The sequence below is a fragment of the Bubalus kerabau genome, chromosome 4, assembly GCF_029407905.1.
Source record: "Bubalus kerabau isolate K-KA32 ecotype Philippines breed swamp buffalo chromosome 4, PCC_UOA_SB_1v2, whole genome shotgun sequence".
In the NCBI taxonomy this organism is placed as follows: domain Eukaryota; kingdom Metazoa; phylum Chordata; class Mammalia; order Artiodactyla; family Bovidae; genus Bubalus; species Bubalus kerabau.
This window is the reverse complement of record NC_073627.1, coordinates 62,198,478-62,342,656: the sequence shown is the minus strand read 5'-3', so window position 1 is coordinate 62,342,656 and position 144,179 is coordinate 62,198,478.

Below are 144,179 nucleotides of genomic sequence, written 5' to 3'. Positions count from 1 at the left end.
AAACTCTATAAAATTTGGGAAAATGCTTTGAATATTGTTTTGTAAAACAGTTACAGAAAACAACTTCAGAAAAACATCTACTTCTGCTCCATTGACTATGCTAAAGTCTTTGCTATGTGGGTCACAACAAACTGTGGAAAAGTTTTCAAGAGATGGGAATACCAGACTAACTTATCTGCCTCCTAAGAAACCTGTATTCAGATCAAGAAGCAACAGTTAGAACTGGACATAGAATAATGGACTGGTTTCAAACTGGTAAAGGAGTACTTCAAGGATGTATTTTGTCACCCTGTTTATTTAACATCTATGCAAAGTACATCATGTGAAATGCCAGACTGTATGAAGCACAAGCTGGAATCAAGATTGGAGACAGAAATATCAATAACTTCAGATATGCAGATGACACCAACCTTATGACAGAAGTGAAGAGGAACCAAAGAGTCTTTTGAAGAAAATAAAAAGTAAAAGAGGGAAGTGAAAAAGCTGGCTTAAAACTCAATACTAAAAAAACTAAGATCATGGCGTCTGGTTCCATCACTTCATGGCAAATAGTTGTGAAAACAATTGAAACATTGACAGACTTTATTTTCCTGGACTCCAGAATCACTGAATGGTAACTGTAGGCATGAAATTAAAAGATGCTTTCTCTTAGAAGAAAAGCTATGACCAACCTAGGCAGCATATTAAAAAGCAGATACATTACTTTGCCGACAAATGTCTGTCTATCAAAGCTCTGGCTTTTCCAGTAGTCATATATGGATGTGAGAGTTGGACCATAATGAAGGCTGAGTGCTGAAGAATTTATTCTTTTGAGCTGTGGTTTTGGAGAAAGGTAAAGGCAGGAGGAGAAGGGATTGACAGAGAACAAGATGGTTGGATGTCATCACCAACTCGGTGGACATAAATTTGAGCAAGCTCCAGGAGATGGTGAAGGACAAGGAAGCCTGGTGTGCTGCAGTCCATGAGGTCACAAAGAGTTGGACAGGACTGAATGATTGAACAACAGCCTTCTTGTGTCCAAAGTACCAGTCCCTTGAAGATGAAGCTCAGAAGTCTCTATTATTGATACTGTATTCTTGTTGCTACAGAATGGTTGGAATTCTGCCATTATGACTCCAGTTTCAAGGCCTGGTGTTGTAACTCAAAGTTTCACTTCAAATAATAGTCACTGTTTATCCCTTCTACAGCCACCAAATTAAACATATGTAATTGCAGTTAGTATTTCATGGCTGAATTTGATTCTATACTTGTTCTTCTCACTGACATTAGTGGATATTATTATTTTTATCACTATAGATTTTCAAAGAGAAAGAGAGGATGATAAATTCCTTGGGGATACAGTCAGTTAAGAGTAGTTCATTCCAGAATGGTTTTCAGCATCATATTTCTTTATATACACTCATGCAGTTAGTTCTTCCAGGACATCTTGATAGCTTTAGCAGAGTATCCAGGTTCTGCCTCCTTCTCCATACAGCACTCTCAAATCCCACTTCTTAACATCCATTTAACCCAGTGTAGGGCCTAGCCTTCTGGCCCTAACTCTCTCCATGTGGTAATATTTAACTCAGAAACCTTGTTTACTTTGCCCTGCATATGGATCTTGGCTGGACAAACCTGAGTCCTTCAGAAAGACTTGCAGGTAGACCAGAGAAGAGTTTGTATCCTTTCTTTTCTTTCATTTCCTGTGACATTTCCTCACTACGTTCTCAGGAATCTTCAAACTTTACATATTAATAGTTTATATTTTTGAATAAAAACAAGTACTATCTCACTACTCAGAACAGAGGCCCACATATTCATTAGTTTATGTCTAAATAAGACACAGACATAAACCTCAAGAATGTTGTGGTATTGGAGGGAAAAGAACTATTCAAATAGATATTTATAAAATATCATAATGCCATGGAGAGATTACACTATAACATGACAAGTTTGAAAACCTGTAGAAACAATACTGCTTGAAATAAGCGCAGCAAAGCACAAGTTTAAACTGATTCTCTCTCTCTGTTTTGGACCAATCCAAATAGATTGTCTAGAATAAGCACAGAGTGTGAAGTCAGAAAGTTCTTACTCTTTCAAATTGGATCTGGAAATAATATGTCCACACTCCCATATTTGCAGATACTTCCAAATTGAAATTATTCCACCTCCATGAAAATGAAAGTCATCACAGGTCTTGTCTCAGCAACTTTTGCTGAGAAGTTGCCCAGAACAGAATAATATTAGATCCTGAATTTTCCTTTATAGAGGGTAAAATATATATATATATATATATATATATATATATATATATATATATATATTCTATGACTCAATAAAAATCTTCCCTGAAGAACAGAATTACTGTATTTCAGCAACAATCTGTTATTTTGCTGTTTTCTAAATGAGTTAATTAAAATTCAAGGGATACTAAATTCTACACTCCTCCCATATTTCTCTGTTGTGTTTACTACGCAATTTGTGAGTTACCTATCCTGAAAAAGATTTTGTTTGATTTGATTTTGTTTGAACCCATATTATAGCCTTTGAATGATGAGGGTTTTTTAGACTTTAAAGGTCAATGTTCAAATTTCCCAATACATTCCAAGAATAAAACAACATACAGTACCATGGTTAAGTATGTTTAAGCTAAAATGTAAATTCGGTTAAACCCAAATGAAGTATAAGATGAAGAGAAAGAGGAAGTGGTAGAGAAGACCATTAAACCTCACTTTATAGTTGAAAAGTTTAGGGTATAAATTACATGATTTTCTCAGTGTTTGCGAGCAACAGATGGAATTATATCCATGAATGAGCCAAGTTTTTTCTGTTTCCAGGCTTGTTGTTTTATTCAAGGATCTCCAGAGTAGCCATTTCTATATGTAGATACTGTCCCAGGCACTTTTCAAATATGAAATCCTCATATCTAGAGTATAAGTTGATATGATCAAAATCTCCATTTCACAGATGAGGAAAATGAGAAACAGAGTATCTCTACTTGGCAGAATCAAGATTCAAATCTATGCAGCCTAATATAGCAGTCCACCTCTTAGCCACTATACTATATTATCTCTTCTCACTGTGTTAGATGTTTTAACCATACCTATGTTCTAGAACACATGAGATATTTTAAAAATTTCTGGCCTCAATTCAGATAAGTGAAATGAGAATCTGTGGAGTTAGACAAACACATGCAAATATTTTCAAAGCTCTACACTTGATTTTAATGGACAGCTAGGTTTGAGAACCTCTGTGTTCGAGGGAACTTCAGCAAAAAACATTGGACAAAAATAAAGAAGTGTGTAATTAGATGATCCAGGGTTAAAATCTTAATCCTTTTACCTAACAGGAGAGTAATTATGAGGAAATCACCTTTCTTGATATGTTTTGGTTTCCTCGTTATCAACTTCAATGTACTAATAATGATACATCATATTTACTTGATGAGTTTGCCATGGAGAAAATATTTAACTCTTTCATCATATTTATTGAAATGTGTTCATCAAGAATAACTTTTTGCATGCTTTTCATGGGAAAATTAGTAGATCCAGAGAAGATTTGAGTTACAATAACTTGATGGGATATGGTAGCTTAAGAGAATTAGGTAAGCTGATGATTTAGATTCTTCTTATTTTCTATTTTGAGCATTTCCCTGGTGGCTCAGAAGGTAAAGCATCTGCCTGCAGCGAGGGCTACCTGAGCTTGATCCCTGGGTCAGGAAGATACCCTGGAGAAGGAAATGTCAACCCACTCCAGTACACTTGTCTGGAAAATTCCATGGGCAGAGGAGCCTGATGGGCTATAGTCCATGGGGTCACAAAGAGTTGGACACTACTGAGCTCACTTTCTTCTGTCTTTCTATTCTCTATTTTATATTGTGTTGTTTAATGGTATCTAGAATATCTGAAGTCATTCCCAGAGTGCTTATTTAGGAGGCCATGAATGTTGATTCATAACTCTCCGTTGCACATTTCAATTTTTATTTTATTTTAATATATTTCTTTAATATCATTAGATTTTTAAGAATTAATGTGGAGGTTCAGATTGTAAAGAATCTGCCTGCAATGCAGGAGACTGGAGTTCAAACCTTAGGTTAGGAAGATCCCCCAGAGAAGGAAATGGAAACCCATTCCTGTATTCTTGCCTGGAGAATTCTATATATGAAAAGCCTTGTGGGATACAGTCCAGGGGGTCACAAAGAGTTGGACACGGCTGAACTCAATTTCTTCTTTCTTTCTATTCTCTATTTTATATTATATTGTTTCATGGTGTCTAGAATATCTGAAGTCATTCCTGGAGTGCTTATTTAGGAGGCCATGAATGTTGATTCATAACTCTCCGTTGCACATTTACATTTTTATTTTATTTTAATATATTTCTTTAATATAATTAGATTTTTAAGAATTAATGTGGAGGTTCAGATGGTAAAGAATCTGCCTGCAATGCAGGAGACTGGAGTTCAACCCTTAGGTTGGGAAGATCCCCCAGAGAAGGAAATGGCAACCCATTCCAGTATTCTTGCCTGGAGAATTCTATATTTGAAAAGCCTTGTGGGATACAGCCCAGGGGGTCACAAAGAGTTGGACACGGCTGAACTCAATTTCTTCTTTCTTTCTATTCTCTATTTTATATTATATTGTTTCACGGTGTCTAGAATATCTGAAGTCATTCCTGGAGTGCTTATTTAGGAGGCCGTGAATGTTGATTCATAACTCTCCGTTGCACATTTACATTTTTATTTTATTTTAATATATTTCTTTAATATAATTAGATTTTTAAGAATTAATGTGGAGGTTCAGATGGTAAAGAATCTGCCTGCAATGCAGGAGACTGGAGTTCAACCCTTAGGTTGGGAAGATCCCCCAGAGAAGGAAATGGCAACCCATTCCAGTATTCTTGCCTGGAGAATTCTATATATGAAAAGCCTTGTGGAATACAGTCCATGGGGTCACAAAGAGTTGGACACACTGACTAACTTGTAATATGCGTAACTAAAATTTGAGTATAATTTGTTTGCACCAAACACTGGTTAAGCAGTTGACACATAATAGCCAATTAAACATTTATATTGTCTCTATGAAATAATTATATATTTCTTTCATCAAATTCCAGCATTTTACAATCTAGGAAATTGGGACACATAGTGTTTTCTGGCACTAGATATTGGTTTTCTCCCTTCTCTTGTCTTGTAACATTTACAGAACCAGTGTAAGCACTTTAACACATTTAAGGTTTTTCTTACAACATTATCTTAGTTCTGTACCCAACATCTGGATTAATCAGCATTTGCTACTATAATGCTTCATAAATAAAAATAAAGCCAAACAAAACTTAGTGATATATAATAACTGTTTTGTTTTTGTTTTCACTCATGTAACTGCAGCTTGAGTGTGAGTCATGTGAATTAGTTGAATTTGGCTGTTTGGCTCCCAGCCAAGGATAGGTTCATCTGAATTTCATATGTCTCATGCTTCTGGGACAATGGGTTACTTGGGACATGTTCTTACAACAGAAATAAAGAAGAGGTGGTAACAGAACAGCAGTGACTTTTAAGACTTGAACTCAAGCTGGTCCACTGTCCTTTCTTCTTACACCTTATTGATCAGACATTGATGGGCAGGGATGTATTCTCCATGTCTAGTAGGAGGAGTTGCAAAATCAAATAAAAAAGGGTAGAGATACAGGAAGTAGTAACAAATTATGATCAATGATATACAGTCCCCTTCAGTTAGTAGGTCATATATCTAACATTTGAAAGTGAAATATCTCTTAATACAGAATTATGTGTCTTGTGAATTTTTTCCATTTAGAATCTAAGAAGGATAATTTTTAAATATTGTGGAGAAAAACAAAATGAATCTTCATAGGCTCTTGTCCCCCTCTTTATCTGCTGAAGTTAGAATTAATAATTGTATTCATTTTAGCTAATATATAGGATTCTTCAATTGTGTAATTTTTCAGTTGATGAGTTACAGGATTAGCTATCTATTACAAGGTCAACATGTATTCATGTGTGTCAGAAGCAACTATACACACACAGACTTACAATTATTTTGAGGATCACAGTCATAGTAGGTGATCTCTCCTTCTATTTAAAGCTTAACACCCACTAATATCATAAGCTGTACTTCTTTGTTGAAACTCAAGTTTACATTGTTCAATACACAGATGTAGATAAATCTATTTGATTCTATGTCATACCAATGGAACGAACAAAAAGTTCCTCCTTGACATGAAATTAATTTCCACAGAGGTTCTATCTCTTTTTTTTTATTTTTAAACTTTACATAATTGTATTAGTTTTGCCAAATATCAAAATGAATCCACCACAGGTATACATGTGTTCCCTATCCTGAACCCTCCTCCCTCCTCCCTCCCCATACCATCCCTCTGGGTCGTCCCAGTGCACCAGCCCCAAGCATCCAGTATCGCGCATCGAACCTGGACTGGGGCAACTCGTTTCATACATGATATTTTACATGTTTCAATGCCATTCTCCCAAATCTTCCCACCCTCTCCCTCTCCCACAGAGTCCATAAGACTGTTCTATACATCAGTGTCTCTTTTGCTGTCTCGTACACAGGGTTATTGTTACCATCTTTCTAAATTCCATATATATGCACAGAGGTTCTATCTCTTAAGTGTAAATTTTTATGTACTTAAATGTTGGATTAAAAACCAAACATATCTGAAGCTCTGTAGATTTCCAAATCAGTAACAGAGCAGAGCAAGAATGATTTATTTACAACTTCACAAAGGAGTAAATCATCCCAGTAATAAATGTCAAACTCTCTCATCTTTACTTCCTGTAAAAGAAGACACATCTGAGATGAGTTTACCAGATACACTGATAGAGTGGGTTTCTATATGTGACTGACTCATTTAGTCCTTATATTAAAATTTCACTTTGTCCTAAAGGATAAGCTATAGAGAAGTTTCCTGACACAAAAAGCACAGCTGACCCATAAATGACTTAGACAAAACTTTGATGTTGGTATTAATTCATTCTATTATTTTTTATGATGGGCAAACAAGGGCATCATAGTAATTTGAAGTCATGATCACCCCCTTTGTCTCTTGCTTGTTCCCTAGACTGGATAATTCTTTGACTAATAAAACAAGATGTGTCTGAAAGTCCTACAATAATAGAGCCTGGAAGACACTCTGTAAAATTAAAATGAAGGATGGTTGATACAGCTCTCATTTCAGTTTTGAAAATGCTCTGTGCAAATGAAAAGAAACACAGAGTACACATGCTATAATTGTATAAGATATATGATAGAGGAGTGTTTGGTTCTCTACTCAAAGGGATGAACCTCTTTGACTACCAGTTTTTTGAAAGAGCTACTGTACAACAAGGGTTGTGCTTACAGTAAAATTTTATTTTTTTTTAACTTTTTTTCTTTTTTGGTTTGGAAAACTGTAAATGTACACGAACATGCAGGTAATAGTGTACTGAACTTCTATGGACCTATCATTCATCTTTAACTCATGGTTAATCTTGTTTCATATTTACTTTCATCTACTTCTGACCCAGAATATTTTAAGAAAATCAAAGACATCATATTATTTCATCCATAAACATTTATATAGGTACTATCAAAATTAAGTACTCTTGTTAAATTAACTATAATATTTATTATAGTTAACATGGCCAGAGTGATTTCTTAGTGTCTTCAAATATCCAGTAAGTATTCAAATTTTCCAAATTATAATAAACATGTGCACATGGTTGTGCATAGAAGAATACCATTCTCCCAACTCCCCCCACCCCACACACACATATATACATTTCTCTTGTTTAACATGATGCAAAAAAGTTCATTTATTGTGGTTGACTGACATATTCCATGAGTATCTTTTAATTTATTTGTTCTTCCTCTCTTTCATTTGCAAAATTGGGTTGTTCTATAGTTTCCCCAGTATGAATTGTGTCAATTACATATCTGTGGTATTGATTAATGCTTTTATTTGTTTCTTACATTTTCTTCAGATTAGCAGTTAGATCTTCAGGCTTGACCAGTTTTGTTTTGATTGTGTGTGTGTGTGTGTGTGCATTTGATTATTTCATTCAAGAGAAACATAATGTTGGCCCTTCGTGAGCAGCCATTGATGATCATTGTCTAGCTCTAGTTTTCATTAAGGGTGGAAAAAATGGTGCTTGTCCAATACAATCCTTCCTTGCTTCTCTATCAGCTGAAATAGTTCTCTAAGGAAAACTTCTGTTCAACATTTTGGATTGGAAAGTTTTATAGAAAAGCAAGATAAATTTTTTTTTAACTTTTACTTACTGGTTTTTAAAAAAGTTGCTTTCCTTGCATATACCGATAGATATACTAATAAGTTTTTCTTTTATTTATATGGTTATTTGTTCAAAGATTAAACACAGAAATGGCAAACATTGTATACAGTCACTTTTCTCACCTTTCACTTAATCTTAATGCTGATTATCACTAAAAATTTCAGTATATACAGAGAAAATTCATTCCATTTTTTCCAGCTCCATTTTCTTATCGCTGCATTGCATAGACATTTTGTAGCTTATTTAATGTGCTTTATTTTGATGGATATTTGATGGATATGTTTTAAATATTTTGTTACAATCATTAGTTCATTGAATAGCCTTTTATAAAATTGCCCTTGTGCTTTTGTATATATTGCCAATTCCCCTTCATTACAGTAGTGACATATTAGATTCCTACTAGCAATATCTGAGAGTTTGTTTTCTCAGAGCTTTGCCAACAGAATCAATTGTGAATCTTGTGATATACTGTCAATTTGAAAAGTGAGAAGTTTGAGCTTGTGTTTAGTATGAATTTGTCTCTGTTTGATTTTAAGTGAGGTTTCCCTGATAGCTCAGCTGGTAAAGAATCTCCCTACAATGCAGGAGACCTAGGTTCAATCCCTGCATTTGGAAGATTCCAGTATTCTGGCCTGGAAAATTCCATGGACTCTGTAGTCCATGGGATCACAAAGAGTTGGACACAACTGACTTTCACTTCACCTCACTTCACTTTAGAACCCTTCTAAGTGTTGCTTCTTGACCTTCATACAGGTTTCTCAGGAGGTCGGTAAGGTGGTCCAGTATTCCCATCTCTTTAAGAATTTTCCACAATTTGCTGTGATCCACACAAGTCAAAGGCTTTAGATTAGACAATGAAGCAGAGTAGATTTTTTTTTTCTGGAATTCTCTAGATTTTATATGATCCAATGGATGTTGGCAATTAGATCTATGCTTCCTCTCCTTTTTCTAAATCCAAATAGAACATCTGGAATTTCTTGGTTCGTGTACAGTTAAAGCCTAGCTCGGAGAAATTTGAGAATTACTTTGCTAGCGTGAAATTGGTGCAGTTGTGTGGTAGTTTGAACGTTCTTTGGCATTGTCTCTCTTTGGGATTGGAAATAAAACTGAATTTTCACAATCCTGTGGCCACTGCTGAGTCTTCCAAATTGGTGGAATATTGAGTGCAGCACTTTAACAGCATCATCTTTTAGAATTTGGAAGAGCTCAACTGGAATTCCATCACCTCCACTAGCTTTGTTTGCAGTGATGCTTCCTAAGGCCCACTTGAGTTCAAACACCAGGATGTCTGGCTCTAGGTGAGTGATCACACCATCCTGGCTATCTGGGTCATGAAGATATTTTTTGTATAGTTGTTCTTTACATTCTTACCAAATCTTCTTAATATCTTCTTCTTCTCTTAGATCTATACCGTTTCTGTTCTTAAATGTATTCGTCTTTGCATGAAATGTCCCCTTAGTATCGCTAATTTTATTTTATTTTTAATATAAATTTATTTATTTTAATTGGAGGCTAATTACTTTACAATACTATATTGGTTTTGCCAGGGGGTCTCTAGTCTATCCCATTTTATAGTTTTCCTCTATTTCTTTGCATTCATCCCTCCTTGTTATTCTTTGCAACTCTGCATTTAGATGGATATATCTAATCCTTTCTACTTTGCCTTTTGATTATCTTCTTTACTCAGCTATTTTTAAGGCCTCCTCAGACAAAGGAATTTTGACTTTTTGCATTCCTTCTTCTTGGGGATGGTTTGATCATCTCCTGTAAAATTTTTTGAAGCACCATCCATGGCTCTTCAGATACGCTCTCAGATCTAATCCTCTGAATCTGTCACTTCTACTATATATTCATAAGACACTTGATTTAGATCATACATGAATGTCCTTGTGCTTTTCCCTACTTTCTTAAATTTAAGTCTGAATACGGCAATAAGAATCTCATGATCTGAACCACAGTCATCTTGTTTTTGTTTTTGCTGACTGTATAGAGCTTCTCCATCTTTAGCTGCAAAGAATATAATCAATCTGATTTCAGCATTGACCATCTGATGAGGTCCATGTGTAGAGTTGTCTCTTGTGTTGTTGGAAGAAGGTATTTGCTATGACAGAGTGTTCTCTTGGCAAAACACTGTTAGCCTTTGTCCTGCTTCATTTTGTACTCCAAGGCCTAACTTGCCTGTTATTCCTACTATATCTTGACTTTCTACTTTTATATTCCAGTCCCCTATGATGAAAAGGGCATCTGTTTTTGGTGTTAGTTCTAGAAGGTCTTGTAGATCTTTATAGAGATATTCAACTTAAACTTCTTAAGCATTAATGGTTGGGGTATAGACTTGGTTTACTGGGATATTGAATGGTATGCTGTGGAAACAACCAGAGATCATTCATCATTCTGTAGTTTATGAGATTTCACCAAACTACTGAATTTTGGATTTGTTTATTGACTCTATGGGCTACTCCATTTCTTTTAGGTGATATTTGTCCGCAGTAGTAGACATAATTATCATCTGAATTAAATTCACCCATTCTGGTCCATTTTAGCTCGCTGATTCCTAAAATGTCAATGTTTATTCTTACCATCTCCTGTTTGACCGCTTCCAGTTTACCTTGATTCATGGACCTAACATTCCAGGTTCCTATAAGCATCAGACTTTACTTCTGTCATACCACATCCACAACAAGGCATTGTTTCTACTTTTTCTCAGCCTCTTCAGTCTTTCTGAAGCTCTTTCTCCAGTAGCACATTTGTCATTTACTAACCTGGAGGATTCATCTTCCCATGTTGTGTCTTTTGCCTTTTCATACTGTTCATGGGTTTCTCAAGGAAAGAATACTGAAGTGGTTTGCCATTCCATTCTCCAGTGGACTACGTTTTGCCAGATGTCTCCACCATAACCAATCCATCTTTCATTGACTTAGACAAGGCGGTGATACAAGTGATCAGTTTAATTAGTTTTCTGTAACTGTAGTTTCCATTCTGTCTGCCCTCTTATGGATAAGGAAAAGAGGCTTATGGAAGTTTCCTGATGGTAGAAACTGGCTATGGGGGAATCTTGGTCTTGCTATAATGGGTAGGGCTGTGCTCAGTAAATTTGTAATCCAATTTTCTGTTGATGGGTGAAACTGTCTTCCCTCCTTGTAGTTTTCCCTGAGGCCAAACTATGATAAGGGTTTGACTTATGCCAAGACTCTTGTCTTCCCTCCTGGCTCAGACTGTAAAGTGTCTGTCTGCAGTGTGGGAGACTTGGGTTTGATCCCTGGGTTGGGAAGATTCCCTGGAGGAGGAAATGGCCACCCACTCCAGAACTCTTGCCTGAAAGATCCCATGGACGGGGAAGCCTGGTAGGCTACAGTCCAAGGGGTCGCAAAGAGTCAGACAGGACTGAGCAACTTCACTTTCACTTAGGGCTTCCCTGATTGCTTAGTTGGTAAAGAATCCACCTGCAATGCAGGAGACCCTGGTTCAATTATTGGGTCAGACTTTTGGGTTCCAAAATCACTGCAGATGGTGACTTCAGCCATGAAATTAAAAGATGTTTGCTCCTTGGAAGAAAAACTATGAACAACCTAAACAGGATATTAAAAAGCAGAGACTTTACTTTTCTAACAAAGATTCATCTAGTCAGAGCTATGGTTTTTCCAGTAGTCATGTATGGATGTGAGAGTTGGACTATAAAGAAAGCTGAGCACCAAAGAATTGATGCTTTTGAACCGTGGTGTTGGAGAAGACTCTTGAGAGTCCCTTGGACTGCAAGGAGGTCAAACCAGTCAATCCCAAATCAAATCAGTCCTGAATATTCACTGGAAGGATTGATGTTGAAGCTGAAACTCCAATGCTTTGGCCACCTGATGTGAAGAGCTGACTCATTGGAAAGACCATGATGCTGGGAAAGATTGAAGGCAGGAGGAGAAAGGGATGACAGAGGGTGGTGTGGTCGGACGGCATCACCAATGGACAGGATTTTGAGCAAGCTTCAGGAGTTGGTAATGAACAGGGAAGCCTAGAGTGCTGCAGTTTATGGGGTCACAAAGAGTTGGACATAACTGAGTGACTGAACTGAACTGAAGATTTGCTGGAGAAGGGATAGGTTACCCACTCCAGTATTCTTGGCCTTCCCTTGTGGCTCAGCTGGTAAAGATTCCACCTGCAATGTGGAAGACCTGGGTTCAATCCTTCGGTTTGGGAGGTCCCCTGGAGAAGGGAAAGGCTACCCACTCCAGTAGTCTGCCCAGGAGAATTTCATGGACTGTATAGTTCATGGGGTTGCAAAGAGTCAGACACAATGGAGTGGCTTTCACTTTCACCTTCAGGATGGTTGAATTCAGTGCCTCTGTAGACCATCAGACCACTGTAGACCCACATCTTCACTAGAGACTCCTGGACACTCACAGGCAAGACTGACTCAGTCTCTTATGGGTCACTGCTCCTTTCCCCTGGGTCTTGGTGTGCACAAGGTTTTGTTTGTTACTTCCAAGAGTGCCGGGGTCCAGCCCTGGTGGATCCAGGGAATTCGAAGCAGGGACGGAGTTGGCGAGGATCAGGAAACAACTGCTTAATTAAACGTTAATTAAGGATATAAAGAGTAATAGAATAAGGATAGCTCAGTGAGGAAATTCAGTGGAGAAGAGAGGCTGAATAATTCAGCCAAAAGGTGAGAGAAAGAACGACATAGGGAGACCAAGTTTTGGTGAACAAGGCCCGCACTTTATTTTCCGAAGTAGTTTTTATACCTTAAGTTATGCATAGAGGATAATGGGGGAAGGGGTAGAGTCATGCAGCAAGCCAGGCTTTCTTCCTGCAAAATTATCATATGCAAAAGCTTAGGTGATTTGAATCATCTTCTGGCCCAGAGGCCTGTTAACATTTTAAGACCCTTTCTTCAGAAAAGTAAGCTACTACTTACACCAATTATATTAATCAATACACTGCCAGGGACACAGCAGGCAAGGGATATGGAAACTTAGCAGCAAACATTGGCCCAACAAGTGAAAATCCCTTCACCAATACAATTTCTAATCAATCTTTTAACTGCTCAAAGGAATCTATATTTAGACAGTTTCGAACATCTCATGCCTCTCACAGTTGGGAGGCTCTGAGCAATCACATGTGGCCGGAAAAACCTATTCAGGCAGGTTAGAGGACTTCCAAAGGAATTTGTAGGTTGAAACACTATCACACCCAGGAACTTTATTAACTAACTGGAGCTGTAAGTTAACTCTTTTTTCAGAGAGAGGTAGTGGGGGACAGCCCCCCGTAAAGTCAGAGGTGTAGGTGAAAGCACAAAGCAGAAAGTAGGCAGACTCTGGTTTTGAGGGGTAGATGCTCGAGAATTTCCAGGGGGACTCCTGAGGCTCGATCCCGCCTTTGCGTATGCCAAGCCTCCTTCCTCATGACCTTTGTCATGGGTGGAGCTCCTCACGCTGGCTCCCGGCAGTGATAGAATTCCAGTTGAGCTATTCCAGATCCTGAAAGATGATGCTGTGGAAAGTGCTGCACTCAATATGCAATATGCACTTAATATGCAATATGCTGGCTCCCGGCACAAGAGTCTGTATCCCCAGTCCTGTGGAAGTTCTGTAATCAAATTCCACTTGCCTTTAAAGTCAAATTCTCTGGGGGTCCTCAGTCCCTTTGCCAGATCCCTAGGTTGGGAAATCTGCTGTGGGCCCTAGAATTTTCACAAAAGTGAGAGAACGTCTTTGGTATAGTTGTTCTCCAGTTTGTTTGTTGTCTGCTCAGTAGCTCGATGGTGGCACTCATGCAACACACCCCCAGGTCTGCTCCAGCCACAGACCCTGTCCCCACAGGGGCTAAACTTTGCCTCCCCAGAAGACACTCAAACACTCAAAGTTAGGTCTGGCTCAGTTTATTGTGTGGTCCCTGGGACCTGGTGTGACAAGATTTGATTTGATCCTTCCCTGTGTCTCTGGTGGGTATGGTGTTTGATTCTAAATGCTGTTTCTACCCACCTACTGTCTTGTTGGGGCTGCTCCTTTGCTCTTGGATGTGAGGTATCATTTTTTGATGGGATCCAACATTCTCCTGTCTATAGTTGTTCATCAGTTAGTTGAAATTTTGGAGTTCTCACAGTAGAAAATGGACTCACGTCCTTCTGCTCTGCCATTTGAAGCTCTACACAGTCAGCAAAAACAAGACTGGGAGCAGACTGTGGCTAAGATCATGAACTCCTTATTTCAAAATTCAGACTTAAATTTAAAAAGGAGGGAAAAACATTAGGCCATTCAGCTTTGACGTAAATAGAAACTTTTATGATTATACAGTGGAAGTGATAAATACATTCACGGGATTAGATCTGACAGAATACCTGAAAAACTATGGACAGGGGTTTCTAACATTGTACAGGAAGAAGTGATCAAACTGTCCCTAAGAAAAAGAAATGCAGAAAGGCAAAATGGTTGTCTGAGGAGGTCTTACAAATAGCTGAGAAGAGAAGAGAAGCAAGAGCCAAAGGATAATAGGAAAGATATGTCCATCCCAATGCAGATTCCAAATAATAGCAAGGGGAGATAACAAAGCCTTCCTAAGTGAACAGTGTAAAGAAATAGAGGAAAACAGTGGAAGGGGAAGACTAGAGATTGCTTCAAAAAAGTTAGAAATATCAAGGGGATATTTCATGCAAAGATAGATGCAATAAAGGACAGAAACAGAATTGACCTAACAGAAGCAGAAGATATTATGAAGAAGTGACAAAAATAAACATAATAACTACACAAAAAAAGATCTTAATGACCCAGATAACATGATGATATGATTACTTATCTAGAGACAGACATCTTGGAGTGTGAAGTCAAGTGGGTTAGGAAGCATCAGTATAAACAAAGCTGGGGGAGGTGATGGAATTTCAGTTGAGCTATTTGAAATCCTAAAGATGATGCTGTGAAAGTGTTGCACTTAATATGTCAGCACAACTCAGCAGTGGTCACAGGACTGGAAAAGGTCAGTTTTCATTCCAATCCTAAAGAAGGATAATGCCAATGAAGGTTCAAACTACCACACAATTGCCACTCATTTTACATGCTAACAAAGTAATTCTTAAAATCCTTCAAGCCTGGCTTCAACAATACGTGAACTGAGAACTTCAAAACGTACAAGCTGGTTTTAGAAAAGGCAGAAGGACTAAAGATCAAATTGCCAACATTAGTTAGATCACAGAAAAAGCTAGAGAATTCCGGGGGGAGGGTGGGAAACAAAAACAAAAACAAAAAAACAAAACCTCCTTCTGTTTCATTGACTACTCTGAAGCCTTTGACTGTGTAGATAACAACAAAATGGAAAATTCTACAAGAGATGGGAATACCAGATCACTTTACTTGCCTCCTGTTAGAAACCTGTATGCAAGTCAAGAAGCAACAGTTAGAATCATACATGGATCAACAGACTGGTTCCAAATAGGGCAAGGAGTACATTAAGGCTGTATATTGTCACCCTGCTAATTTAACTTCTATGCAGAGTACATCATGTGAAATGCAGAGCTGGATGAATCACAAACTGGAATCAAGATTGCTGGGAGAAATATCAGTAACTTCACATATGCAGATGACCACACCCTTATGGCAGAAAGTTAAGAGTAACGAAAGAGCCTCTTTATGAAGGTGAAAGAGGAAAGTGAAAAAGCTGGCTTAAAACTCAAAATTCAAAAAACTAAGATCATGACATCCAAACCCATCACTTCATGGCAAATAGATGTGGAAACAATGGAAGCAGTGACAGACTTTATTTTCTTGGGCTTCAAAATCACTGCAGATGGTGACTGCAATCATGAAATTAAAAGATTCTTGTTCCTTGGAACAAGGGCTATGACAAACCTAGACAGAATATTAAAAAAACAGAGACAATACTTTGCTGACAAATGTCCGTCAAGTCAAAGCTATCATTTTTCCAATAGTCATTTATAGATATGAGAGTTGGGCCATAAAGAGCTGAAGAATTTGACCATGAGCACTGAAGAATTGATACTTCTGAACTGTGGTGTTGGAGGAGACTCTTGAGAGTCACTTGGACTGAAAGGAGATCAAGCCAGTCAATCCTAGAGGAAACCAATCTTGAGTATTCATTGGAGGCCCTGATGCTGAATCTGAATGTCCAATAATTTGGCCACTTGATGTGAAGAGCTGATTCATTAGAAAAGGCCCTGATACTGTGAAAGATTGAAGGCAGGAGAAGAAGGGGACAACAGAGCATGAGATATTTGGATGGTATAACCCAATCAATAGATGTGAGTTTGCGCAAACTCTGGGAGATGATGATGTACACTGAAGCCTGTCATGCTGCAGTTCATGGGGTCACAAAGCATGGGGCATGACTGAGGGGCTGAACAACAGCAACAACTCTACATAGGATTTAAATAAGCAGGGTGACAATACACAGGTTTGATGCATTCCTTTCTCAGCTTTGAACCAGTTCATTGTTCTTTGTCTGGTTCTAACTGTTGCTTCTTGACCTACATACAGATTTCTCAGGAGGTAGGTATGGTAGTATGGTATTTTTATCTCTTTAATAACTTTGTAGTTTGTCATGATCCACACAAAGACTTTAGTGTAGTCAGTGAATCAGAAGTAGATGTTTTTTGGAATTTCCTTGCTTTTTTTGGTGATACAACTGATGATTGCAATTTGATCTCTGGTTCCTCTGCTTTTTCTAAATCCAGCTTATACACCTGGAAGCTCTCACTTCCCATACTATTGAAGCGTGTCTTGAAGGATTTTAAGCATTGCATTGCTAGCATGTGAAATGTGTAATTGTGTGGTAGTTTGAACACTCTTTGGCATTGGCCTTCTTTGTGATTGGAAAGAAAATTGAATTTTTCCAAACCTGTGGCCACTGCTGAGTTTTCCAAATTTGTTGGCATACTGAGTTCAACATTATATCATCATCATCTTTTAGGATTTGTAATAGCTTAGCTGAAATTCCATCACCTCTACTAGCTGTGTTCATAGTAATGCTTCCTACAGCCCACTTTACTTCACACTCTATGATGGCCGGTTCTCAGTGACTGATCTATAACTTATTTGAGTCAGTTTCTGGCACATATAAATTATAGTAAATATTATTTACTATTATTATTATTACTAACTCTGTTATCTTTGAGTATCCAACAACCTTGCTGAATCATCGTATAGAAGGAGCCATTAATACTGTCATCAATGTAAGCTATATCCTTCATGAGTGGGTAAATTCTGAGACTCTGTACCATCCCACTGGGTCACCCCAGTGCACCAGCCCCAAGCATCCTGTATCCTACATCGAACCTGGACTGGTGATTCGTTTCTTATATGATATTATACATGTTGGTATGGGGAGGGAGGTTGGAGGGGGGTTCAGGATGGGGAGCACCCGTGGTGGATTCATGTATGGCAAAACCAATACAATATTGTAAAGTAAGTAGCCTCCAATTAAAACAAATAAATTTAAATTAAAAAAAGAATTCTGAGATTCATTATCTTATACATCTGGGATCTAAATGGGAGACTAAGCAAGCATTAGGGTGAAAGGACTGGTAAAGGTGGGAAATTGTGTCATTACACATTTTTGCTTTCTACAAAAACTTCCATTATTTTAGAAATTCTTACTCCATAAACAAAATCAATTTCAGATAGATAATACATTTAAATGTAAAAATTAAAGCAATGTAGTTTCAACAAGAAAATACACTAGAAAATATTGATAAAATTAAGGAAATATAAAAGTAAACCAGTTTGACCAATATTAGCAATTTAACAATCCATGAATGTGGGCTATCTTTCTACTTGCATCTTCTTTAATTTCCTTCATCAGTGTTTAGTTAAGCTATTTAGTTAAGTTTATTCCTAAAGCTATTTAGTTAAGCTTATTCCTAAACACGGAGAAGGCAATGGCACCCCACTCCAGTACTCTTGCTTGGAAAATCCCATGGATGGAGGAGCCTGGTAGGCTGCAGTCCATGGGGAGGCTAAGAATCGGACACGACTGAGCGATTTCACTTTTACCTTTCACTTTCATGCATTGGAGAAGGAAATGGCAACCTACTCTTGTGTTCTTGCCTGGAGAATCCCGGGGATGGCGGAGCCTGGTGGGCTGCCGTTTATGGGGTCGCACAGAGTTGGACTCTACTGAAGTGACTTAGCAGCAGCAGTAGCATTCCTAAACATGTTATTCTTATAACTAAAGCTATTTAGTTAAGCTTATTCCTAAACATTTTATTCTTTTCATTGCTCTGTGAATGGAATTTATTTCTTTACTTCCATTTTAGACAGATCATTGTGTATAGAATCATGAATAATTTTTGTATGCTCATTTTTTATCCTGCAATTTTACCAAATTTATTTATTAGTTAAAATAGTTACTTTGTTGAGTCTTTAGATTTTTCTTTATATATGTAATATCATCTTCAGAGATAATTTAATCATTCCTTTCCAATTTGGATTACTTTTATTTCATTTTCTTGTTTAATTCCTCTGGCTAGGACTTCAAGTACTATGTTGAATGGAAGTGGTGAGAGTGGTCTACTTTCAGTTTTTCCAATTGAGTATGATGTTAGCTGTTGGTTTTCTTATATTATAGTTGTGTTGAGGTAAATTCCTTGTGGGCTGTCCCTAGTGTGAATCTTTATACATATGCAATATATCTATTGTGTGTATTCCTTGATACCCATTTTGTTTAGGCTTTTAGTAATGAATAGGTGTAGAACTTTTTCAATTATCTTACTGTATCAATTGAGATAATTATGCAGTTTCATCTTTTCATTTTGTCTATGTGGTGTATTACACTGATTTTTGTATGTTGAATCATTCTTGCATTCCAAAGATTTGGAATACAATGATGTATGACTCTTTTAATTTGTTGCAGAATTCACTTTTCTAGTATTTTATTGAGGAGTTTGAATCAATGTCATCAGGAATATTGCCTTATAGTTTTTTTTGTTTGTTTGTTTCATTTTCTTGGTAGTTTCTTTGTCTTCCTATGTTGTCAAAAGTATTATATCTTCTGTTTTTTTGGAAGAATTAAAAAACACAGACATTAATTTTCTTGAATATTTCTTGAATAATTAATTTTCTTGAATGCCTAATACTGCCATAAATATACAAAAAAGGTTCTCAAACTTGAGTGAAAAACCACTGCACAACCATCTGGATAGTAAAAACAGAGAGAAAGGAAAAGAAAAAATAGAAACAACTAACAACCAAAGCAGTTATTGACATGAATGTGAAACAATTAGACTTTATAGTAGATATATAAATTGCTGTTGTAGACAAATTATAAATTTATATAATTTATCTAGAAAACTGTTTAACATTATCTTCTGAAAATGAATATATTCACAAAAGCTCCTCCTTCTCCAGCCTCACACACTACCTAAGTAATAGCTGCCAATATACTTGGAGAAAGACATGATTGGCATCCATATCAAGCCCAGAATCTCCCACGAAAGGCATACGGCATACTCATTTTGCATAGGGATGTTCTCACTTAAGAATACCCCTTCAAAACACCAATAGGCAAATGTTTCACAAAAATTCATAGAGACAGAGAAAGTTAAAAGGAGGAAATATGCTCAATTGAAAGAGCAAGAGGAAATCCCTGAAAAATAAATGAGAGCTAAAAATGCATCAAATAAAGAATTCAAGACATTGGTAATAAGCATACTAAATGAACTAGCAGAAAGTATTGATCAAAACACAGATCATCTTAACAAGGAACCACAAAATATAAAAAAATGAAGAAAGGTCAAATTGAAAATAGATAATTCAATGTTTGAAATCAAAAAAAAAAAAAAACCTGTTAGAAGAAGTGAAAAGCAGACTGATAATGAAGAACATATCTGTGATCTGAAAGATAGAATAATGGGGGAAAATGAAAGCAACATACAAGATCTATGGGATAGTTTGAAATGTTCCAATCTATGCATAATAGGGGTTCCAGAAGGAGAAGAGAGAGAAAATGGGATAAAAAATAGATCTGAAGAAATTATGGCTGAAAATGTTTCAAACCTAAAGGAAAAAGACATCCAGGTACAAGAAATACAGAGAGTATCACACAAGATGATTCCAAATAAGACCATATCACAAGAAGTCATAATTGAAATGACACAAAATTTAAAGATAATGAGAGAATTCTAAAGGTAGTAGGAAAAAAACAAAAAGGCAATTAAAAGATAGCCCATAGGATAGACTACAGAAACATTCTGGGCCAGTAAAAAAGGGGGGCACAAAGATATTCAAACTGCTAAAAGAGAAAAATATAGAACCTAGAATATTTTATGTAGCAAAGTGTGTTAGTTGCTCAGTTGTATCTGACTGTTTGCTACCCCATGAAATTTAGCCTGCTAGAGTCCTCTGTCCATGGGATTTTCCAAGCAAGAATACTGAAGTGGGCAGCCATTTCCTTCTCCAGGGCACCTTCCCAACCCAGGGATCAAACTCCTGTCTCCTGCTTTGCAGGAAGACTCTTTACCATCTGAGCCACCAGGGAAGCCCTTATGTAGCAAGATTGCCATTTAAAATATAAGGAAAGATTTAAAAAAAATTCTCAAACAAGCAAAAATGAAAATAATTCAGAAGCATACCCTAAAGGAGATATTGAAGGGCCTTCTTTAAATAGAAAAACAACAAGAATTTATAAAAAAGGGGAAATCACATTAGGAAAGGCAAATATATACATTAAGGATTGACATTTTCTTTAATAAGCTAATATGTAGATGAATAAACAATTTTTTAATGCAAAAATGATTATAAGTACAGTAAATAGTAACAGGATAAACATGAAGATGTAAAATAGGACATCTAAGTCATAAAATGTGTGGGGAAGGAGGATAAAAATATACATCTTTTAAAATGTTCTTGAACTTGAGTGACTATAGGTTTAAAGCATTTAGATATAGTTATGAATCAACACACTTGAACTGCATGGTAACCAAAAAGCAAAAGTATGTAATAGATTCAGAAAAGAATAAAAAGAACAGAGCTCAGGGAAAGAAACTACAAAAGAAAATCATCAAGCCACAAAAATGAAAAAAGAAAGAACTACAAAAACAACCTAAAAACTGGGATTAAAATGACAGTAAGTGCATACCTATCAATAGTCATTTAAAATGTAAATATATTAAATAGTTCAATTAAGAGACAAGTTGGATTAAAAACAAATAGAGTGGCAATTGGATTAAAAAAAAAAAACAGAAAAAGCTACAAAATTGTGCCTACAAGAAGCTCACTTCAGGGTGAAAGACACACAGCCTGAAAGTGAGGGAGTAGGAAAACAGATATCATGCAAATGATAACAACAGAGAAACAGGGGTAGAAATAATCATCGCAGACAAAACAAACTTTTAAAGGAAGCTATGAAGAATGACAAAGAGGGACATTATGCAATGATAAAGGAATGAATATGTAAAGCAGATATTATACTCTTTAACATATACCTACCAATATAGGAGTACCTAAATATATACAGCAAATATAAAGAGGCATACAGGGAAAAACTGATAGGTATACAATAATACTAAGATATTTTAAGACCCACTGACATTAGTGGTCAGACCATTGAGGCAGAATAATTAATAAGGCACTGAATTCCTAAATGTCATGATGCTATGCTAAGTCACTTCAGTCGTGTCCGACTCTGTGTGACCCCATAGATGGCAGCCCAACAGGCTCCCCCATCCCTGGGATTCTCCAGGCAAGAACACTTGACTGGGTTGCCATTTCCTTCTCCAATGCATGAAAGTGAAAAGTGAAAGTGAAGTCGCTCAGTCATGTCAGGCCCTCAGTGATCCCATGGACTGCAGCCCTCCAGGCTCCTCCATCCGTGGGATTTTCCAGGCAAGAGTACTGGAATGGGGTGCCATTGCCTTCTCTGAAATGTCATGATAGAACATTTGAAATTAATTAATATCTACAGAACAGTATATCTAAAAGTAGCAAATAAACAGAATATGCATTATTTCCAAGCACACCTGGAACATTCTCTAAGATACTCTATGTCAGTTCAGTTCAGTTCAGCTGCTCAGTCGTGTCCAACTCTTTGCAAACCCATGGACTGCAGCATGCCAGGCCTCCATGTCCATCACAAACTCCCGGAGTTTACTCAAACTCATGTCCATTGAGTTGGTGATGCCATCTAACCATCTCATCCTCTGTTGTCCCCTTCTCCTGCCATCAATCTTTCCCAGCATCAGGGTCTTTTCAAATGAGTCAGCTCTTTGCATCAAGTGGCCAAAGTGTTGGAGTTTCAGCTTCAGCATCAGTCCTTCCAATGAATATTCAGGACTGATCTCCTTTAGGATGGACTGGTTGGATCTCCTTGCAGTCTAGGGGACTCTTAAGAGTCTTCTCCAACACCACGGTTCAAAAGCATCAATTCTTCAGTGCTCAGCTTTCTTCATGGTCCAACTCTCATGATAGTCTACATATTAGGTCACAAAAGAAGCTTTAACAAATTTAAGAGCGTAGAAATTATTTCAAGCACCCATCTGATCACAAGGTTATGAAACACAAAAATCAACTACACAATGGAAAAAATAGGAAAAGAACAAACATGTGGAAAATAAACAATGTACTACTAAAATGCAGAAACATCACTTTGCCGACCAAGGTCAATATGGGCAAAGCTATGGTTTTTCCAGTAGTCATGTACAGATGTGAGAGTTGGACCATAAAGAAAGATGATCTTCTTGGATCAGTCAACAAAGAATTGGTGATTTTTGAATTGTGGTGCTGGGGAAGAATCTTGAGAGTTCCTTGAATGCAAGGCAATCAAACCAATCATTCTTAAAGGAAATCAATCCTCAATATTTTTTGGAAGGACTGATGGTGAAGCTCCAATACTTTGGCCACCTGATGCAAAGAGTCGATTCAATGGGAAAGACCCTGATGCTGAGAAAATTTGAAAGCAAAATGAGATGGAGGCAGTAGAGGGTGAGTTGGTTAGATAGCATCACTGACTGAGTGGACATGAACTTGAGTAAACTCTGGGAGATGGTGAAGGACAGGGAATCCTGGCATGGTGCAGTCCATTTGGTCTCAAAGTCACACATTACTTAGCAACTGAACAACAAAAACAAAGTAAACATAATACTCAATGGTGAAAGGCTGAAAGTGTCCTACAGATTTCAGGAAGAAGAAAAAGATATTCCCTCTTACTACTTCTATTCAACATAGGATTGGAAGTCTCAGTAACAATACTCAAAAAAAAAAAAAAAAAAGAAATTAAAATTATCCAAATTGGAAAAATGGAGGTAAAATGTGCCATTATCACCTCACAAAATTTATTAGAAGTAATGAATACTTCTGCCTGATAGCACAATGATATACAGAAATATTTTGTTTCCTCACTCTAATAATGAAATATCAGAAAGATAAAACATGTCATTTAAAATGGCATTAAATATAAAATATCTAGTAATAAACTCATCCAAAGAAATTAAAGATATATATTCTGTAAACTATAAAACATTGATAAAGAAAGCTGAAGATAATTCAAAGAAATGAAAATATTTCTCATGCTTTTGGATTGGAAAAATTAATATTGTAAAAATGTCCATAACACTAAAATCATTGTACAGATTTAAACAATCTCTAGAAAAATACCCATGACATTTTTCACATAACTAGAACAAATATCCTAAAAGTTATATGAAAACACACAAAAAAGAAAGAATTGCAAAAGCAATCCTTAGAAAAGAACTGAAGCAGGAGGCATAATCTTTCCATTCTTCAAAATATACCGCAAAGCAATGATAATCAAAAGAGTCTCGTATTGGCACAAAAACAGACATAAAGTTCACTGGAACAGAATAGAGAGCCTAGAAATAAATCCACACACTTATGGTCAATTAGCCATTACAAAAAATACATATACAATGTAGAAAATATAGTTTCTTCATTAAATGATGTTGGGTAAGTTGTGCAGCTACAGTTAAATCAGTGAAACTGAAACATTCCTTCATACTATATGTAAAAATAAATTTAAAGTGATTTAAAGGTCTAATTTTAAAGCATGACACCATAAAACTCCTAGAAAAGAACATAGGCAAAATATTATTTAGCATAAACTTTAGTGATCTTTTCTTAAATCTTTCTTACAAGGCAAAGGAAATGAGAGCAAAAATAAACATTGGACCTAATCAAACTTAAATGCTTTTACATAAGGAAGAAAATGATCCATAAGATAAAGAGATAACTATGATATAGGAGAAAATATTTGCCAATAATTTGAGCCCAAGGGGTTAAGATCCAAAATATACAAACAGCTTATATAACTCTTATATAACTCTCTCTCTCTCTCTCTGTATATATATATATATATATATATATATATATATATATATAAGCCCAATGAAAACAATGGACAGAAGACGTAAATAAGCATTTTTCCAAAAAGACATACAGATGACCAAAAGATACATGAGAAGATGCTCAACGTTACTAATTTTTAGATAAATAAAAATCACAACCACAATGAAGTATCACTTCACTTCAGTCACTGTGACCGTATTTAAAAAATCTAGCTCCCTGGGAACCAGCCCTGGGCATCCCTTGCCTGAGATGGGAATTGCCAATGCTGGTGAGGGCTGAGTGCTAAAGCATGGGTTTAAGGGACTAGATCTTGGGAGAGGACGGTTGTTGGTTGTGTAAATACAGCAAAGGGGATGTCAGTGAGGGTCTCTGTGGTAGGGCATGCCCCTAGAGGAAGCACAGGATACCTGGGAAACGAGGTGTCATTGTTGGGCAGTTCATAGAAAGCGTTGCTGCCACCACCCCCATATGCCTCCACAGACCCTGGGAGGGACTCCACCAGACCGAGTGCACCAGAGTCTGAGTGACTGCCTGCCAGTCGGTGCCACTGAAAGTAGTTTGCACACGCCCTTCTCCATTTGTTTCTTCTCTTGTTTCTGGTTTTGTTTGTTTGTTTGATTGATTGTTTTTTATCCTGTCTTTTCTATCTGCTTCTTTGTTTCTGTTACTTTGGTTTCTTTATTATCATTTGTCTTGGATTTGGGGATTTGGTGTGTCTGTTTTCCCTCTCCTGTGTGTGTGTGTTGGAGAAGGCAATGGCACCCCACTCCAGTACTCTTGCTTGGAAAATCCCATGGGCGGCGGAGCCTGGAAGGCTGCAGTCCATGGGGTTGCTGAGGGTCAGACACTACGGAGTGACTTCCCTTTCACTTTTCACTTTCATGCATTGGAGAAGGAAATGGCAACCCACTCCAGTGTTCTTGCCTGGAGAATCCCAGGGACGGGGGAGCTTGGTAGGCTGACGTCTATGGGGTCACACAGTCGGACACTACTGAAGCAACTTAGCAGCAGTAGCAGCAGTGTGTATGTGTGTGTGTGTGTGTGTGTGTGTGTTGTGTTATTGGTGTTGCTGTCTGTTTCTTTCTTTCATTCTTTTTTTTTTTTTGCTATTTGTCTTCAGGTTTGCTTATCTGTTTGTTTTCTTTTCACATTTTACTTTTTCACATTTTCCCCCTTTCATTTTTTTAAAGTTATTTTTATTTTATATATATATATATATAATATATATAAATAAATATATATATATAATATATATATATATATTTATGTATTTCTTTTTTCTCTATGTCCTCTAAGAGTTTGCTGGCTCTTGGTTCCCTGACCAAGATCAGACTTGTGTCTCTGAGGTGGAAGCACTGAGTAGAGGATGCTACACCAGAGAAATTCTGGACCCAGGGAATTTTAATTGAAATGTATGTTCCCTGAGGTATCTATCTCGAAACCAAGACCCAACTTCACTATCTGTGACTCTATGAACTGTAATACACAAGGCTCCTCTGTCCATGGGATTCTCCAGGCAAGAATACTGGAGTGAGCTGCCATGCCCTCTTCCAGGGGATCTTTTCACCCTAAAGTTTGAACCCACATCTCTTATGTCTCCTGCATTGATAGGTGGATTCTTTACCACTAGAACCACCTGGGAAGTTCAAAAATACTCTAGAAAGAGTCAATAGTGGAATAATTGAGGTAGAAGAATGGGTGAGTTCAAAGATAGAATGGTAGAAATAACACCCAAGGAGCAGAAAAGTGAAATAAAGAATGAAAAGAAATGTGAACAGTATCAAATACTTCTGAAACAACATTAAATACATCAGCATTCAAATAATCAGAGTCCCAGAAGAAGAAGAGAAAGAGAAAGGATCAGAGAAAATATTTGAAGAGATGATATTCAAAAATTTCTTTTATATGAAAACTAGTCAATCAAGTTCAGGAAGAGCAGAGAGTCTCATACAGGATAAACCAGAAATGAACACAGCAAGACACATATTAATCAAACTAACAAAAATTAAATACAAGGAAAAAATGCTAAAAGTAGTAAGAGAAAAGAAACAAATATAAAGGGAACTGTCCATAAGGCTATCAACTGACTTTTCAGCAGAAACTGCAGACTAGAAGGAAATGGCAGGGCTTATTTGTAGTGATGAAATAGAAAATCTATAACCAAGATTATCTAGCAAAGATTTTATTCAGATTTGACAGAGAAGCCAAAAGATTTACAGATGGCAAAATCTAAGATAATTCATCACCTGCAAACCAGCTTTACCACAAATAGAAAATGGAACTTCTCTAAAAAGGAAATACAAGAGAAGAAAAAAAAAAAAAAAAAAACTACAAAACAAACCCAAAGCAACTAAGAAAATGGTAATAGGAACATAAATATCAATAATTATCCTAAATGTAAGCTGGTTGAATTCTCCAACCAAAAGACAGACTAGCTGAATGGATACAAAAACAAGGCCCATGCATATGCTGTCTACAAGAGACCCACTTCAGGCCTAGTGACACTTTCAGAATAAAAGGGAGGGAAGGGAAAAAGATATTCCATCCAAATGGAAATGAAAGGAAGCTGGAGTATCAATATTCATATCAGATAATACAGAGTTTGAAAAAAGTTTATAACAGGAGACAAGAAGAAAATCACTGAATAATGAGAATATCAATCCAAGAAAAAGATATAACACTTGTAAATATCTGTGCACCCAACATAGGAACAGCTCAATAAATAAGGGAAATGCTAATAGCCATAAAAAGGGGAAATTTACAGTAACACATTGAGTGGTGTCTTTACCACCCCACTTACACCAATGGAGACAGAACATTTATAAGGAAAAAGAGGTCTTAAATGACACATTTAATCACAGAGCTTTAATTGTAATTTATAGGATATTTCATCTGAAGTTAGCAAAATTCACTTCCTTCGCAAGTGCACACAGAATATTCTCCAGAATGTATTGCCCATAGGGCCATAAAACAAGTTTGGTAAATTTAAGAGAATTGAAATAATATCAAGCACTTTTTCTGATCACGATGCTATGAGACTAGAAATCAACTATAGGGGAAAAAAAATCTAAAAATAACCAAGAAATCACTGAAGAAATCAAAGAAGAAATTAAAAAAAAAAAAAACTAGAAGCAAATGACAAGGAAAATATAAGGACTCAAAACAAAACTGCTTATGTAGCAAAAGCAGTTCTAAGAGGGAAGATTATAGCAATACATTCCTACTTCAAAAGAACCAGAAAAGTCTCAATTAATAACCTAACTTTACAGCAAAAGCAGCTAGAGAAAGACAAACAAAATGAAAGTTAGTAGAAGGAAAGAAATCATAAAGATCACAGCATAAATAAATGAAATTGGAATGAAGTAAAAATCAATAAAACTGAAAGCTTTATCTTTGATAAGTTAAAAAAAAAATCGGTAAACTTTTAGCCAAATTCATCAAAAAAGACAAAAGAAAGGAAGAGGATTCAAATCAATAAAAGTAGAAATAAAAAAGGAGATGTTACAATGGGCACTACCAAAATTTAAGGGTTCATAAGAGAATACTACAAACAACTATATGCTAATAAAATGGACAACTTTGAATAAATGGACACATTCTTAGAAAACTACAACCTAGCAAGACTGAACCAGAAGAAATAGATAAGGAAGGTATGTTATATTTATACATTGGAATATTACCCAGCCTTAAAATAGCAATTCAGTCATTTTTAGGGACATGGATGGACATAGAGAGTGTCATACAGTAAAGCAAGTCAGAAAGAGAAAAATAAATATCATTCATTAATGCATATATGTGGAATCTAGAAAAATGCTATAGATGATGTTATTTGCAAAAGAGAAATAGGACACAGGTGTAGAGAATAAACATATGGACACCAAGCTGGGGAAACAAGTGATGGGATGGATTGCGAGACTGGGATTGACAAATATACATTATTGATACTGTGTATAAAATATTTAGCTAATGAGAACTTACTGCATAGCCCAGGGAATTCTATACCATTGTTGTGACCTAATTTGGAGGGAAATCCAAAGAGAAGAGATATAAACATATATATACATATAGCTGATTCACTGTGCTGTACAGTAGAAACTAAGAAACCAACAGTATTGTGAAGCAACTATACTTCAATAAAAATTAATTTTAATAGATATCTTCTAAAAATAGCATTTAACATTTTCTTTAGAGCCATAATGTATGTTTCAGGAAGTCACACGTTAGTTCATGTTTCATTAAGCTATTTATAATGTGTCATTAGGGATATTTATCAGGTCTGTTATCTAGAGTTGAAGGGGACAACAGAGGATGAGGCGGTTGGATAGCATCACTGACTCAATGGAAGTGAGTTTGAGCAAGTTTTGGGAGATGGTGAAGGACAGGGAAGCCTGGAGTGCTGCAGTCTATGGGACTGTGAAGAGTCAGACATGACTGAGCAACTGAACAGCGTTATCTATCATGCTGCAAGTAACTGAGACTCTAATTGTTTACCTCTCAATCTACTTTTCTTGTGACATTGTTTCTTTAAAAACTTACTATGAAGCACAATATGTTACCACTAGCTTCTCTTTTCTCAATTGCCCCTCAAGACAGGCTCAGAAGTCCCTCTGGTGAAGGAAAGGGAGATGGAGAATAAACCTAAGAACTAATGATAATAGCAAAATTTTCAAGAGGGAATTACAATGATTCAGAATCTTTTTAAACATTGTATTATGATGAATCTTAGATCCAGAGGTTTTTCTGAGACACTAGATTTAGTTTTAAAAGTATTTGTTCTACTGAATTTTATCCACCTGAGGACAAAACACATCAATTTGCTCTCCTCAGGTATACTTTCTTAAAAAAGGCTAGAGTTGTTCCATGATCTAGAACAATCCCCAAGACCAAGACATAAGTTATTGTAGACTTCCTCCCTCTGTGTGTACTTTTCAGACATCGTTCTTTATTCTGAAAAATGCACCCAGAAACGTACATGGATGTATGGATTTAAGGTTTTGTATATGAGGACATTTTTATTTTTGGTATGAGAATTTCCTTAATGTACAAACATTAATCAAAGTGAGTGAATGGCCATTTAAAAAAAAAACATTGACAAAAATTGGGGAGGTTGTATAGCTGCACCTAAAACCTTCTTCCTTCATGACCTTGTGGAACATCATTAATCATTTTGAATGTTTTAAAAATCCCTTTAGCTTCCCAGGTGGCTTAATGGCAAAGAATCTGTGTGCTAGTGCAGGAGATACAGGTTCAGTCCCTGAGTCAGGAAGATCCTCTGGAGTAAGAAATGGCAACCCACTCCAGTATTCCTACATGGAAAATTCCATGGGCAGAGAGACCCAGCGAGCTACAGTCCATGGGGTCACAAAGAGTCGGACATGCCTGAGCAACTGATCACACACATACAAAATCTCTTTGAACCTTTTAAAAATGTAAGTAGGGGTCTCATTGATCTGGAATGAGAACTGAGATTCTGCATTTCTAAAGAGACCCTAGTCACTGAAAACGCTGCTGATCTTGAGAACACACTTGGGGTAACAAGGATCTAGCTGATACAGGTAGTAAGAAAGGATTGATGAGGCCGAGGGTGTGAAATGTTCTCTGTCTTTCATCCAAATCCCCCTTTCTGCTTCCTATATAACTAGGAGTTCTTTCTAGGAATGACTAATGACTATAATGCAGTAGGTGAGACACCTTCCTATCAAGATGACATAGAGAATATTCATTTAATTAGATGAGGAAAGAAATCATCATTTTTCTATACTTTTTTTTAAATAAAATGTGACAGTGTGTCAAAGTTTTGAATTATTTTATATATAACTACACACATTAATACTCTAAAATGATGTTTTTCCTTTTAAATTAGCAAAATTTGATTTTCCTGCCAACGTGATCTGAATCTAAATGAGATCATTTGTTTTCCTTTATTTTGTTTGGTGTCAGTATTCATGCTTCCTGCTGAATAAAATGAAATGCATTTTTGATTATGGACTGCTATTTTAGCCACATTAGGGGCATTTCATAATAGTTGGTATATTCTTTTATATGTATTTTCTAAAAATTTGAAAAATTATTAATTTTAAGGACCAATTATACCCAAGGAATTTTCATAAGAGACTTCAGACCTGCATAAAGTGTTTATAGGAATTAAATATTCTAAGTGTTTTAAGATCATTAAGACTCTCATATTTAAAACAATTTAGAACTAATGTGCTGTGTTGCTCAGTCATGTCTGATTCAGTGCAACCCCATGAACTGTAGCTCACCAGGCTCTTCTGTCCATGGGGATTCTCCAGGCAAGAATACTGGAGTGGGTAGCCATGCCCTCCTCCAGGGGATTTTCCCAACCCAGGGATCAAACCCAGGTCTCCCACATGACAGGTGGATTTTTTACCATTTGTGTCACCTGTGAACTAATAGTTTTCAAAACTTTTAGAAGTAATAGTTTATGTAAATATCCAAAACAAAACAATCTTACTTGGTTTGAAGAAAGAAATTTAAAAGAAAATAGGAAGAAACTTACTGGTTTCTGGCCTCCTAACCTAGTTAGTTCAGAGAAGGCAATGGCAACCAACTCCAGTACTCTGGCCTGGAAAATCCCATGGACGGAGGAGCCTGGTAGGCTGCAGTCCATGGGGTCGCTTGGAGTTGGACACAGCTGAGAGACTTCACTTTCACTTTTCACTTTCATGCATTGGAGAAGGAAATGGCAACCCACTCCAGTGTTCTTGCCTGGAGAATCCCAGGGATGGGGGAGCCTGGTAGGCTGCCGTCTATGGGGTCGCACAGAGTCATACACGACTGAAGTGACTTCGCAGCAGCAGCAGCAACCTAGTTAGTTGCTCTAAAATAAGTTCAGATTAATGGCTATAAAGTAAATTCAAATAAAATAAAGTTTTATATTATAAGGTGTAAAGATGTTGAGAAACAGACTTTAAGTTACTTTGGTGAAAATAATATATGTATACACTAAACATATTTCCAGTGAATATCAAATCACTATGTGTCCCCCTCTCCCTACTTTACATTTATCAGTATTTAACTACTCAATAGAGCTTGATATTTGTCTCCACAGTGATCATTACATATTTAATATTTAAGAAAGTAGCAAAGTAAAAAACAATATTAAAAAAGATGGTTTTGCTTCTCAACTATTTATCTCTAGTGAAATTATTGGGACTTAATGCAATTTTCCATAATTCTTATTGACTTTTACATTTAAATCTCATGATTTCAAAATTTGGAGTTTTTCAAACTTCTTGTTCTTTTAGGGATTTTACCCTACTTATTTTTATTGTGAGGGGTTTGACATAGAAGGCTACTGACCTCATTAAGAGAGATATTTTTGTTGGTCACATATTATAAAATTATGAATAAAGGTAATAATACTGATGATGGCCAGCATCATCAATAATGGCCAATAACTCTGGAGCCTTGAATTTACCTAAAATGTGATTGTTCTCAGTATAAATGAGATTTTGAATATATATACATATAAAAGAAAGTTGATTTTTACATATATTTAACCTCATTTGTATAAATTCACAAACTAACTATTCAGTTTTAAATATCCATAGACACAGTTTTGTCAAATAGTGTGTCTAAATTTTAGAAGTTAAATTAATAATTGTTATCGTAAAGTAAAAGATGCCAAATAAATTCCCATTGAATAATTTTTAAACAATCATTTCATTAGTCCAAATTTAAACTAATAATAAACATATTATCAAGCTTTATATAACAATAAGATTTTAACCTAGAAAAATTTAATGAAACAAATATGGCACTGAGAATTATTACTAAATATCTAAGGAGTAGTAACAGCCACTTTTTCACTTTTTAATCTATACATACTTTACATTATGAGATATCAAGATGCTTCTCATGCCGTATTTAAAATTAGAGTCACAGAGTTCCACAGACAAAATCTTCAAACTCATACAGAACAATTAGATATTTTCAGACTTCCAAAATATTAGCTACCTCTTTTTATTTGTATGTTTATCTTTAGGGAATTATACATAAGGTCCCAATAACACTGAAATAACTCTATCAGATTTAGACCAAGCACCTTCTTTGTTGAGTAAACTAGTACTCATATTAATATCTTCAGTGTTTAAAAGAGTGCTTCACTGATTAATTGTTTGCCAAAGAAATGACTGTAAAACATTCATCCTTGTTTTACTCTTTAATGATGGGTTCCATCCCAAGATACTTTCTTAAGGGCATGTTCTATTACACATCTGTGTTCTCTTTCCTTTTACTCTAACTTTATTTCTTGTTTCTGGGCATAAATGTTAGCCCTTCTAGCTCCATTCCTTCAAATGGGGAAACAATGTTTCAATTAAATAAATTTCTCTTCAGCGTTGTTACTGCAGAGTTCCAAATTTGGGCATGTATATTATGCCACAACTCTTTTGATGGCTATGTAAAGAATATTTAAAGAAAATGTATGTAGAGATATGTAGGGCATGACAAAGATGGAAATTTATGAAAACTCAGAACTGAACTTCTCCCATGAGCAAGCAAAATTTAGAACAATTTACTGAGCAACTATCTGAGAATCATTTGAACACTACCAGAAAAGATTTTCCATAACTAAGTGTAACAAAGCAGGGACCACAATGAAATGGGCAGGAGAAATGGGTAAAAGATCTGGGTCAGGATATACAACCTTGGGTCAGTGACCCAGGAACAGGAGACAATTATAGAGGTCCTCCCCAAGGAGTGAAAGAACCAAGCCCTACATCAAGCTCCCCAGCCTGGGAGTACTACAACTGCAAAATGAGACCTCAGAACATCTGGGTCTTATGTTTTTGGGAGAGCTAGGGGAATGTGGGGGTGGGGGTGGGGGGAAGCACAGCTCTTACAGGATGTGAACAAAATCTTACACTCTGAGTCCCAGCACAAAGGCATTGGTTTGAAAGAAGCCTAAGGTAGATTGACCTTCTGCTCTCAGACAACTTTCAAGAGAGGGAGGAGAAAACAAGGATGTTCCTGGGAATTAAGATGGTGGCAATCATTTGGTGGAGATCATTTAATATTATGACACCAGAACTTATGAAAAGCATAAGTTTGAACTCCTCCCTCTAGCCTATTAGATGTGGAGACTTCTGCCTGGCAGCTAGTACCATCTTCACACCTCTCCAGGACATGCAACCAAGGAACACCAGCATGCAGTGAATAGATTACAGCCATGCAGGGACCCAGAACTGACTGTCCATGCCAACAGCAGTGCTGTGGGCTCCACACCTCATCCCACTGTAGGATAGCGTCACAGAGACCTGGCCTCACCCACCAGTGGGCTGGCTGCTGCCTTGCTTCTCTGCTTCAGGCCCTGCAGTCAATCCATATGAGAAGCATCGTTGTCCTTTAATGGGCGCACAGCCAAACAAAAGGCAGTGTCTGCCCACTAAAGAGGTCAAGAGTCAGCCCTACATTCTATGAGTTGTCTTTCCTTGTTTTTCGTTTCCATTGCTTTCCAAAAGTTTTAAGTTTAATTAGGTCCTATATGTTTTTGTTGTTGTTGTTGTTTTCTTTTACATTTCTCCAGGTGGTGGATCCAAAAAGAACTTACTATGAATTCTGTCAGAATGTTCTGCCTATGTTTTCCTTTAAGGGTTTTATAGTATCTTGTCTTATATTTAAGTCTTTTATATATTTTGAGTTTATTTTTCCGTATGGTGTTAGAGAACATTCATCCTTTTACATGTTCCTGTCCAGTTTTCCAGTGTCACTTATTGAAGAGACTGTCACATTGTCATTGTAGATACCTGTCGCTTTTGTCATAGATTGATTGACCATTGCTTGTTGTTGCTCTTCAGTCACTCAGTTGTGTCTGACACTGCAACTTCATGGACTCAGAATGCCAGGCTTCACTGTCCTTCACCATCTCCCGGAGTTTCCTCTAATTCATCTCTTTGGTGATGCCATCCCACCATCTCATCCTTTGTCATTCCCTTCTCCTCCTGCCTTCAGTCTTTCCCAGCATCAGCGTCTCTTCAAATGAGTCAGCTCTTTGCATCAGGTGGCCAAAGTATTGGAGCTTCAGTTTCAGCATCAGTCCTTCCAATGAATATTCAGGATTTATTTCCTTTAGGATTGACTGGTTTGATCTCCTTGCAATAGAAGGGACTCTCAAGAGTCTTCTCTAGCAACACAGTTTGAAGCCATCAATCCTGCAACACTCAGTCTTTTTTCTTGTCCAGTTCTCACATCTGTACATGACTACTGGAAAAACCATAGCTTTTACAAACAGACCTTTGTAGGCAAAGTAATGTCTCTGCTTTTTAATACACTGTCTAGGTTTGTCATTGCTTTTATTCCAAGGAGCAGAAGCCTTTTAATTTCATGACTACAGTCACCATTCACAGTGATTTTGGAGCCCTAGAAATAAAGTTTGTCACTGCTTTCATTGTTTCCACATCTTTTTGCCATGAAGTGATGGGACCATATCCCATGATCTTCAGTGGTGTCATCTGCTTATATGAAGTTATTGATATTTTTCTCCCACAATCTTGATTCCAACTTGTGATTCATCAAGCCCAGCATTTCACATGATGTATTCTGCATACAAGTTAAATGAGCAGGGTAACATTATACAGCCTTGATGTACCCCTTTCCCAATTTTGAACTAATCCATTGTTCCATGTCTGGTTCTAACTGCTGCTTCTTGTCCTTCAGACAGGCTTCTTAGGAGGCAGATAAGGTGGTCTGATATTCCCTTTTATTGGAGAATTTTCCACAGTTTGTTGTGATCTACACAATCAAAGGATTTAGTGTAGTCAATGAAGCAAGTAGTTTTTTTTTTTTTTTTTTTTTTCTGGAATTCTCTACTTTTTTTCTGTGCTCCAATAAATGTTGGCAATTTGATCACTGGTTCCTCTGTCTTTTCTAAATACTGTGTCTACATCTGGAAATTCCATGTTCACAAACTGTTGAAGCCTAGCTTGAAGGATTTTAAGCATTGCTTTGCTAACTTGTGAAAGGAGAGCAATTATGTGGTGGTTTGAAGATTCTCTGGGGTTGCCCTTCTTTGGGGCTGGAATGAAAATGACCTTTTCTAGTCCTATGGCCACTGGTGAGTTTTCCAAATTTGCTGGCGTATTGAGTACAGCACTTAGGATCATCTTAGTTATCATCTTCACAGCATCATCTTAGGATTTCAAATAGCTCAACTGGAATTTCATCACCTCCATTAGCTTTGTTCATAGTGATGCTTCCTAAGGCCTGCTTGACTTCACACTCTAAGATGTCTGCCTCTAGGTGAATGAGCACATCGTTGTTGTTATCTGGGTCTTTAAGATCTGTTTTGTATAGATCTCCTATGTATTCTTGCCACCTCTTTTTAATATCTTCTGCCTCTGTTAGGTCCATACCATTTCTGATCTTTATTGTGCCTATCTTTGCATGAAATGTTCCTTTGATAACTCTAATATTCTTGAAGGGATATCAAGTCTTTCCCATTCTGTTGTTTTCTTCTATTTCTTTTCATTGTTAAGTTAAAAAGTTTTTCTTATCTCTCCTTGCTGTTTTCTGGAACTCTACATTCAAATGAGTTTATCTTTCCTTTTTCCTTTTTCCTTTTCCTTTTTCTTCTCTTCTTTTCTCAGCCATTTGTAATGCCTCCTCAAACAACCATTTTGCCTCTTTGCATTTCTTTTCTTTGGGATGGTTTTGATCACTGCCTCATGTACAGTGTTAAAAACGTCCATCCTTAGGTTGTCAGGCCCTCTGTTTATCAGGTCTAATCTTTTGAATCTATTTGTCACTTCCACTATATAATTGTAAAGGATTCAATTCAGTTCATTCTTGAATGGCCTAATGGTTTCCCTGTAGTATTCAATTTAAGTCTGATTTCTGTCAGAATGTTCTGCCTATGTTTTCCTCTAAGGGTCTCATGGTATCTTGTCTTACATTTAGGTCTTTAATACATTTTGAATTTATTTTTTCTCTACAATGTTAGAGAACATTCTAGTTTTATTCTTTTACCTGTAGGTTTCCAGTTTTCCCAGTGTCACTTATTGAAGAGATTGTCTCATCTCCATTGTATATCCTTGCCTCTTTTGTCATAGATTAATTGACCTTAGGGGCATGGGTTTATTTCTGGGCTTTCTATTCTATTCGGTCAATTTATATTTGTTTCTGTACCAATACCAAAGTGTTTTGATGACTAGCTTTCTTGTATAATTTGAAGTCAGGGAGCCTAGTTCCTCCAGCTTCCTTTCCATCTTAGGACTTTTGTTCTAATCCTGTGAGAAAATATCATTGTTAATTTGATAGGAACTTCACTGAATCTGTAGATTATCTCGGGTAGTAGAAGAGATAAGAAAGCCTTCTTCAGTGATCAATGCAAAGAAATAGAGGAAAACAAAAGAATGGGGAAGATTAGGGATCTCCTAAAGAAAATCAGAGATACCAAAGGAACATTTCATGCAAAGATGAGCTTGATAAAGGACAGAAATGGTATGGACCTAACAGAAGAAGAAGATATTAAGAAGAGATGGCAAGAATACACAGAAGAACTGTACAAAAAAGATCTTCACGACCCAGATAATCAGGATGGTGTGATCACTGACCTAGAGCCAGACATCCTGGAATGTGAAGTCAAGTGGGCCTTAGAAAGCATCACTATGAACAAAGCTAGTGGAGGTGATGGGATTCCAGTTGAGCTATTCCAAATCCTGAAAGATGATGCTGTGAAAGTGCTGCACTCAATATGCCTGCAAATTTGGAAAACTCAGCAGTGGCCACAGGACTGGAAAAAGTCAGTTTTCATTTCAATCCCAAAGAAAGGCAATGCCAAAGAATGCTCAAACTACCGCACAATTGCACTCATCTCACACGCTAGTAAAGTAATGCTCAAAATTCTCCAAGCCAGGCTTCAGCAATATGTGAACCGTGAACTTCCTGATGTTCAAGCTGGTTTTAGAAAAGGCAGAGGAACCAGAGATCAAATTGCCAACATCCGCTGGATCATGGAAAAAGCAAGAGAGTTCCAGAAAAACATCTATTTCTGCTTTATTGACTATGCCAAAGCCTTTGACTGTGTGTATCACAATAAACTGTGGAAAATTCTGAAAGAGATGGGAATACCAGACCACCTGGTCTGCCTCTTGAGGAATTTGTATGCAGGTCAGGAAGCAACAGTTAGAACTGGACATGGAACAACAGACTGGTTCCAAATAGGAAAAGGAGTATGTCAAGGCTGTATATTGTTACCTGTTTATTTAACTTATATGCAGAGTACATCATGAGAAACGCTGGACTGGAAGAAACACAAACTGGAATCAAGATTGCCGGGAGAAATATTAACAACCTCAGATATGCAGATGACACCACCCTTATGGCAGAAAGTGAAGAGGAACTCAAAAGCCTCTTGATGAAAGTGAAAGTGGAGAGTGAAAAAGTTGGCTTAAACCTCAACATTCAGAAAATGAAGATCATGGCATACAGTCCCACCACTTCATGGGGAATGGATGGGGAAACAGTGGAAACAGTGTCAGACTTTATTTTTCTGGGCTCCAAAATCACTGAAGATGGTGACTTCAGCCATGAAATTAAAAGACGCTTACTCCTTGGAAGGAAAGTTATGACCAACCTAGATAGCATATTCAAAAGCAGAGACATTACTTTGCCAACAAAGGTTTGTCTAGTCAAGGCTATGGTTTTTCCTGTGGTCATGTATGGAGGTGAGAGTTGGACTGTGAAGAAGGCTGAGCCCCGAAGAATTGATGCTTTTGAACTGTGGTGTTGGAGAAGACTCTTGAGAGTCCCTTGGACGGCAAGGAGATCCAACCAGTCCATTCTAAAGGAGATCAGCCCTGGGATTTCTTTGGAGGGAATGATGCTGAAGCTGAAACGCCAGTACTTTGACCACCTCATGCGAAGAGTTGACTCATTGGAAAAGACTCTGATGCTGGGAGGGTTTGGGGGCAGGAGAAGAAGGGAACGACAGAGGATGAGATGGCTGGATGGTATCACTGACTCGATGGACGTGAGTCTGAGTGAACTCCGGGAGTTGATGATGGACAGGGAGGCCTGGCGTGTTGCAATTCATGGGGTTGCAAAGAGTCGGACACGACTAAGCGACTGATCCGATCCGATCTGATCTGATGATATTAACTCATCATATATTGCCTTTATTATTTCAAGGTAGATTCTCTCTAAGGCCAGCTTCCTGAAACTGTTTTAACATAAATGTGTGCTGAATTTTGCAAAAGTTTTTTTCTGTGTCTGTTGAGATGATCATATGGTTTTGATTCTATAATTTGTTAATGTGGTATATCACATTGGTTGATTTGCAGATATTGCAATCTCTTGCATCCCTTGGATAAATCCCAGTTGATCATGGTGTGTGATCCTTAAAATGTATTGTCAGATATGGTTTGCTAGTATTTTGATGAGGATTTTTGTATCTATGTTCATCAATGATATTAACCTGAATTTTTTTTTTTTTTTTTTTTAATATCAGGATGATTTTGGCCTCATAGAATGAGTTTGGGAGCATTTCTTCCTCTGTGGTTTTTAAGAAGAGTTTCAGAAGGAGCCTCTACAATTATTTCATAGTCTCTCTTCATTAACTATAGAATGGCTTAATGAATGGCTTTCGCCAAGCTTATTACTATATACCTAGTGTCATCACAATATTCAGTTGAGTTCAGTTCAGTCACTCAGTTGTTTCCAAATCTTTGTGACCCAATAGACTGCAGCACATCAGGCCTCCCTGTCCATCACCAGCTCCTGGAGTTTACTCAAACTCATGTTCATTGAGTTGGTGATGCCATCCAACCATCTCATCCTCTGTCGTCCCCTTCTCCTCCCACCTTCAATTTTTCCCAGTATCAGGGTCTTTGCAAATGAGTCCTTTCTTTGCATCAGGTAGCCAATCTGATGCTGAAGTTTCAGCTTAAGCACCAGTCCTTCCAAAAAATATTCAGGACTGATTTCCTTTAGGATGGACTGGTTGGATCTCTTTGCAGTCCAAGGGACTCTCAAGAGTCTTCTCCAACACCACATACCTTTTGCGGATTCATTTTGATATTTGGCAAAATTAATACAGTTATGTAAAGTTTAAAAATAAAATAAAAAACAACAACAACAACAACAACAACAACAAAACAAAGGCATCAATTCTTCGGTGCTCAGCCTTCTTCACAGTCCAACTCTCACATCCATATACGACTACTGGGAAAGCCATAACTTTCACTAGATGGACCGTTGTTGGCAAAGTAATGTCTCTGTTTTTTAATATGCTATCTAGGTTGGTCATAACTTTTCTTCCAAGGAGCAAACTTCTTTTAATTTCATGGCTGCAGACACCATCTGCAGTGATCTGGAGCCCCCAAAATAAAATCTGTCACTGCTTCCATTATTTCCCCATCTATTTGCTGTGAAGTGATGGAACCAGATGCCATGATCTTAGTTTTCTGAATGTTGAGTTTTAAGTCAATTTTTTCACTTTCCTCTTTCACTTTCATCAAGAGGGTCTTTAGTTCTTCACTTTCTTCCATAAGCATGGTATCATCTGCATATCTAAGTTTATTGATATTTCTCCCAGCAATCTTGATTCCAGCTTGTGCTTCATCCAGCCCTGCATTTCTCATGATGTACTCTGCATATAAGTTAAATAAATAGGTCGATAATATACAGCCTTGATGTACTCCTTTCCCGATTTGTCATCAGTCTGTTGTTCCATGTCCAGTTCTAACTGTTGCTTCCTGACCTTCATACAGATTTGTCAAGAGATAGGTCAGGTGCTCTGGTATTTCCATCTCTTTAAGAATGTTCCACAATTTGTTGTAATCCACACAGTATTAATTGCTTCTTAAAAAAAAAAAAAAAAACTGTCTGAAACTACCATATTAATCACAATATTTTATGTATATTTGATACCCAGTCACTTAAAATTTATAATATATTTTGCTAAAATATTCATTCAACATCTATAGCTACTTTTATGCCATTTTAGTTGTTATTACAAACATGTTAAATGCCTAAAATGCATAAGCCCTTTCTATTAACATTCACTTAATGTTAATGCTTTCCAAAACACTTATGGAAAGTACCTTACATTCAAAATTGTTCATAATTCTCCCTTATAAGTTGGTGATTAATCAAAAGCAACATCAAAATTACTGTGAAGCATATGCTGAGAATCAAATAATAAGTTTATAGTATGCTCCATAAATTAAAATTATGGCTTGATTGAACATGATTTCTATCTTATAGAACCCCCCTGAATCTTCCTTTCTATTTTCTTGATTACCACATCAATGCTAAGACAAAAAGACAGACAACCAGTTTCCTCCCTCCCCTCTCCCAAATTGTAGGCACTTGGGTCAAGTTTAATAACTGAACACATGTCAAATAAATTATTTGGAAGTATTAAGGTATCCCAAAACACTGCCAAAAGTCTAGCTATAAGCAACAAAATAGGTAAGTGCTTATAATACAAAGGTGAATAGGATATGGCCACAGTCTTTGGGGTTGATCATAGTGATTAAGATAGACATAAAGTCAAAATGAAGCAGTACTTTGTATCATAGTTATAAATATATGATGTGTGTGACTACACAGAACTAGAAGATAAAGAATAAACTTCCTCAAGAAAGTGGAGACTAGATTCAGAGAGATGATATTCAAGCTTGGTTTTGAAAAATAAATTAATAAAAATAATTTTCTGGTTAGTTCAAAAATGTCTTCTCTTGATTATATTTAAAACAGAGAGAATAGAAAAAGAAACTAATAGGAGATACACTGAATAGTTTGGCTGGTACCAGAAAGAGGTTTGGGTATCCCACTAAGCATTTTATTCCACTGCCAAGGGAGTAAAGTTCAGTTTTAAAGTATATGACTAACATGCTTGGAGCACTGTTTATATTTATGATAACTGGTAATATGGAGGAGGATTTGTTTTCCAGAGGGAAGACAAATCAAAAACAATAATGTGAAAATAAATGATAAGGCATAAATGAGATGTAATCTACAGATGCATATGATGTAGACATTTTTATGCAGGTATTAGATTAATATGAAATCATGAAAACATTACTTGAGAAATATAAAAAAATCTGTTGGTGAGTAAGGAAAAAAAATCATGTTTTATCTTGTCTGAACAATGCTCATTGTTCTTTATAATGTTGGTGACAATAACAGAAATGAGAAAGATAAACAGTGCAGTATATTCATGTAAGCAGAGAACCTACTTGTTGGAAACCATTAGATTTGTGTGCCAAAGCTAGTGACATTTCATTTATCAAAATCATTCTCAAGTGCTCATCCACTTTGGACTTACTGCTTCCAAAACTTTAAATGTTTAATCTGTAGTGAAATAATTAACTATGTGACCATGTATCATATCATGTTTTAATGTCAAATGGACAATATGAGCAGTGAATATATATCAACATTTTAAATGTAACTGAACAGTGAGGCCCCTGTTTATTATTATAATTTTTAAACATCTTTCAAACATCCAGCATCCATATTTTTTTTCTTTTAATGATGTCTGTATATGGATCAGGCTGACTTTGAGAGTCAAAGGACTAGAGACTATTAAACACCTTTGTGATAAAAAAAAATTAGGGGGTTACAGATGTTCCAGTATTAGAGGGTGTTTGGCAGTATCCCTGGTCTCTATCCCCTGAATGTCTGTATCATTCATCTATAGTAGTGACAACCAAAGTCTCTCCAGACATTGCCCAGTAAAGCCACTGAGAAAGTGAAAGTGAAGTCTCTCAGTCATGTCCTACTCTTTGCGACCCCATGGACTGTAACCTACCATGCTCCTCCGTCCATGGGATTTTCCAGGCAAGAGTACTGGAGTGGGTTGCCATTTCCTTCTCCAAAAGATCTCCCCAACTCAGGGATTGAACCATGGTCTCCTGCATTGTAGGCAGATGCTTAACTGTCTGAGCCACCAGGGAAGTTGCCACTGAGTAAAGGCAACATTAAAACAATACCTTAACTTGAAAGCTGGACCAATGAAATAACCCATCATATGTTCTACTACCAAATATTGAATTTCAAAGTAAAAAGTTGTAAACAAAATTACAGAAGATCTCATAAAGTTAACATTAGTGAAAAGTAAATCATGAATATATGGGGATATTTTTTAGATAATTTGCCCATCAGTAAATATGTTCATTTAACCCTTATGTTCATCTATCTATTATTCACCTGGATCACTGGCACACTTAAGCTCTGCTATCTTACTTGAGTATTCACAAATCCATTTTTTTGTTTGTTTTTTAATCCATAAACCCTTGGAGTAAGGATTCTTAACTAAGAATACTTTGTTTCCTTGTTCAAATAGATTTTTACAAAGAATAAATTCAGATTAGTGTGAACATTCTAATTCTCCCAATTTACGCATTGGTAAATAGTAACTTGTTTTCTCTTTATCAAGTAAGAGGGAAGGGGTGAAATTTGAGAAACTGTGCATGACTAGGCTCTCTCCTTAAATTTTTTATTTTTTTTAAAGGTATAACATCTAATTGCCTTATTTGAAAGTGGAAGAAATGAATACTTTGAAGAATGAGAAATAACTAACAGGATTACAGACTACTAGTGGCATGAAGCCCCGGGACCTGGAGCTTCCACTCAGCCCGAGCTTGCTAGGTGGACCAGGATCCCAATGGACTCTGGGATCGGGAACTGGTTCAGGTCTACAGGCGCCAGGTCCAGGGCTGATGCTTTCCTTGCTACCTACGCACACATTGACCCCGGTGCTGCTGACTCCCAGATCGCTGCCCCCCAGCATTCACTTCTGGAGCACCTTGAGTCCCATTGCACCCCGTAGCCCGGCCACGCTCTCCTTCCAGTTTCTGTCCAGTGGCAGCACCCAGGTGCACATCCCTTCCATCAGCGTGGATGGCCTCTCAACCCCTGTGGTGCTCTCCCCAGGGCCCCAGAAGCCATGACTATCACCACCACCACCACAACCACCACCACCCCTTTCTGGAGTTACTCCTTCCATGCCCTGAACTTCTCTCCAGCCAGCTGTCTCAAGGAGAAACATAGTTCAGCTGACAGACTCGTGCTTCAGTCGTGGTTGGGTAGGGATTCTTAGGAAGAAGGATCTCTAAATAACCCTTCCACAGAAAAACATACATCTTCTCTCTTCTTGATCAGTCCCCCAGTGGCCGCTCTTATACGTCTCCTACTGCAGTGGTGGGGATGGTTTATTTATTTATTTTTTGAAGGCCACTGGGAGGAGCCTTGGAGAAGGCAATGGCACCCCACTCCAGTACTCTTGCCTGGAGAGTCCCATGGACAGAGGAGCCTGGTGGGCTGCAGTCCATGCGGTCGCTAAGAGTGGGACATAACTGAGCGACTTCACTTTCACTTTTCATTTTCATGCATTGGAGAAGGAAATGGCAACCCACTCCAGTGTTCTTGCCTGGAGAATCCCAGGGACGGGGGAGCCTGGTGGGCTGCCATCTGTGGGGTCGCACAGAGTCGGACACGACTGAAGCAACTTAGCAGCCGCAGCAGCAGTGGCATGAAAAGGTGAAGGGCTGTTCATTGAATTTAAAAATCAATTGTCCTGTGTACTCAGTCTACTGGAGTCTTACCACAAAAGAATAGAAAATAACAAAACTTGAAAAGTAGGGGGAAAGCTATGGGCAACATGACATAAAGGAAACTGCATAGTTTTCAAATCTTGAAACTTCTGATTTCTAGCTGAGCTTCTGGCTAAATTACTCAAACATTATGGGTTTCAATTTCTTTAGTATGGGATGCCATCATTTACTTTCACAATTAATAAGAGTTGGCACTTCTATATATTATACATGTTGTATAAGTAATCTATTGATTAATATTAATGACAAGCCCATGAGGTAGGTATTTTATTATTTAATTATATACACACACACACAGAAAAGAAAAAGAAACAAAGACAGGTTGCACATAAGTAATGAAACAGATTTAAATTTAGTCAGCCAATTTGACTTTTAAAAAGCAAATATAATAATGTGAACCATGTCATGTTTCAAAAGCGTATTATAAAAAAACATGTTAAAAAAAAAACAAAACAATTTAAAAGCATGTTATAAAAAAACAATACACAACCTCAGTTTAGTGTTCTCCTTCTCTGGGATCTTTTCCTAAAAGTCTTTAGTCTGGATAATGACTGTTACGATTTCTCTTAGCATCATTTCTACCTCTGTGTCTGTTCTTAATTAACTCTTGATTATATTACTAAAGAAGTCAAGATTGGGTCTCTGCTCATTACAGGTATTGAGGAACCCAGATTATGGGTGCTACACCTGTATTTCAGCCCTTGCAATTACTGTGTCAGAAAGAAACCAGGTATGATAGATCATACCTGGTTCTTTGAACTTCTAACTGGAAGCAACTAAAGTCACTTTCACTTCAATTCATTGACTGAGCAACTCAAATGATCTTAACTAATTTCAAAGGTAATGGGAAAGTGTTACCCTTACAATGGGTTAAAAGTTAAGAAATGCTTCTGTGAAATTTGAGAAGAGTCTTGATAACTATAATTGCAACAGCATTTTTCCATGCTGTATTATAATGAATTATCTACACATTGACCGAATTATTCTCTTAATCTTCTCAGTGTGTCTATCACCTTATATAGATACATTCAAAAGAATACTAGTAAGTGGACAGGTTCTCATTTTTTTAAATTTGTTTAGACCAATTTATACTTTTAAATTGCTTATACTGAAAGCAATATTTGTGAGCAAACATTATTTCATTATTGGCTCATTTCTAAACATATCTTGCTTGATTGACTATATGGTTCAATTCAGTCAGTTAAGTTGCTCAGTCGTGTCCAACTCTTTGTGACCCCATGAATCGCAGCATGCCAGGCCTCCCTGTCCATCACCAACTCCTGGAGTTTACTCAAACTCATGTCCATCGAGTTGGTGATGCCATCTAGCCATCTCATCCTCTGTCATCCCCTCTCCTCCTGCCTCCAATCCCTCCCAGGATCAGAGTCTTTTCCAATGAGTCAACTCTTCACATGAGGTGGCCAAAGTATTGGAGTTTCAGCTTTAGCATCAGTCCTTCCAATGAACACCCAGGACTGACCTTTAGAATGGACTGGTTGGATCTCCTTGCAGTCCAAGGGATTCTCAAGAGTCTTCTCCAACACCACAGTTCAAAAGCATCAATTCTTTGGTGCTCAGCTTTCTTCACAGTCCAGCTTTCACATCCATACATAACCACTGGAAAAACCATAGCCTTAACTAGACGGACCTTTGTTGGCAAAGTAATGTCTCTGCTTTTTAATATGCTAAGTTGGTCATAACTTTTCTTCCAAGGAGTAAGTGTCTTTTAATTTCATCGCTGACTATATGGTTATGAATTCATAAATTTTCAGAGCAGACCATATTTAGTTCAGTTTTCCCACAGAAGAAGGGGAAACTCAGCATCCATTCCCTTTTATGTACCTGTCAGGTATTTTCTGGAAAGAAGTAAACTAGTTCTGTCTTTTGGAGCAGTTTGTCTGTGATTTAAGTTTCTTTAGCTTTTTTCACATAGATATTCACTGTAAAATTCACATTTCAGAAGGTTTTTCTAAGGTGGTTGCTCATTCAAAATAAAGACTTATCCTTCTTGAGAATGATTTACCTATTTACAATCCAAAGAATAATGCTAATAGACATCAATTTTCCCTAAGATATTATATATTCATACACACACACAAACACACATGTAGCTCCTTTTAATACAATTTTATTACGTTAAGAGGAAATTTCCTTTTTTCTTTTCTTCTTCAGAGTTGCATTTATTTTTGCATCTCATTATTTTAACATTTTAGGAAGTTTATGGAACTTAAACTAAGCACTCTTGTCACAGATAACTGATCTCGTATGTAACATCTTGTCAAACATAAATAATAAATATAAATTTTTATGTTCATATTGCAAGTCAAATCTGTAACCCACATTTACAAACACACTACACAGTTGCATTCCAAGCTGTTTTAGTATTTACAAGCATATTAGCATGACCCCATTGATGTAGCAGTAAATCCTGCTATTGTTGCTGTTCAGTCTCTTAAGTCATCTTCCACTCTAACCCCAGGGACTGTAGCATGCCAGGCTTCTCTGTCCTCCACTATCTCTGGGAGTTTTTCAAATCCGTGCCCACGGAGTCAGTGATGCCTTCCAACCAGCTAATCCTCTGCCAACGTCTTCTGCTTTTGCCTTCAATCTTTCCCAGAATTGGAGTCTTTTCCAATGAGTTGGCTCTTTGCATCAGGTGGCCAAAGTATTGAAGCTTCAGTTTCAACATCAGTCCTTCCAAGGAATATTCAGGCCCAATTTCCTTTAGGATTGATTGGTTTGAACTCCTTGCAGTTGAAGGGATGCTCAAGAGTCTTTTCCAATACCACAGTTCAAAAGCATCCATTCTTTGGCTTCCAGCTTTCATGGTCCAACTCTGACACCCATACATGACTACTAAAAAAAAACATGGCTTTGATTATATGGACCTTTGTTGGAAAATTATAGTCAAAGTATATTCCAATGAACATTTAGATTTAACTTTCTATAGGATTCAGTGGTTCGATTTTGCAGTCCAAGGGACTCTCAGCAGTCTTTTCTAGCACCATATTTCAAAAGCATTGATTATTCAGTGCTCAGCCTTCTTGATGGTCCAACTCTCAGATCCATACATGACTACTGGAAAAAACATAGCTTTGATATATGAACCATTGTTGGCAAAGTAATGTCTCTGCTTTTTAATATGTTATCTAGGTTTCTTATAGCTTTCTTTCCAAGGAGTAAGTGTCTTTTAATTTTATTGCTTCTGTCACAATCTTCAGTACTTTTGGAGCCCAAGAAAATAAAATCTATTACTACTTCCTTTTTTCCCTTTCTATTTGCCATGAGGTGATGGGACCAGATGCCATGATCTTCACTTTTTGAAGGTTGAGTTTTAAGCCAGCTTTTTTGTGCTCCTCTTTCACCATCATCAAGAGGCTCTTTAGTTGCTCTTCCCTTTCTGCCACTAGAATGATGTCAATTGCATATGTGAGGTTATTTATTTTTCTCCTGGCACTCTTGATTCTAGTTTGTGATTTATCCAGTTTGGCCATCATTTTGCAAGATGTATTCTGTATAGAAGTTAATTAAGCAGAGTGATAATATACAGCCTTGACCTACTCCATTCCCAATTTGCTCCAGTCAGTTGTCCCATGTCCGGTTTTAACTGTTCCTTCAGATCAGATCAGTCTCTCAGTCGTGTCCGACTCTTTGCAACCGCATGAATTGCAGCACGTCAGGCCTCCCTGTCCATTACTAACTACAGGAGTTCACTCAGACTCATGTCCATCAACTCAGTGATGGCATCCAGCCATCTCATCCTCTGTAGTCCCCTTCTCCTCTTGCCCCCAATCCCTCCCAGCATCAGAGTATTTTCCAATGAGTCAATTCTTTGCATGAGGTGGCCAAAGTACTGGAGTTTCAGCTTTAGCATCAGTCCTTCCAAAGAAATCCCAGGGCTGATCTCCTTTAGAATGGACTGGTTGGATCTCCTTGCAATCCAAAGGACTCTCAAGAGTCTTCTCCAACACCACGGTTCAAAAGCATCAATTCTTCAGGGCTCAGCCTTCTTCACAGTCCAACTCTCACATCCATACATGACCACAGGAAAAACCATAGCCTTGACTAGACGAACCTTTGTTGGCAAAGTAATGTCTCTGCTTTTGAATATGCTATCTAGGTTGGTCATAACTTTCCTTCCAAGGAGTAAGCATCTTTTAATTTCATGGCTGAAGTCACCATCTTCAGTGATTTTGGAGCCCAGAAAAATAAAGTCGGACACTGTTTCCACTGTTTCCCCATCTATTTCCCATGAAGTGGTGGGACCGGATGCCATGATCTTTGTTTTCTGAATGTTGAGCTTTAAGCCAACTTTTTCAGTCTCCAATTTCACCTTCATCAAGAGGCTTTTGAGTTCCTCTTCACTTTCTGCCATAAGGGTGGTGTCATCTGCATATCTGAGGTTATCGATATTTCTCCCGGCAATCTTGATTCCAGTTTGTGTTTCTTCCAGTCCAGTGTTTCTCATGATGTACTCTACATATAAGTTAAATAAACAGGGTGACAATATACAACCTTGACGTACTCCTTTTCCTATTTGGAACCAGTCTGTTGTTCCATGTCCAGTTCTAACTGTTGCTTCCTGACCTGCATACAAATTTCTCAAGAGGCAGATCAGGTGGTCTGGTATTCCCTTCTCTTTCAGAATTTTCCACAGTTTATTGTGATCCACACAGTCAAAGGCTTTGGCATAGTCAATAAAGCAGAAATAGATGTGTGTGTGTGTGTGTGTGTGTGTGTTTTGAACTCTCTTGCTTTTTTCCATGATCCAGCGGATGTTGGCAATTTGCTCTCCTGTTTCTCTGCCTTTTCTAAAACCAGCTTGAACATCTGGAAGTTCACAGTTCACATTTTGCTGAAGCCTGGCTTGGAGAATTTTGAGCATTACTATACTAGCATGTGAGATGAGTGCAATTGTGTGGTAGTTTGAGCATTCTTTGGCATTGCCTTTCTTTAGGATTGGAATGAATTCTGATCTTTTCCAGTCCTGTGGCCACTGCTGAGTTTTCCAAATTTGCAGACATATTGAGTGCAGCACTTTCACAGCATCATCTTTCAGGATTTGAAATAGCTCAACTCGAATTCCATCACCTCCTCTAACTTTGTTCGTAGTGATGCTTTCTAAGGCCCACTTGACTTCACATTCCAGGATGTCTGGCTCTAGGTCAGTGATCACACCATCATGATTATCTGGGTCGTGAAAATCTTTTTTGTACAGTTCTTCTGTGTATTCTTGCGACTTCTTCTTAATATCTTCTGCTTCTGTTAGGTCCTTACCATTTCTGTCTTTTATCAAGCCCATCTTTGCATGAAATGTTCCCTTGGTATCTCTAATTTTCTTGAAGAGATCTCTAGTCTTTCCCATTCTATTGTTTTCCTCTATTTCTTTGCATTGATGGCTGAGGAAGGCTTTCTTATCTCTTCTTGCTATTCTTTGGAACTCTGCATTCAGATGCTTATATCTTTCCTTTTCTCCTTTGCTTTTCACTTCTCTAATTTTCACAGCTATTTGTAGGCCTCCCCAGTCATGTCTCTGCTTTTTAATATGCTCTCTAGGTTGGCCATAGCTTTCCTTCCAAACAACAAGTGTTCCTTCATGGCTGCAGTCACCATCTGCAATGATTTTGGAGCCCAAGAAAATAAAGTCTGTCACTGTTTCCATTGTTTCCCTATCTATTTGCCATGATGTGATGGGACCGAATGCCATGATCTTAGCATTCTGAATATTGAGATTTAAGTCAGCTTTTTCACTCTCCTCTTTTACTTTCATCAAGAGGCTCTTTAGTTCCTCTTTGCTTTCTGTCATAAGGGTGGTGTCATCTGCATATCTGAAATTATTGATATTTCTCCTGGCAATCTTGATTCCAACTTGTGCTTCATCCAGCCCTGCATTTCACATGATGTACTTTGCATATAATTTAAATAAGCAGGGTGACAATACATAGCCTTGATGTACTACTTTCCCAATTTGGAACCATCCATTGGTCCATGTCTAGTTCTAATTGTTGCTTCTTGAGCTTCATAAAGATTTCTCAGGAGACAGTTAAGGTGGTCTAGTATTCCCATCTCTTGAAGAATTTTCCAGTTTGTTGTGACCCACACAGTCAAAGGCTTTAGTGTAGTCAAAGAAGCATAGGCAGATGTTTTTCTGGAATCATCTTGCTTTTTCTGTGATCCAAAAGCTGTTGGCAATTTGATCTCTGGTTCTTCTGTCTTTCCTAAATTCAGTTTGAACATCTGGAAATTTTTAGTTTATGGATTTGTTGAAGCCTAGCTTGGAGAAATTTGAGCATTACTTTGATAGCATGTGAGATGAGTGCAATTTTGCCATAGTTAAACATTCATAAACAGTGGCAGATTTACTTCTTTTCCAATTTAGATTCCTTTTATTTTATTTTGTTCTCTGATTGTTGTAACTAGGACTTCAAAAACAATGTTGAGTAAAACTGGCAAGATTAGGCAGTTCCTGATCTTAAAGGAAATGTTTTCAGCATTTCACCATGGATTATGATGTTATTAATGGATTTGTCATATGTGGCCTTTATTATATTCAGGTATATTATATCTATGCCTACTTTCTCTTTTAATATTTTGACACTTTATATCTTTTAGTTCTATATATCTCTTAACTACTTACCATAAATATAGTTGCATTTGTCTTTTTAAACTTCCTACTAGCTTCATAAGTGACTGGTTTACCACCTTTGCACTATATTTTTTCTTAACCATTGAGATATTTTTCCTTTTGTAAGTTTCATATTTCTAATTTCGTTCTTGTGTTTTCCACTTAGAGAAATCACCTGAACATTTCTTGTAATGTCAGTTTAGTGGCACTGGCCTCTTTAAGCTTTTACTTGTCTGTAAAACTTTTTTTTCTCAGTTTCAATCTGAATGCTATCCTTTCCAGGCAGGGTACACCTTGTTGCAGAGTTTTTCTTATCATCATGGAGTATGTTGGACTGCTCCCTTCTGGGAGCTCCTTTTTGCTGAAAAGTCAAAACATAGTTTAATGGGAGTTTGCACATAACAGGTTTTTAAGATTCTACCTTAATCTTTTACTTTTGCAACTTTAGTTTTAATGTATTTTGGTGTAGACCTCTCTGGCTTCAACTTCTTTGAGATGCGCTTTGTTCCCTGGAACTTAATCTTTGTTCCATTTCTCAGGTTAGGAGTGCTTTTAGTTATTATCTCTTCAAATGTAATACATCATTCTTTGTCCCTTTCTCTATCTCTCCTCCTTCTAGGACACTTATAACATGCTAAGGGGCTTGATTTCTCCCAGAAATATCTTAAACAGTCATCATGCATTTTTAACCTTTTTTTTTCTGTTCAGCTTAAGTGATTCCTACTACTTTGTCTCCCAGTGTTCTGATTTGTTCCTCTATATTTTCTAATCTATTTTTCATTGAAATACAAGTGATTTACAGTATCATAATAGTTTCAGATGTACCAAATAGTGATTCAATATTTTGCAGAGTATATTCCATCATGAGTTAGGACAAAAAATGGCTATAATTCCCTGTTATAAAGTATATCTTTATTGTGCTCTAGTATATTTTTAATCTTTAAACTTTGTTATTGTATTCTTCAGCTCTGTTTGATTTTTCTTCTTATTTCTAACTCTTGTGAAAATTATCAGTTCATGTTCATTCTTTCCTGAGTTTGGTGAGCATCCTTGTAATTGTTACCTTGATCTCTTTATATGGTAGATTACGTATCTCCATTTTGTTTAGTTCTTTTCCTGAGGATTTCTCTTGTTCCTTCATTGAGAATATATTCTTCTGTCTCTTCCTTTTGCCTAAATCTCTGTGTTTACGGTATATGTTAAGCAGGTTGATTACATATCCTGATCTTGGAGAAATGGCTTTTTGTAGGAAATGTCCTATCAGACCCAGCAGCACTCTCCCCTCTATATGCCTGACTACTGTCCCTTAGGTGGCTTGTGTGTACCCTTTTGTTGTGGAGCTGACTACTGTGGGCACGCTGGTTGTCAGGACAAGTTCCTGCAGACAAGTTGACTGCAGGACCTGGATTGTAGGAGGCTGCTTGTCCCCTGGTAAGGATGGCAGTTGGTGGTGGGTTTCAGGGGGTGAAGTGTATGTACCAATCTGCTGGTGGAGAGCCACATCCTAGGGTAACTGGCTCCACATCTTGAGGATGAGGTAAATTGGATGAGTCCATCTATGCTGCATCTATTGATATTGGCTAACTGATGGTGCTATGTCCCTGGTTTGCTGGTTGTAGGGCCCAAGTGAGCCCAGGGCTTTTACTGACTTGCTGGTGGGAAGGGCTAGGTCCTGGAGCATCTGGTTATGTCAACTGAGGCAGTTTTGGCTAGGGCTAGCCTATTGGTAGGTGGGCTCAGGGGTGCCCTGGGCTGATGATGACCTGCTTATGGGTGTAAGCTCCAAGCCTTAATAGGCTGGAGAGAGCTCCAAAATGGGGCTTACAAGCACCAGTGTCTTTGTGGTTTATGACCTTACTAAAATGACTGTTATCCACATCTTTATCCCCAGGGGAGTCCTATTTGCCTACTATAGCTTTAAGAAGCCCTCAAAGATCAACAGGAGGGTCTGACCCAGACTATTTCAAATGTCTGCCACTCCACTACCACTCAAAGAATGTGACATTTTGCATACAGTCTGTAAGAGTGGTGTTTCTATTTCCTAAAGCTCTCCACTTATTCCATACACAAGACTCACAGACCTCAAATTTCAATGTTCTGGAGGCTATTCTTTCTTGTGCAGGACTCCAAGGCTGGAGAGCCCAATATGGGGCTTGGACCCTTTGCTCGTTGGGGACAACTTCTGTAATGTGATTAAATGTGATTATTTTTCTTTTTATGGGTCACCTGCCTTGAGATATAAGATTGGACTATACTGCATCTATTCCCTTCTACCCACTTTATTGGAGTTCTTTATATTTTTATTTTGGAATATATATTTTCCAGTCTACAGGTTGTTCTCATAGATAATTTCTCTGTTAATAGTTGTGATTTTGATGTCCCCATGGAACTTTCATTTAAATATGAATGACCGTATGAAAAAATGAATGAAAGATATATTCTCATTGTGTATGTTGTTGTCAAATCACTCAGTCACCTCCAACCCTTTGCAAGTCCTTAATCTGCAGCATGCTAGATTTTCCTGTCCTTTACCATCTCCCGGAATTTGCTCAAACTCATGTCCATTTAGTCAATGATGCAATTCAATCATTTCAATGTCTATTATCCTCTTCTTCTTCTGCCAAAAAATCATTCCCAGAATAAGAGACTTTTCCAGTGAATTGGCTCTTCACATCAGGTGGCCAAACATTTGAGCTTCAGCTTCAGTATCAGTCCTTCCAATGAATTTTCAGGATTGATTTTCTTTAAGATTGACTGGTTTGATCTCCGTGCAGCCCAAAGGATTCTTAAGAGCTCAAAAGCATCAATTATTCAGGGCTCAGCCATCTTTATGATACAACTCTCACATCTGAACATGACTCTTGGAAAGGCTATAGCTTTGACCATATGGAATTTGTCAGCAAAGTAGCTTCTCTTCCAAGGAGCAAGCCTCTTTTACTTTTATGACTGAAGCCACCATCTGCACTGATTTTTGGAGCCCCACAAAATAATGTCTGCCACTGTTTCCATCATTTCCTCATCTATTTACCATGAAGTGATGGGACCAGATGCCATGATCTCTGCTATTTGAATGTTGAGTTTTAAGCTGGCTTTTTCACTCTCCTCTTTCACCTTCATCAAGACCCTCTTTAATTTCTGTTCACTTTCTGCCATAAGGGTGGTATCATCTGCGTATCTGAGATTATTGATATCTTTCCCAGCTATCTTGATTCCAACTTGTGCTTCATCCAGCCCAGGATTGTGTATGATGTACTCTGCATAGAAGTTAAATAAGCATGGTGATGATGTACAAACTTGATGTTTTCCTTTCCCAATTTTGAATCAGTCCATTGTTCCATGTTCAGTTCTAATGGTGGTTTCATTAATTGCATGCATATTTGTAAGGAGACAGATAAGGTAGTCTGGTATTCCCATCACCTGAAGAATTTTCTGGTTTGTTGTGATCTACACAGTCAAAGGCTTTAGTATAGTCAATAAAACAGAAGTAGATGATTTTTTCTGGAATTCCCTCTCTCTCTCTCTTTTTTTCTTTTTTTTCCTATGATTCAATGGATGTTAGAAATTTGATCTCTGGTTCTTCTACCATTTCCAAATCCAGTTTGTACATCTGGAAGTTCTCGGTACATGTACTGTTGAAGCATAGCTTGGAGGATTGTGAGCATTACCTTGCTAGCATGTAAAATGAGTACAATTGTGCAGTGATTTGAACATTCTTTGATATTGACCTTCTTTGGGATTGGAATTAAAACTGATCTTTTCCAGTCCTATGGCCACTGCTGAGTTTTCCAAATGTGCTGACATATTGAATGCGGCACTTTCACAGCATCATCTTTTAGGACTTGAAATAGTATAGCTGGAATTTCATCACCTCCACTAGCTTTGTTCATAGTGATGCTTCCTAAGGTCCACTTGACTTCACACTCCAAGATATCTGGCTCTAAGTGAGTGATCACACCATTATGGTTATCTGTATTTTAAAATCTTTTCTGTATAGCTTGACTTTCTATTCTTGCCACTCTTCTTAATATCTTATGCTTCTATTAGGTCATTGCCCTTTCTATCATTTATTGTTCCCATCTTTGCATGAAATGTTCCCTTGATACCTCTAATCTTTTGAAGATATATCTAGTTTTTCCCATTCTACTGTTTATCTCTATTTCTTTGCATATTTGACTTAGGAAGACTTCTTATCTCTCCTTGCTATTCTTTGGAACTCTGCATTCAGAGTTCCCAAGACTACTTCATAGTCTATTTCTGCTTCATTGACTACTCTAAAAACTTTGACTGTGTGGATCACAACAAACTGTGATAAATTCTTCAAGAGATGGGAATACCAGACCACCTTACCTGCCTCCTGTGAAAACTATATACAGATAAAGAAGCAACAGTTAGAACCAGACATGGAGTAATGGACTGGTTCAAAATTGGGAAAAGAGTAGACAGGCTGTCTACTGTCACCCTCCTTACTTAACTTCTATTCAAAGTTCATGCAAAATGCCAAGCTGGATGAAGCACAATCTGAAATCAAGATTCCTGGGAGAAGTATCAATAACTTAAGATAATCAGATGACACCACTCTGATGGCAGAAAGTGAAGAACAACTAAAGATCCTTCTGATGAATGTGAAAGAGGAGAGTGAAAAAACTGGCTTAAAACTCAATATTTTAAAAATGAAGATCATGGCTTCTGGTCCTAGCATATCATTGCAAATGGATGGGGAAACAATGCAAACAGTGAGAGACTTCATTTTCTCAGGCACCAAAAGCACTGCAAATTGTGACTGCAGGTATGAAATTAGAAGATTCTTGCTCCTTGGGAAGAAAACTATGACAAACGTAGGAGGGTATTTAAAAGCAGAGAGAGTACTTTGCCTACAGAGGTCCATATTCTCAAATTTATGGTTTTTCCAGTAGTCATATGAATGGGAAACCTGAACAATAAAAAGGCTGAGTGTTGAAGGATTGATGCCTTTGAACTGTAGTGCTGGAGAAGACTCTTGAGAGTCCTTTGAATATCAAGGAGGTCAAATCAGTCAATCTTAAAGGAAACTGACACTGAACATTCATTGGAAGGACTAATTCTGAAGCTGAAGCTCCAATGCTTTGACCACCTGATGCAAAGAGCCAAATCATTGGAAAAGTCCCTTATCTGGAAAAGATTGAAGGTAAGAAAGAGGACAACAGAAGACAAGATAATAGAATGGCATCATCAACTGAATGAACATGAGTTTGAGCAACTCCAGGAGATGGTGAAATACAGGGCAACCTGGCATGCTGCAGTCTATGGGGTCACAAAGAGTGGGACAAGACTGAGTGACTGAAAAACAATAACTGCATTCAAATGGGTACATCTCTCCTTTTCCACTTTGCCTTTCACTTCTCTTCTTTTATTAGCTATTTGTAAGGCCTCTTCAGACAACCATTTTGCCTCTTTGCATCTCTTTTTTGGGGGATGGTTTTGATCATAGCCTCCTATACAATGTTACAAATCTCCATCCATAGTTCAGGCATTCTGTCAGATCTAATCCATTGAATCTGTTTGTCACTTTCACTGTATATTGTAAGGGATTTGATTTAGGTCATACCTGAATGGACTAGTGATTTTCCCTACTTTCTTCAACTTAAATCTGAATTTTGCAATAAGATGTTCGTAATCTCAGCCATAGTCAGCCTCAGGTCTTGTTTTTGATGACTATATACAGCTTTTTCATATTCAGCTGCAAAGAATATAATCAATCTGATCTAGTGATATCCACGTGTTGAGTCATCTTCTGTTGTTGGAAGAGGGTGCATGCTATGACCAGTGTGTTCACTTGGAAAAATTCCGTTAACTCTTGCCTTGCTTCATTTTGTACTCCAAGGCCAAACTTACTTGTTACTCCACATATCTCTTGACTTCCTACTTTACATTCCAGTCCTCTATAATGAAAAGTGCATCTTTTAATTGATGCTAGTTCAAGAAGTCCTTGTAGATCTTCATAGAACTGTTCAACTGAAAGTTCTTCAGCATTGGTGGTTGAGGCATAACTTGGATTACTGTGATATTGAATGAATTGCTTGTAAATTAACTGAGGTGATTGTGTTGTTTTTGAGATTGCACCCATGTACTGCATCTTGGACTCTTATTGACTGTGAGGGCTACTCCATTCATTGTGTATAGTTTTTATTAATACATGATCAGTGTTTTGGCTACATACTGGTAGCAGTATTTTAGCTACTATGCAAAATAACAGAATATAATGATTGCAGTATTTATTTCAAAATTGTGGAGAAACATTTTTATTGTCCAAGATAGATGTAAAGCTGGATTTTGAACCTCGGTCACTTGGTCCAAATTCCTGTTCTCTGTGTTTTATCTCAGTTATCTGAAACCCATAAAATAAGTAAACTTTATTTCTTAAATGTAGGGCACATCTTTAGGCTCTCTACTGAAGATGGGCAAAGAGACACCTGTAAGGAACATTATTATATACTTAACTTAAATGGCCTCAGATAAATGAACTGCAGTTGCACACCTGAGGCAGCAGTGCCCTAGATTTAGTAATCTCGCACAAAGCAGAACAAGTCAAGCAAATGACATGGTTAGAGTTTGTAATGAGACAGTAAGAAGTGAAATTTTGGTCATCCTGACCCATTTTACTACCTGAAAGCTGTGATTTCTTTCTCAAATGCTACACTACTAATCTATAAAAGCTAAGGTAGGAAATGAAGCCTAAAATCCTCAAGTGTGACACATTTTAGGCCATTTCCAAGTAGGAAGTGATAATAATGCCTTCCTTTTCTGAATTTCAAAATCTAGGATTAGGATTTAGCAAGACAGAATGCCTAACCATGAAGAGCATTGATTTTCCTTCTCTGTTTGTTATATTAAGAACAACTGTATGTCCTTTAAAGAGGTTTCTGATACGATATTTTCTAACTAGGATTTTTAAATTTACTCAGGCACAGGAAGCAAAGCTGGTTCCATTGACAAGGGAAGCTCAACAGAGTAAAATAATCAGCTTTTCCTGTTTCTGCCCAGATGTCTCCATCTCTAGTTTGAAGGTTTCACTTTTTTCCTCATTAATTTTAACATTATTGACTAGGTAAATCTTTTAATTCAGATGATGATAAATAGGCACATTATTTACTTATAATTACCCCAAACTGAAAACAGCACAGATTTTCGCCCCTTGGTGAATGGCAAAAGGCGTGCAGTTCATTCACCATCAAATATCACTCAATAATAAAAGAACCAACTATTAACACACACACAATGCCATGGATTAATTTCAGTTGCATTATACTAAGTAAAATAAGCCAAACTCAAAGGCTACGTAGTTTATGAATTTATTTATAAACTATTTGGGAGAAACAAAAGTACAGGAATAGAAAATATATCAGTTGTTGCCAGAGACTGGAAATGGGTAGTGGTATACTGTCTAAAATTGTTTGCAGAGGAATTGAGGGGAAGGTGACAGAACTGCTTTGTATCACGACCATGGTACTGGTTATAATATTGTATGCGTTTATTAGAACTCACAAAACTGCATGAGTTTAAAGAATAACATTTACTGTGTGTAAATGCCACTTTCATTAAGTTAAACTTAAATTTCTGCAATGGAAAACAACTCTATAGCCAGTGAGATGGCTAAAAGTAAAATGATCATCAATGTCAATTATTACTGAGAATTGACTTAGTAATGTAAAATAGTACAGCCAGTTGGAAAAAAAAAAAAAAAAGAATGGTTTGACAGTTTCTGATAAACATAATAATCATGAAGATCCTATATGCAAGGCAGCAAAAGAGACACAGATGTAAAGAACAGACTTATGGACTTTGTAGGAAAAGGGGAAGGTGGGATGATTTGAGAGAATAGCATTGAAATATATATATTACCATATGCAAAATAGATGACCAGTGCAAGTTTGATGTATACAGCAGGGCAATCAAAGTTGGTGCTCTGGGACAACCCAGAGGGATGGGATATGGAGGGAGGTGGACGTGAGGTCAGGATGGGGGATACATGTGGACCCATGGCTGATTCATGTTGATGTATGGCAGACCATCACAATATTGTAATGAAATTATCCTCCAATTAAAATAAATTAACTTTAAAAATAGTCATATAGCCTAGAAATTTCAGTCCTAGGCATTTACCTAAGTGTGAGATTTCAAATTGCAGTTTTGGGTGCTCCCACTTATATCATATGATATCATCATCAGTTTGCACCCAAAAATGCAGCTCTGGTTTTACTTTGACTTTTACAATGCTGTTTTCTTCACTTTGTGAGTCATAAGATTTCTTAGACCCTGGGGAGGTGGATATTGCCAGACTTCTAGAGTTTAAGAATTCTAAGCAAGTTTAAGACCCACTCACTTTCCTAACTAAATTGCCACCTGACTTGGTGTACTTACAGGAAAGCACAGAATCTGGGTGGTGTTCAGGCAGGTCAGAAACAGGTCAGAGACCTGCTCTCCTGTTTCTGAAGCCTGAGCAAGATTTCCTTTATTTTATTTTTCCTAATATGAGATAACTTACTATAATACTGACTCTATGAATAAGGAATTTGGACCCTGATACTGGAAAATACTTGGTATTTGTTGAGACAGCTCAAAAGTTGGAAGTTGAAGTCATCTGAAAGCTTGTTTACTAATATGTCACTCATTTGTCATTTACTATGGGAAGACCAAAAACTTGGAAATGGTAAAAGCTCGTGCAATCTAATCAATAAAATTAGTTTTGAAAAGCTGATGCTCAAGAATCTAGTTTTGGACCATACTTGGTGCATGTGCTTCTCTCTTAGAAAATCATTCTATGCTAATTTCTGGATAAAATATATCAGTATCAGTTCAGTCACATAGTCACATCTGACTCTTTGCAACCCCATGGACTGCAGCACACCAGGCCTCCCTGCCCATCACCACCTCCGGGAGTTTACTCAAATTCATGTACATTGAGTCGGTGATGCCATCCAACCATCTCATCCTGTCATTCACTTCTCCTCCCGCCCTCAATCTTTCCCAGCATCAGGGTCTTTTCAAAAGAGTCAGTACTTCTAAAGGTGGCCAATGTATTGGAGTTTCAACTTCAGCATCAGTCCATCTAGTGAATATTCAGGACTGATTTCCATTAGGATTGACTGGTTGAATCTTCTTGCAGACCAAGGGACTCCAAGAGTCTTCTCCAACACCACAGTTCAAAACCATCAATTCTTCAGTGCTCAGCTTTCTTTATAGTCAAATTCTCACATCCACACATGACTACTGGAAAAACCATAGCTTTCACTAGGTGGACTTTTGTTTGTAAAGTAATGTCTCTGCTTTTTAATATGCTGTCTAGTTTGGTTGTAACTTTTCTTCCAAGGAACAGTGTCTTTTATTTCCATGGCTGCAGTGTTTTTGGAGTCCAAAGAAATAGTCTGTCACCATTTCCATTGTTTTCCCATCTATTTGCCATGAAATGGTGGGAAAGATGCCATGATCTTAGTTTTCTGAATATTGAGTTTTAAGCCAGCTTTTTCACTCTCCTCTTTCATTTTCATCAAGAGGCTCTTTAGGTCTTATTCACTTTCTGCCATAAAATTGGTGTCATCTGCATATTTGAGATTATTGATATTTCTCCTGGCAAACTTGATTCAAGGTTTTGCTTTATCCAGCCCAGCATATCTCATGATGTACTCTGCATATAAGTTAAATAACCAGGGTGACAATATACAGCCTTGACATACTCCTTTCCCAATTTGGAACCAGTCTGTTGTTCCATGTTCAGTTATAACTGTTGCTTCTAGACCTGCATGCAGATTTCTCAAGGGGCAGCTAAAGTGGTCTGGTATTCCCATCTGTTAGAATTTTCCAGAGTTTATTGTGATCCACACAGTCAAAAGTTTTGGTGTAATCAATAAAGCATAAGTAGACGTTTTTCTGGAACTCTCTTGCTTTTTAAGGATCCAGCAGATGTTGGCAATTTGATCTTTGGTTCTTCTGTCTTTTCCAACAATTCAGCTTGAACATCTGAAAGTTCAGAGTTCACATACTATTTAACCCTGGCTTGAGAATTTTGAGCATTACTTTGCTAGCGTGTGAGATGAGTGCAATTGTGCTGTAGTTTGAACATTGTTTGGCATTGCCTTTCTTTGGGATTGGAATGAAAAGTGAGATTTTCCAGTCCTGTGGCTACTGCTGAGTTTTCCAAATTTGCTGGCATACTGAATGCAGCACTTTCAAAGCACCATCTTTTAGGATTTGAAGTAGCTCAACTGGGATTCCATCAACTCCACTAGCTTTGTTCACAGTGATGCTTCTTAAGGCCCACTTGACTTTGCATTCTAGGATGTCTGGCTCTAGATGAGTGATCACATCATTTTTATCTGGACCGTGAAGATCTTTTGTGTGTGTGTGTGTGTGTGTATAGCTCTTCTGTGTATTCCTGCCACCTCTTATTAATATCTTCTGCTTCAGTTAGGCCCATACTATTTCTTTCTTTTATTGTGCCCATCTTTGTATGAAATATTCCCTTGGTATCTCTAATTTTCTTGGCGAGATCTCTAGCTTTTCCCATTCTATTGTTTTCCTCTATTTCTTTGCGCTGATCACTGAAGAAAACTTTCTTAACTCTCCTTGCTTTTCTTAGAAACTCTGCATTTAAATGGGTATGTCTTCCCTTTTCTCCTTTGCCTTTAGCTTCTCTTCTTTCTCAGCTATTCCTAAGGCCTCCTCAGACAACCATTTTGCCTTTTTGCTTTTCTTTTCTTGGGGATGGTTTTCATCACTGCCTCCTGTACAATGTCATGAACCTCTGTCCATTGTTCTTCAGACACTCTGCCTATCAGATCTAATCATTTGAATCTATTTGTCACTTCGAATGTATAATTGTAAGGGATTTGATTTAGGCCATACCTGAATGGTCTAGGGGCTTTCCCTACTTTCTTCCATTTAAGTCTAAATTTGACAATAATAAGTTCATGATCTGAGCCACAATCAGTACCTGGTCTTCTATTTGCTGACTGTATGAAATTCCCCTATCTTTGGCTGCAAAGAATGCAATCAATTGGATTTTGGTATTTACTATCTGGTGATGTCCATGTGTAGAGTATTCTGTTGTATTGTTGGAAGAGGGTGTTTGCTACAACCAGTGCGTTCTCTCAGCAAAACTCTGTTAGGCTTTACCCTGCTCCATTCTGTATTCCAAGGCCAAACTTGCCTTTTACTCCATGTAACTTGACTTCTTACTTTTGTATTCCAGTCCCTTAAAATGAAAAGGACAACTTTTGGGGGTGTTAGTTCTAGCAGGTCTTGTAGATCTTCATAGAACCATTCAGCTTCAGTTTCTTCAGCATCATTGGTGGGGGAATAGACTTGGATTACTCTGATATTGAGTGGTTTGCCTTGGAAATGAACAGAGATCATTCTGTCATTCTTGAGATGGCATCCAAGTATTGCATTTTGTACTCTTTTGTTGACTATGATGGCTACTCCATTTCTTGTAAGGGATTATTTCCCACAGTAATAGACATAGTGGTTTTCTGAGTTAAATTCACCCATTCCTATCCATTTTAGTTTGCTGATTCCTAAAATGTCAATGTTCACTCTTGCTGTCTCCTGCTTGATAACTTCTAACTTACCTTGAATCATGGACCTAACATTCTAGGTTGCTATGCAATATTGTTCTTTTCAGCATCAGACTTTGCTTGCATCATCAATTACATCAACAACTGGGTGTTGCTTTTGCTTTGTCTCTGTCTCTTCATTCTTTCTAGAGTTATTTCTCCACTGATCTCCAGCAGCATATTGAGCACCTACTGACCTGGATAATTCATCTTTCAGTTTCCTATCTGTTGGCCTTTTCATACTGATCAAGGTGTTCTCAAGGCAAGAATACTGAAGTGGTTCCCATTCCCTTCTCCAGAGGACCGCATTTTGTCAGAACTCTCCACCTTGGCCCGTCCATTTTGGGTGGCTCTACACGGCATGGCTCACAGTTTCATTGAGTTATACAAGGCTGTGGTCCATATGATCTGATTGGTTAGTTTTCTGTGATTGTGGGCTGACTCAGGAGGAATCTGGACCTTGTTCTGATGGGCAGGGCCATGCTGTGTAAATCTTTAAACCAATTTTCTGTTGAAGGAAGAGGCTGTATTCCCTCCCTGTTATTTGACTGGGGGTAAACTATGATGGAGATAATGAAGATAATGGCCACCTCCTTCAAAATTTCCCATGCACACACTGCTACACTCAGTGCCCTCAACTGTGCAGCAGGCCACCACCAACCCACACCTCCACCAGAGACTCCTGGACACTCACGGGTAAATCTGATTCAGTCTCTTGTGGGGTCACTGCTCCTTTCTCCTGGGTCCTGGTGGACATAAGGTTCTGTTTGTGCTCTCCAAGTGTCTGTTTCCCCAGTTCTGTATATGTTCTGATGGCTCTATGATGGGTTAATGGCAAACTCCTCCAAGAGGGCTTATGCTATACCCAGGTCTATTGCACCCAGAGGCCTGCCCCTGAAGCAGTCCACTGCTAACCCATACCTCCTTAGGAGACACAAAAACACTGTTCTGTCTCAGTCTTTGTGGGGCCCCTGGATCCTGGTGTGCACAAGGTATGTTTAAGCCCTCTGAGCTTCTCTGGCAAGTATGGGATTTGATTCTAAGCACAATTTTGCCCCTCCTACCATCTTGCTGGGGTTTCTCCTTTGCCCTTGAATGTGGGATGTCTCCTCAAAATTGCTCCAAGAGCTGCACATCCACTGCTCCAGCACCTACTATCTTGCCGGGGCTTCTCTGCCCCTGGACGTGGGATATCTCCTCACAGTCGCTCCAGTGCCAAAGAGCAGACATAGGGTAAAAATATAAGAGAAAGTAAGGTAAAATGTAAGAGAAAGGTACATCTGAAGAAAAAACATTATAGTCACACAAAAAGTTAAGGAGCTGAATCAGTTGACTTAGAAGCTGATAAATGACAGCTAGCAGTTAATCGATGTTGATATTCAATAAAATTCTAGAAGGGATTGTTAACAAATAATGACTATCATCTTGACTTTCTGAAAATCTTATGGATAAACAAATTTTTCTAGAAGGTTTTAATGGAAGAAACTTTACATAGACTTTGGTTTGATCCCTAGGTCAGGAAGATCCCCTGAAGAAGGGAATGGCAACTCACTTCAGTATTCTTGCCTGGAGAATGCTATGAGCAGAAGAGCCTGGTAGACTCCAGTCCATGAGTCACAAAGAGTCAGACATGACTGAGGTGACTTAGTGTGTGCGCATGCGTGCACACACACACACACACACACACACACACATATATATATATTCGTTTCTTTGGGGAAGCTGAAAACCAAATCTGGCTGAGAGTTTATATTTCTATCCTCTTGTAACTGTGGTAAACAATGAAACCTGAAAATTGCAAAGGAAATTTGTATGATAAATTTGACAACATTAATATATTTGTCTAAATATTTATTTTTGTTCTTTTGTTAAAAAAAAAAGTGTTGAGGATTTTACTAACGTTCAAGTTTCTTAATATGTGACATTAAGCAAAGGAAAGAAAAAGTTCTATTTTCAAATCTTTATTCTTCAAGTAAATGAATTTCACTGAACTAAAACTGGAATTTGCTCAGCTTATTCTCCAGAGTAAATGTGCAGGTACTGTTTATTTATGCCATTTTAAAACTATTTCAAATAATGTGTGAAGCCAGAACCCAGAATTCTTTATCTGCTCAGTTAGTTAGATATTTAATTACATTAGAGCAAATGCAATATATTAGTCCTGGAATTGAGGCTAGTTGTCACTCATAGAATTGTGCACTTATTCATTTTTTATGGCATTCATTTATTTCACAAATATTTCATTTCTTATTTTGTGCTAAGCATAGGAACACAATATAAATAAAAAGAGAAATATTAATAAAATTTACTAATAGTAAATATAGTGAATAAAATAGAAGTTTTTGACTTCATGTATCTTTCATTCTACTTTGTGATTAATTTTCACTAAAACTGTAAGGAATTGCTTTTGATTTAGAGTATACAAAATATATTTAGGCCAATACTCCTTATAAGACTTTATAGGTTACCAAACCATTTAGTCAAAGCTATGATTTTTCCAGTAATCATATATGGATGTGAGAATTGGACTATAAAGAAAGCTGAGCACCAAAGAATTGATGCTTTTGAACTATGGTGTTGGAGAAGACTCTTGAGAGTCCCTTGGACTGTAAGGAGATCCAACCAGTCCATGCTAAAGGAAATTAGTCCTGAATGTTCATTGGAAGGACTGATGTTGAAGCTGAAACTCCAATACTTGGGTCACCTGATGCAAAGAGCTGACTTTTTTGAAAAGACCCTGATGCTGGGAAACATTGAAGGCAAGAGGAGAAGGGGATGACAGAGGATGAGATGGTTGGATGGATGGCATCACTGACTCAATGGACATGAGTTTGGGTAAACTCCTGTAGTTGATGATAGATAGGGAGGCCTGGCGTGCTTCAGTCCATGGGGTTGCAAAGAGTCAGACATGACTGAGCAGCTGAACTGAACTGAACCAATTAAATTATTTCTTCCTATTTAGAATCACTGTTGGGGACTTCCTTGGCAGTCCAGTAGTTAAGACTCCACAGTCTTCCAGTGCCAGGGACATGGTTGTGATCCATGTTCAGGAACTAAGGTCCTGCATGCCATGTGCCTGGCCAAAAAGAAAAAGAAAAAAAATAAACCTTAGCATCACTGCTTCTCTCTGATGCCAAAATCTTGTCTCCTTGTCCAGCAATGCTGAACAGAAATACAGAGACAGTGTTTGGAGGAAAAAAGAAAATGTTGTTTTATTCTCTGCCAGGTAAGGGACACAGTAGGCTAGTGCTTCAAAAACTGTGTTCCTTTCCCGTGGAATAGGGAGAGGTTTATCTCCCAGGGCTTGTGGTCTGGTGTAAGATGATAAGTCTCAAAGTTATCAAGGTCTTAAATTAAAAAAAAAAAAAAAAAAAAGAAAAGAAAAGAAAGAAAAAAAAAAATTGTCTTCTGCAAATTTATGGCCAAAGCTGGTGTCCGGGGGCTCAGTAACCTATCTAGTGTCCTTGAAGTTATCACCAGTGACTTTCTTTTTGAAATTCAGAATGCTACAAGGGGGAGTATGGGGAGGAGAATACCACGTGTACAGTGCAATTCATATGGAGTCAGACAGTAATTAACTTTGTTTAGCTTTGTGAAGGACAAGTCTAGCTCCAAGTATTTTTTAGTAGTCAGTGCTAAAGAGTAACCAAGATTGCTTAACTCCTTTAGGCTTGTTTATGTTGTTTATGCAACCTGTTCATTGTTTCTTATTTTCCTTATTTATCAGAAGTCTCTTTTCTATTCAAGAACACCCTTATTTTATTTTTGCTGTAACATATCCAATCATGAATTGATATAACATATTTTGTTAGTTTCTACCAAATTATCACTAATATTCCCTCTACCCCCAGGATAAACATGCATTCTCTATCATGAAAGTCTGTTAGTATCAAATATCTAAAGCATTCAAGACTCTTTTTTTTTTTTAAGTTATAATAATTCATCATTTAAAAAGTATTTACTTTTGGCTGCATTGGATCTTCTTTGCTTTGTGTAGGCTTTCTCTATTTGCAATGCGTAGAGGCTACACTTATTTGTGGTGCATAGTCTTCTCATTCTGATGGTTTCTCTTGTGGAGGACAGGCTCTAGGCCCATGGGCTTCATGAGTTGCAGAATGTAGGCTCAGTAGTTCTGACTTGTAAGCCCTAAAGCATGAGGATTTCAGTAGTTGCAGTGCTCAGTAGTTGTAACTCACAGGCTCTAGAGCACTCGCTCAACAGTTTTGGCTCATGGGCTGAGTTGCTCTGTGGCATGTGGAATCTTCTTGGAAGAGGGATTGAACCTGTGTCCCCTTCATTGTTAGGTAGGTTCTTATACATTGCACCAACAGGGAAGTCCTATCATTTTTAAAAATAATAACCATGATTTCTTTTAATTCCTTTTCTTACTTAGATGTAACACTTTGTCATTTTCAACAGCAAGTGAACTCTGGATAATTGCCAGCAATAGTAGGGCTTGCTAGATTTTAGAAATTGGCACTGTTGAGTTTCCAAAATCATAACAGACAAAAGAAAAGTAGGTAATCATCTAAAACATTTTTTCAAAAGAATGCTTCTGTATCTTCAAAGGAACACCTCACTGTGAAAGATCCCATGGAAATAGGATGAATTTGTAGCTTTTCGATAGTTGAGCAGGTAAGAACTGTTTCCCTTTATCTTCTGACTCCAGGAAGAGTGTCATTGTTACCAGATTAGTAACACAATTATTTTTATTTAAAAATATTATGTCCAACCTAGATAGCGTATTTTAAGCAGAGACATTACTTTGCCAACAAAGGTCCGTCTAGTCAAGGCTATGATTTTTCCTGTGGTCATTTATGGATGTGAGAGTTGGACTGTGAAGAAGGCTGAGTGCCAAAGAATTGATGCTTTTGAACTGTGGTGTTGGAGAAGACTCTTGAGAGTCTCTTGGACTGCAAGGAGATCCAACCAGTCCATTCTGAAGGAGATCAGCCCTGGGATTTCTTTGGAAGGAATGATGCTAAAGCTGAAACTCCAGTACTTTGGCCACCTCATGTGAAGAGTTGACTCATTGGAAAAGACTCTGATGCTGGGAGGGATTGGGGGCAGGAGGAGAAGGGGACGACAGAGGATGAGATGGCTGGATGGCATCACTGACTCGATGGACGTGAGTCTGAGTGAACTCTGGGAGTTGGTGATGGACAGGGAGGCCTGGCGTGCTGCAATTCATGGGGTCGCAAAGAGTCGGACACGACTGAGCGACTGAACTGAACTGAACTGAGGAGAACTGAGACAAGTTTTCCAGGGAAACTCAGATTATCTGTATTAGAGACTTTATCAGATTTCCCTTTCCATTTCATTGAAAAGTCTTTTGCAGATTGGGATAAATATCATTTAATCTTTGCATATTCAGTTCCTAGCATGCTAATATACAAGCTCTAAGTGGATTTAATTTAGCTCCTATTTAATCTACTCATCAACTTTATACCCTATAGTTGAAACTTCATATTTTTCCTTTATCTCACAATGTTTTGTCAAGGGTTTTATGAAAGATTGTTTTTTAAATTTCAATGTCTATATAAAATATTTTTATCTTGTCATTTATATTTCTGTATTTTTCTTACACACATTAGTTTTTGTTTTTTTTTTTTTTTCTTTAGTCAATGTTTATGGACCAAAATTTGGGGACCAAGATTAAGTTAATAAAGTATGGATAATTTGTATCTATAGTTGACTTATAATAGCAACTCAACCACAGTCAATGGAGTTTCATCTCAATTTTCTCTTTTCTCAATAAATTTATTGTTCTTAAATATAACATGTGCTTTAAAATTACATCTAACCCAATACAAACTTAATTAATTATTCTAAACCAAATTTTACTTTAGCACTATTTAAAGATTTTAACTATAGACGTACTAAATGCCTGAAAATTTAAAAATTAGCTCTTCCCATGAATCAGTGTAAGCCTGCTTCAGTACACTACTACAAGCATTAAGTAAACATTAGGTTAAATAATTATAGGATTTTTATAGTTATTTGATATATAATTGGTTATTTTAAATAATTATAGGATAAGGAATTATAGGATTTTTATAATCATAGGTTGAAAGAAAATGAGATCCAAAGAAAGAAATATGGGGCTGGCATATGCACAGTATTATAGCTGAAGCAGGGTTTGCCTGGTGACTCAGGAATAAACCATCTACCTGCAATGCAAGAGGCACAGTAAATAACAAGCAAGATCTAATGTATAGCATGGGGCAAAAAAAAAAAAAAAAAAAAAAAAAATATATATATATATATATACACACACACACACACACACATATTTATGCACATATATTGGAGAAGGAAATGGCAACCCAGTCCAGTACTCTTTGCCTGGAGAATCCCATGGATAGAGGAGCCTGGCAGGATGCAGTCCATGGGGTCGCAAAGAGTTGGACATGACTGACCTATTTCACTTTCACTTTCACACATTGGAGAAGGAAATGGCAACACACTCCAGTGTTCTTGCCTGGAGAATCCCAGGGACGGGGAAGCCTGGTGGGCTGCCATCTATGGGGTTGCACAGAGTCGGACATGACTGAAGTGACTTAGCAGCAGTAGCAGCAGCTTGCACATATATATAGCAATCTCTTTTTTATACATGTGAAACTAATACAACATTGTTAATCAACTATACTCCAATATAAAATTTTTTTAAAAAAGTAACCAACATCTTTATAATGCACCAAGTAATTTTTTGTGATTCTCACTGAGATTATGTAATTATTCACCATTTTTATTATTATTATTTTTTTCCCTATGTCTCATGGCATGTGGGATCTTAATTTCCTGAACAGGGATTGAACCTGCTGTGCTCCCTAAGGTAAAAGGGCAGAGTCCTAATCCCTGGATCCCCTAGGGAATTCCCAGTGTCATTATTACAATCTCCATTTTTATGACAAACAATTAGTTTAAAAATTGAAATAATTCAAAAATACAAAGAGTGAATCTGAAAGGTCCCTGTCATACTTTCTTTGCCTGTATCTTTCCTGAGAAATAACAATTTATCCTTGCAAATTTCCCATTCCTCCCTTCTCTTTCTTTATTCCCAATTTTTTATTTTAAAGTAATTGTTTAATTTTCATAGTTTAAGTGTAATAAAATTCCATGTAACTAGTTATTTATTCAGCTTCATGGCTCAGTGGGTAAAAAATCCATCTACAATACAGGAAACACAGGAGATGTGTTTGATCTTTGAGTCAGGAAAATCACTTGGAGAAGGAAATGGCAAAGCAATCCAGTATTCTTGCTTGAATAAGTTCCATGAAAAGAGGATCCTTGTGGGCTACAGTCCAAAGAATCTCAGAGTCAGACATGACAGAGTGACTAAGCTCTAAAACAAATCTGCAACAACAAACAAACAAACAAAAAACACCTCCATTGTTTATAGCTATAGATATAACTTCCGTTATCTTGGATTTCCACAAAAATTCTTGAGAATAAATTGGCCCATCAAACTCTACTTGTTTCTTAATTTTGAATCTTATTTCAGCATAGCATGCAAAGAGACTGTGCCACAAATCGTGTAAAAATGTGTCCATTTCTAAATACTTGCAGTATGACAGCATTGACTTGTGACAGCTGAGGCGAGCTGGTTTTGCGTCTCTTCCTAACTCTGTATACAGTACTGTCATATTGATAACTTGAGAGTATTTACATCATGAAAATTGATAAACTACAAATGGGGAGTTTTATTCTTCAGAGAGTTTGGTTACTAGTGTACCACTGCCTGTACCAACAATACAAGAGATGGCTCTACACAGGGACATCATCAGATAGTCAATACTCAGATCAGATTGATTATATTCTTTGCAGCCAAAAATGGAGACGCTCTATACAGTCAGCAAAAACAAGACTGGGAGCTGACTGTGGCTCATTCATGAACACCTTATTGCCAAATTCAGACTTAAGTTGAAGAAAGTAGGGAAAACTATTAGACCATTCAAGTATGACCTAAATCTAATCCCTTACAATTATATAGTGGAAGTGACAAATAGATTCAAGGGATTAAATTTGATAGAGTGACTGAAGAACTATGGACAGAGGTTAGTGACCTTGTACAGGAGGAAGGGATCAAGGCCATTCCCAAGAATAAGAAATGCAACAAAGCAAAATAGTTGTCTGAGGAAGCCTTACAAATAGCTGAGGAAGAAGAGAAGCTAAAAGCAAAGGAGAAAAGGGAAGATATATCCATTTGAATTCAGAGTTCCAAACAATAGCAAGGAGAGATAAGAAAGCCTTCCTCAGTGATCAACACAAAGAAACAGAGAAAAACAATACAATGGGAAAGACTTCAGGATCTTTCAAGAAATGATCAAGAAAAGATAGCTTCAAGAAATGTGGCCTGTAGAGAGAGATTAATTTAGAATATATAAATAGAAAAATCAATATAATAGGTGCAAAATAAATGTTAATTACTATTCTTCATCCCCATACTCCCATTCCTTCCTTGTCCAAGAGACAAAGGGAATTTTTGGTAATATAGGCATTGAAATCATCCCTCATGTAATATATAACTTTATTAATATAACACTTCTCTTTACTCATGAAATCACTGCAGATCGTGACCGCAACCATGAAACTAAAAGACGTTTGCTCCTTGGAAGAAAAGCCATGACCAACCTAGACAGCATATTAAAAAGCAGAGACATTACTTTGCCAACAAAGGTCCAACTAGTCAAGGTTACATGTTTTCCAGTGGTCATGTATGGATGTGAGAGTTGGACTATAAAGAAAGCTGAACACCGAAGAATTGATGCTTTTGAACTGTGGTGTTGGAGAAGACTCTTGAGAGTGCCTTGGACTGCAAAAATATCCAATCAGTCCATCCTAAAGGAAATCTGTCCTGAATGTTCATTGGAAGGACTGATGTTGAAGCTGAAACTCCAATACTTTGGCCACCTGATGTGAAGAACTGACTCATTTGAAAAGACCCTGATGCTGGAAAAGATTGAAGGAGGAGGAGAAGGGGACAACAGAGGACAAGATGGTTGGATGGCATCATTGACTCAATGAACATGAGTCTGGGTAAATTCCATGAGTTGGTGATAGACAGGGAGGCCTGATGAGCTGCAGTCCATGGGGTCACAAAGAGTCAGACATGACTGAGCTGAACTTACTCATGAAAACAAGTAAAGAACTCATAATTTAGATAGGATTAAAAATTGAATATTGAGATCTCCCCAAAAATATGTAAAAGGTTATCCACTGATCACTGCCTTAAAAGAGATCTTTCTCATTTACCTCAATGATAAGGGACTCTGTCATAAGCAGAGATTTTTCACTATCATTGGTAATACTTAGCATCATAGAGGCCAATGACTTAACTGAATTTTCTCACTTTTCCCTAGTCATTATTTATTATGTTACCCAATCTCAGATATAATTTTCATATGTTTTCTCTTTTGCATATCTCTAGATCAGGTTAATTTTCTCCAGTTTTATAGAGAAATCATTGACATATATCACTGTGTAAGATTATGGTGTACAATATGATAGTTCATATATATATATATTGTGAAATGATTACCTCAACAGGTTTACTTAACATCCATCTTTTAAATAAAAATACAATAAAAAGAAAAATATTCTTGTAATGAGAATACTCAAGGTTTACTCTCTTAAAAATATCCTATGATAATACAGGGTGTTAACTATCTCTAGAAGATGAATGTTAATATTGATATTGTCCGCAGGATTCAGTCTGGTGGTGTAAGGATCAAACATGTTTTCAGATGTTGAGTGAAAAGAAAATCTTGGCATCTAGCCTTTAAAGAATTAATTTCTTAAATCTAAAATTAATAGAGAGGAATAATCAGTTCTCAAAATTTCTAAGTTTGACAGTTTCTCCCTTTCTGTCTCTGAAATTGAGAGGGTAACAGGCAGGAAGGCCAGGGCTCTCCAAATGGAGGAAATAGCCTGCAAGTGTCAGACATTTTTCTCTCTCTTAAGCGGCAGGAGGAAACAAACCAGCGATAATTTTTTCCTTCTCTATATAAATTTAAAAGGTTTCTCTTAAAATACTGTGTTGCCGTAATGACACCAGGTTTCACCTGAAGTTAACTATTCTCAAACCTTGAGTTAACCATTGCATTTTTCTTATGGAAATGTTTGTCTTAATTTCTGTTAATGTACTGTGCATTTACCCCAGACTCTGTCTTCAAGTCACTTCTGGCTAATGGCTCAGGACCTACTTGAGAAACCAGTATGTTATACTCAGACATTGTTCGCCTAATCTATGTAAACGAAACTATTTGTATGGTAATTTACCCTTCTACAAGATTCAAATCAATCGTTTTATGACCCAGGATGAATCATCTGCTGCCAAGATTATCCTAAAACGCATCTTATAGATGAGGGGCCTGGTGCCATTCTTAGTTTTAAGACAACCCTTTCTTTCATTAACAGACTGCTAGTACTCTTTTCTGGAAAATCCCATGGATGGAGGAGCCTGGTAGGCTGCAGTCCATGGGGTCACGAAGACTCGGACATGACTGAAGTGACTTAGCAGCAGCTGCAGCAATGACTATATAACATCCAGCTGAAGACTAGCAAGGGGGTATTCTTTCTGCCCCCTTCTGATGCCTATGTCAGAAGCCTTCTCTATCTCCTTTATACTTTAATATAACTTTATCACACAAAAGCTCTGAGCAATCAAGCTTCGTCTCTGGCCCCAGATTGAATTATTTTCCTCCGGAGGCCAAGAATCCAGCATCTTTTCTTTCAGCAACAACCTTTCAAAATTATCCTTTCTCTTAAAAGAATCATAGTTTGTTTTAACTGGGACGTTGACAGTACCGTGTGATGTATTAAGATCTTACAGTTTATGTATTAATTGTTTTTTATTAATTTATTTATTAGTATCTATTTGGAAATAAACAGGAAATATGGCTTAACAAACTTTTCCCCTGTTCTCCCTCCCCTTTTTATAGTGCTTCTTCTCCTCTACCCAGATAAAAAATTGTTTTAAGAATCTTTCAGAGATATCTATATTATTTCCAACCCTATATTTTTGTTCCCTACATCTACTTCCTCAGAAAGTGCAATCATTTTCAATATTTTTATTATGAAAATGTCCAGACTTTTTCCATGAAACTTTCACTTAAAAACAGCATGTCAGCATGAACTCATTCCCAGATATTTCTATTAATATTTAGGTGCTCTTTAATTGCATCATATTCAATATATTTCTAGGATTAATACTTTATCTCTAAAAATTGCCATCTCTTGCAATGGCCCAAATCGCTGTGTACTCATTAAATACATGTTGAAATTCTAACTTCCAGAGTTGTTGGTATTAAGAGATGGGGTAGGGGAGGGTCTAAAGAATTCGATCATTTGAATAAAGCTCTCATAAATGGTAGTAGCACCCTTATAAAAGAGTCTCTAGGGATGTCTCTCCTCCTTCCATCATGTGAGAACTCAGGAAAAAAAGGTATCAGCTATGAAACAGAAAGAGGGACATCACCAGAATGTAACCATGAAGAGGCCTAATCTTGAACCTTCCAGTTCTCAGAACAATAAATTATGTAGTTTTATGCCACTCAGTCTATGCTATTTTGTTATAGCAGCACATTCAGATTGAAATATTCTAACGTAACTAACTGAACTAATATCACTGATACACTTTTTTTTTTTTTTTTTTGTCACTATCATGCTGTACATTTTGGGTGGCCTTGCATGACCTCGTTCATTGAGTTACCCAAGTCTGTGATCCATGTGATCATTTTGATTAGCTTTCTGTGATTTTCATTCTGGGTGCTGTGGTATTATAATTCTTGCCTCTTCTATCATCCTTCTGATGAATGAGGATAAAAAGCTTGTGCACACTTCCTGATGAGAAGACTGGCTGTGGGGAAAACTGGGTATTGCTTTGATAGGCAGGGCCAGTACATTTTTAATCCAATTTTCTGTTTATGGGTGGGGCTGTGCTCCCTCCCTGTTAGTTCTTTATCTTGAGTCAACCCAGTCCTTGAATCTACAGGCTCTTTGCTAAGGCTGAAGGTGACATCCAAAAAGGACTTATGCCAACACACACCTCCCAGGATTTTTGCTACCATGCTGTTAAGGGCCATCCAGGATAAATGGGTCATGGTGGAGAGTTCTAACAAAACATGGTCCACTGAAGAAGGGAATGGCAAACAACCGTGGTATTCTTGCCTCAAGAATTCCATTGGTAGTATAAAGAGGCAAAAGGATATGACACCAGAAGAGAAGCCTTTCAGACTGGTAAGTGTCCAATATGCCACTGGGGAAGAACAGAGAGAGCTATAGAGAGAATGAAGTGCCTAGGCCAGAGCAGAGGTGATTTTCAGTTGTGGATATGTCTGGTGGTAAAAGTCAAGTCCAATGCTGTAAAGAACAATATTATAGGTACTTGATTATTAAGTCCATGAATCAATGTAAAGTGGAGGTGGTCAAGGAGGAGATGGGAAGAGTGAACACAGACATCTTAAGAATCAGTGAACTAAAATGGACAGGAATGGGAGAATTTAAATCAGATGACCATTATATCTACTACTGTTGGCAAAAACCCCTTAGAAGAAGTGGATTAGCCCTCATAGTCAACAGAAGAATCCAAAATGCAGTACTTGAGTGAAAGCTCCAAAATGACAGAATGATCTCGATTTGTTTCCAAGGAAAAACATTCAACATTCACAGACATCCAAGTCAATTCCCCAACCATTAATGTCAAAGAAGCTGAACTTGAATAGTTCTATGAAGACCTACAAGACCTTCTAGAACTAGCACCAGGAAAAGAAAAAAAAAAAAAAAAAAAAGTATTTTTTCAGGAGTAGATATACACTCATCTCTCCTCCTCTGAGAACATCAAAATTGCAACTAGCTGCTGAACAACCATTGACAGAACACTGGAACCCACCGAAAGAAGATATCCCACATTCAAAGACAAAGAAGAAGCTGCAGTAAGATGGTAGGAGGGGCTCAATCATGATAAAATCAAATATCATACCTGTTGGGTGGGTGACCAACAAACTGGAGAACAATAATGCCAAAGAAGTTCTCCCACTCTTATGAAGATTCTGAAACCCATGTCAGGCTTTCCAGCTTGGGGATCTGACAAGGGAATGGGAATCCTCAGGGAATCTGGCCATGAGGGTCAGCAGGATTTGATTATAGGCCATTCAGAGGCCCGAGGGAAACAGAGACTACAGTCTTGAAGGGCATAAACAAAATTTTGCATTCAGCAAGATCCAGAAGACAGGAACTTTCCTCACAGGAAACTGAACCAAAACTGTCTGCTACTAATAGGTAGTTGGAGGGCCTTTTCTGGAGGTGTGAGTTGGCAGGGGCTTACCACAGGGATGGGGCACTGGAAAACCTACCTTGGTGTAAATCCTCTTGGAGTTTCCCATTAACCCTACTTAGAGCCTGTAGACCCCAGAGGTGGGTCACCTCAAGCCAAACAACTACAAAGGAGGGAGTAAAACTCCACCCATCAGCAGATTATTGATTTAAAGTTTTACTTTCAAGGTCCTGCCCACCAGAGCAAGACCCAGTTTTTTCATCACCAATCCATCCTATTAAGAAACTTATAGAAGGCTCTTAGCCTAATCCACTAGTTGGCAGACAGAAGAAGCAAGCGGAAGCACAGTCTCACAGTAGCTGACCAATGAACTCCTGGAAACTCACAGGAAAGTCTGACTCAGTGTCCACTGGTCTTCAAAGTCAAATTCCCTGGGGGTTTGCAGACCCTTTGCCAGATCCCCTGGTTGGGAAATCTGTTGCATATCCTAGAACTTTCTTAACAGTGTGACAATTTCTTTGATATAACTTTTCTGCAGTTTCTGGGTTGTCTACTCGGCAGCTCTAAGTGGGGCTAACGGCGACCTCCTCTAAAAGGGCTTATGCCACATGCTGGTTGACTCATGTCTGCTGCAGACAGAAACCCTGTCCCCGCGGCTGTCACTGCTGACCCGTTCCTCTGTGGGAGACACTCAAACACTCAAAGAAAGTCTGGCTCAGTCTCTGTGGGGCCTCTGAGTCCTGGTGTGCACAAGGTTTTGTTTGACCCCTCCCAGCATCTCTGGTGGGTATGGGGTTTGATTCTAAACGTGATTTTTTTCCCTCCTTCCATCTTGTTGGAGCTTCTTATTTGCCCTTGAATGTTGGGTATCTTTTTATGGTAAGATCCAACATTCTCCTGTTGATGGTTGTTCAGCAGTGGGTTGCAGTTTTGGAGTTCTCACAGGAGAACATGAGTACACGTCCTTCTACTCTAACATCTTGTTTTCCAATTATCCTATGGGATAAGATAACTTCTGTGATATAACTATTTTCCAGTTTGTGGGTCACGCACCAGGCAGGAATAGAATTTAATGACCTCATTAATTTTCCCTATCCTGCCATCTCATTTTGGGTTTTTCTTTGTCTTTGTATGCAGAATATATTTTTGGTAGGGTCCAATCTTTTTTGTAAATGGTCATTTAGCAATTAGTTGTGATCTTGGTATTTTCATAAGAGGAGGTGAGCTCAAATCCTTCTATTCTGCCATCTTTTCTCCAACCTAATTACATCTTATTCTTTAAGACATACATTCCAGAATGCTATATCTGCCATAGAAAGTAATTCCTCTGATGGATCTCGAAAAAGTAAACTGAAAACCTTATGGAAAGGAATCATCATTCTAGATTCCATCAAGAACACCTGTGATTCATGGGAAAATGTAAAAATAATAACATTAACAGGAGTTTAGAAGAAGTTGATTTCAACACTTATGGATGACTCTGAGGGGTTCAAGACAAGTGTGGGGTGTAACTACAGATATGGTGAAGCAATTCAACAAGAGAACTAGAGTTAAAATTGTAGCCTAAAGATGTGATTAACAGCAACAAAGAAAATAAGTAGTTTCTTGAGATGGAATCTACTCTTAATGAAGATGTTGTCTTAAATGACAACAGGGATGTTAGAATATTGCACATTTAATTGATAAGGCTGCAGCAGGGTTTGAGAAGATTGATTTAAGTTTTGAAAGAAGTTCTGTGGGTAAAATGCTCCATAACAGCATTGCATGTGATGGAAAAATCTTTCATAAAAGGAAGAGTCAATAATGTGGCAAAACTCATTTTAAAAATATTACCACAGGCACGCCAACTTGTAGCAGCCACCACTCTTATCAGTCAACAGCCAATAACACTGAGGAAAGAACATCCACCAGCAAAAATATTGCAACTCATTGAAGGCTCAGATAATGGCTGGCATTTTTTAGCAATAAGGTGTTTTTCAGTTAAGGTATATGCTAAAAAAGATATATACATTGTCTGTTTAGACATTATACACTATTATACACTTAATAGACTACAAAGTAGTATAAATATGACTTTTCTATGTACTGGAAGCAAGAACAAAATTTATGTGATTCCCTTTGTTGTGATATTTTCTTTATTGTGGTGGGCTGAAGCCAAATCCATGACATTTTGGAATATGCCTATAGTTCAAGATGTAGAATATCATCAAATAGAATATTATTTGGGATAGGCTGTTAAAGGATCATAACTGGGCTGAATATAAATGTTGGGGTGACAGAAAATGGTTTTGACTATTACTGTATTAGTCAAAATAAAATCTAGTACTGTAACCTAGGTACACTTTATAGAAGTCAAAGGAATACTTTTTGGTAAGCAAATTTAAGCCAGCATTTACACAACTCTCAGTGAATAGTAATCTTTCTGAGGTGAATTGAAGCACTGTTTAGCTGGGAGGTGAAGGAGATTGAAACAGAACAGGATGAGTTAAGGACAAAGGTGAGATGGGTTTACATCAACTAATAGGGCTGAAAAATGAAGAATTGACCAAATATTGGCCAGATACTTTCCCACAAATGTATTATGGTCTAAAATATCAATTAATCCATATATTTATTAATTGAAACCAACTTTTCTCTTCATCTACATCAAAACTTCCAGCCTGCTTTGGGGAAGGCTTTTATCTATTAATGTTCCCTGGGATCAGGAGTCCTCTGATGTCCAAAGTCCTGGAGATGAGCCTTCTGCCTCTAGGATTCAGTCCTATCCTCTTACAGTAGCATCAAGACTTCTCAGTCCACAAAGTGCAGAAGACAAAATCCATAGGTTAATGGTGAGACAACTCTCCACAGTTAGGAGCACCTAAAGAGATTCACAGAGCTCTATAGAGAAGAGGAGAGGGAGGTGAGAGATAGAAGTGATAAGGAGGGAAAAGTGAGAGTCAAAAGAGAAGAGAGCAATCAAGCCAGTAACCAATGCCTAAGTGAAAATGGATCCTAAAAATTAGACTGTCAAATATACAAAATTAATAACAAAAGATCAAAAAAGAAAAATTAGAAACCTAAATAAAAATTAAACTCCCAAAATTACAATATAAAAAAATGAAATGTTGAACATAAAAATTTTAAAATATGGAATTTATTTATTAAATTTTAAGATGAGGTTTTATTCTTAGAAGGGTAAAAGTGGACCATAAAAATTAAAGGAGTAATAAGCAATCATTTTAGGAAATTATGAGGGAAGAAAATTAAAAAAAAAAAAGAGGGATGAAAGGAAAAAAATGAATAAAAAGGAAACATAATATTAAAAACTTTTAAAATAATAAAATAAATTAATTAAAATAATAACAAAAATTATAGGAGATGAGAAGTATATACACAATGGTAGTGAGATGAATGTTCATGTTCCTCCATTTTCCTGCTTCAGTTAAGTTGCTTACTCAAGAAAGTTCTCTAATATATCTAGGAAGGTCTCTGGACCTGTTGTGGGCAGTGTGGAGTCAGTTTAGTCTCAGATCTTCCCTTGTTCCAGCTTTTACTTGCTCTCAAAGTCTACAGTTACCCCTCAAGTCACACAGTCTCAGGTTCACTGGATGATTTTAGTCTGTTGCACCAGCCATTTCCAGGGCAATTCCCGCGTTTTGCTTTGTTCATTTTGGACTGCCTCTGCTTGCAAGTCTCTCTTCACTGTCTTTGCCCTGACAGGAGGGGAAAAAAATTGTCACTTATTCAGGCTCACTTCCTCAGTTGTGCTGTGGAGACAGAAACGTGTTAGTTTGCTCAGTCATGTCCAACTCTTTGCAACACATGGACCGCAGCCAGCCAGGCTCCTCTGTTCTCTGGACTCTCTAGGCAAGAATACTGGAGCGGGTTGCCATTCTCTTCTCCAGGGGATCTTCCCAACCTAGGGATCAAACTCAGGTTTCACACATTGAGGGCAGATTATTTACCATCTGAGCCACCGGGAAGTGGAAAGGAAGACATCCACCTCCCAGAGCCAAGCCACTTGGGCTCCTGGCTGTGATGAAAATGTCACTGGCATGCATGGGGAGCATTCATGGTGGCTGAAGCTCAACAGAGGTCTACACAGTCCAAGGTAGACATTCACCTCCTAGGGCCAAGACACTTGGACTCCTGGCTGCACTGCAAGGGCACAATTCCAGGTGGGCTGTACATCTCCCCAGGGGAGCTGGTATCTCCCCAGACTGTGACACTTCTGGCAAATCTGGGCCATCTGGGATCCCAAGAAGATGTGGGTAGAGACTGGTGGGTGGATCACAGTTTTGCAACAGATGTGGTCTCTAGAGCTGAGATTGCAGTGGGCCCTTGCCTTCTGCCTCTCACTATCACATGCCTGCCTCTCTGCCTCCATGGCTGTAGATGGGAGCAGCTTGCCACCCTTCAGTATTTGCTAGGATGTTATCCTTTGTTCTGTGAGTGTGCCTGGTGTCCGAGTGTGGCAGGAATGGTCCTTTGTTTCTCTGGTGGTCCCACGATTTTCCCTTCTGTCTGCACTGTCACATGATCCCCTTCAGACTGTTCTCATGGCATGCAACCCTGGTCTTTCCCTGAGGACTGACAACAGAGCCCATACTTATGTACCCACCCCCAACTTGCTGCTGGCAGACATGAGCATGTGAGCTGGTAATTCCCATCTGGCACAATTTCTGTGGTGAATTTTCTAGGTTTTGCCTCATTGTGCCTCCCTCTGGGGTTCCTAAGCTCCCCACTGTGACACAGTTTCCTACTGTATGGAAACTTCTCCTCCTTCACAACTCCCTCCCCAGGATGGGTCCTGTCTAGAAATTCTTTGTATCCCTTTTCATCTTTATTCTTTGACCTACCTCATTATGAAGAGATTGGTTTGCTCTCTACACCTGGGGTCCTCTGCCAGCATTCAGAAGTTGTTCTTTGGGAATTGCTCCAGATGCTGATTGATCTTCTGATGTATTTGTGGTGGAGAAAGTGGTCTCCTCAACCTATTCCTCTGCCATCTTGGGATATCCCCTTAATTGTGGCCATATGTCCTTGAACTATGCAGAACAGAGTATCTCCTAAGCATTTTAGGTACAATATCTTATTGTCTAAATATCAAAGTACTGCACTTTTCATATGGAGAAATCAGCACTAAAAGGTAAAATAACATATCAAGGTTTTAGCAACTGGTAAGAATATAAATTTTGTTGTTGTTCAGTTATTAAGTTGAGTCCAACTCTTTGTGACCCTATGAACTGAAGCATGCCAGGCTTCCAAGTCTTTCCTTGTTTCCCAGAGTTTGCTCAAACTTATGTCCGTTAAGTTGATGATGCCATCCCAACAGCTCGTTTTCTGTCACCCCCTCTCTCACCCTCAGTATTTAACAAAATCAGGGTCCGATCCAATAGACCATCTCTTCATATCAAGTGATCAAAATGTTGAAGCTCCAGCTTCAACATTAGTCCTTCCATGAATACTTAGAGTCTACTTGTTTTAGGACTTACTGGTTTGATCTCCTTCCTGTCCAAGGGCTCTCAAGAGTCATCTTTAGCAACACAATTCAAAAGCATCATTTATTCAGCATTCTGCCTTCTTTATAACCCAACTCTCACATCTGTATCTGACTAGTGGATTAATCATAGATTTGATTATATGGGCCTTTGTGGGTAAAGTGATGTTTTTTTAATATGCTGTCTAGGTTGTCATAGCTTTTCTGCTAAAGAACAATGTTCTTTAAATTTTATGGCTGCTGTTACTGTGCACAGTGATTTTGGAGCTGGAGGAAATGAAATCTGCCACTGTTTCCACTTTTTCTGCTTCTATTTGCCATAAAGTGATGGGACCAGATGCGATGGTCTTCATTTTTTGAATGTTGAATTTTAAGTGAGCTTTTTCACTCTCCTCTTTCATCCTCATCAGGAGGCTCTTTAATTCCTCTCCACTTTCTGCCATTTTAGGGTGGTATCACCTGTATATCTGACATTGTTGATATTTCTCCTGGCAATTTTAATTCTGGCTTGTGATTCATCCAGACCAGCATTTCACATGATGTACCCTGCATAGAAGTTAAAGAAGCAGAGTGAAAAGACACAGCTTTAATGTACTCTTATCCCAATTTCAAACCAGTCCTTTACACCATGTCTGGTTTTAACTGTTGCTTCTTGACATCCATACAGCTTTCTCGGAAGACAGGTAAGGTGGTCTGGTATTCCCATTTATTTAAGAATTTCCCACAGTTTTTTGCTATCCACACAAAGATTTTAGCGTAGTCAATGAAGCAGAAGTAGATGTTTTTCCAGAATCCCATTGTATTTTCTATGATCCAGCAGATGTTGGCAGCTTGGTCTCTGGTTCCTCCCCCTTTTCTAAACCTAACTTATACATCTGGAATTTGTCAGTTTTTGTGATGTTGAAGTCTAGCATACAGGGGTTTGAGCATTATGTTTTTAACATAAGAAATGAGCACAACTGTATGGTAGTTTGAACATTCTTTGACATTGCTTTTATTTGGGGTTGGAATGAAACCTGACATTTTCAGTTCTGTGGCCTCTGCTGAGTTTTCCAAATCTGCTGGCATACTGAGTGCAGCCCTTTCACAGCATCATCCTATATGATTTTTAAAAGCTCCAATGGAATTCCATCACCTCCACTAACTTTGTTCATAGCAATACGTCCTAGGGCCCACTTACTTTCACACTACAGGATGTCTGGTTCTAGGTGAGTTGGTCACACCATCATGGTTATCTGTAACATTTAGAAGTTTTTTAATGTTTTTTTCTGTGCATTCTTGCCACCTCTTCTTAATATCTTCTGCTTCTGTCATGGCCTTGCCATTTTTGCCCTTTATTGTGTCCAACTTTGCATGGCATGTCCTCTTGGTATCTCCATTTTTTTTTTTTTTCCCCTAGAGAACTCTAGCCTTTCCCATTCTATTGTTTTTATCTATTTATTTGTATAATTCACTTAAGAAGGCTTTATTATCTCTCCTTGCTGCACTATGGAACTCTGCATTCAGTTGAGTATATCTTTCCCTTTCTCCTTTGCCTTTCACTTCTCTTCTTTTCTCAGCTATTTGCAAGGCCACCTCAGAAAACTACTTTGTCTTCTTGCATTTCCTTTTCTTTGGGATGGTTTGTCACTGCTTCCTGTACATTATGAATCTCTGCCCATAGTTCTCCAGGCCCTCTGTGTGCCAGATCTAACACTTTGAATTTACTTATTTACTTGTCACCTCCACTATAGAATCATAAGCCATTTGATTTATGTCATATCTTAATGGCCTAGTGGTTTCCTCTACTTTCTTCAATTTAAGCCTGAATTTTGCAGAAAAGAGCTGGTGATCTCAGCCACAATCTACCCCAGGTGTTTTTTGTTTGTTTGTTTGCTGACTGTATAGAGCTTCTTTATGTATGGCTATAAAGAATAAAATCAATCTGCTTTTGGTGTTGACCATCTGGTGTTGTCCATGTGTAGAGTCATCTCTTGTGTTGTTGGAAGAGGATGTTTGCTATGACCAGTGTGTTCTCTTGTCAAAATTCTCTTAGCCTTTTCGCTGCTTCATTTTACACTCCAAGGCCAAACTTGCATGTTACTCCAGGTATCTCTTGACTTCCTACTTTTACATTCCAATCTCTCATGATGAAAAAGACATCTTTCATATATATGTAATAGAAGTATAGTTAACTTAAAATGTTTCAGGTGCACAGAAAAGTGATTCAATCACACAAATACACATATATTGTTTTGAAATTATTTTCCATCATGTTATTACAAGATACTGACTACAGTTCCCCATGCTATACAGTAAAGCTTTGTTGCTACTTGCATATCTATTTTTTAATTAGAAATCTAGCATTTTATTTATACTAAGTCAAACAATTGAAATCAAAATGTCAATTTTTTTTTAGTTAGGCAAAATATATATATTGTACATATATATATATATATGCACAAAATTTTTCTATTACACTTGATAAAGACTTAAGAAATAACATTTAAAAATGAAGAGATGGAAAAATTGGAAAAATAAACTAAATAAAACAGGAGCATTGAATATGACATAGAAACAGTGAAACAAATTGGGTAAAATAAAAGATAATCATATAGTCCAATTGTTTTTAAACATGACTGATCATTAGAAATATATCCAGAATTCATGGAGTCTTGGGTCAAAAGTTTGAGCTCAGGCCAAACAAGAGGGAGGGAACACAGCCCCCCTTTCAAAAGAAAACTGGATTAAAGATTTTCTGAGCATGGCAATGCTCAGCACAAGACCAAATTTACCCCCACAGTCAGTCTCTTCCATCAGGAAGCTTCCATAAGTCTCTTATCCTCATTCATCAGTGGGCAGGCAGAATGAAAACCACAGTCATAGAAAACTAACCAAGCTGATCACATGGACCAAGATGTGTAACTCAGTTAAACTCTGAGCCATGCCATTTAGGGTCACTGAAGACAGTTGGGTCATGGTGGAGAGTTCTGACAAAACGTGGCCCACAGAAGGAGAGAATGGCAAACCACTTTAGTATTCTTGTCATGAGAACCCCAAGAACAGTGTAAAAAGACAAAAATATAGGAAACTGAAAGATGAACTGCCCAGGTCGGTAGGTGCCCGATATGCTACTGGAGATCAATAGAGAAATAACTCAATAAAAAATGAAGAGATGGAGCCTAAGTGAATGCCACATACAGTTGTGGATGTGACTGGTGATAGAAGTAAGTCAGATGCTTTAAAGAACAGTATTACATAGGAACCTGGAATGTTAGGTCCATGAATCAAGGTAAATTAGAAGTGGTCAAACAGGAGATGGCAAGAGTGAATGTTGACATTCTAGGAATCAGTGAACTGAAATGGACTGGAATGGGTGAATTTAACTCAGATGACCATTATATCTACTACCGTGGGCAAGAATCCCTTAGAAGAAATGGAGTAGCCCTCAGAGTCAACAGATGAATCCAAATTGCAGTACTTGGATGAAATCTCAAAAATGATACAATGATCTCTGTTTATTTCCAAGGCTAACCGTTCAATATCACAGTTATCCAAGTCTATGCCCTGACCAATAATGCTGAAGAAGGTGAAGTTGAATGGTTCTATGAACCTACAAGACCTTCTAGAGTCTTCTCTTGTTGGAAGAGGGTGTTTGCCATGACCAGTGTGTTCTCTTGGCAAAACTCTATTAGCCTTTGCCCTGCTTCATTCCATATTCCAAGGCCAAATTTGCCTGTTACTCCAGGTGTTTCTTGACTTCCTACTTTTGCATTCCAGTCCCCGATAATGAAAAGGATATCTTTTTTTGGGTGTTAGTTCTAAAAGGTCTTGTAGGTCTTCACAGAACCATTCAACTTCAGCTTCTTCAGTGTTACTGTTTGGGACATAGACTTGGATTACTGTGATATTGAGTGGTTTGCCTTGGAAATGAACAGAGATCATTCTGTCGTTTTTGAGATTGCATCCAAGTACTGCATTTCGGATTCTTTTGTTGACCATTATGGCCACTCCATTTCTTCTAAGGGATTCCTGCCCGCAGTAGTAGATATAATGGTCATCTGAGTTAAATTCACCCATTCCAGTCCATTTCAGTTCACTGATTCCTAGAATGTCAACATTCACTCTTGCCATCTCCTGTTTGACCACTTCCAATTTGCCTTGATTCATGGACCTAACATTCCAGGTTCCTGTGCAATATTGGTCTTTATAGCATCTGACCTTGCTTCTATCACCAGTCACATCCACAACTGGGTATTGTTTTTGCTTTGGCTCCATCCCTTCTTTCTTTCTGGAGTTATTTCTCCACTGATCTCCAGTAGCATGTTGGGCAGCTACTGACCTGGGAAGTTCCTCTTTAAGTATTCTATTATTTTGCCTTTTCATACTGTTCATGGGGTTCTCAAGGCAAGAATACTGAAGTGGTTTGCCATTCCCTTCTCCAGTGGACCACATTCTGTCAGACCTCTCCACCATGACCTGTCCATCTTGGGTGGCCCCACACAGCATGGCTTAGTTTCATCAAGTTAGACAAGGCTGTGGTCTGTGTGATTAGATTGACTAGTTTTCTGTGATTATGGTTTCAGTGTGTCTTCCCTTTGATGCCCTCTCGCAACACCTACCATCTTACCTGGGTTTCTCTTACCTTGGACCTGGGGTATCTCTTCATGGCTGTTCCAGCAAAGTGCAGCTGCTGGTCCTTACCTTGGATGAGGGGTATCTTCTCACTGCCCCCCTCCTGACCTTGAATGCATAGTAACTCCTCTTGGCTCTCCTGCGCCTATGCAGCCACCACTCCTTGGACGTGGGGTTGTTCTTCTTGTTTGCCGCCCCAGACCTCGGACGTGGGGTAGCTCCTGTCAGCCACGCTTCTGCGAGGTCCATCACAGCCGGCGTGCTTCTAGAGCTAGCATCCAAAAAGATGTCCTTTTCATCATACACAACTGGAATGCAAAAGTAGAAATTCAAGAGATACCTAGAATAAAAGGAAAGTTTGGCATTGGAATACAAAATGAAGCAGGCCAAAAGGTAATAGAGTTTTGCCAAGAGAACACACTGGTCATAGCAAGTACCCTCTTTCAGCAACATAAAACGTGACTCTACAGATGGACATCAGCAGATGGCCAATACCCAAATCAGATTGATTCTTTGCAGCTGAACATGGAGAAGCTCTATACAGCCAGCAAAAAACAAGACCAGGAGCTGACTGTGGCTCAGATCATGAGCTCCTTATTGCCAAATTAAGACTTAAATTGAAAAATGTAGGGAAAACAACTACCATTCTGATATGACCTAAATCAAATCCCTTACAATTATACAGTGAAAGTGACAAACAGATTCATAGGATTAGATCTGATAGACAGAGTCCCTGAAGAACTATAGACAGTGATTCATGATATTGTAGTGACCAAGACCAACCCCAAGGGGGAAAAAAAATGAAAAAGGGCAAAATAATTGTCTAAAGATGCCTTACAAATAGCTGAGAAAAGAAGATAAGTTAAAGATAAAGGAGAAAAGGAAAGATATACCCATTTGTGCACAGAGTTCCAAAGAGTGGCACAGAGTCTATAAGAAAGCCTTCCCCAGTGATCAATGCAAAGAAATAGATTAAAACAATAGAATGGGAGAGATTAGAGACATTTTGAAGAAAATTAGAGATACCAAGAATATTTCATGCAAAGATAGGCACAATAAAGGACAGAAAGGTCATGGACCTAAGAGAAGTGGAAGATATTAAGAAAACTTGGCAAGAATAAACAAAAAAAACTATACCAAAAAGATCTTCATTACCCAGATAACCATGATGGTGTGATCACTCACCTAGAGCCAGACATCCTGGAGTCCTAAATCATGTGGGTAGGAAGCATCACTATGCACAAAAGCTAGAGGAGCTGATGGAATTCCAAGTGAGCTACTTCAAGCCCTAAAAGTTGATGTTGTGAAAGTGCTGCACTCAATATGCCAGCAAATTTGGAAAACTCAGCAGTGGCCATAGGACTGGAAAAGGTCAGTTTTCATTATAATCCCAAGGAAAGTCAGTGTCAAAGACTGTTCAAATTCCTGGACATTTGCACTCATTTCACACTACTGAAGTAAAGTGCAAAATTCTCCAAGCCAGCCTTCAACAGTACTTGAACCACAACTTCCTGATGTTCAAGCTGGGTTTAGAAAAGTCAGCAGAACCAGAGACAATTGCCAAAATCCATCAGATCATAGAAAAACAAGATAATTCTAGAAAAAATATATATATTTCTGCTTTATTGACTGTGTCAAAGCATTTGACAGCATGGATCACAACAAACTGTGGAAAATTCTTCAACAGATGGGAATACCAGACCATCTTACTGTTTGCTGGGAAATCTGTATACAGGCCAAGAAGAAACAGTTAGAACCAGACAGGGAACAGCTTCCTGGTTCCAAATTGCAAAATGAGTACATCAAGGCTTATTGTCACCCTGCTTATTTAACTTATATGCAGCGTACATCATGTGAAATGCTGGGCTGCATGAAGCACAAGCTGGGATCAAGATTGCCACAGAAATATCAATAACCTCAAACATGCAGATGACACCACACTTATGGCAGAAAGCAAAAAGAAACTGAAGAGTCTGTTTTTGAAAGCGAAAGAGGAGAGTGAAACTGCTGGCTTAAAACTCAACAGGGAGGGGGGTTCGGGATGGGGAAGATGTGTATGCCTTGGGCGGATTCATGTTGATGTATGGCAAAACCAATACAATATTGTAAAGTAATAAGCATCCAATTAAAATAAATAAATTTATATTAAAAATAATCTGATAGAAGACTTAATCTAGAATGCATCTACTTATAATTAAATAAAAAGCCAAAAAGCAAATGAACTGAGAAAATTGGGGGAGATAAATATTCTTTGCACTAAAATAACTACTCTAAGCCATAAAGCCACTAAGAAAAAATAAAAATGCCCTAGTAGAAAAATGGAAACTGGTATGAAAAGTTAATTCTCCAAAAGAAGATGGCAATAGACAAGTGAAAAAAATGTTCACTCTCACTAGTTATTAAAATGCACATTAAAACAACAACAACAAAACTCAACCTTCAAAAAACTCAGATCATTTCATCAGGTCCCATTAGTTCAGTTCAGTTTAGTTCAGTCACTCAGTCGTGTCCAACTCTTAGTGACACCATGAATCGCAGCACGCCAGGCCTCCCTGTCCATCACCAACTCCTAGAGTTCACTCAGACTCACGTCCATCGAGTCAGTGATGCCATCCAGCCATCTCATCCTCTGTCGTCCCCTTCTCCTCCTGCCCCCAATCCCTCCCAGCATCAGAGTCTTTTCCAATGAGTCAACTCTTCCCATGAGGGGGCCAAAGTACTGGAGTTTCAGTTTTAGCATCATTCCTTCCAAAGAAATCCCAGGGCTGATCTCCTTCAGAATGGACTGGTTGGATCTCCTTGCAATCCAAGGGACTCTCAAGAGTCTTCTCCAACACCACAGTTCAAAAGCATCAATTCTTCAGGGCTCAGCCTTCTTCACAGTCCAACCCTCACATCCATACATGACCACAGGAAAACCATAGCCTTGACTAGACGGACCTTTGTTGGCAAAGTAATGTCTCTGCTTTTGAATATGCTATCTAGGTTGGTCATAACTTTCCTTCCAAGGAGTAAGCATCTTTTAATTTCATGGCTGCAGTCACCATTTGTAGTGATTTTGGAGCCCCCAAAAATAAATTCTGACACTGTTTCCACTGTTTCCCCTTCTATTTCCCATGAAGTGATGGGCCCAGATACCATGATCTTCGTTTTCTGAGTGTTGAGCTTTAAGCCAACTTTTTCACTTTCCACTTTCACTTTCATCAAGAGGCTTTTGAGTTCCTCTTCACTTTCTGCCCTATGGGTGGTGTCATCTGCATGTCTGAGGTTATTGATATTTCTCCCGGCAATCTTGATTCCAGCTTGTGTTTCTTCTAGTCCAACGTTTCTCATGATGTACTCTCCATATAAGTTAAATAAGCAGGGTGACAATATACAGCCTTGACGTACTTCTTTTCCTATTTGGAACCAGTCTGTTGTTCCATCAGATCAGATCAATCACTCAGTCGTGTCCGACACTTTGCGACCCCATGAATTGCAGCACGCCCGGCCTCCCTGTCCAACACCAACTCCCGGAGTTCACTGAGACTCAAGTCCATCAAGTCAGTGATGCCATGCAGCCATCTCATCCTCTGTCATCCCCTTCTCCACCTGCCCCCAATCCCTCCCAGCATCATGGCAAATATATGGGGAAAGAATGGAAACAATAACAGACTTTATTTTATTTTCTCCAAAATCACTGGAGATGATGACTGCAGCCATGGAATTAAAAGAAGCTTGCTCCTTGGAAAAAAAGCTATGTCCAACCCATACAGCATATTAAAAAAGAAGTAACATTACTTTCTGGAAAAGATCTGTCTAATCAAAGCTATTGCTTTTCCAGTAGTCATATATGGATGTGAGAGTTGGACCACAAAGAAAGCTGAGAGTTGAAGAATTGATGCTTTTGGACTGTGATGTTGGAGAAAACTCCTGAGAGTGCCTTGGACTGTAAGGAGATCAAACCAATATATCCTAAAGGAAATCAGGCCTGAATATTCCTTTAAAGGCCTGATTCTGAAGCTGATTCTCCAATACTTTGGCCACCTGATGGGAAGAACTGACCCACATGAAAAGACCCTGATGCTGAGAAAGATTGAAGGCAGGAGGTGAAGGGCATGAGAGAATGAGATGGTTGGATGGCATCACTGACTCAATAGACATGAGTTTGAGCATGCTCCAAGAGCTGGTGATGGACAGGGAGGCCTGGCATGCATCAGTCCATGGGGTAACCAAGAGTTTGACCCAACTGAGCATATGAAGTGAAGTGATCCCTCAGGATTTAAAGGTCTGACACCCTGTCAAACTATCCAGCCTGGGGATCTGGCTTCAGGTTAAGCTCTCAAGCATTAGGCCTGAGTGTCAGAAGGGCTTGATATAGGAATTCCACAATACTGGGAAAACAGAAAAACTCTCTTGTAGAGTGCTTGCAATTTCTTGCATACAAGACCCAAGGGAAAAAAACAGTGACTCCATAGGACCCTGGGTCAAATCCACCTGCTAATCTGGGAGAGTCTCCTCGGGAGATGGGGGGCAGATGTGGCTCACTTTGAGCACAAGAACATTGATGGCAGAGGTACTGAAGGGTATTCATTAGTGTAAGCTCTCATGGAGGTTACCATTTTGACTCCAAGGCTTAATAGACTATAGTATCCAGTGCTGGGATGACTGTAGCCAAACAACCAACAGGGCAGGAAAACAGCCTCATCTGTCAGTAGACAGGTTGCCTAAGGTCTTCCTGAGCCCACAGCAACCTCTAAACACATCCCTTCATATGGCCCTGACCTTGAGGACAAGAGCCAGCTCTAATCACCTGGGGGCAGGCATTGCCCCTCCAGCCAGAAAGGCTGCACAGGCTTCTTCATCAGCCTCAAATATCAGTGAGAAGACACCAAAAACAAGATGAACTACAGTACTGCAGGCTGTCGGACTGCAAATACAGAAAGTTATACAAAAGGAGAAGGTGAAGGAATATGCTCTAGATGAAGGAAAAAGATGCAATCCCAGAAGAACAACTAAGTGAAGTGGCAATAAGCAATTTACCTGAAACAAAACATTCAGAATAATGATAGCAAAGATGATTCAAGATCTCATAAAATAAAAATGGAGGCACCAACTAACAAGATACAAAAAAAGGTATAATATAGAGTTCAAGATATAAAGAAGCCTCAGAGTTGAGCAATAAATAAAATAAAAAATACACTATGCATCTCATAGCAATAGCACAACAGCACAATAAACTATGAAGATGAACAGATAAATGAGCTGGAAAACAGAATGATAGAAATCACTGCCATGGAACAGAATAAGAAACAAACAAACAAAAAAAGAATTTAAACTGTCTTCTGGTACTTAAACATATGGCACAAAATTAAATGCACCAGTATTCATGATATAGGATTTCCAGAAGGAAAAGAGAAAGAGAAAGGGCCTGGGAAATATTTGAAAACCTTATAGGTGAAAAATTTTAACCTGGGAAAGGGAACTATAAACTATATCAGAAAATTCAGAGTCACATACAGGCTAAACACAAGAAGGAACACATTGAAACACACAGTAATCAAATTGAAAAAAATTATAGACAAAGAGAAAATATTAAAACCAACAAGAGAAAAAATAAATAAATAACTTACAGGGGAACTCCCATAAGGTTACCAGCTGATTTTTCAGAAAAAACTTTACCGACTAGAAGGGAACAGCACAGTATATTTAAAGTGATAAAAGAGAAAAACCTACAACAAAGAGTACTCTACCCTTTATTTAGATTCAACAGAGAAATAAAAGCTTTACAGATAAGCAAAAGACAAGGTATTTCACCACCATTAAACTAGCTTTACAACAAATGCTAAAGAAACTTATCTTGTTGGAAAACACTGCAACTAGAAACAAGGACATTATGGATAGGAAAGTTCATCAGTAAAGGCAAATGTGCAATAAAGGTAGAAATTCATCTACACACAAATATGATGTCAAAACTAGCAATTGCCAGAAGAGGAGTGTACAGATGCATGATATTGGAAATGCATTTGAAATGAGAAACCAGTAACTTAAAACAGTCTTGCACATATCAATATACAAACTGCTATATCAAATGTCATGGCAACCACAAACAAAATATCTATAGTAGTTACACACACATACACACACACTCATGAATAAGACATGAAAATTGAAATTATTTTTTGATCCAGGGCTTCAGAACAAATGTTTTGTTTGAAGGCATGAAAATCACATTAATCCTATTGCACGTATTCATCAGAGCTTGTATACATCTTCATCAGCATATCAAGTACTTTGTCAATGAGCATTAATATTTTAAAAGAAATTTTTGAACAGTATGTCATAACATAGAATATTTAGTAAACTATGTTGCAAACAAATGTGCTGTCATCTAAGCTTTGTCATTTTTATAGAGCACAGGCAAGGTAAATTTAGTATAATTCTTAAGAGACCTAAGATTTTCAAAATGATAAATGAACTTTGGCTTTAACTTAAAATCACCAACTACATTAGCTCCTAAATCTCAAGCCAGGCATTGACTTCTCCTCGTCAGCTATGGTAGTTCTAAATGACATCTTCTTCAAATACAAGACTCTTTCTCCTACACTGAAAGCCTGTTTATTACAACCACATTCAATAATGATGTTAGCTGTATTTTTTGTATAACTTGCTTCAGCTTCTACATCAGTGCTTGCAGTTTCACTTGGCACTTTTATGTTGTGAAGTGGCTTCTTTTTCTTAAACCTCATGAACTAATTTTTACTGACTTCAAACTTATCCTGCAGCTTTCTCACTTCATTCACCCTTCAAAGAATTGAAGAGAATTCTCATTTGGAATTGGTTTTTAGCTAAAGGGAGTGTTGTGACTGGTTTGATATTCTTCTAGACCACTAAAACTTTGTATTTATACCATCAGAGGGCTTCTTCAAATTACCAATATTCAAATTAATTTAAATATTACAACTACCGTTTTTATATTTTGTCAAGTTGAAATCACAAAGCCTAGAATAAGGAGGGGAAATGATTGATGGCACAAATCAAGACAAGCTAATGCTGCATAGGCTTCCCTGGTGGCTCAGTAGTAAAGAATCTATCTGCCAATGCAGGAGATGTGGAATCGACCCCTGGATTGGGAAGATTCTCTGGAAAATGAAATAGCAACTAACTCCAATATTCTTGCCTGGGAAAGCCATGGACAGAGGATCCTGGCAAGCAGGGGTCACAAAAGAGTTGGGCACGACTAAGCGTCTGTCTACAATGTGAGAGACATGGGTTTGAGCCCTGAGTTGGGAAGATCCCCTGGAGAAGGAAATGGCAATCCACTCCAGTACTGTTACCTGGAAAATCCCACGGACAGAGGAGCCTGGTAGGCTACAGTCTATGGGGTTGCAAACAGTCTGACACGACTGAGCGACTTCTTTCACTTTCACTTTAGCGACTAAACAGCAATGCAACAAAAGTGAAAGATTGATAGTGTAATAGATGTGGAAATCTCATCTCCATTCAAAAAGCCCAATCTGGTATATTTTTGATTTTTAACTGCTGAGGCACTAAATTCGGTTGTTTATAGCTTATACTTATATTCAATGTTATAAAACATACATTGGATCTGTTATTGGGCCTTGTCTCTTTTCTATTAGTATTAAAATAAAGACACCAGAGACAGTTGGTTGAATCTAGGAGAGAAAGGAATACCCTTGCTAGGACATTCAAAACAAATTCAAAAGGAATTATTTTTCTGAACTAACAAGGGATAGTTCTATTTTTTAAAGAATAGTCAGACTTGCAAAAGACTTACTCCTCTGTGGCAATTAAGTAAGCAGTGCAGTTACACATTTTCAGCCAATAGACCCAACAGAAACAACTCACCCCTTTGTTTTCTAAGAGACTCTCTAATCAATTACTCCCTGCATCACCGCCACCACCATTTTAAAGAAGGTATTCATAATTAGGGCAGTACTGGTTTTCAGTTTTGTATTCCTCTTTTGAGTTATTTGCTCAAGTAAAATCTGGTCTTTAGAAAATTGATTTATATATTTCTTAACATTAAAAGATATTTTCTTCTTTTTTAGTCAGGGAGAAGATAGTCACATTTTTCCCATCTACTGTAAGGGAAGCATCATGCTTCTGGGCTCAGATAGAAATAACTTTTTTCCACATCTAATATTAGCTGCTCAATAAATAACTATGACTTCACAGTACTAGAAAAATACTTATAACTTTGGTTCTCAGCCAAAATTTATTATCAAAATTTTATAGATAATAAAATAAATTCAGAGATGTCTTGAACTCAATTCTGTTAAAATGTCTACAGATGTCTGGTCACTGATCCCAGACTTACCAGGCTTATCAGTATACTGATACTCACCAATGCACATTTACACCTGTTCCAGTTGCCAGGGTTATCAAATATGGTTAGAAGGGGCAAAAGGGTTATTAAAACTCACTGAGACTGGTAACAAGAATGTTACTTAGGCTTGACAGAAGGCCACTCCTGTTTATTACACTGATAAAGATCTTATCAAATAAGGAATCTAAAATGACCATGAAGAGCTTGATTCTTCTAATGTGTGCAATTTTTTCAGTGTAAAACATAGACAAAGTAGGCAAGTAAACAACAAAACATACTTTATTGCAATCTTTAAATTTTTCTAACAATCATTATCTTTCTGCCTTTAGAACCTTCTGTCAAGGTTTTCACACAAATTTTGGAGCTAGTGTCAATTTGACAACATTTGTAACTACATTCTGTACATTCCAAAATAATCTGATTTTTACAGAATACATAAGTGTCAGATTTCTAGGCTTTGGTATTGATATTCTCATTAACTGTTGGCTTCTTTGGGTCAGTTTAGGGTTAAAAGTAAATGAAGATAAGTTAGTAGAAGTTAGAACATATTTTTCTCCAGTTTTTGACTATAATTTTATTGCTGAAATTCTTGACATTTTCATAAGCTATTCATCAGGGTCAAAACCTTTTATACAAAATATTGCTCCTTCTTTAAAAACTGTTACCTTTACTAATATTATGTCAATGAATTTTATGTTGATATACAAAAATGCTTTCTCTTTTCGTTTGAGTTTCTATAGCCTGAAAGGCCTAGGAGCTGTGATTGCTTTCAGAATCTTCAGGACCTAAAGGAATGGGGACTTTTGAGTTCCCATCCAGCCCTGTCATGCCATCACAAACTTATTATAGTTGGAGACTCATGAACATTTCCCACACAAAAGTTCTACAGAGAAGCAAAAGCTACTCAGATTATTCCTATCAGAGGCATTTTTTGTCTTTTTTTTTTTTTTTTTGCAAGACACTTTCAGTTTATCATTCAACCTTCTTTCACAGTAAGAAAAATACGAACATTAAATATTTTCTGAAAACTATCACAATAAGTCAAAAACACATCTGACAGAAACCTAGTTATTTTTTCTTTGGTTGAATTTTGGGCCTAGTAGATGTTTTTTTTTTTTACCCAAAAGTGTGTGATAGGTGCCAAGGCATGGGGAAAACTGGCAGAGCACTCACAGAAAGTAGTGGGGATGGATTTCAGAATGTATTATAACATGGTAAAATCATTTTCACCAACTGTAACATATATTTTCCTTAAAAAAATGCTTCTAAGAACATCTTATGTATATGGGTATATCTACACAAGTCTTTAGTTATTATGGTAGACAATATCAACATAGCAGATCCCAATCATTCTAGTTACTATTTTTTTTTCTTTTAACAATTGTATAGAGTTTTGATTAACCAGTTTTGTAGTAATGTATATTTTTGCTCTTAATCATATCTAAGAATGAGGCAGATGCAATTCATACATTAAAGGTTACATTAAGTGGAAAAAAAAAACTCTAATACATTTACAGTTTTGAGCCTTAAGCTTATTGTATAAAGGTACAATTACTTGTAGATCAAGTAAGTTATATTCATTTTTGTTCAATTGTCTGCTGGAATCTACTCTGATTGTAAAAGTGTAAGGGAAATAATTTTTTATAATTATTGGCCCTTCTCTACACAGATATATAAATGGTATCTTTAAGCTTTATTTGATTATATCCATATGATATATTTTTTACTTTAATTTATTGTTTATGAAAAATTTATATATTCTTATTATGAAATGCAAATATCTATCTATAAAATGATAGCTAAAAGAAAAATCACCAAATGAAATATCCATTTTATATTAAATATATAAACTTATATTAAACTTTATTAAATATATTATATATATTTAATATATATAAAATGATATTAAGTATATAAAATAGCCTTACAAATAGCTGTGAAAAGAAGTGAAAAGCAAAGGAGAAAAAGAAAGATATAAGCATCGGAATGCAGAGTCCCAAAGAATGCAAGGAGAGATAAGAAAGCATTCCTCAACAATGAATGCAAAGAAATAGAGGAAAACAACAGAATGGGAAATACTAGACATCCCTTTCAAGAAAATTAGAGATACCAAGGGAACATGTCATGCAAAGATGAGCTCAATAAAGGACAGAAATGGTATAGACCCAATAGAAGCAGAAGATATTAAGAAGAGGTAGCAAGAATACACAGAACTGTACAAAAAAGATCTTCATGACCCAGATAATCAGGATGGTGTGATCACTCACCTAGAGCCAGACATCCTGGAATGTGAATTCAAGTGGGCCTTAGAAAGCATCACTACGAACAAAGCTAGAGGAGGTGATGGAATTCCAGTTGAGCTATTTCAAATCCTGAAAGATGATGCTGTGAAAGTGCTTCACTCAATATGCCTGCAAATTTGGAAAACTCAGCAGTGGCCACAGGACTGGAGAAGATCAGTTTTCATTCCAATCCCAAAGAAAGGCAATGCCAAAGAATGCTCAAACTACCGCACAATTGCACTCATCTCACACGCTAGTAAAGTAATGCTCAAAATTCTCCAAGCCAGGCTTCAGCAGTACGTGAACTGTGAACTTCCAGATGTTCAAGCTGGTTTTAGAAAAGGCAGAAGAACGAGAGATCAAATTGCCAACATCCGCTGGATCATTGAAAAAGCAAGAGAGTTCCAAAAAAACATCTATTTCTGCTTTATCGACTATGCCAAAGCCTTTGACTGTGTGGATCACAATAAACTGTGGAAAATTCTGAAAGAGATGGGAATACCAGACCACCTGACCTGCCTCTTGAGAAACCTATATGCAGGTCAGGAAGCAACAGTTAGAACTGGACATGGAACAACAGACTGGTTCCAAATAGGAAAAAGAGTACGTCAAGGCTGTATATTGTCACCCTGCTTATTTAGCTTATATGCAGAATACATCATGAGAAACTCTGGGCTGTAAAAAGCACAAGCTGGAATAAAGATTGCCAGGAGAAATATCAATAACCTCAGATATGCAGATGACACCACTCTTAAGGCAGAAAGTGAAGAGGAACTAAAAAGCCTCTTGATGAAAGTGAAAGAGGAGCGTGAAAATGTTGGCTTAAAATTCAACATCCAGAAAACTAAGATCATGGCATCTGGTCCCAGCACTTCATGGCAAATAGATGGGGAAAGAGTGGAAACAGTGTTAGACTTATTTTTCTGGGCTCCAAAATCACTGCAGATGGTGACTTCCGCCATGAAATTAAAAGACACTTACTCCTTGGAAGGAAAGTTATGACCAACCTAGATAGCATATTCAAAAACTGAGACATTACTTTGCCAGTAAAGGTCCGTCTAGTCAAGGCTATGGTTTTTCGTGTGGTCATGTATGGATGTGAGAGTTGGACTGTGAAGAAAGCTGAGCACCAAAGAATTGATGCTTTTGAACTGTGGTGTTGGAAAAGACTCTTGAGAGTCCCTTGGACTGCAAGGAGATCCAACAAGTCCATTCTAAAGGAGATCAGTCCTGGGTGTTCATTGGAAGGACTGAAACTCCAGTAAAACTGAAACTCCAATACTTTGACCACCTCATGCGAAAAGTTGACTCATTGGAAAAGACTCTGATGTTGGAAGGGATTGGGGGCAGGAGGAGAAGGGAAAAAACAGAGAATGAGATGGGTGGATGGCATCACCGACTCGACGGACATGAGTTTGAGTGAACTCTGGGAGTTGGTGATGGACAGCGAGGCCTAGCATGACACTATTCATGGGGTTGCATAGAGTCGGACACGACTGAGTGACTGAACTGAACTGAACTGAAAATATCCATAGCCCAGCAAATAATTAAGACATGTTTATTATGATCCATGTTATACTTCTAAAACTGAAACTAACCTTTTTTCCAGAGAAAAATTTTATCTTGGATAAAACTCTTAAAATTTATTGATAAATAAAATTTCTCTTACATTCCCATGTACTTCAAATTTTGCATAAAAAAATAATCAAGGTTTGGTGAAACTTTTCCTCTATTAGCTCCTATAATCAAGTCAGAGTAGCTAATTTATTCCAGTAAATGAAACATGTCAGAAATAGAACACTACTTCATGAATTGTTTTCTTTATTGCAAATGACTATATTTGGTTTTACTTCTGATTACCCAGACACAGACCATGAGGTGAGAATTCCTATGCAAATGCTTACTGTAGAAACACTTCCATGAAGAAACAGAAAGTTAGTGGAGAAAACAGGTCAAGAAGGAAAATAAACCTAATTAATGTGAATTTTCAAAATATCTCAGTCTCAGCCCGTTCCCAAGGGGTGCTCTGGAGTATAAGCTGTATTTTGTGGAATGATCTGACAAGAAGCAAGATAAATAGATTTTCATACTTTTTGCACTTGCATGTTATGATGAAGTAAACTCCCAGGCCCTTTGTGAACAAAAGTAGTTTCAGTAGCCAAAGTATAGTATCAAAAGGAAAAGATGCCATGCAGGATTTTAGAAGCAAATTTGTATGAACGCTGAATGTGGGGTTCAAACAAACAGCAAGAGGGATGTAAGAGTACCTGGGCAGAGGATCAATCAGTTCAATTCAGTTCAGTCTCTCAGACTGTCTGACTCTTTGCCCATGGACTGCAGCACACCAGGCCTTCCTGTCCATCACCAACTTCTGAAGTTTACTCAAACTTATATCCATTGAGTCAGTGATGCCATCCAACCATCTCATCTTCTGTCCTCCCTTTCTTCTCCCATCTTCAATCTTTTCCAGCATCAGGGTCTTTTCAAATGAGTTGGTTCTTTGTATCAAGTGGCCAAAGTATTAGAGTTTCAGTTTCAACATCAGTCCTTCCAAAGAATATTCAGGACTGATTTCCTTTAGGATGGACAGGTTGGATCTCCTTGCAGTCCAAGGGACTCTCAAGAGTCTTCTCCAACACCGCAGTTCAAAAGCACCTAATAGAGGATCAATAGTAGCCACTGAACATTTGGTGTGAGCATGCTCAGTCATGTCCACCTTATTGCGACCCTATGCACTGAACCCTACCACACTCTGCCATGGAATTCTCCAGGCAAGAATAATGAAGTGGGCTGCCATTGCCTTTTCCAGGAGAACTTCCTGACCCAGGGATCAAACCTGTATCTCCCGCATGTCCTACAATGCAGGCAGATTCTTTACTGCTGAGTCATTGGGGAAGCCCAAACATTTGGTACAGGTGGCTTCATTTTCACCAGTTATACTCTTTCCAAAACTATAAAGTGAAACATATTAAGATCATATATAATTGTCCCAAGAATTTCTAATAAAATATGAGAGAAAAATAGATATTTCAATAGAGAAATGATTATCAGAGTCATATTTGATTTTCTCTCAGAGTTCCTTAAAAGAGTTATCTGTACCACAGACACTCTAAATATGTAGCTGATGGGACCTTTCCAATCCCTGAACTTTAAGTATCATTCTGTGATGGGATAAATAGTGATGAAAGTAAGCATTTAGAAACAAGCCTAACAATAATTTGTGGAATAATTTTTATATATCAGTTTAGTCAAATAACAATGAAAATAGGGCTCATATATTTTTTGTTTGTTTGTTTTCTGTTCTTTATTTCAGTTTTGGAGCAGTTTATTTTATCTTATTTTTATTTTATAGAAACTTTTTCTGCAAGAGGTCAGAAAATAAAAAATAAAAAAAAAGCTTATCCATCAACACAGAGAGTTTATAAGGTGAACTCTGAAGCACTGGAGCACTCTTTTATGCCACCCACCTCTAATATCTCTAATATTTCTTAAATTGATTTCAAGTATTTACCTCTGGTAATAATCTTCTAGGACTGCTATAACAAAATCTCAAAACAATGAGTGGCTTAAAACAACAGAGATTTGTTCTTTCACAGTTAGTGAAATTAGAAATCTGATATAAAGGTGCCAGTAGGGCCAGACTCCCTCTGCAGGTGCTAGTAGAAAATATTTACCTGTCTCTTTCAGGTTCTGGTAAGCATAGGCATTACTTGGCTTGCAGCATCATACCTTCTATTTCTGCCTCTTCTTTCACATAACCACCTTCCCTTTGTGTCTATGTCATTTCATCTTTTTATTGAATTTAAGGCCCAGGCAACTCCAGTATGATTTGATCTTAATTCTTTACTAATATATTTACAAAGACACTATTTCCAAATAAGGTCATATTCTGGGATTACAAGTGGACATGCATTTGGGGGAGCATTATTCAACCTACTGCACTTTCCCAATTCACATTGCACTTATCTTAATTTATACAATAGCCTTCACATTGCTAAGTCTAATGGTCAATTCTCAGTCCTCACCTTATATCATATAGCCATAGTTTTCTAAAACAGTTCTGTTTTAAAACTGCTTTTCTGTTTAAAACTGTTGGGCAACATGGAGATTATGCTTACTCTCAAAATTGTATTAACTTGGATAACAACTTAACATGGTTGCACTAACTTTAAGCAGGATTGCATATAGTTTATCACTCTCTTCTGCATGTATTTTCTCACTCTGATTTCTAGAAAGATATGACAGTTTGATTTCCCTCCTACCTCACTAGTTTATCCTTCTTAGTCTCCTTAATTGATTTTTTTCTCCTTTTTCTGAGCTTCTTGATGTTGGTTTGCCTTAGTGTTTATTTATTTTTCTCTTTTCTATGTACACCCATATTCTTTCTTTCTCTCAATTACATCATGATTTCCAGATTTAAATGTATCTATAGGCCCACAACTCCAAAATATGTAGACTCTGATTGACTCCCTTAAACTAAATTTATAAATACAACTGATAACTCAATATCTCAGTGACTAAGAAAAAAACTCAATTATTTTGAAAACACTTAATGTGTGATATGATTTTTTAACAAATTTAGTTGAAACCCTGAATTTAGTTGAAAGTTTTCTCTATTTTAACCATGAAGAGGTATTTCTCTACAAAAAAAAAAAAAATGGTCAGATAGACTTCATCGATTTTATATATGAATGAAGACTTGAAAAAATGTGAGGGAATTACAGTTAGAAAGTGTTCCAAACAAGACAGCTAGCTCTCAGGTCTACAGCAGAGAAACATACCCTGTTTGTTTCTTCTTGTGTGTGCTTGGAACAGCAAAGAGGTCAATCTAACTGGAAAAGAATGGATAATGATTGAGAGCAAAGTAGCAAAGGGAAACAGATCACATATAGATTTTTAGCATGTTACAGGTACTTTGTGATTTTCTCAGAGACACTGCAGCATTTTTTGACTTTTTTTTTTTTCTTTTTATTCACCAGTCCCCCAGGGGGCAGAGGTTTACTTGTTATTAAAGTATAACACATATAAAAAAAAATCAAATAGTCATACTCATAATAATAAGTTTGCATATTACTATATATACCTGAGTAACCATCATCAAAATAGAATATCATTACCACTATTCCATAACCTCTACTCAAATCACATTTGCCTCACTCTATGTCCCTAAGAGTAAAAAAAAAAAAAAAAAAAATCCTGATTTCTAACATTATAGACTTGAGAATAAATGCAAACAAATATAATATAGACATATCTAAATATAATATAGGTAAATGAAATCACACAGTGTATACTTTTGGGCTTCTGACTTCTTTGGCCAGACTTCATGGACAGGTCTACAATAATATGTCTTAATTTTGATTTGAATTTCATTAATACTAATCTTGGAGAAGGCAATGGCAAGCCACTCCAGTACTCTTGCCTAGAAAATCCCATGGATGGAGGAGCCTGGTAGGCTGCAGTCCATGGGGTCGCTACAAGTCAGACGCAACTGAGAGACTTCACTTTCACTTTTCACTTTCACACAATGGAGAAGGCAATGGCAACCCAATCATTAATTATTACAGAAGTGCATATGACAACTACAATGAGGTATCATCTCACAGTCAGAATAAACATCATCAAAAAATCTACAACTAATGGTGGAGAGGGAGTGGAGAGACGGAAACCCTCCTACACTGTTGTGGAGAATGTAAACTGGTAGTTACTGTGGAGAACATTATAGAATGTCCTTTAAATATGAAAATAGAACTACCATATGACCTAGAAATCCCACTCCTGGGCATATACCCAGAGAAAATCATAATTCAAAAATATATATGCATGTTAATGTTTAATGAGCACTATTTACAATATCCAAGACATGGAAGTAACCTGAATATCCATCAATGGAGAAATGTATGAAGAAGATGAAGTATGTCTATGCAATGAGCTACTACTCAGCCATAAAAAAGAACAAAATAATGCATTTGCAGCAACATGAATGGATCTAGAGATCATCATACTGACTGAAGTAAGTCAGACAACAGAAAGAAAGGTAGCATATGATATCGCTTATACGTGGATTCTTAAAAAAAAAAAAAAAGAATAAACAAACTTATTTACAAAACAGAAGTAGAGTCAAAGGTATACAAAAGAAACTTGTGATCATCCATCATGAGATAAGTTGAGTGGGGAGAACGCCAGTCAGAAGGTTCAGATTTTCAGATTGACACTTACACACTACTGAACTTCTCTGATGGCTTGGATGGTAAAGAGTCTGCTTGAAATGAAGGAGACCTGAGTTCAGTCTCTGGGTTGGGAAGATGCCCTGAAGAAGGGAATGGCTACTCATCCCAGTATTCTTACTTGGAGAATTCCATGGACAGAAGTGCACTACAGTCCATGAGATGGCAAAGAATTGGACATGACTGAGTGACTAATAATTTCACTTTCATACACACTACTACACAATGTGTTCATTTCACATGTTAGCAAGGTAATGCCCCAAATCCCTCAAGATAGGCTTCAATAATACATGAACTGAGAACTTCCAGATGTACAAGCTGGATTTAGAAAAGGTAGAAGAACCAGATATCAAATTGCCAACATCCCCTGGATCATAGAAAAGGCAAGGGAATTCCAGAAAAACATCTACATCTGCTTCATTGATTACACTAAATAAAGCCTTTGATTGTGTGGATCATAACAAACTATGGAAAATTCTTAAAGACATGGGAATACCAGACCACTTTACTTCTGAGAAACCAGTATGTAGGTCAAGAAGCACCAGTTAGAACTTTACATGGAAAAACAAATTGGCTCAAAATTGGGAAAGGAGTACATAAAGGCTATACATTGTCACCCTGCTTATTTAATTTATATGCAGAGTATATCATGCAAAATGCCAGACTGGATAAATCACAAGTTGGAATCAAGATTGCTGAGAGAAATATCAATAATTTCAGATATGCAGATGACAACACCCTTATGGCAGAAAGTGGAGAGGAACAAAAGAGCCTTTTGATGAAGGTGAAAGAGGAGAGTGAAAAAGCTGGCTTAAAACTCAACATTCAAAAAACTAAGATCATGGAATCCAGTTCCATCACTTCATGGCAAATAGATGGGGAAAAAATGGAAAAAGTGGCAAACTTTATTTTCTTGAGCTCCAAAATCACTGTGGACACTGACTGCAGCAGTGAAATTAAAAGACACTTGCTCTTTGGAAGAAAATCAATGCAAACCTAGACAGCATATTAAAAAACAGAGACATCACTTGGCTGACAAAGGACTGTACAGTCAAGACTTTGGTTTTTCCAGTAGTCATATATGGATGTGAGAGTTGGACCGTAAAGAAGGCTGAGTGGCAAAAAATTGATTCTTTTGCATCACGGTGCTGGAGAAGTCTCTGGAGAGCCCGTTGGACAGCAAGGAGATAAAAACAGTCAGTTCTAAAGGAAATCAATCCTGAATATTCATTGGAAGAACTGATGCTGAAGCTGAAGCTCCAATACTTTGGCCATCTGATGGGAAGAGCTGACTCATTGGAAAATACTTTGAATCTGAGATAGATAGAGGGCATGATGAGAAGGGGGTGAGAGAGAACGAGATGGTTGGATGGCATCATTGACTCAATGGACATGAGTTTCAGCAAGATCTGGGAGACAGTGCAAGACAAGGAAGCCTGGCATGCTGCAGTCCATGGGGTATCAGAGTTTGACATAACTGTGTGACTGACCAAAAACAAGAACTATATATAAAGTGGGTAACATCTAAGAACTTGCTGTATAGCACAGGGAACTCTACTCAATACTCTGTAATGGTCTATATGGGAAAATAATCTTTAAAAAAAAAACCTGTATATATTTATACATGTAACTGATTCTCCTTGCTATACATCTAAAATTATGCAACATTTTAAAGAAACTATTGTAGTAAATAATCCATTTGTCAATACAGGAAATGAAAGATAATTGGGTTTGATCCATGGGCATGGAAGATCCCCTGCAGTAGGGTATGACTACCCACTCCAGTACTCTTGCCTGGAAAATTCCATGAATAGAGGAGCCTGGATGGTTACAGTCCATAGAGCTGCAAAGAGTTAGATATAACTAAGTGACTGAGAACACATCAATAAATGTTTTTTAATTGAAGATGCCCCAGGAAAGCAGTAAAACTTTCTATGGATAACAAAAATATCCTACCCCTAATTGTAGTGCTGCTGAAATGATAATATGTATACATCTTTTAAGATTCATAGAATTATACACCTGAGAAATGTAGATTTTAACACATATAAACTAACATCACAAACCTAACTTTAAAAAATGCACATTAATATTGGAAGGTCATTAAGCTTTAGGAATTCAGTAGCAAGACTAATTTTTATACTTATGTTTTACTATTAATGTGGGTGAACTGCTTCCCTTTTTTCAACCATATTCTGTATTTTGAAGCTATTTCAGGTTATCTTTCACTTTTTTTTAATTTTAAACTCTGGATCAGTTAATTTTTTTTTTCTATCTATTTACAGTATGTTGCTCCATGATAATGGATAAACAATTTGGCCTTACCCACCCAACTGCATTTTAATACATGCAGGTGACAAGTAAAACCATTTTACCTAGAACAGCTATGGTCATGTCCAGCCCTGAAATTAATTTGTCCAGTACACTAATAGATTTTCAAGTTGCACTATTTTCTTTAATAAAACATAGATTAAGCTGAAGATTTAGCTAATTCCTCATTATTTTGTGAACTCATCAGTCTTTTTATGCTGTCTTCCTCACAATTTGCAGTTGCTTTCTGTTGATTTTGACTACAGAAATTTGACCAAGATTTTGTGTGTTTTTTTGTTTGTTCGTTTGTTTTGCAAAAAATAGAATATTGAACTATTGTTAAGATGCTGAAATATTAGGCTTGTATGACTGAAATACTGCAGAAAAATGAAAATCAGTTAAGTTGCAGAATATATTAATAAATAAATTTAAATGTAATTCAATTTCATAAAAGTGTTGTGCATAAAATTACCCTTAAGAATTATAAATAGATATTACTTGTGATTTTGATTAATGAACACTTAAGAAAGTATATTTTTGAGATCCTAATTCTTTAATTTGTGTTGTGAATTTAAAGACTAATTTTCCTTTATTGGCTAGACTCTATAGCAATGGATTTAAAAGCCTCTATAGCAGTGGTTTAAAAAGGAAAAAAAAAAAAAGAAGACGTGCAATTGTCAATTGCTACTTTGTGTGGAAGCAAAAAAGGTTAAATTACATTTTTCTTTTATTCAACAAGCTCAATTTAAATTTATTCTCTGCACAAAATGCTGTTCTGGCGAGGATGAGTAAAACTTCTGCCCTCCCATAGGATGCATCTAATGGGATTGACTGATAAGTAAGTCACTGTACAAATTGAAATTCGATATGCTGTGGGAGTGCAGAAGATGGAGCAATCAATCCTGACTTGTGGGATAAAAAAGACTTTTCAGTTAGAGCTTAAAAAATGAGTGGGTTCCCAAATAGGAGAAGTAGAAAAACATTCCAAATGGTGGTAAAACTAAAAAGATAAGAAATAATAATTTTTCAGGGGAAGCAAAATAATATACTGTGACATATGAAATATGTAACTGTATAAGAAAAACTTTTTGTCTATAGGAAATTTAGTCCATAACATGAAAGGCAATTAAACCTAGTAAAGAACCTGCCTGCCAATGCAGGAAATAAGAGACGAGAGTTCAATTCCTGGCTTAGAAAGATACCCTGGAGGAGGTTATGGCAACCCACTCCAGTACTCTTGGCTGGAGAATCTCATGGACAGAGGAGCCTGCAGGCTATAGTCCATAGGCTATCAAAGACTCGGACACGACTGAAGTGACCTAGCACTCAGAAGGAAAATAAATATTCAGTACTCATAGTTAGCTACTCTTCCCTTGTGATCATCTGTCCTATGTCTGTTTTTTTTTTCCAGTAGATTCTATCTTAATGAGGGAAGTAACAGTTTTGATATCACCAGAAATGAGCACAGAGCCTTGCATGTACTTGAAAGCTAATGAATATTTATTAAATAGATGAGGTGAGGTCATACTAAGTCTTTTCATGTATATTGTATGTTGCAAATGAGATATCGAACTGCACAGAAAGAAATACAAAAATTTGAAGAAAGAAGTGAAATAACCCAAACCTTGCTTCAAAAATATCACATAGGTTTACAAAATGGATAGTATAAGATTCAGAAGAAACTGGAGCTGGGAGATCACTAAGAAAATATTCAGTCCAATTCAGTTCAGTCACTCAGTCATGTCTGACTCTTTGCGACACCATGGACTGCAGCATGCCGTCTTCCTGTCCATCACCAACTTCTGGAGCTTACTCAAACTCATATCCATCACATCGGTGATGCCATCCAATCATCTCATTCCCTGTCATCCCCTTCTCTTGCCTTCAATCTTTCCCAGCATCAGGGTCTTTTCAAACGAGTCAGCTCTTCGCATCAGGTGGCCAAAGTATTGGAATTTCAGCTTCAGCATCAGTCCTTCCAATGAATATTCAGGATTGATTTCACTGAGGATGGACTGTTTGGATCTCTTTGCAGTTCAAGGGACTCTCAAGAGTCTTCTCCAACACCACAGTTCAAAAGCATCAATTCTTCAGCTCTCAGCTTTCTTCATAGTCCAACTCTCACATCCATACATGACCACTGGAAAAAACAATTTAGGCAGCATATTAAAAAGTAGAAAAATAACTTTACCAACAAAGGTCCATCTAGTCAAAGTTAAATAAGCAGGGTGACAATATATAGCCTTGACATAGTCCTTTCCTGATTTGGAACCAGTCTGTTGTTCCATACCCAGCTCTGACTGTTGCTTCTTGACCTGCATACAGATTTCTCAGGAGACAGGTGAGGTGGTCTGGTAATCCCATCTATTTATGAATTTTCCACAGTTGGCTGTGATCCACACAGTCAAAGGCTTTGACCTAGTCAATAAGGCAAAAGTAGATGTTTTTCTGGAGCTCTCTTGCTTTTTTGATAATCCAGCAAATGTTAGCAATTTGATCTCTGATTCCTCTAACTTTTCTAAATCCAGCTTGAGTATCTGGAAGTTCAAGGTTCAAGTAGTGTTGAAGTGGGTGAGAAGAAAATTGAGAAGACCATATAAATTAAAGATTAAAATATAAGTATAATTAATAGAATTTGGAATGTAATTAGATATGAGTGAGAGTTATACATCAATAGTGACTCCAAGAGTAACATTAATTGAAAATAGAAATAAAAGGAAATTGACAGTCTCTTAAAAAATACAAATTTCATTTTTATAAGTCTTTCCTAAGCACTTAATCTTTACATATTGGAGCCCTGTGATGCCAGTTGGAGGGAATGACACCCCACTAAATAGTACCATGAACTTTATATCTCTTTATATCAGTGGTTCTAGAAGTATAATCCTTGGTCTTTCAAATATTTCCCTCAAAAGTTATTAGAAATTCAAATTATCAGGACTCAGCTCAGATTTACTAAGTCAAAAACCTTATGGATGAGTTTTAATTTGTGTTTTAATAATATGATGATAATTCTGGTATATGTTCAAGTCAGAAAAGCACAGCTTCATAAGATTCTATGTACTTCTACCCTGAAATATAATCAGTTCAGAGAACGGCCCATACCAAGACCTTAGGTTATTTAACATCTCTGTGCTTGAGAATCATTAGGGTGATTTTAAATAAAAATTGTATGATATTGGAGACTAAATTCAGCAAATCTGATCAGCAATAAAACATTGGGATAAAATTTTGGAATTTGCTAGTAATTCTGATAAGTATGATGTTATATGTTTTAAGCCTATTTTAACTTTTACTTAGGATAATGTCATATACAAAAATATGTGGAATTGTTATACCTTTGTTTTATATTGTTAATGACTCTTTTAGGTTTTAAAATTGCTATTATTATTTTTACCATGAACATTATTGTACCATTTATTAACACTCCTAGACTAAATTTTGGTTGTTATTAATATTTGAAGGCTATTATCATTTTTTCAGATCTGTTACTTTCAATTTTTCTTTAACATTTTAGTTTAAGTGTATTTTAGATGACAAAATTTAGCATCCTTTGTTTTCCTAAATGAGAGTCTGTTCTCTAACTTGTGAATATAAGCCATTTATATTTACTAAGATTGCTAATGCAATTGTACTAATGTGAATCCTGTTTTACTTTATACTTACAGTACTTTTTATTTTCTTCCTTTTATTCCTTTTCAAATTTCTATTGGATCAGTCATATTTCTTTTCTTTTCCAATGGCTTTTAGTCTTATTTTTAAAGAGCTTGATGATATTTTAAAGAGCAGTTATGGTTGATGTACATTAACTACATATTTTTAAATGCAATTTATACATGTGACGTTTGTATGTGCAGGAAATAATTACAAAAATCAAAATAGCAAGCATATTTATCACACTCAAAAGTTTCCTCATGCTCCAGGTTAGCCCTTCCATCCAGATCCTTTCCACTTTACTCCATTCACAGAAAACCACAGATCTGTTTTCAATCACTATAAATTAATGCTGATTTTATGGAATTTTAGAAATATGGCATTATCTAGAACATTCTTTTTTTTTTTCTGTCTTGTTTCTGAATTCTTTCATTCATTGTAGTTACTTTCTGATTCAAACATGTTATTGCATTTATCAAAAATTAATCTCTTTTTATTTTCTGAGTAACACCCCACTGTATGGAATGATGACCCTGATGCTGGGAAAGATTGAAGGCAAGGGGAGAAGGGGATAATAGAGGATAGGATGCTTGGATAGCATCACCAACTCAATGGACAGAACTTTGAGCAAGTCTGAGGAGATGGTAAAAGATAGGGAAGCCTGGCCTGCTACAGTCCATGGGTGTCTCAAAGTGCCAGACATGAATGAGTGATTGAACAAAAACCCCATATATTTATGGCAATTTATTTATTTGTTCATGTTGACATTTAAATTACTTGCATTTTTGTCTACAAATTTTTGTACAAATATTTGTTTTCATTTATATTGCTTAAAAACAGGAGTGGAATGGATGGATATGACAAATGCTTGTATAAATTGGGAAGAAATTGCAAAACATTTTATAAGCAGCTTATATCAATTTACCATACTTTTATAACAGTGTCAGAGTTTTTGTTTCTCCATGTCCTTGTAATTCTTTTTAATTTTAGTTATTTTAATAGGTGCATAGTGGTATCATAATGTGTTTTTTAATTGGTCATCACTTCACTTCTCTATATAGATCTGATTTTTGACTTATACACTGTTTTCTCTAAAGAAATTATTTTAAATTTCTAGGAGGGCAGGCTTCCTGGCAACAAATTCTCTCAGGTTTTGTGAGAGGAAATCTTTATTTTCCACTTTGATTTTAAAGGATAGCTTCACAGGGCATAGAATTCTAGGTTACTGTATTTGTTTTCTTTTTTTCTCTTGACAACTTATATATTTCACTCCTCTCTGTTCTTACTTGCATGATTTCTGAGAAGTCAGATGCAATTCTTATTTCTGTGTTTTCTTCTCCTGGCTTTTTCAGGATTTTTTTTTTTTTTTTAATCTTTGGTTTTCTGATGTTTGAAAATGGTAAATTCAGGTGTAGCTTTTATGGGCTTATGTTACTTAGTAGTCTCTGAGCTTCCTCAAAATGTTGTTTAGTGTCTAAAATAAACTTGGGTGAAATTCTCACTAATTTTTCAAATATTTCTGCTGCTCTTTTGTCTTCTTCTTCTAGTAGTCTCACTATATTGTATATATTATACCTTTAGATGTCTGACAGTCCTTGGATATTATATTTAATTTGTTTTTAATTTGCTGCCTTTTTTATCTTTGCTTTTCAGTTTTTAATATTTCTATTGAAATTTCCTCAAGCTCAGAGCCTTTCCTCAGCTTTGTTCAGTCTACTAGTAAGTCCGTCAAGGGTATTGATAATTTCTGTTAGTGTTTTTGATTTATAGATCTCTAGCATTAATTTTTGCTCTTTCCTTGGATTTTGCATTTCTCTGCATATATTTTACATCTGTTTGTACATGCTGTCTACTTTATCCATTCAAGATCTTAGAATATTAATCATGTTTTACATTTCTGAAATTCTAACATTCCTGCTATATCTCATTCCAATGTTTTCTCTGTGTTTTCATTTTTTCTTTTTGTAAATATCTGTTGATGGTCAGACATGATGTATTGGATGAAAGGAACTGCTATAGTAGGTCTTTAGTAATCTTCTGAGTAGTAGGGGAAGAAGACTCATTCTACAGTTATATCACTGGGTCTCAGTCTTCTGGTGAGCCTGAGATTCTGGATTTGATCTATGCAAGTGTCTCTCAGTTTTTTTCCTCCATTCTTTTGGGGAACAGGATTGATATATTGCACTTGAGTTTAGTATTTTCCTTCTACCACATTAAAAAATAATAATAATAAAAATAAAAACTAGAATCAGCTGAAGTTGAGTATTTTTCTTCCCTTGTGTTAGTTAGGCTCTGATGATACTCCAACAAGTTAATATAGCTACAGTGATAGTATAGTTACCTAGTTTCCCTTGAGGTCAGATCTTGTTAAGAAGAACAGAGTGCTTTAATCCAATGCTTAAAATCATTAGTTTTCCTCTCTCCATGCTCAAAGCACAAAGGGATTTTCCTCTATTTACTGTGACACCTGATCAACTCCTGGAGGTAAATCTCACAATATTGTAGGGTTCCAACTATGACCTGGTTCTTTTGGAGTTTTTTAATTCTCAGATTTGTGTACTCTGAGCCTTTAGTAACTTTTCAATTATACTTCGTGTTATTGTACTCCACACTGGTTCCTGAGATAGTTTCTGCTCATGAGTTTACTCCCGTAAACTGTAACTCAGTTTTTATTCTGTCATTCTAACTAAATGTTTTTCAGCTTTGTTCACATTATTTTGTTAGGATTTATATTTAAATTAATTAAGTAGGATTTATACTTAAATATTCAACTTATTATGCTACTAAACATTTTTTAAACTTTAAATATCATTGTTCACTTCTAGTATATAAGAAAGCAATCAAGTAAAATAAAGAAATCAAGCTAAAATTTTATATATCAAACTTCTATGCTTTGATTTTTTTATACTTGTACATTAATTCTAAGAGATTTTTTAAAATTATACATTTTTTAAAGCTTTCTACAAAAACAATTAAATCATCTATGAGTAGCAATAGTTTTATTTCTTTCTTTTGTGAAAAAAATAAAATAAAATGGAGAGCTAAGAAAATGCTCTAAAATGTAACTAAGAGGTCATTGAGGAAATGCGACTTATACATATCTCAGCCTGGATGGAATCTGATCTTGGTCCACTTTTTGTCTTAGCAAAGACATCCACAACATCTGCAGAAATGCAAGATACTTATTGGAACCTTTCCCTAAAATAACTTATGAAAGGTTATTTACTCATCAGATACTTACCCTAAAAAATAAAATAAAATGAAATGAGACTCAAGAAGGACAGGCATGTCCTGCCTTGCATCAAAGTCAATTACAGCTCTCATTGGCAACTTTAACAATCTCATGATTTTGTTGTTGTTGTTGTTGTTGTTATTGATGTTGTTGTTACAAACCCCTGTTGTTACAAACTTCCTCTTTCTTGGAGTACTTTTGTTTCTACCAAAACCTGTGTCTACAGAATTGCAATTCTTAAGATCCCAAGTAAAACTCTTTGTTTTCTATTGTCTTGATACTCGTTATCCTTTGACATCACATGGTGTCAGAATGAGAATCCAAAGTGACTCACTTCTACCTCAGCACTGCTGCAGATGGCACTGTCAATAGGCAGCTGCCACTCAGAACTCTGACTTCTTTAAGACTTAGACGTCCTACTCCTGTAAATTTCTATTGCACTGTCAAGAACTTGAAAATGTGTTGGTTCACTTGGGGATCATTTAAGACTCCTAAAGTAATCTATTTGCACAGTCAAGTGGAACAAAAATGCTATAGGGAAAGATAACAAAAATAGTAAACATATTTTGATCAGTATTTTGAGCCCTCCAAATGTAATAATGCATTGTTTCCATCAGAGAAACTAAATCACAACTATCTTAAAAGATTTCCAAATTAGAAAAATCCTCTCAAGCTCTGAGAACTCTCTCCCTTTGGTTTCCTCTACTCCATCCTGTTCCTCTGAATATCCACCACAGTGTTCTCCTTCTTGCTATTCATCTGTTTCTGAATTTCCTTTTATAGCACCAAGATTTTAAATACATATTCTAATACATATTTGTCCCTTGCTTCCCCCTTGAATACCAAACTCCATAGATACTCAAGTCCCTTATATAAAATGGCACAGTGTTTGCATATAACCTAAGCACATCCTCCTTATACTTTAAATCATCTATAAATTACTTATAGTACTTTATACTATATAAATGTTTATAAATTGTTATAAATACAAATGTAAGTATTATGCAAACTGTTGCCAGCATGCAGCCAACTCATGTTTTGCTTTTAGAAGCTTTCTAAAATTATTTATCCAAATATTTTTGATCTGTAATTGGTTTAATTCATGGAGGTGGTACCAGTGGATAGTGTGGGCTTAACGAATATATTGCCCCATTTCTCTCTCTCTCAGTGATTCTCTGAAGAATTATTAGGTATAAAAACAATATTATAGAAATGGGAACATACTTGCTGTTTCCAGGAGCTAAGGAGGAGGGGAAGGTGAAAGGACAGTAGATTTGGCTATAACAAGGTGATATAAGGGGTCCTTGTGGTGATGGGAATGTTCCATGCCTTGGCAACCTCAATACATATGCTGTTGCCATGCTGTGCTCATTCAGCTATGTCTGCCTCTTCGAAAACCCGTCCTTGCAATGAACTGTAGCCCACTAGGTTCCTCTGTCCATTGAATTTTCCAGGCAAGAATACTGGAGTAGGTTGCCATTTCCTACTCCAAGGTAACTTCCTGACCCAGGAATCGAACGCATGTCTCCTGCATCTCCTGCATTGGCAGGCAGATTCTTTTTTTTTTTTTTTCCAAGGCTAAATCTTTATTTATTTATTTTTTTTAATTTTATTTTATTTTTAAACTTTACATAACTGTATTAGATTTGCCAAATATCAAAATGAATCCGCCACAGGCAGGCAGATTCTTTACCACTGAGCAACCTTGGAAGCCTTTAGCTATCTATCTATAGATAGATAGATAGATAGATAAACTTGAAAATCTTTAAGAACTTGAAAATCCATTGACTGTTTGGGGACTCATTTGAAACTCTTAGTCTATTTGCACAGTCATTCATTTGGTGACAGGGTTTTTAAAATGAAATACATTATTGAGGTTCACTAAGCAACATTATAACAGAACAAAGCCATCTCATTTAAGTTAAAAAATGCTAGAAGAAATGTCTTGATGGATTTTTTCCTTCCTGCTACTAAAGGTTGTTGCTCAGCCATGAAAGATGCCAGGATTCTTGGCCTCCGGAGGAGAGGAATTCAATCCAGTGCCAGTGACAAGGCTTGATTGCTCAGAGCTTTTGTGTAACAAAGTTTTATTAAAGTATAAAAGAGATAGAGAAAGCTTCTGACATAGACATCAGAAGGGGGCAGAAAGTGCCCCCCTCCCTTTAGTATTGAGCTAGATGTTATATAGCTACTATCAGGCTGCTAATTAGAGAAAGCAAATGTCTCAAAACTCAGAGTGGCACCAGGCCCCTCACCCACAACATACATTTTGAGATAACTTTGGCACAAGGTGAGTCATCCTGGGTTATAAAACTATTAACATGAATCTTGAAGAAAGGCAGATTTCCAAGCAAATATATAGTTTCATTAACATGGATTAGGAGAACAATGTATGAGTAAAACATACTAGTTTGTTGAGCTCTTGTAGGATCTGAGTCTTAAGTAGAACTGACTTGAAGAAAGAGTATAGCATAACTACATAGTTCATTAACATAGCTTAATAAAAACATTTCCACAAGAAAAATGTATTGGTTAACTCAAGGTTTGAGAAAAGTTAAGCTCAAGTGGAATCAGGTTTCATCACGGAGAAGGCAATGGCACCCCACTCCAGTACTCTTGCTTGGAAAATCCCAAGGATGGAGGAGCCTGGTAGGCAGCACTCCATGGGGTCACGAAGAGTCGGACATGACTGAGAGACCTCACTTTCACTTTTCACTTTCATGCATTGGAGAAGGAAATGGCAACCCACTCCAGTGTTCTTGCCTGGAGAATCCCAGGCGATGGGGGAGCCTGGTTGGCTGCTGTCTATGGGGTCGCACAGAGTCGGACACGACTTAGCAGCAACAGTGGCAGCAGGAGTCATCATGGCAACACGGAATTTTAAGAGAAACCTCTTTTTAATTTTGTACAGAGAAGGGAAAAAAATCTGACCCTTGTAGTTTGCTTCCTCCTGCCTCTTAAGAGAGGTAAAAAAAAATTGTCTAACGCTTGCAGCCTATTTCCTCCGTTTGGAGACCCCTAGCCTTCCTGACTGTTACCCTCACATTACTCTCATACACTGACACAATATCCATTCACAATTTACTTTCTTATATTACCAACCGAGGTCTCATTTAGTGTACCCCTATCATTTCTATCTCTAAAATACAAAAGTACTTATCTGCCTCATAATTTCTAGGGGAAAAAAATTCCTCAGAGGATTTTGTTTAGGGGGTTATGTATATATTCATTAACACCAAAGACTAATCGCATTGCCACTTTTTAATCACTGTGTGTGTATCTGTCGCTCAGTCATATCTGACTCCTTGCAACCCCATGGACAGTAGGCCACCAGTCCCTGTCCATGGCATTTTCCAGGAAAAAATACTGGAGTGGGTTGCCATTTCCATCTCCAGGAGATCTCCCTGACCCAGGAGTTGAACCTGGGTCACCTACATTGCAGGCAGATTCTTCACCATCTGAGCCACCAGGGAAGCCCTTTTATCACTGCTCAATAGATTTTTTTTTTTTTTGAGCAATAAAAATTAGGAAGCAACAAATAAATGAAACTCAAGAGGCTTTTAAACCCATCTTAGTTCTATAAAATATGTATGTATGTGTGTGCATATATATATGTATATATTTACATATATTCATACATTTATTTGAATATATATATATATATATTCATTTTCCCCTAAATATTTTTTTTTAATTTCCCCTAAAGGTTTTAAATTTCCTAAAAATTGAATAGGTAATTTCTAGCTACTTTTCTGATCAGGTAGAAAATCAGAGATTTAAATCATCATGTGTGAATTGTACACATGGTTGTTGCTCAGTTGCTCAGTCATGTCCAGTTCTTTGCAACCTCATGGACTGCAGCATGCCAGGCTTCCCTGTCCTTCACTACCTCCCAGAGTTTGCTCAAACTCATGTCTGCTGAGTCAGTGATGCCATCCAACCATATTATCCTCTGTTACCCCCTTCTCCTCCTGTCCTCAATCTTTCCCAGCCTCAAGGTCTTTTCCAATGCATCAACTCTTTGCATTAGGTGGCTAAAGTATTGGAGCTTCAGCTTCAGCATCAGTCCTTCCAATGAATATTCAGGGTCGATTTCCTTTAGGATTGACTGCTTTGATCTCCTTGCTGTCCAAGGGACTCTCAAGGATCTTCTCCAGCACCAGTTCCAAAGCATCAATTCTTTGGCTCTCAGCCTTCTTTATGTTCCAACTCTCACATCCATATATACATAATTACTGGGAAAAAACAAACAAACAAACATAGTTTTGACTACATGGACATTTGTCAGTGAAGTGATCTCTCTGCTTTTTAATGCATTCTATGTTTGTCATAGCTTTTCTTTCAATGAGCAACTGTCTTTTAATTTCATGACTACAGTCACTGCCCATGGTGATTTTGGAGCTGAAAAAATAAAGTTTGATATTTTTTCCATTTTCCCCCATCTATTTTGATGAAGTGATGGAACTGGATACCTGTTCCCCAACCACGGATCACACTCAGGTCCCCTGCATTGGGAGCACTGAGTCTTATCCACTGGACCACCAGGGGAGTTCCTTCCACACATGTATCTTGAGCCAAACTGAGATTTAAATATAGCTGACCACTCCATATCAAAGTCAGATCATTTTAAAGAGAATATCTATCTTCCACTTAAAGATAAATCTAAGTCATTTTTTAGGCCAAAAATATTGTATGAAAATTTAGCAAAAATCTCAGAAATTTATCTCCTCCCAACTTCCCACATATTGAAGAAATAGTCCCATTTGAACCACAAGAAAGAGGATGCAAGTCACAGCCAAAGGAAGAATTCTGGATAAAACCATTTCTTTGCCACAAAAAGAAGCACAGAAAATTCTTTTCCATTAACTCTAGAATATAGTACTGCTTCAAAACACTAATTATTTTGTGATATCACTCTAGGGCAAGGATTCACAACTATATATAACCAACATCTCCTTTCTACTGCAAATATTTAGAGAAATTATGTTTTACTTCCTTGAATAAATTTCACCTTTGCAAATCAATATAACTTAATTGTAATATAAAAAATCAATAAAAATGCAATTTATAATTCATTGATGCATATTTAAATATGTAAATAGGTATTTAAATTAAATAATAAAATCTTTTTTATAGATTTTACTAGATTACATAATAAAATATTCTGAATCTTAAACTTATGTATAGGATCACTGTGAATGTAAAAGTTTGGATTCCTCTTTAACACAGACTTAGGTTCTAAATTCTGATAATTATACTAGATATTTCATATGCATAAATGTCTATCAGAACACTTACAACGCATACAGTATACAAGACAGTTGCTCATTATTATGTTTGTTCTTTGCATTGCAGAATATCTAACATTTCTGGCACCTGCTCACTTATGCAAATTAACCTCCTAACATTGTAGCAATAAAAACATCTCCACCAAAGTCCAAGACAATGTACCTTCCCCTCCAAGAAATACTGCCTTTACAGTTTGCGTGTACAGGGATATCTTGAGGGATATCATTGTTACTACAGTAGGAAAAGGCAACCAGGATTCTTTACTACTAGTGAATGTCAACTGGAGTGGATGGAGGAAAAGAACAAAAGATACATAAACTCTTGAGAGACAATAAGAAAGACTTTCAGAACATTGAAGCAAAAGATTGATGGGAACCTCAGGTTGCACCAAGAGTACTGATTCTAATTTTATTCAAACACATAGGATGGTAAGGATACCCTCCTATACATTTATATAGGAAATCATTATCTATATGTTGTCTACTTGGAAGAAGGATTTGTGCATTCATGCTAACATGTATAATTTCAAAGGCATAAATGGATAGATTTATAATTTAACCTTATTCAATTAATTTCTACTGAGATCTTATTAATTATCAGGGTATATCAGTTCAGTTCAGTTGCTCAGTCATGTCCGACTGTTTGTGACCCCATGGACTGCAGCACACCATGCCTCCCTGTCCATAACCAGATCCCAGAGTTTACTCAAACTCATGTCCATTGAGTAAGTGATGCCATCCAGCCATCTCATCCTCTGTCGTCCTCTTCTCCTCCCACCTTCAGTCTTTCCCAGCATCAGTCTTTTCCCAGCATCATATTTTCGAATGAGTCATTTCTTAATATCAGGTAGCTAAAGTGTTGAAGTTTCAGCTTCAGCATCACTCCTTTCAAAAAATACTCAGGACTGATTTCCTTTAGGATGGACTGGTTGGATCTCCTTGCAGTCCAAGGGACTCTCAAGAGTCTTCTCCAACACCACAGTTTGAAAGCATCAATTCTTTGGCTCTCAGCTTTCTTCACAGTCCAATTCTCACATCCATACATGACTACTGAGAAAACCAAAGCCTTAACCTGACAGACCTTTGTTGACAAAGTAATGTCTCTGCTTTTTAATATGCTGTCTAGGCTGTTCATAACTTTCCTTCCAAGGATTAAGTGTTTTTTAATTTCATGGCTGCATGAAATGTCCTAGCTGCATTAATCTCACCATCTGCAATGATGTGGGAGCCCCCAAAAATAAAGTCTGTCACTGTTTCCCCATTTATTTGCCATGAAGTGATGTGACCAGATGCCATTATCTTCGTTTTCTGAATGTTGAGCTTTAAGCCAACTTTTTCATTCTCTTCTTTCACTTTCATCAAGAGGCTCTAGTTCTTCACTTTCTGCCATAAGGGTGGTGTCATCTGCATATCTGAGGTTATTGATATTTCTCCTGGCAATCTTGATTCCAGCTTGTGCTTCTTCCAGCCCAGCTTTTCTCATGATATACTCTGCATATGTACTCTGGAGTCCCTGGTGGCTCAGAGGTTAAAGCGGCTGCCTGGAATGCAGGAGACCCAGGTTTGATCCCTGGGTTGGGAAGATCCCCTGGAGAAGGAAAATGGCAACCCAGTCTAGTACTCTTGCCTGGAGAATCCCATGGAAGGAGGAGCCTGATAGGCTACAGTCCATGGGGGTCGCAAAGAGTCGGACACGACTGAGCGACTTCACTTTCTTTCACTTTCACCCTGCATATAAGTTAAATAAGCAGGGTGACAATATACAGCCTTGGCCTACTCCTTTCCCTATTTGGAACCAGTCTTTTGTTCCAGGTCCAGTTCTGTTTCTTCTTGACCTGCATATAAATTTCTCAATAGGCAGGTCAGGTGCCCTGGTATCCCCATCTCTTTAAGAATTTTCCAGAGTTTGTGGTGATGCACAAAGTCAAGGCTTTGGCATAGTCAATAAAGCAGAAATAGATGTTTTTCTGAAACTCTCTTGCTTTTTTGATAATCCAGAAGATGTTTGCAATTTGATCTCTGGTTCCTCTGCCTCTTCTAAAACCAGCTTGTACATCTGGAAGTTCACAGTTCATGTACTGTTGAAGCCTGGCTTGGAGAAGTTTGAGCAGTACTTTACTAGCTTGTGAGATGAGTGCATTGTGCAGTAGTTTGAGCATTCTTTGGCATTGCCTTTCTTTGGGATTGGAATGAAAATGGACCTTTTCCAGTCCTATTGCCCCTGCTGAGTTTTCCAAATTTGATAACATATTGAGTGCAGCACTTTCATGGCATCATCTTTAAGGATTTTAAATAGCTCAACTGGATATATAAATTCATTTATATAGCTCAGGGTATATAAATGAAAACAAAACCTTGTGTTAGGGAGGATGAAATTTTCTTCTATCCTAATTCTGCCTGGTCTAATTATTAAATTGGCATGAGACCGACTAACAGAAGAAAATTAAAGAATAGCTTAATAACATGTATACATGTGCCAGCTACAAATCGGCACTTGCCATTGACCCTTGCCAACTAGCCATACAAAGATTAAATCATGTGCTGTTGCAGCTGCTGATTTTCAACAACCCCTGAAAGGAGAGAAGGATTGGAGAGCAGAAATGAGCCACTCTGTCCTCTGCCTTGTACTGGGCAAGAGTGAACTCTTTAGTCTCCAAATAACTTTTCTTAATATTACATAAAGTTGACTTTCAAAGTTTTCTAACATTGTGTTCCCCCTTCCTTTCATAGTTTCTGTGCCTTAATACTGGTTGGTTTTCTCAGTTCTTGTCCTAAAGTTTTTGTCCTCTCTTTTTCTAGTCCCCAGCCAGAATTGCCCTTTTTACATCACCCTATATATCAATGTATCCCTGGAGAAGGAAATGGCAAACCACTCCAGTATTCTTGCCTGGAAAAATTCTACGGACAGAGGAACCTGGAGGGTTATAGTCCATGGGGTTGAAAAGAGTTGGCCACAACTTAGCGACTGAGCACATATATCAATGTATAACAGTTTGACTATAATTATAATAGTGTATTGTATACTTGACATTTGCTAAATGTTAGATCTCAAGTCTTATCACAACAAAAATTTTAAAAAGAAAATGGTAACTATTTAAAGTCATTGAACTACATAGCTTGATTATGATATTTCACAATGTATACATATATCAAATAACTAAATTGAACATATTAAATATGCACAGTTTTAATTGGCAACTATTACTCAATAAATCTGGGAAAAATAAAAATTTGACAAAATTAAGATCAATATATTTTGAGAATTTCTTCAACTGTTCTTTTTAGAAAAAGCTTGATATGTGGATTTTCTGACCAAAATAATGTCTTTGTGTTCAAAATAGGTTTGCTGCTGCTGCTGCTAAGTCACTTCAGTCATGTCTGACTCTGTGTGACCCCATAGATGGCAGCCCACCAGGCTCCCCAGTCCCTGGGATTCTCCAGGCAAAAACACTGGAGTGGGTTGCCATTTTCTTTTCCAATCAATATAGGTTTATTGCATATATTAAGAAAAAATATTTTACTATCACCTAAAAATGTAAATATTAGTAGTGTTGCATAAAAAGAAAAAAAAATAATTCAACTATTCCTTATCACTTTAATATGACATAGACAGAACTGGTGAAGGAGCTATCCTGACTATACCTGCCTCTAGGCATGGTGAATACTGGCCTAATAAACCATTTTTCACTAAAACACTGTGGGGGCGGGGGGAAAGATGACATTGGAAGCTGCTTATTTACCTTTTGTGTTTTCTACACATGCTGATACATTGTTAAATTAATTAAGGTACTCCCTTTCCCTTTCATTTATGCAATGAGTTGCTGTAAGGTAAGGTTTATCTGAAGCTGATGAACAAAAAAAGACATTATGGATTTTAAGGAATTCTCCCACCTGATACATTATACTAAAATATTTGAAAGTTGCTTTTAATAGTTACTGGAGTTGAATTTCACCTCTGCTTACTGAATTATTTCTATTTCAATGATTTTTATGGTTCCCATACCAAGAATATAGATGCCATATGGAAAATACTTTATTAATGAGAGTTTCTTTCTTTCCTTTTTCTTTTTCCATGAAATGTGATTGTTTCAGAATACTTTTTCAGGAGCTTTTTAAAACCACCTTGGAAACATTCAGTGTAATTCCATCTATTGGTTATTTGCTAAGTCATCTCTGACTCCTTGTGACTCTATGGACTGTACCCTGTCAGGCTCCCCTGTCCATGGCATTCTCCAGACAAAAATACTGGAGTGGTTTGCCATGTCCTTCTACAGGGATCGAACTTGGATCACTTACATCTACCTGTATTGGCAAGTGGGTTCTTTACCACTAGCACCACCTGGGAAGTCTCTGAATACTTCCTAATACTGTACAAATAAATAAATAAATAAATAAATAAAATCAAAATGGATTAAAGACTTAAATATTAGGCCAAAAACTATAGAGAAAAACATAGGCAGTACATTTATTGACATAAATCTCAGCATGATTCTCTCTGACTCACCTCCTAGATTAATGGAAATAAAACACAAATAAGTAAATGGGACCTAACAAAACTTGAAAGTTTTCCACAGCAAAGGAAATGATAAACAAAAGGAAAGCACAGCCCTCAGAATGGAATAAAATAATAGCAAATAAAACAACTGACAAAGGATTAATTTCCAAATGTACAAGCAGCTCATGTAACTCAATACCAGAAAAACATACAAATCAATAAAAAAGTGGGCCGATCAAACAAACAATATATATGGCCAATAAACACATGAAAAGATGTTTCAATATCATTCACTATTAGACAAACACAAAATTACAGTGAGGTATCACCTCATACCAGTCAGAATGGCCATCATCTAAAAATCTACAAACAATAAAAGCTAGAGAGGATGTGAAGAAAAGGGAACCCTCTTACACTGTTAATGGAAATGTAAACTGATACAGGCATTGTGGAAAATAGTATGGCTATACCTTTAGAAACTGGGAATAAATCTACCACCTGATTCAACAATTCCACTACTGGCCACATACCCTGAGAAAACCACAATTCTAAAAGACACATGTACCCCAATGTTCATTATAGCAATGTTTACAATAGTCAGGACATGGAAGCAATCTTAATGTCCATTGACAGAAGAATGGATAAAAATGTTTTGGTACATTTATACAATTAAATATTACTCAGACACAGAAAGGAACAAATATGAGTCAGTTATAGTGAGGTGGATGAACCTAGAACCTCTTATATAGAGTGAAGTAAATCAGTGTCACAGAAATTAAACCCAAGTAGTCTCTGAAGTAGGTTTCAGAGACAGGACAATAGAGCAGGCCTCTGACCTTGCTTCTAACCTGCATGGACACTGCCCTGACTATGTGCCTGAGAATGCACCTATTGTTACTAGTAAGCCAGGGACACTATAGATAAGAGTGGGTGGATCTTGAAACTGATGAGCCCCTGGAGGGCATCTGGCCAATATCTGGGACTTAACAACATTCCAAGACTTTCAGTACAAAACAAGATTATAAAAAAATATTAACCTAAAATCAGAGGGGTAATATGCTTGCAAATTGATGATGATACCAGTTTGTGGCCCAGAATTGTAAGTAGGAACCTCCAAACCTGAAATTTGCAGTCTCACTAATGAAGTGGACACACTACACAGGACCTTTTCCCAAATGGGACTCCAGGTTGCTGCCACACGGAATGTCCCAGAGTCATCTGTGTCCGGATGTCAGTCAGCCTGATTAGGTGATGTATGTGCTGTTACTATCCTTTATGCTTTCTGTTTCTCTTTAAATGATTGTATATTGAAAGTAAGTTAAATAATTCTTTATTAAATATTGAAATTATTTATTTGGGTGTAATGAGTGGTTTCTTTTGTTAAAGAATCTTTCAAACCTAAGACAAAAGTTAAAACTTCCAACAAAACAGACAGAAAGAGAAAAACAAGTATTGCATATTAATGCATATATATGGGATCTAGTAAAATTGTACTGCTGAACTTAGTAGAGAATGATCTTGTGGATACAGTGGGGGAAGGTGAGAATGGGATGAATTAAGATTATAACATTGACATATATACACTATTATGAGTAAAACAGATAGTGGGAAGTTGTTAAACAACACAGAGAGCTCAGGCTGGTGCTCTGTGATGACCTATACGGGTGAGATGGGGGAGGGGAGGGAGGCTTAGAAGGGAAGGGATATATATATATATATATATATGTATATATTTACGACTGATTAACTTCCTTGTATGGTAGAAACCAACATGAAATTGCGAAAACATTTTCCAGCAATTAAAACATAAATAAAATGTAAATTAAAAGATAATTTGAGGGGCTTGTTTAATTAAAAGTTAATAGGTATGCAATTATATGTTTTGGGGATGAATGTACTTCATTACCCATTTGTTTGTGGACTATAACATATATGCTTAAATGCTTACACATGGATAAATTATATCCCTTTGGTAATATTGTTTATCCTCCCAAAAATGATGACCAAGCTCTCCTGGAATGTTCATGCCTTAAAGATGGTGAGCTTTCAAGATGTAACTGAAGGGCCTAGCAGTTTTCAAATCAAGTAAGTATATCTGTCAGAGTAAGCTCACCTCCTGCATTGACATGTTTTTCTAAGACTTACCTGGCTATTTTGTGCATTATAACATAGGTAAACATATAGGCCAACCAATATAAATTAATTGCTCATCATAACATTTAGACAGATAAGTTTGTGATAGAAGAAAACAAGTTCTTGCTAAGCAATATAACTGGAAGAGAGTTGCTGCTAAGTTGCTGAAACTTAGCAAATTGCCACTTAGGTCATTGGAGCATAAATAGCTTAGTGACTGTTCCAATGAGTGTCAGACAATTGACACCTGAGTTCTTCTGACAAAACTAAAATAGACTGTCAAAGCTTTCCCTTTCACCCTCAAACTAGAACAGTGTTATTTCAGAGTGAGAAAACATACACATATTACATAATAGCTTGGCAAAATATCTGCTTTGGGAAATGGAGAATAGCTGATATTTTAAAGGGTGGCAAACTTAGGATACTTCTGAATAAAACAGTTTAGGTAACTTCTTTGGAAGGTTCCTGCACAGCCAAAAGACTGACATTTTGTACCAAGCTTCTATTTTACTTATCATCACTGAGCACATTAACTCTTAACTCTTGAACTGCATAACTCTTCAACAAATTTCCCCACTTGGAATCTATCTTGTAAATTCCAGGTGATGACTCTCTTTGCTCTTTATGGGTAAAGAAAATGACACTTCTAATGAGTATACTCGTATCATGTCTTGTAGGATCTGACTCCCAATTTCCTGACACTTCACATGCACTTCAACATAAGAATTCAGTTGTGTTAGATGGTTCTAGGGAAAGCTCTATTTGGTGAATCACTATATATATATATATATTTTTTTTTTTTCAGTGTCATTTTTCTGGCTTTCAGTTGAAGAAATATCCACCACAAAGAAATTACACTGAAACAGGTAACTGCCAATAAGGCCTCAGTATCAGTTACCTCAAATCCAGATGCCTTGGCCTGGATGCCATTTCCTTTTTTTCCCCATTCTTATCATCTGACTCAGTTTTTTAGCCCTTTTACTTCTTGTATCATGTTTTTATGCTTGAAATAACATATTTCCTTAGCTCAATTCAATTTCAATGTGACAAATATTTTGAATGGACTTTCAGTAAAATCTGAATCTATCTTGCCCTTTGCTAATTAATTGCATGTCTTTTACTCAAAATCTCACTCAAGTCTTATTTCTTCCATGAAATTTCCTTACATGGAACCTAATTGTTTTCTAAGTATTCGCTCTGTAATTGTCTCCCCACTGCTTCATACTCCAAGTGAAGTCTGAATTTTTCTTCCTCTTTTCCATTGTTGAATCAGAGAAGGTTGAGTGGAGGATACAGACATTAGTTGAGACCTTATATCCTCCACTCTACCTTCTCTGATTCGATGTTCATTTATTTTTTTCTTCTGATATCCTTTTATATTTTTCTTAAGATGTATTTACTCATTGGCTATAATATGCATATTTCTATTTCCTTTAGAATAAGTATAACTCATAGCCTATAATGGAGAAGGAAATGGCAATCCACTCCAGTATTCTTGCCTGGAGAATCCCAGGGACAGAGGAGCCTGGTGAGCTGCCATCCATGGGGTCACACAGAGTTGAACACAACTGAAGCGACTTAGGATAACCTATAAAAAGACAAAAAGAAAGTGCACAAAACATACCAACTAATTAACTAATGAGGAAGAGTAAGAAATAAAAGAGGGGGAAAAAAAAAAGGTAAGAGAAAGGGACCCAATCTGTGGAGACCTCAGAAATAAAAACCACCATATGAGCAACAACATTCTTTGAACCTCAGTATTAGTTCTGTCACTTCAAACTTATATATGAGGAAATGAAAATGGTATTATGTGATTTTTAGACAAAGTCCAAGTTAAATGTGCATTTAGAACTGTTCAGAGTCATTAAGATCTTAAATTTCAAATCAATTTGACATTTTCACTAATGCATGTTTCCTATACAAGTATAGATTATTTCTTGCTATTTTTGTGTCTGTGGGCTGCCTTTTAGAGGATCATTTGAAATATTTGAATAAGATATGAAATGGAAGCTATGATACTATTTTTCTAGGCTGATAACATTAATATTTGTATTTAATTTAGCTTCTGCCACTAAGTGAAACAGGAGGGAAGGGAACAGTGAAACTTTTGAAAGAATGACATAGCAAGACACACATAGCCTGGCACAAAATAAACTGTTTAGATCAAAATGGTCCAAGATGGCAAGCAAGTCAACTTGACTAGAACTTGATCCTTGATATAAGCTCATTGTAACAAATCAGCAAGCTAATTGACACACCCAGATGCCCCATAACAGTTTCAAGGTCAAGCATCAAAGACCAAAAAGTTGGCGGTAGCCCAACCACTGGAAATCCCAATTCCTTCCCCAAAATGGTCAAACTGTCTCTTGAGTGTGTTTCTCTCTGAATATATCCAGTTCTTACCTATCACTTTGTCTTTCATTGAATTCTTTATGTAATGAGACATCAAGAACGTAAGCTTCGCTTGATCTTGAAACCAGGTGTGTGATCTTACTTGGAAGATCGTGGGTTTTGGCTGGGTTCAAGTTACAGCCACATGGGTTCAAGTCCCAAGCAGGGTTTTGCTGGCTTCCAGTCCCAGCCATGTGGATTTGAGTCCCAACTAGGTTTTGACTGGATTTGAGATCTGGCACATGTGTTCAAGTCCCAACCTCAGGTAAATGGTTTCATAAACAACTCTCATAATATGAAATACTTCTTAAAGTTTAAGTTTATTACACCTATATACATTTTACTGGTCAGCAATTACATTTCAGTTACACCTTCCTAGTGTCATTATGTTATTTTTCAATAATCAATCATTATATTTTAAAGTGGATGAATACTCTTTATTTGATGAGGCAAATAAATATGTTTAGGGGCTTTCCTGTTGTCTCAGTGGTGAAGAATCTGCTTGCAAATGAGAGAGACACGTGTTTGATCCATGGTCCTGAAAGATCTCACTTGCTGCAGATCAACTAAGCCAGTGAGCCACAACTACTGAGACCGTGCTCTAGAGCCTGGGAGCTGCAACAACTGAAACCATGTGCCACAGCTACTGAAGCCCACTCCCCTTAGAGACCATGCTCTGCAACAAGGGAAACCACAGCAATGAGAAGCCCATGCACCACAACTAGGGAGACATTCCAGGAGAAATGCAATAAGAGAAAAAGCCTATGCAGCAACAGACAAAAAATAAAATTGTTGCAGGAAGGAGGACCCCTTCCAGGGCCAGAGAGTGGACTCTTGTTTAACACTCAGATTGGTGATGGGATTAGTTTCTGGGTTCTCTTTGGCCAATCATTCTAACTCAGGGTCCTTTCTGGTGGTACATGCATTGCTCAACCAAGATGGATACTAGAGAGAAGGACTCTGGGATGTTGTCTGTCATGTGGTGTCTCCTTTTGCCCTTTCCTGAACTCTTCTGGTTGGTGGTGGCTTATTAGTTCCATGTTCCTTACTAGGACCTCCTGTTGTAAAATAAATCACACAAATGGTTACTATGATGCCCGGCCCCAGTGGGCAGTTTCAGTCAGTGGGCTTCCACTAACAGAAATATTTTAAAATATTTTCATTATTAAAAAAAGAAAAAAAAAAAAAGAAATATTTCCAGGGATAAATATGCAATTAACTAGAAACTCCTTGGTGGTCCACAGTTTAAAATTCTGAATTTCAATACAGGTGATGTGGGTTCAATCCCTGGTCAGGGAACTGAGATCCCACATACCTCAAAGCAACTAAGCCAAAGTGCCATAACTATAGAACCCACATGCTACAACTAGAGAATCCATACACCACAATGAAATGTGCTGCATGATGAAATGAAGATCCAGACCCAGCCAAATAAATAAAATAAATTTTTTTAAAAACTTAATCAGTTAAGCTGACATGTATTAAGTTCTTGGCCTGATCAAACATAGTTGCTCTCAGTTTCACAAAAGGAGAAAAAATCAGATATGTTTGAAACTGTCCAGAGAGTGGCATTATTAACATTTTCTCTTTGTTTGCTTTGCAACTTATGCTCAAAATGCTAAAAAAGAAAAAAAAAAAAGGAAAATGTTCTTATTATAGGTTTGTAGAGGGTGTATAATTGTGTGCTTGATAAGTAATGGATCTTTGTTGCTGTGTGGCTTTTTCTTAGATACCTTACAGTATCCTACTGAGATATTACAGTCCTTCATTTATTATTGATTACAGTGTTTGAAGAGCATAACAAAGTATGATATTCTGCTTTTTTAATACTATATTAAATAAAACTGAGTACTGGGTTATATGTGTCTACAAATTGATGAATTTGTTAAATCTATTTTTCAGGCTACATTTATTATCTTTTACTAGTTTTACTTTTGGTGCTGAAATATTACATAAAAATAATTTTATTACATTCTATTGTGAGGATCTAAGGGGACTGATTTATAGGCAGTTGCTCCCAAATCTTAAATAAGTTTATCTCTTATCTTTAAAATAGAATGAATCAAAAAATAAAATAAAATTATGCATCTACCTGGAGCTGGGAAAAAGATCAGATTATTTTCAATATCAAAGTATAAAAGAGAAAGACCCAATATCTAATTTCAGAAACTTTATTGCATAAAAAAGCCACCCCTTAAACTTAGTAACTTAAAACAATAGCATTTCTCTTCTCAGGAATAAGGGGAGCCTTGGTGGAGACTGCTTATTCCTAATTCATTTAGCATCAGCTGCGGTAACTTGAAAGTTAGAAGCTAGAATCAATGGCTGGTGCTTGGGCTGTGAAGACTCATTTGGGGATGAGGGATCTGAGAATTCTGGGATTTCTCTTTATATCTTTATGTGATATTTCCACATGGTCTCTCCAGCATAGTAGCTGCAGGATAGCAGGATTTCTTACATGCAGGCTCAGGGCGCATATCCCAAGAGAGAAATAATCAGGAAAAAGTGCTGTTGATTTTTATGACCTGGGCATTTTTGCCTTATTCTTTTTATTAAAAAATAATTCATTGAAACTACTCAATATTCAGTGGTAGAGGGATTAGAACCTGCTTGCTGATGATAGGAGCTCAAAGGATTTCAGACATATTTAAAATCACACTAATGTCTAAATTTTCTATGTAGATGCTAATATTATGAAGGTTCATTTAGCAAGGTATAATATTCCAGTGTTTTCTGGACTCTTTAAAGCAATTTTCTTCAAAGTTAAGTCACTTCTTCACAACATTCATAATGTTGTTCTAAATCCCCACAATACTTCCATTTTTACTGTTTACCATGTCTTACTCCACTCATCCAGTTTTTGTATAAATGTAATTATTTTAAAGGTGATTTGAATTTTACACTGTGTCCATTTTGGGGGCTTCCCACGTGGCTTTAGTTGTAAAGAACCCACTTGCCAATACAAGAGACATAAGAGACACAGGTTCAATCACTGGGTCGGGAAGATGCCCTGGAGAAAGGCATGGCACCAACTCCAGTATTCTTGTCTGGTGAATCCCATGGACAGAGCAGTCTGATGGACTCCAGTCCATAGGATTACAAACAGTCAGACACTACTGAAGTGACTTAGCAAAATGCATGTGTCTGTTTTAGAAGGAGACACCAAAACCAAATTAATTGTGCAACAGACATATGGGCAAACTTCTAGAAAATTAAAGGATACAGAGAATGACAAAAGATCTTTTAGACCATGATGCAAGTCTGACACATGAGAAAGGAGAAGGGGAAGGACATATTGGACAGGAAGAAACCCATAGTATAACACAGGTCAAATAAATATTTAACCAAGCCAATAAGGCAATCAGGAGTATCAGTTACTTTAAAACAAAAACGAAAAATGAAAATATGCATCTAACATACAATCCAGCAATTTAATTATGGGGCCTTTATACAAAAGAAATAATGATTTATGTTTATCCAGAAGCCTATACACAGTAGCAGTTTTATTCATAATAGCCCCAAACTGGGAACAATACAGTTGTTTTTCAGCATCTGAATCATTAAAAAAAAAAAAAAAAAAGTGCTACATTCATACCACACACATATAAAGAAAATACTCAGCCAACTTAAGAAAAAAGTGAATGCACAACAGAAACTTTAATGATTCTCTGGAAAATTATTATGAATGAAAAACGAAGTCATATGACTCATTTACATTACATATGATTCATTTGCATGGCATTCTTGAGATGACAATGTTATAGGAATGAAAACATAGTTGTGGTTGCCAGGAGATAATGACGGAGGTGGAAGGTGAAAGGATAGTTTAGTTCAGTTCAGTTGCTCAGTCGTGTCCAACTCTTTGCGACCCCATGAATTGCAGCATGCCAGGCCTCCCTGTCCATCACCAACTCCCGGAGTTTACTCAAACTCATGTCCATCGAGTTGGTGATGCCATCCAGCCATCTCACCCTCTGTCGTACCCTTCTCCTCTTGCCCCCAACCCCTCCCAGCATCAGGGTCTTTTTCAATGAGTCATCTTTTCCAATGAGTCAACTCTTTGCATGAGGTGGCCAAAGTATTGGAGTTTCAGCTTCAGCGTCAGTCCTTCCAATGAATACCCAGGACTGATCTCCTTTAGGATGGACTGGTTGGATCTTCTTGCAGCCCAAGGGACTCTCAAGAGTCTTCTCCAACACCACAGTTCAAAAGCATCAATTCTTCAGCATTCAGCTTTCTTCACAGTCCAACTATCACATCCATACAGAAAACTAAGATCATGGCATCTGGTCCCATCACTTCATGGGAAATAGATGGGGAAACAGAGGAAACAGTGTCAGACTTTATTTTGTGGGGCTCCAAATTCACTGCAGATGGTGACTGCAGCCATGAAATTAGAAGACGCTCACTCCTTGGAAGGAAAGTTTTGACGGGTATGGCTATAAACGATGACAGTAGTGATGCCTGTGGTGATAGAAATGTTCTACACATTGACTATATCAATGTCAGGACACTATTTATAATATTGCAACATAGTTTTACAAAATGATAGCATATGAGAAACTGAGTGAAATATACACAAAATCTATTACTTCCTATAACTGAATCTATTGGTCTTGTGGTTAGTCATAAAGTCATATCCACACGAACTGCAGCACACCAGACTTCCCTGCCCTTCACTATCTCCTGGAGTTCACTTAAACTCATGTCCATTGTGTCAGTGATGGCATGCAATCACCTCATGATCTGTCACCCTCTTCTCCTCTTGTCCTCAATCTTTCCCAGCATCGGGGTTTCTTTATTCTTTATTTTATTTATTTATTTGTTTATTTTTAGTCAATTCATTTTAATTGGAGGATAATTTCTTTACAATATTGTGGTGATTTTTGCCATATATCAACATGAATCACTCACAGGTGCACATGTGTCTCACCATCCTGAAACCCTCTCTAACCTCCCTCTCCACACCATCCCTTTGGGTTATCCCAGAGCACCGGCTTTGAGTGCCCTGCTTCACACATTGAACTTGCACTGGTCATCTGTTTTATATATGGTTGTATACATGTTTCAATGCTGTTCCTCAAATCATCCCACCCTCACCTTTTTCCATATGGCACAAAAGTCTGTTCTTTATATCTGTCTCTTTTGCTGTCTTACATATAGGACTGCCATTACTGTCTTTCTAAATTCCATATAAATGTGTTAATATGCTGCACTGGTGTTTCTCTTTCTGACTTACTTTACTCTGTATAATAGGTTCCACTTTCATCCACCTCATTACAACTAATTCACATGTGTTTTTTTTTTTTTTTTTAATAGCTGAGTAATATTCCATTGTGTATATGTACCACAATTTCCTTATCCATTCATCTGCCAATGGACATTTAAGTTGCTTCCGTGTTCTAGCCATGGCAGACAGTGCTGCAATGAACATTGGGGTACATTTGTCTCTTTCAATTCTGGTTTCCTCAGGGAGTATGCCCAGAAGTTGGATTGCTGGGTTGTATGGCAGTTCTATTCCCAGTGTTTTTAAGGAATCTCCGCACTGTTCTCCATAGTGGCTGTACTAGTTTGCCTCCCCACCAACATTGTAAGAGGGTTCCCTTTTCTCCACACCCTCTCCAGCATTTATTGTTTGTATATTTTTTATGATGGCCATTGTGATGGGCATGAGATAATACCACATTGTGGTTTCAATTTGCATTTCTCTGATAATGACTGCTGTTGAGCATTATTTCATGTGTTTTTTAGCCATTTGCATGCCTTCTTTGGAGAAATGTCTGTTTAGTTCTATGGCCCACTTTTTGATCAGGTTGTTCATTTATCTGGTATTGAGCTGCAGGAGCCGCTTGTATATTTTGGGGGCTAATTATTTGTCAAATGTTTTGTTTGCTAGTATTTTTCTCACTCTGAAAGCTGTCTTTTCACGTTGCTTATAGTTCTTTTCATTGTACAAAACTTTTTTTTTTTTAGCTTAAAAATGCCCCATTTGTTTATTTTTGTTTTCAAGTGGCCAAAGTATTGGTGCTTCAGTTTCAGTAACAGTCCTTTCAATGAATATTTAGGGTTGATCTCTTTTAGGATTGACTGCTTTGCTCTTCTTGGTGTCTAAGAGACTCTCAAGAGTCTTCAACAGCACCACAATTAGAAAACATCAATTCTTTGGTGCTTAGCCTTCTTTATGGTTCAACTCTCACATCTGTAAATGACTACTGAAAATACCATAGATTTGATTATATGGATTTTTTTTGGCAAAGTGATGTCTCTGCTTTCTAATACACTATCCAGGTTTATCATAGCTTCCCTTCCAAGACCAAATGTCTTTTAACTTTGTGGTCACCAACCACAGTGATTTTGGTGCTCCAACCCCCCAAAAAATTAATAACTAAAATCTGTTATCGTTGCCTCTTTTTCCCCATTTATTGGCCCTGAAGTGAAGGAACTGGATCTCATGATCTTAGTTTCTCGAATGTTGAGGTTTAATCCAGCTTTTTTCATTCCTCTTTCACCCTTATCAAGTAGCTCTTTAGTTCCATTCAGTTCAGTCCCTCAGTTGTGTATGACCCTTTGCGACCCCATGGAATACAGCATGCCAGGCCTCCCTGTCCATCACCAACACCCAGGGTTTACCCAAATGCATGTCCATTGAGTCAGTGGTGCTATCCAATCATCTCATCCCCTGTCATCCCCTTCTCCTCCTGCCTTCAATCTTTCCTAGTATCAGGGTCTTTTCGAATAAGTCAGTTCTTCACATCAGGTGGCTCAAGCATTGAAGTTTCAGCTTCAACATCAGTCCTTCCAATTAACACTCAGGCCTGATATTCTTTAGGATGGACTGATTGGATCTCCTTGAAGTCGAAAGGACTCTCAAAAGTCTTCTCAAACACCACAGTTTAAATGCAACAATTCTTCAGTGCTCAGCTTCCTTTAAAATCCAACTCTGATATCCATCATGACTACTGGAAAAACCATAGCTTTGACTAAACGGACTTTTGCTGGCAAAATAATGTCTCTGCTTTTTAATGTGCTGTCTAGGTTGGTAATAATGGTCTTTCCAAGGAATAAGTGTCTTTTAATTCCATGGGTTCAATAATCATCTGCAGTGATTTTGGAGTCCCCCAAAATAAAGTCTCCCATTGTTTTCATTGTTACCTCATCTATTTGCCACGAAGTGATGGGGCTGGTTGCCATGATCTTAGTTTTCTGAATGTTGAGCTTTAAGCCAACTTTTTCACTCTCCTCTTTCACTTTCATTATGAGGCTCTTTAGTTCCTCTTTGCGTTCTGCCATAAGGGTGTTGTCATCTGTATATCTGAGGTTATTGATATTTCTCCCAGCAATCTTGATTCCAGCATGTGCTTCCTTCAGCCCAGCTTTTCTCATGATGTACTCTGCATATAAGTTAAATAAGCAGGGTGTCAACATACAACCTTTATGTACTCCTTTCCCTGTTAGCTAACAGTCTGTTGTTCCAAGTCCAGTTCTAACTGTTGCTTCCTGACCTGCATACAGATTTCTCAAGAGGCAGTCATGTGGTCTGGTATTCCCATCTTTTTAAGAATTTCCCAGAGTTTGTTGTGATCCACACAGTCAAGGACTTTGGCATAGTAAATCACACAGAAATAAATGCTATTCTGGAACTCTCTTGCTTTTTCAATGATCTAGCGGATGTTGGCAATTTGATCTCTGATTCCTCTGCTTTTTCTAAAGCTAGTTTGAACATCCGGAAGTTCACAGGCCATGTATTGTTGAAACCTAGCTTATAGAATTTTGAGCATTACTTTACTAACGTTTGACATGAATGCAACTGTATGGTAGTTTGAGCATTCTTTGCCACTGTCTTTTTTTGGGATTGGAATTAAACCTCACCTTTCCCAGTCCTGTGGTCCCTGCTGAGTTTTCCAAATTTGCTGGCATATTGAGTGCAGCACTTTCACAGAATCATCTTCCAGGATTTGAAATAGCTCAGCTGGAATCCCATCACCTCCACTAGCTTTGTTCATAGTGATGCTTTCTAAGGCCCACTTGACTCTGCATTCCAGGATGTCTGGCTCTAGGTGAGTAATCATACCATTGTAATTATCTGGGTCATGAATAACTTTTTTGTATAGTTCTTCCGTGTGTTCTTGACACCTCTTCTTAATATCTTCTGCTTCTGTTAGGTCCATATCATTTTTGTCCTTTATTGAGCCCATCTTTGCATTAAATGTTCCCTTGGTTTCTCTAATTTTCTTGAAGAGATCTCTAGTCTTTCCCATTTTATTGTTTTCTACTATTTCTTTGCATTGATCACTGAGGAAGGCTTTCTTTTCTCTCCTTGCTCTTATTTGGAACTCTGATTTCAGATGCATGCATTTTTCATTTTCTCCTTTGCTTTTCACTTCTTTTCACAGTGATTTGTAAGGCCTCCTCGACAGCCATTTTGTTTTTTTTGCATTTCTTTTTCTTGGGATGGTCTTGATCCCTATCTCCTGTACAATGTCATGAAGCTACATCCATAGTTCATCAGGCACTCTGTTTATCAGATCTAACCCCCTGAATCCGTTTCTCACTTCTACTGTATAATCGTAAGGGATTTGATTTAGGTCATACCTGAATGGTCTAGTGGATTTCCCTACTTTCTTCCATTTAAGTCTGAATTTGGCAATAAGGAATTCATGATTTGTGCCACAGTCATCTCCTGGTCTTGCTGACTATATAGAGCTTCTCCATCTTTGGCTGCAAAGAATGGAATCAATAGGATTTTGGTGTTCACAATCTGGTGATGTCCATGTGTAGAGTTTTCTCTTGTGTTGTTAGAAGAGGGGGTTTCCTGTGACCAGTGTGTTCTCTTTGCAAAATTATGTTAGCCTTTGCCCTCCTTCATTCTGTGCTCCAAGGTCAAATTTGCCTGTTATTGCAGGTGTTTCTTGACTTCTTACTTTCACATTCCAGTCACCTATAATGAAAAGGACATCTTTTTTGGGGTGTTAGTTCTAGAAGGTCTTGTAGGTCTTCATAGAACCATTCAACTTCAGCTTCTTCAGCATTATTGTTTGGGACATAGACTTGGGTTACCCTAATATTAAATGGTTTGCCTTGAAAACAAACAGAGATCATTCTGTCGTTTTTGAGATTTCATTCAAGTACTGCATTTCAGACTCTTTTTTTTTTTTTTTTTTTTTTTTGACTGTGATGGCTACTCCATTTCTTCTAAGGGATTCTTGCCCACAGTAGTAGATATGATGGTCATCTGAGTTAAATTCACCCATTGTAGTCCATTTTAGTTCACTGATTTCTAAAATGTCAGTGTTCACTCTTGCCATCTCCTGTTTGACCACTTCCAGTTTGCCTTGATTCATGGACCTAACATTCCAGGTTCCTGTGCAATATTGCTCTTTACAGCATCAGACCTTGCTTCTATCACCAGTCACATCCAGAAATGAGTGTTGTTTTCACTTTGCCTCCATCTCCTCATTCTTTCTGGAGTTATTTCTCCACTGATCTCCAGTAGCACATTGGGCACTTATTGACTGGTGGAGTTCATTTTTCAGCATCCTATCTTTTTGCCTTTTCATAATGTTCATAGGGTTCTCAAAGCAAGAATACTGAAGTGGTTTGCCCTTCCCTTCTCCAGTAGCCTTCATCTTACTGAATGGCTTAGTAGTTTTCCCTATGTTCTTCAATTTAAGCCTGAAGTTTGTTATAAGGAGCTCATGATCTGAGCCACTGTCAACGACAGGTCTTGTTTTTGTTGACTATATAGAGGTTCTCCATCTTCAGCTGCAAAGAAGATTATCAGTCTGATTTTGGTGTTGACCATCTGATGATGTCTTGTGTAGAGTTATTTCTTGTGTTGTTGGGAGAGGGTGTTTGCTATGATCAGTGCTTTCTCTTAGCAAAATTCTGTTAGTTTTTACCCTGTTTCATTGTGTGCTCCTATGCTAAACTGCTTGTCATTAGGTATGTCTTGTCATCAAGATATGTCTTGATTTCCTAATTTTACATTCCAGTCACCTATGATTAAAAGGATATCTTTTTTGGATGTTAATTCTAGAAGGCCTTATATGTCTTCATAGAATCATTTAGCTTCAGCTTCTTTGGCATTAGTGGTTGTGGCATAGACTTGGATTACTTTGATCTTGATTGATTTGTCTTGGAAATGAACTGAGATCATTCTTGTTGTTTTTGAGATCGCACCCACATACTGCCTTTTAGTATTTGTTGACTGAGAGCTACTTCATTTCTTTTATGGGATTCTTGCCCACGGTAGTAGACATATTCATCATATGAGTCTATATCTCAAGATAAACATTTTAATGAAAAATCTAATATTAAACTAATAAAACGTAGTTTCCAAAGAAACATTCTTGGAAAAAATTTAATCTGAGTCTCTGGACTTTCAGTAATAGAGGAAATACTATTTTATATTGGTTAACTTGAGAATGGAATTTTATCTCTGTTTTTTACTTAAAAAAAAAAAACACATGAAAAGATGCTCAACATCACTCATTATCAGAGAAATGCAAATCAAAACCACTATGAGATACCATTTCACACCAGTCAGAATGGCTGCAATCCAAAAGTCTACAAGTAATAAATGCTGGAGAGGGTGTGGAGAAAAGGGAACCCTCTTACACTGTTGGTGGGAATGCAAACTAATACAGCCACTATGGAGAACAGTGTGGAGATTCCTTAAAAAACTGGAAATAGACATGCCTTATGATCCAGCAATCCCACTGCTGGGCATACACACTGAGAAAACCAGAAGGGAAAGAGACATGAGTACCCCAATGTTCATCGCAGCACTGTTTATAATAGCCAGGACATGGAAGCAACCTAGATGCCCATCAGCAGATGAATGGATAAGAAAGCTGTGGTACATATACACAATGGAGTATTATTCAGCCATTAAAAAGAATACATTTGAATCAGTTCTAATGAGGTGGATGAAACTGGAGCCTATTATCCAGAGTGAAGTAAGCCAGAAAGAAAAACACCAATACAGTATACTAACGCATATATATGGAATTTAGAAAGATGGTAACAATAACCCTGTGTACGAGACAGCAAAAGAGACACCGATGTATAGAACAGTCTTATGGACTCTGTGGGAGAGGGAGAGGGTGGGAAGATTTGTGAGAATGGCATTGAAACATGTAAAATATCATGTATGAAATGAGTTGCCAGTCCAGGTTCGATGCACGATACTGGATGCTTGGGGCTGGTGCACTGGGACGACCCAGAGGGATGGAATGGGGAGGGAGGAGGGAGGAGGGTTCAGGATGGGGAACACATGTATACCTGTGGCGGATTCATTTTGATATTTGGCAAATCTAATACAGTTATGTTAAGTTTAAAAATAAAATAAAATTAAAAAAAAAAAAATGTCTTAACTCATACGTTGTCTATTCAGTCACTCAGTGATATCTGACTTGCTAGGACCCTTCAGACTGTAACCTCTCTATCCCTGGTATTTTTCAGGCATCAATACTGGAGCAAATTACAATTTTCTTCTCCAGGGGATCTTCCCAGTGCAGTGATCAAACTGGTATATCCTGTGCTTCCTGTATTACAGGTAGATTCTTTACTGCTAAGTCATAGGGGAAGCCCAGCTCATAAGTTACTTATGTTTCAAATAACTTTCTCAATTAAACTCTAGTATTTAATGGAGAAGGCAATGGCACCCCACTACAGTACTCTTGCTTGGAAAATCCCATGGACGGAGGAGCCTGTTAGGCTGCAATCCACAGGGTCGCTAAGAGTCGGACACGACTGAGCGACTTCACTTTCACTTTTCACTTTCATGCATTGGAGAAGGAAATGGCAACCCACTCCAGTGTTCTTGCCTGGAGAATCCCAGGGACGGGGGAGCACAGAGTCGGACACGACTGAAGAGACTTAGCATTTATATTTAAATAGTGGTAACCCACTCCATTATTCTTGCTTGGAAAATCCCATGGACAGAGGAGCCCAGTGGGCTGCAGCCCATTCGGTCACAAAGAATCAGATATGACTTAGTGACTGAGCATGCAAGCAAACACTGTTGGTGGGAATGCAAACTAGTACAGCCACTATGCAGAACAGTGTGGAGATTCCTTAAAAAAACTGGAAATAGAACTGCCTTATGACCCAGCAGTCCCACTGCTGGGCATACACACCGAGGAAACCAGAATTGAAAGAGACACGTGTACCCCAATGTTCATCACAGCACTGTTTATAATAGCCCGGACAGGGAAGCAAACTAGAGGTCCATCAGCAGATGAATGGATAAGAAATACATATACACAATGAAATATTTTGCAGCCATTAAAAATAATGCATTTGAATCAGTTCTAATGAGGTGGATGAAACTGGAGCCTATTATACAGAGTGAAGTAAGTCAGAAAGAAAAACACCAATACAGTATACTAATGCATATATATGGAATTTAGAAAGATGGTAACGATAGCCCTGTATGTGAGACAGCAAAAGAGACACAGATGTATAGAACAGTCTTTGGACTCTGTGAGAGCAGAAGAGGGTGGGATGATTTGGGAGAATGGCATTGAAACATGTAAAATATCATATATGAAACGAATCACCAGTCCAGGTTCGATGCATGATAAAGGATGGTTGGGGCTGGTGCACTGGGATGACCCAGAGGGATGGTACGGGGAGGGAGGTGGGAGGGGGGTTCAGGATGGGGAACACATGTACAACCGTGGCAGGTTCATGTTGATGTATGGCAAAACCAATACAGTATTGTAAAGTAATTAGCCTCCAATTAAAATAAATAAATTTATATTTTAAAAAATTCTCAAAATGTTTTAAAAGATTGCTATATTAAGGTCTGTATTCTTTGACACACTGGAATCAAACAGAAATCAATATAAAATATTTGACAAAAAAACAAAACCAAAAATCATCCTTCTCCATTTACCTTTACCATCTAGATGTACATGCATAAATATACTTATGAATAATTTTTTATGTTTTAAATTTCTCTTCAAAATATATTCAGAAAGTTTTCAAAGGATTTTATAACCATGTTTATCAGATAAGAAAACATCCAACTCACAATAAGGAATATGTTATTGTTTTTTTAAAAACTTATTCACTTTGAGTTGCAAATGGGATACATGTAAACAGTGTAAAATAAACTGATTGTCAAATGTGTAAATAAAATTTGAATTTATACTCATTTGGCATACCCAATCATAAATACACTATTGTCAACTTAACAGTTTATTCAAAAATCTTGAAAATTCCCAGCTCCTTTTTGCCCAAGTGAAGATATTTCCAAGAGAAAGTAGTGAGTTAAGGTTCAACACAGTACCTAATAAATTACTCTCTGTTTCTACATACAGCTGAGAAAAGTATATATATATTTGAAAAGCTTTAGATCACATTTTAAATAAAAATTATAACTTGCATCTTGGTTAATAAATTAAATATTCATTTATATATAAGTTTACAAGATCATTTTAATGTAATAATAGTAATGTGTAGGTTTTTCTTTTTTATTACAGATCAATAATTGAATTCATAAAGCATATTCTCTTATTAAACCATTTTGGCCTTTGAACCATTTTTGCTTGTCTCAATCATCTCTATAATCCACATTTCTATCAATACACAATGAAGCTATTAATGTCATTTGAAAAACTTTTCTGCAGCAACCCTTGTTATGAAAGGCTAGAAGAACAAAACTGTTTTATAAATTTTAAGAAATTCAAATTGGACAAACCCCTAAACATTGTATTCATGCTATTAATTTATCATAATACTGCTGTGAATAATATTGACTTCATTCCTTCCCAATTAATACTTGAAACTACACAAATTTGGACCATAAATGAAGGCATTTTGCTGAGTTAATTTATTAATCATTTTGCTTGTTCAGGGTCTACATATATACATATACACACACACACACACACACACACACATATATATATATATATGTATGATATAAGTTCAAATAAAATAAGAGTATAAAGTGAAAACAAAGGCTCATTCACAAACCAGATATCCAGATCTTCACTCTGAAAATACTGATAAAATTTTTTTGTGATTTCTCAAAAAAATGTGCTATTTACCTTAAATATAAATGATATATGGATAGATTCTTAAAACATTCCACAAATTGAAGTATATCTGTGCTCTATTCCAGAATTTCATGTTTTATTTTAAGCATGTATGCTGGTAAGAGTTTCATATCAGCAGGTGTATATTTGCATAATAATTATATCTGTTTTATATTTTATAACAAAAATACATAAAATTCCCCTATCCATAACTATAATTATATAGAATTTTCAGTTCAGTTCAGTTCACTTCAGTCACTCCGTCATGTCCAATTCTTTGCAACCCCATGAATTGCAGCACGCCAGGCCTCCCTGTCCATCACCAACTCCTAGAGTTCACTCAGACTCACGTCCATCGAGTCAGTGATGCCATCCAGCCATCTCATCCTCTGTCATCCCCTTCTCCTCCTGCCCCCAATCCCTCCCAGCATCAGAGTCTTTTCCAATGAGTCAACTCTTCGCATGAGGTGGCCAAAGTACTGGAGTTTCAGCCTTAGGATCATTCCTTCCAAAGAATTCCCAGGGCTGACTTCCTTCAGAATGGACTGGTTGGATCTCCTTGCAGTCCAAGGGACTCTCAAGAGTCTTCTCCAACACCACAGTTCAAAAGCATATATTCTTCAGTGCTCAGCCTTCTTCACAGTCCAACTCTCACATCCATACATGACCACTGGAAAAACCATAGCCTTGACTAGACGGACCTTTGTTGGCAAAGTAATGTCTCTGCTTTTGAATATGCTATCTAGGTTGGTCATAACTTTCCTTCTAAGGAGTAAGCGTCTTTTAATTTCATGGCTGCAGTCACCATCTGCAGTGATTTTGGAGCCCCCAAAAATAAAGTCTGACACTGTTTCCCCATCTATTTCCCATGAAGTGATGGAACTGGATGCCATGATCTTCGTTTTCTAAATGTTGAGCTTTAAGCCAATTTTTTCACTCTCCACTTCCACTTTCATCAAGGGGCTTTAGTTCCTCTTCACTTTCTGCCACAAGGGTGGTGTCATCTGCATATCTGAGGTTATTGATATTTCTCCTGGCAATCTTGATTCTAGCTTGTTTCTTCTAGTCCAGCGTTTCTCATGATGTACTCTGCATAGAATTTAAATAAGCAGGGTGACAATAAACAGCCTTGACTTTTTGCTATTTTCTTCCTTTTTTTTTTCTATTAAAGACACTATGATTAATCTCATTTTACACATTTATTTGGATACAGTTAATGACAAAAAGCTCTTATTCATCACCTACTCTACACCAGAAACTCTTCTAAGACACACTATGAAGTTACATCATCATCAATCTTATGAAAGAGGTACTTTTTGCTATTTTCATTTCATATATGTGGAAAATAAAGAAGAGAATAATGTTTTCTGAAGTTCACACATACAGTAAATTGTTTTTCTAGATTAGAAAGTAGTTTGAATGTAAAACCATTTTTTATAACTTCTACATTAGATTTCCTCTCACAAATTTGAGGACAATATACGATAAGATTGTGAATGTAGAATATTCAAGGCAAATAATAGATATTCCCAGTTTGCTATATAACTAATTTCACCTTACTGCCCGTAAGAGTGATTTCATCAATTTGTAATTCTATTAATGTATCATTCATTCACTGATGTGTGTACGATAAAAAAAAAATGCTAATTGTCTATGGTGTATAAGTAATTTTTTTTTATTTTAATCTCTATTTTTATCAGTTGAGTTCAGTCATTCAGTCTTGTCCTACTCTTTGCAACCCCAAGGACTGCAGCATGTGAGGTTTCCCTGTCTAACATCAACTACCAAAGCTTCCTGAAACTCATGTCCATCACGTCAGTGATACCATCCAACCATCTCATCCTCTATCATCCCCTTCTCCTCCTGCCTTCAGTCTTTCCCAGTATCAGGGACTTTTTCAGTGAGTCAGTTCTTTGCATCACGTGGCCAAAATATTGGAGTTTCTCCTTCAGTATCAATCCTTTCAATGACTATTCAGGACTGATTTCCTTTAGGATGGACTGGTGGGATCTCCTTGCAGTTCAAGTGACTCTCAACAGTCTTCTCTAACACCACAGTTCAAAAGCATCAGTACTTCAGCATTCAGCTATCTTTACAGTCCAGCTCTCACATCCAAACATGACTACTGGAAAAAACCATAGCTTTGAAAAGATGGATCTTTGTTGGCAAAGTAAGGTCTCTGCTATTTAATATGCTGTTTAGGTTGGTCATAGCTTTTCTTCCAAGGAGCAAAGGCCATTTAATTTCATGGCTGCAGTCACCATTGGCAGTAATTTTTGGAGCACCCCCCCAAAAAAAAAAATAAAAAAAAAATTATCCCTCTGTTTCCACTGTTTCCCCGTCTATTTGCCATGAAGTGATGGGACAGGATGCCATGACCTTAGATTTTTGAATTTTGAGTTTTAAGCCAACTTTTTCACTCTTGTCTTTTACTTGAGACTCTTTATTTCTTCTCCTCTTTCTGCCATAAGAGTAGTGCCATCTATTTTCTTCCAGCAATATTTTCTCCCAGCAATCTTTATTCCAGCTTGTGCCTCATCCTGCGTGGCGTTTCTCATGATGTACTCTTCATAGAAGTTAAATAAGTGGGGTATCAATATACAGACTTGTACTCCTTTCTCGACTTGGAACCAGTCTATTGTTCCATGTCTAGTTCTAACTGCTGCTCCCTGATCTGCTTACAGATTTCTCAGCAGACAGGTCAGGTGGTCTGGTATTCCCATCTCTTTAAGAATTTTCCAGAGTTTTTTGTGACCTACATAATCAAAGATTTTGACATAGTCAATAAAGTAAAAGTAGATGTATTTATGAACTCTGTTGCCTTTTTGGTGATACAGTAGATGTTGGCAGTTTGATCTCTGGTTCCTCTGTCTTTTCTAAATTCAACTTGAATATCTGGAAGTTCACGGTTCATGTACTTTTGAAGCCCAGCTTGGAGAATTTTCAACATTACTTTGCTAGCCTGTGAGGTGAGTGTTATTGTGTCATAATTTGAACATTCTTTGGCCTTGCCTTTCTTTGGGATTGGAATCATCCTGTGGCCACTGGTGAGCTTTTCAGAATTGCTGGCATATTTAGTGCAGCACTTTCAGAGCATAATATTTTGCAATTTGAAAGAGGTCAGCTGGAATTCCATCACTGCCACTAGCTTTGTTCATAGAGATGCTTCCTTAGGCCCACTTGACTTCACATTCCAGGATGTAGCTCTAGTCGAGTGATCACACCATCGTGGTTATCTGGGTCGTGAAGATCTTTTTTTGTATATTTCTTCTGTGTTTTCTTGCCACCTATTCTTAATATCTTCTGCTTCTGTCAGGTCCTTACCATTTCTGTCCTTTATTGTGCTCATCTTTGCATGAAGTATTCCCTTGGGGTCTCTAATTTTCTTGAAGAGATCTCTAGTTTTTCTGATTCCATTGTTTTCCTCTACTTCTTTGCACTAATCACTGAGGAAGGCTTTCTTATCTGTCCTTGCTATTCTTTGGAACTCTGCATTCAAATGGGTATAATCTATCCTTTTCTCCTTTGCCTTTACTATGATGCATGCAATTGCATAAATTTATAATCAACTTGTCTATCTTTTTCCCACAGTAAGTCTCCACCATTGGAAGCTTCAATTAGCCTCTTATCCTTTTTTTTTTTTTTTAATTTTATTTTATTTTTAAACTTTACAATATTGTATTGGTTTTGCAAAATATTGAAATGAATCTGCCACAGGTATACATGTGTTCCCATTCTGAACCCTCCTCCCTCCCCATACCATCCCTCTGGGTCATCCCAGTGCACCAGCCCCAAGCATCCAGTATCGTGCATCGAACCTGGACTGGTGACTTGTTTCATATATGATATTATATGTATTTCAATGCCATTCTCCCAAATCATCGCACTCTCTCCCTCTCCCACAGAGTCCATAAGACTGTTCTATACATCAGTGTCTCTTTTGCTGTCTCGTATACAGGGTTATTGTTACCATCTTTCTAAATTCCATATAGATGCGTTAGTATACTGTATTGGTTTTTCTTTCTGGCTTACTTCACTCTGTAAAATAG